Source organism: the organism of the source record quoted next, unplaced genomic scaffold, assembly GCF_019419815.1.
Source record: "Pyrus x bretschneideri cultivar Hongxiangsu unplaced genomic scaffold, Pyrus_bretschneideri_v1 Contig70, whole genome shotgun sequence".
In the NCBI taxonomy this organism is placed as follows: Eukaryota; Viridiplantae; Streptophyta; class Magnoliopsida; order Rosales; family Rosaceae; genus Pyrus; species Pyrus x bretschneideri.
In genome coordinates, this window is record NW_025999810.1 from 1,233,297 (window position 1) to 1,377,475 (window position 144,179).

Consider the following 144,179-nt stretch of genomic DNA (forward strand, 5'->3'; position numbering starts at 1 on the left):
CCAAGGTGACACTAAGCCATTCACCGAAGCCGAATCACACTTTGCAGACGCCAAGTTCTACATGGACGAAGACATGGTACCCAAAGCTCTTCCGGAAGAGATCAAATCCACGGGCAAAGCAGCACCTAAAAAGCAGGAGTGGCAAGCCATGCCTAAAAAGCAAAAAGAGCAGGCCGTGCCATCTTCAAGCAAAGATGATGACGAGTTTGCTAAACCTGCAACAACCAAAGGGAGTAGGATGCCGTCAGAAGGACCAAACGCACCCATATTCCGGTATATCCCGATGTCAAGAAGAAAGAATGGTCAATCTCCATTCGAAACTGGAACAAGAAAAGTCGACACACAGTGGCACACGGATAATGTGAAGTTGCTCAAGACGAATGCAGTTTTGCCTCTGACACAGTTAGGGGGTGCTAAGGCCGCAAGACTACCACAAGGCTTCATAAAAGCTCTACCAAAGAAGGTGGAATCAAGCTTTCTTCCAACCAAGAGGACCGAGGAAGGATTCGACCCAAACGCCTACAAACTCATGTCAAAGGCCGGGTACGACTTCGCTTCTTCTGAGGCGGCTGGAAAGAAGGTTTCAAACACTGTCAATGACAAAGAACGTAACCTCACCAAAACTCAAAAGAAGTTGAAGGAGCATGGTTACGGAGTTGACAACAACAAAGCCGGACTTGGCTTCACACCAAATGCACCCGTGAAGATTTCAAGCAAAGTGAAGAAAGCTAGCGCTCAACACATCAGCGTGAGCATTGAACAAGACCAAAAAGAGCCTAAACCCGCCCCTCGGACGTCGGTCTTCGATAGGATGAGCCATTCAAGCTCCAGAATTTCAGTGCTTAATCGCATTGGTAATCAAGGCCGAACCTCTGTCTTCAAGAGGCTTAGCGCGCCAACATCCCAAAGCTCTGTTTTTAAAAGGTTGTTAAAGCCTAAGAAACAAAGCAACACAACCATCTATCCTCTGCGACGATCAGCTTCGGAAAGATTTGAAAATAATGAGAAGCCTTTTGGGAAGAGGAAGACAACACCAAAGGAAGAAAGGTTCAATGGGTTAGCAGAAAAAGGCGACGTTCGAAGCTTGATTCCTTCAAGGATGAAGCGCCAAGCAATCCTAGAGGTCGACACAAAAGGACCACTGAAGGTAAGGAGGCGCATCATCATCCACACTGGCAAATCTTCATGCCAACAAACCCAAGAGAACGACACTGAAGATGAAATCCCTAAGAAAGATGTCACTTCTGGCTCTTTCGACTCAAAGTCTTCACCTCGACTGTTGGGGGCATGCTCCAAGTCAAGTGAAATTGAAGGATGGACTCATGTCACTCCGAAGAAACTGCACGAGAAACATATGTCTTCTCCACAAGTGCACCAATCGGAAAGGGGGCAAAGCAGCTACCGTCAACCTTCAAAGCTACATGAAAATGTTGAGGATGATGAAATTACAACACAAAAATCGCTCATGCGGGATCTTTTCTTCCTCGAAGACGTCTTCAATTACTCGATCAAGGCTCCTTGCTATGAAGATTGTGAGGAAAGCAGTTCGAAGGTCGCTTCGACGAAATTGGACAAGCAGCAACCATCTTGTCCACAAGTTTACCAGTCGAAAATAGGGCAAAACAGCTCTTGTCAACCTCCAGAACAATGTGAAAGTGCTGGAGATAATGAAATTTCGACACAAAGATCGTCCATCCCCATCACAATGTGCGACCTCTTCCCAGAAGACTTCTTCAATTACTCGGTCAAGGCTCCTTCCTATGAAGATTGCAAGGAACGCCTCTCCCAGAACACCAGACAATCTTTATGCCAACAAGCCCGAGAAGACAGCACTGAAGAGGAGATCCAAGATGTTTTCCACATCACGGTTCAAGAAGGTGAAGAAGACGAAATCCCCGAGGAAGATGTCACTGCTGCACCACCACAGCTCGAAGATGGGGGGCAAGCCACGGTCGATGATCTCAAGGAACTCAACTTAGGTACAGGCAAGGAACCAAAACCTATCTTCGTAAGTGCATTATTAAGTACAGATGAGATAGAGGAGTATTATCAGCTGTTGTTAGAGTACAAAGACGTCTTTGCCTGGACCTACAAAGAAATGCCCGGCCTGGACCCTATCATCGCTGTTCATCATCTTGCGGTCAGGCCTGGAACACGACCGATAAAGCAAACTCAAAGACGCTATCGATCTGAGCTTATCCCACAAATCGAGGTCGAGATCGACAAGCTAATCGAAGCAGGCTTTATTCGAGAAGTGCAATACCCCAAATGGATCTCCAACATCGTCATTGTCCTCAAGAAATCAGGACAAATACGTGTTTGCGTAGACTTCCGGGACCTCAACGATGCTTGCCCAAAGGACGACTTCCCCTTGCCAATCATTGAAATCATGGTGGATGCAACCACTGGCCATGAGGCATTATCATTCATGGATGGCTCTTCTGGGTACAATCAAATTCGCATGGCCCTCGAAGACGAGGAACTAACAGCCTTTCGTACTCCAAAAGGTATCTACTGCTACAAGGTGATGCCCTTTGGTCTAAAGAACGCTGGAGCTACGTATCAACGCGCAATGCAGAAAATCTTCAATGACATGCTACACAAAAACGTAGAATGTTACGTAGATGATGTGGTGGTTAAGACGAAGAAAAGATCAGACCACTTGAAGGATCTGCGAATAGTGTTCGAAAGGTTGCGAAAATACAACCTCAAGATGAACCCGTTAAAATGTGCGTTTGGTGTCACCTCTGGAAAATTCCTCGGCTTCATCGTCAAGCACCGTGGTATTGAAGTAGACCAATCAAAGATCAAGGCCATTCAAAGCATGCCCGAGCCAAGAAACCTGCACGAGCTGAAAAGTCTACAAGGACGGCTAGCCTTCATCAGACGCTTCATCTCCAACCTCGCAGGGCGTTGTCAACCGTTTAGTCACCTTATGAAGAAAGATGTTCCATTCGTATGGGACAAAGCATGCCATAATGCTTTTGAAAGCATAAAGAAATATTTGTCAAGTCCACCTGTCCTGGGGGCACCTGTGCCCGTGAAACCACTCATATTGTATATTGCTGCTCAGGAAAGTTCAATCGGAGCACTCTTGGCACAAAAGAATGAATCCCAAAAAGAAGGAGCACTTTACTACCTCAGTCGAACTCTCACCGGCGCTGAGTTGAACTATTCCCCAATAGAAAAGATGTGCCTCGCTTTGGTGTTTGCCATTCAGAAACTCAGACATTACATGCATGCTTACACCATCCACTTGGTTGCTAAAGCCGACCCTGTCAAATACGTTATGACTAAGCCAGTCTTGACAGGGCGACTCGCTAAATGGGCTTTGCTTCTTAATCAATATGAGATCATCTACGTCCCAGCTAAAGCCGTCAAGGGACAAGCGCTAGCAGACTTCCTTGCCGATCATCCAATCCCGGCTGATTGGAAAATCTCAGACGACTTGCCTGACGAGGAGGTGTTCTACATCGACATCTTCCCAACATGGACGATGTTCTTCGACGGATCCGCATGAGCAGACGGAGCGGGGGCAGGAGTAGTATTCATGTCGCCACAAAAGCAAATACTACCTTACTCCTTCCAACTGAATGAGCTATGCTCCAACAATGTTGCTGAGTACCAAGCATTGATCATCGGGCTCCAAATGGCGATCAACATGGAAATCACAGCTCTTGAGGTATATGGCGATTCCAAGCTCATAATCAATCAACTCTTAACTGAATATGAGGTGAGGAAAGATGATCTCGTCCCATACTTCCGGCTAGCGACCCAACTGCTACAAAAGTTCGAAGCTGTGACACTGGAACATGTGCCAAGAAAGGAAAATCAAATGGCAGACGCTCTCGCCAATCTAGCCTCGAGTATGACACTAAGAAAAGATGAAGTTGCAGACGTGCCAGTTTGCCAAAGATGGGTGATTCCGCTCGTTAATGAAATGTCACTAGATGATACAAATGTCATCTCAGTACTTCCAGTTGATGCTGAAGAGTGGAGACAGCCGCTGATCGACTACTTAGAGCACGGAAAGCTTCCTGATGATCTCAGACACCGTTCCGAAATACGTCGACGAGCACCTCGCTTCCTTTACTACAAAGGAACACTCTATCGACGCTCTTTTGAAGGAGTGCTCCTGAGATGCCTAGGTGAGGAAGAAGTTAATCTAGCCATGGAAGAAGCACATTCAGGTGTGTGTGGGGCACATCAGTCTGGACCAAAGCTACATTTCCGGCTTAAAAGAATGGGTTACTACTGGCCGAGCATGGTGAAGGACTGCCTGGAACACGCCAAAAGGTGCCAAGCCTGCCAATTCCACGCCAACTTCATACATCAACCGCCTGAACCATTACACCCTACAGTTGCTTCATGGCCGTTCGACGCATGGGGATTGGACGTTGTAGGACCAATTACGCCAAAGTCATCTGCAGGGGAAGCTTACATCCTAGCTGCAACAGATTACTTCTCCAAGTGGGCTGAAGCCATCCCTTTAAGGGAAGTAAAAAAGGAAACTGTTGTTCGTTTCATCAAGGAGCATATCATCCACCGATATGGGGTGCCTCGCTACATTATCACTGACAACGGAAAGCAGTTCTCCAACCGACTCGTGGACGAGCTTTGTGACAAATACAAGTTCAAGCAGCACAAGTCTTCCATGTATCATGCTCCGGCCAACGGCCTCGCGGAAGCATTCAACAAGACGCTGTGCAACCTCCTGAAAAAGGTAATCGGCCGAACAAAGAGAGATTGGCATGAAAGAATAAGTGAAGCACTTTGGGCATATAGGACTACACATAGGACTCCTACCCAAGCTACACCTTATTCTCTCGTATATGGCGTAGAAGCTGTTCTACCGCTCGAAAGTCAAATTCCCTCACTAAGGATGGCTATACAAGAAGGCTTGACTGATGAAGAAAATGCAAAGTTACGCCTTCAGGAGTTGGAAGCGCTGGATGAGAGAAGGCTCGAAGCTCAACAACACTTGGAATGCTACCAAGCACGGTTATCCAAGGCATTCAACAAGAAAGTCCGCCCAAGGTCTTTCCAAGCCGGAGATCTCGTGCTGGCATTGCGTAGGCCTATCATTACAACTCATAAGACAAAAAGCAAGTTTACATCAAAGTGGGATGGACCCTACGTAATACAAGAGATCTACACCAATGGCGCCTACTTAATCATGGCAGAAGACGGGTTGAAGATCGGCCCCATCAACGGCAGATTTTTGAAGCGCTACTACCCCTAAAGCAAACGACACCAAACGCTCCTGGCCCGCAAGAGCATAAACTGTGTACGGCAAAATCATCAAAAAAAAAAACCATCACTCATTTGAACTACGTCATGACTTGATCCCTCCTCAACCAAGGGTACGTAGGCAACTTGAAACTTCAAAACTTCAAGTACAGTCACATCATCAAAATAAAAAAATAAAAAAAAAAAAGGAAAAAAACACATCTTGGTGATGTATATGTTTTATCTGTATTTAGCACAATACACTGAATAAAATAAAGCATGTACATTGATCTCCGAGAATTTACAAGTGTGTACAAAAAAAAAAAAAAAAAAAAAAAAAAGATGAAGCTTTCACAAAGGATGTGTACGTGAAGCCCCACTACGTGGCAACACTCTCGGAGCAGGAGGCATCGGAGCAGAAGGCATCGGAGCAAGAGACATCGGAGATAGAGCATTCGAGGCCTCAATACTTGGCGGAATGCTCGATGACCCAGGAAAAATGTGCCTCTGGAAGAAAGACGCAAGCCTTTGACGGTCGCTTTGCATTCGACCTTGAGATTCTTGCATCTCATCAAGCTTCCTCTTCATGCCCGACGAATAGTTATTTGCAAGCACATGCAAACTTCTATTCTCGTACTTAAGCTGTTTAATCTCCTGCTTAAGACTTTCCACCTCCGCCATCAAGGATTCAACCTGTCGGGAGCGAGCAAGAAGGCGTTGGCCCATGTTGGACACAGAGCCAGTGCACTGAACACTCAGAGCTAGGGATTCTTGAACGGCCAACTCATCGGACCGTCCTGAAAGCAGCTGACTGTCTTTGGGAGTGAGGAGGTTCCGAGCCACTATCGTAGCCGTTGTGGGATCCGTCATCACAGAGTCCTCATCTGTAAGAGGGCCATGGGAAGATAAGAAAGACGGGCACCATACCTTACCCTGACGAGACGCGACCGGATCACTGCTTAGACTCAAATCTAAGCAAAGGTTCGATGGGTTGGATGAGCTAGCCATTGTTCACGAAGTTAAAAGAAAAGGGGTGGGCGGAGTAGATTTTCAAAAGGGCCGGAGACGAGTTTCAAGAATGGAAAATCTTCAGAGTGTGTAAGTTGGCGGTGATCGATAGCTCTATAAAAAGCCAAGGCAACGTGTCCACAAATTCAAAAAGCCTCGGCTTTTCAGAAATCGCGTTCAACACGTGGAGGCCATCATCGCAACTACACGTCTTTAGCCGACAAGCGCAAAGTTCGGTGGCGCTTTCTCTGCTTTTCAGAAAACGCGTGCAGCTTTGTCAAAAGAGGCGCTCGTTCAGAAATCGAAGAGGCGTCGTTCAGAAATCAAAGAGGCGTATTCAAAGATCGAAGAGTCGTCACTATTTCAAAAAGCCGGATTTGCGGGATCAAAAACGTTTGTCGACAAGGGTAAAAGAACAGTACCACCACTTGCTATTGGGAAATCCCTATATATGTCGACCTTCATCTTTTATGGCAAGGCAGACCTGCAAACAAAAAAAAAAAATGCCCAACTCTTCCTCACCTCCGAGAGTACACTCCCAGCAAAGCATCTCAAAATGCTCAGTTTTCTTCCTCTTCGGGAATGCCCTTGCAAACAAATGACACCAAGGCAAAAGTATCTCATATCATCAAGGGCGAAAGCAAAGGTATCTCATATCATGCTTTTCCCCTATCTTTTCCTTTGCCCTTGTTCTCACCTGCCAAGACAAGGACAGAGAAAGCAATATGTCGGAACCTCCACTCAAACTTGCGCTGCCACCAAGAAGTGATGGTCCATTCAAATGCAAGGTTTGCATTCAACTCCTGCATCAGGAACAAATACTACAAGAGAAGATGCTAAACCTGCATAAGGAAATACCACTTCTGCAAAGGGGAGCAAGTAAGGCAAGTGAAAATGATACATTGAAGCATGTGGAGACAAGCTGCAACTGCATATGCTGAGCTATCCTTTAACCCTCTTCAATACGAATTGGAGAGATTGAACAAAGAAACAGAAAAAAAGGAGTAAGCTCAGACCTTCGGAGGAGACCAAAAGAATCCTGCTGCCCAGTTCAAGAGTAGCACAAAGGAAAATCAACGAGTGGAGGAGACCAAAATAATCCTGCACCCAGTTCAAGAGTAAGCCTGCGAAAAATCAACGATTGGAGGAAACCAGAAAATCTTCCAGTCGAACTCAAGATCAAGCCTCAATGGCCCTTGAAGAAATTTCCAGCCCAATTCAAGATCAAGCCTCGACGGCCCTTGGGTTGACATCTACATTAAGGGACTTCAAAACGCATCTTCTACACGTGTCAAGCACATGTCTACGACGCGCCTTGAAGTGGGGGCATTTGTAGACATCGAAATTTCAGTAAAACAAATGTTCACCAATGCATTAAAGTTTTGACGTGTCAAGGCATACATGGCATACGCCACGTGTTGTACAAATTATACACGTGGCGTGTGACTCAACAAAATAGGGAGAAATACCCTTGAAGGATTAAACAAGTTTTTCTTCTCATTTTGGGCAATGACAAGGCAAGTACATTTCAATCCATTGAGGATCAAAACAAGTTTTTCTTCTCATGTTGGGCAATGACAAGGCAAGCATACTTCAATCCATTACGGATCAAAGCAAGTTTTTCTCATTTGGGCAATGACAAAGCATACACATTTCAAGTTTAAAATGGTGTTAAGTGGGAAATTAAGCCATAAGTTACACCACTTCAAGTTTAAAATGGTATTAAGTGGGAAATTAGGCCATAAGTTACACCACTTCAAGTTTAAAATGGTATTAAGTGGGAAATTAGGCCATAAATTACACCACTTCAAGTTTTAAATGGTATTAAGTGGGAAATTAGGCAATAAGTTACACCACTTCAATTTCAATATTGCATTAAGTGGGAAAATTAGGCAATGGTGCTTGGAAAAGAAAAAAATATTTTGTGGTGGTGATTCATTCTCAAAGCCTATAAATAGGCTTCTCCATCAAGGTATCAAGCATCAACCAATTCACAAATACATTTCTCCACACACCAAAACCTTGAAGCCTTAGAGTTCTAAAGCTCTCAAGAAAATCCCGAAGGATCAAGAAAGCACTCTTTGTTCTTCATCAAATCCTCCTTCAAGATCAAGGAATTCACAAATACATTTCTCTACTCCCAAATTGGAAGAGAATTCCCCAAATCCTTGAAGCTTTGAAACTCCAAAGCTCTCAAGCATCCAAATTCCCAAGAATTCCGAAGGACCAAGAAAGCTCTCTTCGTTCTTCGTCAAATTCTCCTTCAAGATCAAGCCCCAACGACCTTTGAAGAACTCCCACCATTATTCAAGATCAAGCCCCAACGACCCTTGAAGAAAGCGTTCATCATTCATCATCCGTTCATCCTAAGCTCAAGCCCCAACGGCCCTTTGGATCAACAACCTCAACAAATCCACACATCCAATCGTTCTTCAAGATTAAGCCCCAACGGCCCTTGAAGATCCGCTCATCCATCAACCTTCAAGATCAAGCCCAAAAGCCCTTGAAGAAATCCACACAACCATTATTCAAGATCAAGCCCCGACGGCCCTTGAAGAAAGTGTTCATCCGTTCATCAACTGTTCATCCTTAGATCAAGCCCCGACGGCCCTTTGGATCAACAACTCATCCACAAACCTACACCCTACGAAGATAGAATCAGAGGACCAAATTTGAGAGAGATCGTAACCCCAAAATCATCAAACAAAATATTATTTTGTACACGTTATTCTTGTTTCTTGTTTCAAGGAACTTTCGTGTTCACAGAGACATAGCCAATGATGATCTCTTTACAAGTTACTTTTTCACGAACATAGTGATAGTCGACTTCGACATGCCACATAGGTTGTTGATAAACTGGATTGGAGGCAACGGAAATTGCACTAATGTTGTTGCACCAGATACATGGCGGAGCAAGAGGGAGATGAAGCTCCCGAAACAAGGTGCGATACCAAGAAAGAACAGCGGCTGTGTAGGGTGACGATATTCAGCTTCTATACTTAAGTGCGAGAACCACGTTGCTTCTTGGAGCTCTACAAGATGAGGTTGTCACTAAGGAAAATACAATAACCAGCAGTTGAACGACGGTCTTTCAGATCACCAGCATAGCCCGCATTAGCATAGGCAGTGAGCTGAAGGGAACTCGGGCGGTAAACAATCCCATGGTTTGGAGTAGCTTTAGGATAATGGAGTATTTGCTTAACCGTAACCCAATGTATCGTTGTGGGCTTATGCATAAACTGACAAACTTGGTTAACGGCAAATGCAATATCAAGATGAGTGAAGAGAAGATACTGCAAGGCACCCACAATACTATGAAACTTGGTGATATCAGACAATGGTTCGCCATCAGACACACTGAGGCGTTGGCCACTAATGGCTAGGGTCGAAATGGGCTTGCATTCCAGCATTTTGGTGTGTTTAAGAAGATCAGTGATATACTTTGTTTGAGTAAGATGAAGGCCGGTGCTACTACGATGAACCTCCATACCTAAGAAATAATGTAAGGGTCCAAGATCCTTCATGGAAAATAATGTGCCCAACTGATGAATGAAACGAGTTATATGGTCCATGCTATTGCCAGTAATAAGAATGTCATCCACATAAATTAACAAGTAACTAACCACTGAACCATCAAAGAAAGTAAACAATGACGAATCTGCATGAGAAGATATGAAACCCAAATTTTCGAAGTGTTGAGACAAACATTGAAACCATGCATGAGGAGCTTGTTTAAGACCGTATAAGGAACGTTGCAATTTGCACACATGAAATGGACGTTGAGGATTAATGAACCCCAGTGGTTGCCGCATATAGACCTTTTCACTCAAAGAACCATGAAGGAACGCATTTTGGACATCAAGTTGACAAAGAGGCCAATTAAATTGAATAGCAATGGAGAGAATTAACCTAATAGTCACATGATTGACAATGGGACTAAATGTCTCACTGTTGTCTAAACTCTCTTGTTGATGAAACCTGTTAGCCACTAACCGTGCCTTGTAACGCTCAATTGAGCCACCAAAGCGTTGCTTGATTTTATATTCTAATTTATTCCGAAGAATGTTCATATTGTGTTGAAACGGAACCAAAGTCCAAGTGCCATTACGTTGTAAGGCATTGAATTCGTCAGCCATCGCCTTTCGCCACTCGGAATCCTTATTAGCCTGACTAAAACATGTAAGCTCAACCAAGTCACTAAAAAAAGTAGTAACACAAGCATATTTGGGATTAGGTTTACGAATACCAATTTTGCCTCGAGTGACCATGGAATGGGACAAGTCACTTACCTCAGGAGTAGATGAAACAAGTAAGGTAGGTGTGACTGGTGGGAGGTTTAAGGTAGGGACCGGTCAAGAGAAGAACTAGAGGGTACAGTAGAGATTGATGCAGGTAGGACAGGGGGTTGGGAAGGTTTAGGGTGTGGGGACCTGCAAGTGTATACTGGAAGTGGGTGCTAAGTAGGAGGCTGAGGATGGCCTAGCATAGAATGCCACAAAGCTTCAGTTACACGTTCACCTAATAAAGCAAAAACACCATTAGTTTGATGATAGGGGCGACTGGAACACGAGTAGAGTCTATTGTTACTCCGGCCTTGTAAAAGGGTCCTCCTCGTCCGCGAATCCTACACACTATAAAAATAGGGATGTAAAGTAAAGAAGCAGTTATTATCATCCGAAAAATGGTTCAAAGAAATCACATTAGTTGAGGCTTGGGGACAATAGAGGGTGTTAGGCAAACGAAAAAAAGCATATTTATTTCTAAGATACGAGTGACCAATTTTTGTGATGTTCAAACCTAGACCACCTTGCACATCACGAATTTGATCAGTTCCATGATACTCACAAGGATTTTGAAGTTGGCCTACATCATTGGTTATGTGAGAATTTGTGCCGGAGTAAAAAAACCATTGTTGGACAGAAGGTGCAGATGCAGAAGCACGAGAAGATGGTGCAGCTGCATAGGCTTGAAGACGAGAGGAGGGAACTCAACCTTCATATGACATATTGAGACGATTGAAGCAATCAATAGCCGAGTGCCCAAAACGTTGACAAATTTGACATTGAATGCGCCCAGAGGAGGAAAAAGTAGGCAAGGAACCATGAGATGTGCTAGAGTTAGGTGCTAGACCAAGAAGTCCATTATAAGAAGAGGATGACCCGCGAGAAGGGGTTGCAGAGGTGTAGGTTGTAAAGGCAGCAGAATCGGAGCCCTAGGCAACCAAATTTTGGCGTGAAAAGTTACCACTACGTCCACCACAAAATGAATTACCACGGCCATGGAAGCCACCACGACCACCACGGACAGCAAGAAAAGCAGAGGTGCCATTATCAGAGGGAAGAGAGAAGGCATTGTAATGTTGCTCGGCACTTAGTAATAAAGCTTCCTATGAATTATAGGTGATGGGAGTGTCACGAGATTGTGCGGAAGCAACAGTGGTCTCATACTGTGGACCTACTTTACTCATAATAATGGCGACTAAATCGAATTTAGAGATGTGGGCGCCAGAAAGAGCAAGGTTGTCGGCGATGGCGTTGATTTTGTCAAGATAGTCAACAATGGACAGATCACCACGAGAAGTATTCATCAATTATGTACACATTTGGATAATACGATTTTGAGACGTAGAAGCATACCGTTCTTGAATAGACGACCAGGCAGAAGCCGAATCAATTTTGTTAACAATCATAGTAAGAACCTTGGGAGTAAAGTGAACTCGTAATCTAAGAAATGATCATCTAATCAATCTTTATCCATTCAACATATACTAGATTGACCTTGTCGGTGAGTTTACCATTGTCATCAAGAAGAAAAGCAGATGGGCTGTGAGTTTGACCAGTAACATAAGATAGTAAGTTGCCGATGCGCAGCAAGGGAAGGAATTGAGCATGCCGAAGAGGGTAGTTGTTATGGTTGAGCTTGATGGTGAGAAAATTTGTGACAGAGGGAGCAGCAGCAGTAGAGGAAGAAGACGCCATAACTGTAGAAGACTGAAAAAAAAAAAAGAAAAAAAAATTATAATATGAACCTTTGTCGAGAGACGCTGGCTTCTGATACCATGAAATATAGTAATTATGAATCTCAACTCAATAATCGAGTGAGCGATGTTCATTGATATTTATAGGATTACACGTCATACATATGTAGAACTAGGATTACAATTTAGTAAATTTATAGGATTATATTGAAATTTGAAGGTGTATTTTCCATTATTATGACGAAACAAAGTACAAAGATAGCTCATATATATGAGCGTGGGAAGAAGAGAAAAACCAAGGAACAAAAAACAATCTTCCTTCCTTGATTTACGCCTAATCACCTAACAACTAAAGCAAGGGCAACACCTAGACTAACAACTAAAGCAAGGTCAGTAATCCCTTGAATTAGTGAGAATGACAGCCATACTCAAGTTGTTAGACAGCACCTCATGCTTACATCCATGCTACCTACCAGCTAGGGTAAATGATAGATAACTAGACTAGATCTTCCAATACTCCCCCTCAAGTTGGATTAAACGGGTCGATTGATCCAAGCTTGGACAAGAGATGATGGAAAGTAGTAAACGGTAATCCTTTTGTGAAGTTATCTGCAAGTTGATCATAACTACGAATGAAGTGTGTATCAATCACCTTGGACTGCACTTGATTTCGAACATAATGGCAGTCAACTTCAATGTGTTTAGTTCGCTCATGGCAGACAGGATTTGATGCTATGTGCATCGCAGCTTGATTATCACAGTAGAGAGACATAGGTTGCTGATGCAGAAACCCTAAGTCCAATAATAGATTTTTGAGCCAAATAAGTTCACAAGCAGTCGAAGCCATAACACGGTATTCTGCTTCTGCACTAGAGCGTGCAACCACGCTTTGTTTCTTGCTCTTCCAAGTGACTAGGTTACCTCCTACGAAGGTGCAGAAACTAGTGATAGACTTGCGATCGAGAGCATTCCCCACCCAATCTGCATCTGTATATCTTGAGATATGAGTGTGATTATTGTTGCGCATGAGAATCCTTTACCAATGGAGCCCTTCAGATATCGAAGCACACGATGAACAATCTTCATGTGATCCATGCTTGGAGCATGCATAAACTGGCTAACAAGACTCACGGCATATGCTATATCAGGGCGAGTGATAGTTAGATAAATGAGTTTGCCGATCAATCTCTGATAGTATTCTATATTGGGAATGAGATCATCATGAGATTGCAGCTTCAAGTTACTATTCAATGGTGTGTGAGCAGGTTTACAATCTGTCATGTTGGCCTCACGAAGAAGATCAATAATATACTTGCACTAATTTAGAAAACAACCCTTGTGAGAGTATGCCATCTCGATCCCTAGAAAATATTTAAGAATGTCGAGATCTTTTATAGCAAACTTGTGATTGAGATATCGTTTAAAAGCACTAATCTCTGACATATTATTATCTGTCATAATGCGATCATCAACGTAAATAAGCACCACAAGTTTACCCGATGTGCTTGAACGTACAAATAAGGAAGAATCAACATTGCTCCGATAGAAACCAACTCTTTCTAGAACATGACTGAGCTTGGCATACCATGCACGTGGACTTTGCTTGAGACCATAAATGGATTTATGAAGTTTGCACACTATTTCTGGATTGTTTGATTGAGGATGACCTAGAGGCAGTTTCATGAAAACTTCTTCTTCAAGCTCACCATGTAGAAAAGCATTTTTAACATCCATTTGAAAAAGAGGTCATGCATTGTTAATGGCAACAGATAACAGCACCCTCACAGTGTTCATCTTTGCCACATGAGCAAATGTCTCATTGTAATCGACTCCATAGGTTTGAGTAAATCCTCGAGCAAGCAAATGAGCCTTGTTCCTTTCAATCGTGCCATCTGAATGGAACTTGGTCTTGTATACCCAACAAATTCCCACAGCCTTCTTTCCTTTGGGAAGTTTCACTATAGTCCAGGTGTTGTTTTCATGAAGAGCTTGAAGCTCTTCTGCCATAACAGCTCTTCACTCACTGTGTAGATTAGCTTCTTGAAAGCTTTGTGGTTCATAGGTTTCAGTAATTGCACTGAGGAATGCAGCAAAGAAGGATGAAATTTTGTTGTAATTAATAGCAGAAGTCAAGGGATACCTGGCATTGTAAGTTACATAATCATGTAACTTAGACGAAGTTTCCTCTCACAGGGAGGATTTTGACGAACTGTGAGAGATTGAGTTGCTGGCAATTGAGCAATTTCTTGGTTGGAAGGACTACTTGAGGGTTTTGATGAGATAGGTTCTTCAGGAACCACAGGTGGAGTGTTCTGTAGGTTGCAAGAATCAACCTCATTCAATACCTGGTCCCTTGATGCATCCTCTTCACTTAGATATGGTATTGGGAACAAATCAAGCAAATTCTCCACCTTTCTAGAATAGTCCAGAGGTTGAGTGAAGTAAGGCATGGTTTTTTCAAATTTCATATCTCTTGAAACAACTATTTTCGTAGTTGTTAGATTGTAGCATTTGTAACCCTTTTGAGTGGATGAATAGCCTAGGAAAACACATTTGGCAGCCCTTGGATCTAGTTTGTCACGATTTGATGCTTGAATGTGAACGAAGCATGTACATCCAAAAACTCTCAAATGGGATAGATTGATCCGTTTATCTTTCAAGACCTCATAAGGTGATTTAAAGTTCAATATCTTACTAGGGAATCTATTGATGAGATATGCAGCAGTAAGAACACCTTGGGACCAAAATTTTTTTAGGCACATTCGAGTGAAACATAAGACCTCTAGTTTTTTCAAGTAGATCTCTATTCTTACTTTCTGCTACCCCGTTTTGTTGAGATGTTCCAACACAACTAGTTTGATGTAATATACCATGTGTGCTTAGATAGTGAGACATGTTATGGGACATATATTTGGAGCCATTATCTGATCGTAAGACATGAATGTTTGAAGCAAATTGTGTGTTTACAAGTCTATGAAAATCTTGAAAAACTTCCAGCACTTCATTTTTAAATTTCAAAAGATACAACCAAGTGATCCTTGTTAAATCATCCACAAAAGTTACAAAATATTTGTATCCGTCAAAGGACTCTAGGACTGGTCCCTAAACATTGGAATGCACGATTTCAAAAGGATTACTAGCACTAGATAAAGAAGAAGTGAAAGGTAATCTAGTGGACTTAGAGAAGTGACAAACATCACAGGAACTTGTAGCTTTGCATAGGTTTGGAAACAAAAAAGACAGAACTTTATCAGAAGGATGTACAAGTCGTCGGTGCCAAAGTTGTTGTTCTTGAACCAGGCTTGAAGTGACTTGGAAAACCTTGGGAATTTGGACATGCTTGGAAAGGTAGTAGAGGCCATTTAAGAAAAAACCTTCACCAATCGTCTTCTTGGTGGTGATATCCTAAAAAACCATAGTTTTTTGGGAGAAAATAGCAAGACAGCTCAATGAGTTTGTGATTTTTCCAACAGATAAGAGCTAAAAAGGGAATGAGGGAACATAAAGAGCCTCAGACTCGACACCACTAGAAATCAAATGTGTTTTCCCTCTCCCTACAATCATAGCACCCTTGCCATTAGCACCTGACACTTGAGATGGACATGAGAGTTTTTCAAAATTATGCAGATTTGTAGCCTTGTTAGTCATATGATTAGTAGCTCCTGAATCTATAATCCAATAATCATGCAAATTACCTACTTTGAGAGCAGTTGAGAAGGATTGTAAGATACCTGGAATATCTTGTGTCACACTTTCATTTTCAGCCAAAAAACCAGCAAACTACCCGAGTAGAGCAGCTTGTTTGTTGTCACCTTGACTAGTTGATCCTTCATTGTCTCCATGCCCTTGTTTCTTGTGGAGAAAGGTAGCAAATTCAATGATCAGGGTGGCTGGATTGGAGGTGAACTTCTGTGCTCCCTCGGAATGAGTGGTGGTGGTATGATTTGCCTTGTAGGATGAGTTGTGTGAACCCTTAGGGAAACCCTTGCTGTTGTCCCTAGAAAACTTGGGCCTTAGTTCAGGGTGAAGAATCCAGCAATGATCTGGTGTATGTTCACCAGTATCACAGTAGCTACATTTCACAATAGGTTTCTTTCCTTTGTAGCCCCTCTCTTCACTAGTTCTATGGTTAGAGAGATATACCCTAGCTTCTGGTATATTTGCCTTTAATTCCACAGTCATGATTTTTCTACGAGTTTCTTCCCTTTGACTCGTGGCACACACACTTGAGAAGGAGAGAAGATCAAGATTCATGAGGACATGACTCCTGAGATCTTCGTATTCAGGACTTAAACTCACAAGAAGTTGAAATATTGGTTTTCCTTAGCTCTCTTGGTCATCACGGCAGTGTCAATGATGTGTGGCCGATAGACATTCAACTCGTTCCACATGGTGGTTAACTTCCTAAGGTGTTGTGCAAATGAGTTTCCTTCCTGTTGTAGACTAGCAATATCTTTTTTTAACTGGAACACTCGAGCTGCATTATTCTGATTCCCATACATTTCTCTGAGATTTTTCCAAAAGATATAGGAGGATTTAGCATAGCTGAAAATTTCTGCAATATTTTGATCCATAGAATTGAGTAGCCATGACATGACCAATTGGTCCTTGCACAACCAATCATTGTCATCTGATAAGGACACATCAGGCGCTGGAATAACACCATTAACATAACCAAGTTTCGATCGTCCTCCCAAGGCAAGAGTGACTACTCTCTCCTGGGGAAGATAATTGAACTCATTTAGTAAGATAGAAATGAGACGTTGATTTGGGTTGACATCAACATCTAAATGAAGTGAAGATGGCATAGCATGCGAGCTAACTTCTTCGCCATGCACTGAACTCTCTTCAGCTATGATAGAGAATTAGGAAAAGCTCACAGATCTCTCAAGAAACTACTCAGAAGCAGGTCGATTAGGATCTCTGCTCTGATACCATATTGAAATTTGAAGGTGTATTTTCTATTATTATGACGAAACAAAGTACAAAGATAGCTCATATATATGAGCGTGGGAAGAAGAGAAAAAACAAGGAACAAAAAATAATCTTCCTTCCTTGATTTACGCCTAATCACCTAACAACTAAAGCAAGGGCAGCAACTAGACTAACAACTAAAGCAAGGTCAGCAACTAGACTAACAACTAAAGCAAGGTCAGCAATCCCTTGAATTAGTGAGAATGATAGCCATACTCAAGTTGTTAGACAGCACCCCATGCATACACCCATGCTACCTACCAGCTAGGGTAAATGACAGATAACTAGACTAGATCTTCTTCCAATAGATTACAAGTCTGCGTGGATTAAATAGTAGTTGAATCAGGACAAAACATGATCTACAGCAAGCGGTGCAGCATGGGCGTCTTCTGAGGATTCTTTGTTGGACTGGAATTCTATTTGTGCAACAGATGGAGACTGAATTGGAGTCGATTTATCACTGACATCTTAATTAACCTGCCCAGATTATGGTTAACTAACAAGATTACTGAAACTTGGATTTCTTTGAAAAACCTTTTTGTTAACTAATTGAAATGGAAAATCCATTCCATTGTTGGTCCGACTACAAAAACAAGGCTGACTTATGACCAAACAAAATCATATTGTTGGGTGTCAAAAGTACACCAATGGATGAGTTCCAATAGAAAATCCCACAAAAAAAACCAGATCGACCGGCATAAACAGAAACTAAAAACTGAAAAAAGAATGAAAAAAGGGGATTGGATTGGATTTGTCTTAGATTGATGTCCGGAAAGTTACTAGTAAACGCAGTGTAAATTCAATAACAAACAAGAAAAAATACACGAAAAATCTGCATAAAAAACGAAAACACACAGGAGCTTTCAAGCTTTCAAGTTTTCAAGTTTACTTGTTGGCTGCTTCGACTTCGTGTGTGTTTGTATACTCGTTACGCGAGCTGAAACCCTAAACTTTTGTTCCATTTCCTATTTCGTCCTTCAACTTTGTTGTTTTTCTTTATATGCGCCTCATGGACATGGTTATGAAGAATTTAGTAATGTGGTCTCTACTGTGGTTACATAATAGGACTCCTTTTGTTTTTTCACTTTCCTTCTTTACCACAGGTACACCACTATTGTATGTCCCATGCCAATTGGCATGGAACGCCCTGATGAAGGCTTTACTCATGTCGTCAAAGTCTTTCCCCTCTTTGACATGGTAGGTAAGTTTTGACTGTGACACGAATGCAATAGCGGATCAAGGCCAAACCCTAAGGGGTGTCAATTGACCCCCAAAATTTTATTTTTCTTTCAATAGATTTCAGTTGTTTTGGCCCTTTAATTCTTGGTATAATGTCTAAAAAAAGCAACTAAGTGAAGTCAATGATGATTTAGTTTATAAAGTCCATTGGTGAGGTTTTGATGCTTATATATATGATGATTAAAGCTAAAAAACAAGAATTACTGGTTGAGTAACTTAAAAAATAATTTTTTGAATTGAAAAGCAAACGATAAACACCTACAGGGTCGGTATTTAAGTAATAAAGATAGTGGGACAATGATCCAAATAACAAAACAAAATTAGAATACATAATCCGAATAATAAAACACAATTAGATTAAGCTTGAGAAAGCAAACACAATAACACAAACAATTAACTAAACAGAAGCGTACAAGATAGCCACAAAACCAACGAAAACAAATCAAAGAGGCTGCAGAAGAAAAATAAAGCAGATGGAAATATTATCATGCATGCATTTTTCAGCAACGGATGGGCTGGCCAAGGTTGCATTTAGCAGGAAGCTGCATGGCAAGGTTTGGGTCGATTCCATAGGCACTGAGAAAGTTTGAGTACTTCTTGAAAAGGCAAAGGCATCCGAAGTCGGCATATGAAAGAGCCGTGCAACACAGAGCTGACGGAGGCTGGGGGTTTGCTCCGTTCACTGAAGGGGCGCATGCATTCAAACCCTCTTTCGTCATTCGGCAAAAACTCTGGTCGCTGTTGGCCATCAAGGTGTCGGAGCCAATGGCTACTGCCAAGAACAATGCCACAATAACAAGCAGCTTTCTGTATGCTTCCATTCTCTCTCACTAATATTAAGTGTCTTTGGTTTCTTGTTGTATTGATGAACCATGTGAAAGATGACTTTGGGGTTTGGCTTTTATATAGCTAGCAACCAAAGGTACGGGAATGGTGGGTTGTCTTAACTCTTGCCCGCTTGTAATTATATATATAGGGAATTGTTATTAGTACTCCAAAAATCTCATTCTACACTCATCACAAGTATATTTTTATTTTATAATTATTGAAAGTTTGGAGTGCCAAATGAGATTTTTGGAGTGTTAATGACAATATATATTGGTAGTGCTAGTTGTGATTCATTGCTCATTTTTGGTTGGCACTCTCTGAGGGTTATTTTGAGACACATTATTGACATTCTAAAAAAGTTATTCGACACTCTAAATATATAGAAATATAAGAAGAAAAATACACTTGAGAAGAGTACAAAATGATTTTTTTGTAGTGTCCATAACAGCACCCTCTATTTTCTATATTGATATTATACTTTTTGCAAGGATGTCCTCTAAAGTAAAATTTTTTAGCTCAAGTGATTAAAAACATTTACTTCCTACACTCGATCTTTTGTATTCGTGACTCTTCCCATTATAATTCATTAGCAGCATGCATGCATTCATTAGCATTACAATGTTAGAACTCGTGACAAAGAATTGGCGTATTGAGAGTACTGCATGGTGTGGGCTGTACAGATCACGGAGGTGCATTGGTGGTTGGTCTTTTCTGGGAAATATTATCCAAATTAACGAATTGTTTACAACTAATTAAGGAATGTGATTGCTAATTTGGTGACATGCATGTGATCCTTCATATCCTTTTGTTGTTTTTATATTGGGTTAATTACAGTAACACCCCTTAAGGTTTATCGAGTTTTCACAAAACTCCCTCACATTTGAAACATTACACTAACACCTCCTCACGTTTTAATTAACTTTCACATAACCCCTTCAGTCAAAATTTTGCTAATAAATGGACAACTTTACCCTTGTAACTAATTAATTAAATAATAATGAAATATATTAGAAAAAAATATTAAAAATAAATAAATTAAAATTTTAAAATGAAATAAATCAAATGCAAACCTTTATCAAGTTACTGTTAGTAAAAACATCAGGCTGGCATTGCGGAAAAGTCTTCATCGGGTTAAGAATAGAAAATGCTTCATCAGTCAGATTGTTCAGACAAGGATGAAAATTTTCTCAGTTTTTCTTTAGATTAAGGGAAAAAACCTCAAGAGCATAAAGACACTACTTCTTCTCCATGACGTCGGACAGGGCCTCGATGACAGTGTTGACCTAGGCCTTGGCATTGTTCTTCCGATCCATCTTATTCTTCACATTTTTCAAAGAGGAACAAGCGGAGATGAAGCGGAAGGAGCGAAGGTTTTTCTGTAAGTCACCGGAGTTGATGTATCTGAGATGCCCAGGAACTCACCTCTCTCCCAATGGAATTTTTGTTGAGAGGAAGAAGATGCGGGATGAGAAGGTAAGAGAATGAGAGAGATTGAAGAAGCCATGGGTGGCTTTGGCCTGCAAAATTGTTAAAGCAGTGACGGGGTAGTGAGTAGTGAGGGAGGGGCAGGGAGAGGAAAAGGATGAAGGTGGCAATGGTGGGACAACGAGAAAGGAAAACTGGCGGGGAATGGAATTGGGGAAGGGGTTTAGGTTTACTCTTTTTTTTTATTTTCCTTTTCTATTTTTAAGTTTTTAATTTATTCTTTTAATGTTTAATTAAAATTTTCAATGTTTAATTCATTTTTAAAGTTTTTTTACTAATATATTTCTATTTAATTAATTAGTTATAAGGGTAAAGTTGTCATTTTATTAGTAGAATTTTGACTGAAGGGGTTATTTGAAAGTGAATTAAAACGTGAGGAGGTGCTAGTGTAATGTCTCAAATGTGAGGGGATTTTGTGAAAACTCGATAAACCTCAGGGTGTGTTAATGTAATTAACCCTTTCTATATTTAATGCTTCCCTTCTTGATGGGGATGGAGGTGGAATTCATTAATTAACAGGAGTTTATAGGAAAATAAGGGCTGGTTTGGTATTGCTGTGCTTTGAAAAAAAACTGCTTCTTCTGTGCTGTGAGAATAAGCAGCTGTGGAATAAAGCAGCAGAGTGTTTGGTAAACTTTTTTGTACAAGTGCTTTTGAAAAAAAAAAAGCAGTATTATAATGTTTGGTAAACTTTTATGTAAAACAGATGTAAAATAAAGCCGTTTTTCAAAGCTGGGTTTTGCAGCTTTTTGTTTTTGGCTTTTTTTCACCTAAAACTGTGAAAAAAGCTGAAGCTGAATGTTTACCAAACACAAAAACAGCTCCCAGCTTTTTTTTGATACCAGCTTTTTTCAAAATCACCTCAATACCAAACCAGGCCTAAGAGTATCGTTAATGAAAAATGCAAAATGTCTTCAATAAACGAGATATAAGCTGGGAATTATAAATAAAGATTCTATATTTACACATCCCCTTTTTAAAGTAAAATGCACTCCATCCCAAACCAGGCAATACCAATGCCAATGTGACTGAAAAATGTTAGGGAGATCGTTGGATATTGGTTATATGTGTCAATTACTAGACCACGACATGGTACATGAACTTACTATATCCAATTCAAAGTCATTAAATTTGAAGCGGGACCGTTTCAATAGCAATATTCAAATTGCTTAGTCTCATATATTTCAATTACCCTAAGTAAATCACCTTTCTCTTCTTCTCTATTGATTCATCATTTTCTTTCAAGTGTTATTACATTCTAGTGTGTCATTACAAGGATCATAGGTTATTGCATCCTAAAAGTTAGTGTGGTAGCAAATTTCCACCGCCTTCGATCTTCACGAAAATGTATTCACAAAACAATCAACACTGTTGATTAAAGATCTAAGCCTCACGCGCCCACGAGGTATTGAGATTTGTTTTAGGGGGGTGGGGGGGGGGGAGGGGAGGGAGTTAGGCCAATGGATCTCCGATGTCAAAAGTGAGTGTTTAGGGCTTTTAGGTGTAGCAAAAGCTTACTGAAATTTGGTAGAGATAGAGGTATTTATAGACGGAGAGTGTTGGCCATAGTGTTAGAGTTTTTCCCTACACTTGCAGCATCCTATTGGTCAAGGTGTGAGGAAAGAATATTCCCAAGATATTAATTAATAAACAATCTTTGGGATAATGGTAGAAGTATCATTAATTGATTGAAATAAGGATTACTTACTTGATGGAGTCAATCTTCAATTTATAATGTATTAAAGATAGGATTTGGTGATTAATCCCTATCTTTAATGTCTTTGATGTTTCCTTGCCACGGGCAATCGTGGGCAGCTGATAAGACTTCCAGGCATGCTGAGCAGTGCATGAGAGTATTTGAGAGCCCTACCTATTTAATGAGGGCAATCTTATCTTTCTTAAGAAAAGGTCCACGTGTCATTTCCAAAATTTATGGGATTATTTTTTGATACACAAATGCCCCCACACCTGTTGGACTGCACACAGAAAAAAGGACAATAGGTGTACCGAGCTGCTTAGGTGTGTAAAGAATTATTTACCAATTTGATGTAGATGTCCTTCTTTGACTTAGAGATAGATTCTTCAAGGAAAGGGAAACCAAATTGCCACCAATACCCATTTAAATGTGCCTTAAGTAAGGGATTAAATAAATTTGGCGAACAATTTTTATCCCTACAAGAAAGAGAGAAAAGTAAGATGAAATTTATTCCTCCTCTCTCAGCCTTTTTCGCTTGCCCCTGCAAAGAATCGCTTCTTGTTGTTCTTCATCTTCTCTACCCGCACCAAGGTAAGAAAAATATTTAATTTTTCTTCTTCTTAATTTTCTGGAGCCTCAGGGCTTGAAAAATTGGCTCGGTAGGGCCGAGGATGGTGACTAGGTAGCCACGGGTTTGCTATGTGAATTGGGCAGCTTGGGGAGTTGTTGTAATGGGGTGCTAGGGCGCTGAGCAGGGTGAGCCACTAGCTCAAGCCCTGGAGGGCTTACCTAAATGGGTGTCGGGGATTTAGTTTACCCTCTCGCACTGGAGAGCAATTAGTTTACCCTCTCACACTGGAGAGCAATTAGTTTATCCTCTCGCACTGGAAAGCAGACCCATATGGGTGTCAGAGAATTGGTTTACCCTCTCGCACTGGAAAGCAATTAGTTTATCCTCTTGCACTGGAGAGCAAACCCATATAGGTGTCGGGGAATTGGTTTACCCCCTCGCACGAGAGAGCAATTAGTTTATCCTCTTGCATTGGAGAGCAAACCCATATGGGTATTGGAGAATTGGTTTACCCTCTCGCACTAGAGAGCAATTAGTTTATCCTCTCGCACTAGAGAGCAAACCCATATGGGTGTCGGGGAATTGGTTTACCCTCTCGTACTGGAGAGCAATTAGTTTATCCTCTCGCACTGGAGAGCAAACCCAAAAAGGGTTTTGAGCAGTTGTTGTGGACAGTAGTTGAGCCAGGCTTATGAGTAACTTCTTGAATCTTCATTGAGAATAAAGAAATAAATCAATTATGTAGAAATTGCATAACAAACTAGATAGTCTTCGGCTTGCGAGGCCTTGTTAGTCGAGCTGCTTGAGACTTCAAACTTATTTAGAAAAGTCCAAACGAGGTTCAGGGGGTGATAGAGACTTCCCTTGCTTGTGTAGGTCGTTTCATTGACCTGTCAAGATACTCATCGCATCAGCCCTCATTTGTCAACTTCTCAAGGTACTGCTTCCACTTCAGGCAACCGTTAGTAATATGGCCTGGTCCTTGATGGAATGCGCAATAGTTTGTATGATCTAGCCTGGTAAGATCGCCTTTCATGGGTGGCGGCAATTCGAACCAAGGTTCGTTCTTGAGCTTGAGGAGAATTTGGCCGATTGGAACTGTGAACTTGGTGAATGTTTGAGGCGTTGAGTCTTCTTTGGTCAGGGAACGTTCCATGTGCTTCTTTTCCGACTCGTTTTTGTTAGATTGCTTGGCCTCGTCCCATAGTGCATGTTTTTCTGCCAAAGCATACGAAGCTGCTAGGGTCAGTTCTTCTCCCATGATTAGTTTTTTGAATAAAGGATGTTCGATGGGAAGCCCATTTCTAAATGCTGTCATTGCTATATCCTCGTTACAGCCAACAATCATGGCCTTCTCCGCTTTGAACCTCTTGACATAGTCACGAATTGTCTCCCAAGGGTCTTTTACGATGCTGAAGAGATGGTCGGATATCCTTTTGATTGAGTGGTTAGACGAGTACTCCTTAGTGAAAACAAAGGACCGTTCGTTGAAACTCTGGATTGACTGCGGGTTAAAGTGTGAAAGCAGTCTTGTGCCTCGCCTTGTAGATCTGTGGCAAAAATTTTGCACATAAGCGCATCGTTATTCCTGTAGAGGATCATGGTACTGCGATAGTGCTTGAGATGTCGATCCGGATCTTTGTTTCCCTTGTATGGATGCAAATTTCTGCTTTCTTGATCTTGGACAAAATTGCACCTACAAAACAATTAACACCTTAGGTTAAGGCTAAGAGCCTCACACGCCCACAATGAATGGAGGGGCTTTGGCTGAAGAACCTTCGATGCCAAAGTTAGAATTTAGAGAGAAAAAGTGTTTGGAGAGTTTTTGAAATTTTACAAGAGTGTGGACCTCCCTTTTTAGAGAAAATAGGGTCATATATACAGGGAATGGAGGTGGCCAGCCCTTAGAGGATTTTTATTTCAAAATGGGTGATTTAATTGGTGATTAATGGATTAATTAGGAATTAATCCATTAATTAGCCAATTAATCTCCATTGATATGGAATAATTTGTAGGTTATGAAGTAATTACCTAAGATGAGGATGGATGAGATAATTTGGAATTTTTTACCTTGGGCACTCTTGGCTTGATTAACGAATGACTGTCCACTGCTCGCACTAGGACAACCGGTGTGTCTCAAGGGTAACTTTGTCCTTTTTACCAAAAATCCACATGTTGCCTTGTGATTATTTTTGGCTCTACAGCAGCAAATCATCTTTTAAAGACTCCAAATATGGCACCTAAAAAGATGTAAAACAACATGGAGAATTTGGCACAGATTTTGAAAAACATTCAATTAAATTAGAGGATAGAGGAAAAGCTTCAAACATTATGTCCAACACAGTTTCACCAAGCACATCTATGGGTGACTCATCATGTTGTTGTTTGACAAATCTCCCTAGAAATGGAATTGGTGGAACGTATGGCTTGGGAGGAATGTAAGGTTCTTCTTCTTCGTAAAGCTTAGGAACTTCACTATGAAAATATACACTACAAGCTTCGTTTGGTTGTTCCTCCTCCTCTTCTTGATCATCACCACCGGATTTATGTTCATTTAATGCTTAGACAATCTGCCCCAATTGAATTTCCAACTTGGTAAGTGCAGTGGAGTGTTCTTGAATCATGCTACTCATTGATTGTTGAAATTGTAAAGTGCTTTGAGCAAGTAGCTTAAAAGTGTCCTCCAAAATAGTGTCAAAAGATTCCTGTTGTAATGGAGGTGCAAATGCTTGATTTGGAGCTTCTATGTTGTTCTAAAAGCCATGATCAGTGTTCCTCCAAGCAAGGCTATATGTATTTGACAGTGGTTGCAGTGGCTTTTGGTTAGAGAAACACATACGGTGTGAGTGCTCTTGAACAACATAGGAAACTCTTTTCTCCTTGGGCAGAATTGAAGAGGATGGCCAGTTTTAACACATAACGGACATTCGCTATACATCTTTCTATACCACCTGAAGTCAAACAACCTAAAATGTAAATTAAAAATCTAAAGTAAGTAAAGAAAAACAGATAGGGTTTATAAAACAAGCAATTATAGGAACTGAAATCAGTCCAACGGCGCCAAAATTTTGTTGTGTTCATTTCAAGTTCAAAAATAAGGATAGTATAGTGGCACAAGTAAGGGTGTTGAACCATAGGGACTGATTAGACCTCTACAAATTACTAGCTTTATGTGAACCCTACCTAAGCAATGAAAATGAAAACTGAATTTAGATTTTTGTTTTGAAAGCTAAAGTAACTTAAGATGTAAGACAAGATAAAGATGAATGACAAATTCATTCAGAAACGATGGGAACAAAACTAGGGATATCGATTTCACCATTACAAGTCAATTCCATAAAAATTAAGTCCAAAAGCATTCAACTCTCCAATCTACAACTAGGGTTCGTTTTACGTATTTATGATCATCCATTTGATGTATGGTTGTGATCAAGTACTCCTAATATGCAACCTAGTTGTGATGTTCAACTTAGATTACCAAATAAGAATTCATTAAGAACAAGAAAACTTCATAGAACCAATGAAATTACATGGCAGGATGTATGCATAGTAGTTTCTTCATTCATTCACATGTCTACCAAGATTAAGCATGATGTGTACTATAACCTTGATCAAATAATTCTTAAGTAACCCTAATGGTGATCAAACATTAAAATTAACAAACAAATTATACTAGAAAATCAATGAATGAAACAAGAACACAAATTGGTAATTTGAATACTTCAACTTAATAACATAGAACATGTTTGCAAGGCTACATCGAATTCCCAAGCTATGAACTTAATTACACAACATGATTAATATATATATATATACATATATATATATCAAGAACAACATGAGTGAAATTAAAGTTCATAGAAGGAACCCCCTTGAAGCAATTCTGATGTTGAACTTCTACAAGAACAGCGCGGCTGCGCGGTTTCTTCGGTGGCAGCGGATGGTGAAGGGAAATAGGGTTTTGTTTCTGGAAGAAAGGCCAAAGAAAGAGAAGAGAAAGAGCTCTGGGTGATCCCCAAGGGGACTTTATGAAAAAGTGATCTAAAACCCTAGTATTTATAGGCTAAATGAGGATGTGGCTGATTGCAAGGTGATCCCAACCATTAAGCCAAAGTTGTTAACGTTTTTCCTTATTTGGCTCCTCTAAATCAGGCTAGATGTTCCAATTCCTTTCCTATTTTGCTCCTGGTCTTCTAACAAGCCAGATTCATCTTGGATTCTTTATTTGGGCTTCAAAACAGGCCACTAGACTTCTTTCCACATTTGAATAAGGGTCAACCCCAAAAATGGCATGTTTTCACTTCTTTTGCCTTCAAATTGATCTTAAAGTACATGTAATTGCACATTAACACAAAATAAGGTAAAATGCAACCAGTTTAACTCGAAAACATCACAAAGAGGCTAGAAATGGATGGTATAAATGCATGACATATGAGTTATCAGGTGAATTTGAAGCCATGATCATATGTTTTATATAAATTGATTACATCCAGTTATTATTTCATAAAACATGAATGCGATTTGCTTATCTGCTTTATAGAGAACCTATTCTTGTATGTTTAGTAAGGGTGCATACTTAGTTTGCATGCAGGGATTTGATGCTAGAATATAAGGGAATTTCACTTAATCGTTATGAACTTATATTTACAAGTAGTAAAAGTCACTAGTCATGATTGAGTTAAGTAAATTCTTGGCAGGAGTTTCATGCTTTTCATAGTTACAAATGTTTTGTCAATGCTTATGATTTTCACAGAACTTTATGATCTTTGAGATTTATCTCTATCATGCTTTTCATACTTAGGGAACTTGAGAAGAATAATTTGGTTGCGTCGCTGAGTACAATTCAATGAACTTAGGAAAATCTGAGAGTTAATTAGTGTTGTTCACAGTCAATTTGGGGCATTGTCATTCATGGTTTATAGGGAAAATAACTGGAAATCGATTTGTATGCATATGTTTCATGTGTGGAGAAGAATCCTCTAGCTATCCTCTCACCCATATTTAATTCACAACTTAATTTACTTGCTGCCATTTACTTTTGTTCTCATTAAATTCGTCCAAAATCCCCTCCATTCATTGTTTTCTCTTTAGTTTAACTTAGTTTTCAGTTTTATAAGTTTACTTTGTGTTGATTAGCATCCCTTCTAATCCCTGGAATAGAACAATCCCTACTTACTCATACTATGATTGCATAATTTATAGGGTTTAATTTATGTGTTAGTTTCTACCACATCACTAACAAAATGTCCAAGAATATTTAACGTACCCATAATTAGATCAGGATTACTTTGAGCATCTTGCAGAGTGATGTGATGGCACACAGCCATGCGCCTATTGTTGACCTTTACGACCTCTGTTTCCTTGATTACCACGTCCCTGAATACCTCGTCCCTAACTAGGCTGATTAGGCTGTCTCGTCGAATCGGCACTGCTAGAAGCAACCTCAATGTTCTGGTACTGTTCTCCAAAATACCACTGTGGTCCACCGCCCTGGTACGGTGCATACGACGTGTAACCTCCCTGATATGGTGGATAACCACTATGATAAAATGCATCGGCTAAATACTGATAGGCTCCCCCATAATACGAAGCTACATCCCCTAATAGTGGTAAGCACCACCATAACATGTCGGAGTATAAGTATTAGGCCCCTAAATCTATTGAAGGGGAATTGCTGGTGGTAAGGTAAGAGGCTGGGGATTATGCTGATTCTGCAGGCACTGGTTAGCCTTATGCCCCGTTTGACCACAAGTGAAACATCTACCACCACCACTTTGTCTACACTTCCCAAAATGATGATTATTACACCCATGACAAAGTGGAGCACCAGAATTGTTAGGATTTCTCTGCCTTTGGAATCGAGAACCACCTGTGAACCTGCCGCCCTTCTACGGCGTAGCAGAATTCGAACCACCATTGGATGAACCGGAACTATTGCCACTTCGCTTAAAATTCTGTGTTTTACGAGGACCATAAGAGGACTGCCTTTTATCTTTATTAGTATTATTTTTCTGAGCATTACATTTTTCTTCCTCCTCATCACTATCATCCAGAGCATTCTCAGAGTCCTCAACCCGAAGTAAAACCTCGAAGAATTCTTGATATGTAGAGCAGGGAGTCGAAGTCGCCATAGAAAGCAACTTCTTGCGAGTACCTTTCTTAAAATGTCAGAGCATCTCAGCAGGGTTTGCAGCAATCTCTGGACAATATTGAGACAAATCAGTGAACTTCCGATGATACTCAATGGTTGACATTTTCCCTTACTTTAGTTCTAAGAATTCATCCCTCTTATGATCCAAATACTCCGGTGGTATAAATCTCTTCTGAAATAGATGCTTGAAAATCTCCCAATTTGTGGCATCTTCGGCTGACAGCGGATATGATTCCTATTTCCACCATGATGCAGCCTCTAAATGCAAGAACCAAGTGGCTATCTCAACCCATCTGTCCTCTGAAAGATTTCCCTGTCGCTGCATCACCCAAAAGGTTTTCTCAACATGGTCGAGCCAAAGCTCAACTCCTTCGAACCCCTCATTGCCAAAGAAATTATTTAGCTTCAAGTTATATACAGTCTCCAAAGGGGTCCTCTAGGGAGGTGAAGTGATGATTGAATAGCACTAGCAATAGCTTCACCAAGTTGTCCAATATCTGGAAAATCAGACTCAGAAGAAGTACGTGGCTCTCTACGAGGCGGCATGGTTCTGACACAAGAGATAAAAAATAATTAGGACTTATAACACCAACAAAGAACGCAGGACTACCAAACCTAGGCTTTGATACCAAACTGACACACCCCGACCAGAGTCGAGACGTGCTGGTCATCACATGAGGGTGACGTAGCCAAGTGCACAACAAAAGTGATAATAATAAGAAAATGCAAATAAATAAAAACCAAAATTAAACTTATTTAACTAGAGATAATATGTAAGAGTGTGAAAGTGATCAAGTGTAAGATACACGCATATCAGAGCATAGGTAAAACAAAAGTGCAGTCAAACTAACTAAGTACTAATTATATAAACAGGGAGAAGATCCCTACTTTATTTATGGAAACGTCAGAACCGCCATGTAGTCCTCGTGAGCCACCAAAGATAAATAGCTAAATAGAACCTAGAGGGGTGCAAAACAAAAGGGTGAGTGGGCAAAAACAAGCGTTTGAAAACGTATTTATCTTTATGAACATAATAACCCATCTCCATAAAACTTGTATAGTTTCCAGAAAATACTAGTACGTAGGTATGAAAAACCAATGCACAAGAGCAGTGAAAACTGAAGTATGCCATGCCATAATATCTCAGCAATAATAAATGTAAGTCAGGTGTGAAACCAATATAAAATAGTATGCCAGTCGGAGTCACCTAACATGACTTGTACGACTGGACCTGTAACTCATCAATCTAGGCTAGCACACGAGTCGGAGTCACCTAGTATGACCTGTACAATAGGCAGGGTATAAATATGCACTCTCAAGTGCTACGACCACGTGAAGGTTATGTGATATTTCGCGGGTCACCTATGAGTCAGAACCACCTATTGTGGTCTGTACGACAGGCTGGCACCAGACTTGGATCTAAAGTAAGCGTGCGGTGTGGGAGGTGAACAATCACATGAAGGCTGGCCCTAGCCCCAGGCGGGAGCTCTAATACCGGGGTACAGCCATGATGAGCTCTAAATAAATGTCTGCATACCAATGCAATACAACCCATTCAATCACATAATACTCACCTGCAGCTTACCTGGGTCTCTGCAACATCACGCAATACAATTCACAAGTGTAACAATGCAATATATAAAATGTAACTTATTTACGACATGGCAAGAAAAGCATAGTTCCATATAAAAACGTTTCTGAAAACTGTATATAAATATATATATATATATATATATATATATATAACAAATGCCCACTCACTAATAAGTAGCAGGTTCGTAGCCCCCTAGCTTCTCTTGTCCATGCTCGTCCTCAGGGTACGTCTCGCCTATATGCAATACAAGTATTTTTAAGTTAATAAATTAGCACATAAACAAAGCCTAGGATTAATTCCTCATACGTTGCTCAAATGGGGTGTTTGAATATACCAACGTGATCTACTCAACAACACGAACACCCCCATATAACGGTGTTACCTGACGCTGTTAGAATATTCCGTCAACTTTGAAGAAATATTCTTCTTCTTCTCCGGTGGACCACGCCAGTCTCCACTGTCCACCGCCTGCCGACAGCCATCTGATTCGCCGGTTTCTAAAAAATTTTCAAAGCTTAATATCTACTTCATTTCTCAACCAAAATCCATAAAATTTATATGGATTTGAAGGTCTTGAAGAGTAGAACACATTCGTACCTATTAGGAGTTCAAAATCCTATGAAAAATGGTCAGAAAATTCCTTGGAAAATCTGGCCAATTCTGCAACTTTCCAAACTCGCCTATATCGATGTTCGCTTCACTCCAAAACTACTCCAAAGTGTTAGGGAAGTTGAGTGGATACCTTTCCAGGCCTTAAAATCTCGAAACCACGCTGGGATCACGTCAGAGCAATTTGGCTCCTCGTCGGAGCTCATGAGTTGACGGTCAAAACTCACCAAAAAATGTTCGTGAGTTTGTGAGGAGTGTGATAGTAGTCTTTGTAGGTTCGATCCGTGCTGTTTTGGTGTGGTTTGTGCGTTTGGGGTGTCTCGGGTGCAGAAGGAAGAAGAAATGAGAAAAGTTGAGAAAGAGAGAGAAAGTGTACGTGTATGTGATTGGCCAGAATCAGAAAATAATATTTTCTGATTGGGCTACCGTGAGAAAGATATAGAGTTCCAATTGGCCCAAAGAAAGATAAAAGCCCAAAATCTGATTGGTTTAGAGGTAATATGAGCTAATATAATTGGTTCATGATTTACCAGTTTACGTATTCAATTAATCGTAACTTTTTCGTTACGAATCTAATTCGGCCCTAACTCGCGCCGACGCGCTTATGACGTCGAGTAGGATTTAATTACGATGGTGAGGAAATAATTTAAAACTACATAAGTACATCTACATCACTAAGCCAACGAGGACAATATCATCACTTTACACACTAGGGGAGAAAATATATATAATAATTTGGGATGGATCGTCACACTTGATGTGAAATAATTTTTTTTACATATTCAGCGATTTATATATACATACATATATATATATATATTATCACTGTGGTGGAGGGCCACTTAGCCCACTTGCACTTTACCTTCGTCATGATGAGTATTTTTTCCTTTCCAGCTATAAATGGATGCATGATGAGTATTTTGAATGTATAGTGGCTTTTTTAGATTATTGTACTATTATTAGGGGAAGGGAGGGAGAATTGAAAATTATTAAAATAATTTAGGAGAGGAGGCCAAAACACATAAGTAAGAATTCAACACCATATCTACTAGGATATTGGATCACATGCGTGAATGTATAGAGTGTTAATATCATCATTCTCTTCATTAACATTTCTTCTGTGGGTTAAAGTTATACTCATTGAAAGCAAATTTCCTAAAAAATATTATCAACTCTGATGATATAAAACTTTAGCTTTTGTCTTCCGACGGTTCATTTCTTCTTTATTCTATTCATTCATTTGTTCTACATCATATAAGTTCAAATCTTACTCTCCTTTACTAGATGGAAAAAAGGGAAATTTTGACAAGGCATTCTTGTGAAATACAATATGGAAATTTTGAGAAAGGATAACAATTTTGTTCCAAAAATATTATGGGTTTTTGCTTTTAGTTCTTCGTTCATTCATATCTAGTATTTGATGTTTATCCGAACCTTCAACCCATAAACTGAAATAACAAAAAGGAAAAGTAGATAAACATGACATTAATTTGAAATATGTAAACCAATTAATTTGAAATATGTAAACCAAAATGTTATTATAAATTTCTTTCAAGACAAAAGAAATGATTGAAAGTGAGATTTGAAATCCCAACTTATTCAATTGGGAAGTTGAGAAATTTTAGATTAGAAATCCCAACTTATTCAATTGGGAAGTTGAGAGAATTTAATGGATCTATAAATCTACGGATTTTTATAGAGTTTAATTGATTTGTAACGATTCATATAAAATTTTGATTTAATTCCTTCAAAATCTCATGAGAAAAAAAATGAGATTTGGGGATGCTCAAAATAAGTTAATAACTACGAAATCTCTTAAATTCCCTCTAATTCCTCAACTTTTTCAAATTTTTTAAAATCAATTTCTAATTAAATACACCTAAATTGTTGTAAGTTTCTTTAAAATTTTAAAACACTTGGTTTTAAGTGACTAAAAAGTTTATTTTCAGTTCGAAGGTATTTTAGTAATTCTGTAAACAGTACAAACCCAGCTCAAAATTTGAACTTTTTCATTGGTCCAAGAGGAAGAGACCGTCGTTCTTCTCCTCAGATTTGTAGCGCTTGACTTGTTCTGCACTGTTTTGGCTTGCCATAAGAAAAGTAGACCAAAAAGCCAAAGCCTTTGGTCTGAAGCTTCTTCTGTCACCCCCAACCTTTCAACAAATTCAGGGTCAGGCGGTAACCGTTGTTTTGCGCGTTAAAACTGTAAACTCAGCCACAAACACAAAACACCCTCACAGACATTGGTTTTTGGAGAGAGAAAGTTAAAGATAAATGCAGCCTAATAGTGTTTCTTAGAGAGAGAAGCGACATTGCTTCCCGCATTTTCCATGCCTATTTCACTCGTTTCTCCCTCATGCGTGCAAGTTATTCCCAAAATCTTAAATCTCAAAAAGCCAAGACCCATATTTTCTTTCCCATTAAAATCTCCGCTTTCTCTTGAAACTTCCTCATTCATCTCTCACACACCATTATTTTCCATTTCCTTTGATCATATTTTATCGATTTGCTTTATTTGTTCTCGGTTGCTCTTGTTTATTGAGGTCGGTTGGAAAAATCACTCAAGGTTTACTGCTTTAATGCTTTTACACACTGATTTGTGGAGGTGAAGTCTTTCAAGGTTGATTTTTATGTATAAAAGGTTTAAATTCATTGGATTTGGCCAAGTGGGTTCGGTTTAGATCTGCAATTCCTTAATGTTTTGGCAGAAATCTGGAGATTGATTTGGGGAAGATTTTCATGGTTTTTGGTTTCTGGGTTTTGCTTGTTTAGATCTAGATTGAAGCCGTGGAAACCATGTGAGCAAGAAGAGCGCTGAAACATCATCCTCTGCAACCAATCTTCGTACAAAGTTGCAGTATACAACTGATCAATTGAGTTCTTATGAGGCAGCTTGCAAGCTCGACGCAGACTCGCAGCCCTTCGACATGAATCTCCAAACCCGAACCAATCATGTCATCAGCATAATCGCGGCAGGAGTCGAAGTCCGAGCCCTCTCGTTCGATTCGCTGAAGGAGGTGACAGGATGCCTGTTGGAGATGAATCAGGAAGTTGTGAAAGTTATCTTGGAGTGCAAGCAAGACATGGAAAAATCAGGAGTTGTTCGAGCTCATTGATGAGTATTTGAGAACAGCTTGCAGACTTTGGATTTCTGTACTGCGTTGGAGAAGTGCTTGAAGCGAGCTCGCGATAGCCAGTTGCTTATTCTCGTTGCGCTTCAGCGATTCGAGGAAGAAACCGAAATGGGAGGCGGTCAATACACGAGGACTTTGGAGGAGTCGAAGAATTTGAAGGCGATTGGTGATCCCTTTACTGAAGAGTTCTTTCAGATATTTCAATCTATTTATAAGCAGCAAATACTAATGCTTGAGAAGTTGCAAATGCGAAAGAACAAGCTCGATAAGAAGCTCAAATGTATTAATGCTTGAAGGAAGGTCACGGGTATGATATTGCAACATTTGCTGCTGTGTTGATTTGTTCTGTTGTGGCGGCAGCCATGGCTGCTTGGCCGGTTGCAGCAGCTCTAGCTGCGGCTAGTTCTATCCCGGTAGGCTCAATGGGAAATTGGATTGACTCTTTGTGGAAAAACTATGAAAATGCTTTGAGGGGTCAAAAGGAAGTGATTAGTTCAATGCAAGTAGGAACCTATGTTGCCATTAAGGACTTGGACAACATTCGGGTTCTCATTGATCGATTGGAAATTGATATCGAGTCCCTCTTGCGCAATGCAAGCTTTGCCATTGACGAAGAAGCTGTGAAAGTTGCAATAGAGGAGATTAAGAAGAAGTTGGGAGTATTTATGACGAATGTAGAGGATTTGGGAACCCAAGCTGATATCTGCTGCCGCGACATTCGAAGAGCAAGGACTGTGGTTCTGCAGAGGATCATCAAACATTCCAACAACTGAAAATCGACGACCCTCATATAACCAGTTTCTGTTTTGATATTTCGAGAAATTTCGAATTTGTGTAACTTTCTATTTTTTTTTTCCGCTTTCATCGTATTTGTTCATTCTTTAGATTGTAACTTGAATCCAAACAACTGGATTGATATACATAAGAAATAATGCAAGATTATATAGCATTTTACCTCCTGTCTCAATTTTAGGCAAGAAATTGACTTCAAATAGTTCCGATTTAATGACAACATTTTGTCTTCAACCTCCTAATTGATTGCTAGATTTGATGAAATATTTCGGTCCATAACTTTGTGATCTCATGGATTTTCGGAATGTCGTGCCGAACATACTTGAAGATATTGGAGCAAGAAGTCTCTTTTCATTTGGATTGCCATATACGCATCTTTCTTCTGTTTAAAGCATGCTTAATTGTTACAAGTTGAGAGTTGAAACTTGCAAGTTCCAAGAGGAGCAAGGTTATAGTCTCTCTCTCTATGGTTGGTTTCCAAGTTCACAACCAAGTCAACTGTATGCGGTTCTCTTGTATCCATGTCTTTTTTCCATTAACGAGGAAAAACCCTTATGATTAATTTAATCTCGTACAAAAACTCAAAAAATCACATGTATCTGGTAAATTTAGGTTTTTTTTTTACATTTGTTATGGTTAAGTTTACAGCTTGTTTCGTGCTCACTTTTTCCCACCGAGCCAATTGTATGGCTTTGTATGCATGAGTTTCCGGTGAAGTTATTTCTTAATTGCAAATTGATCGTAATCATTTCTGTGGTTAGAGTTGTGACCATCTCATTATCGCTTGCCTCCGTACATTTTGGTAGAATCTTCAATCTTGTAGTTCCGAAGAAAATATAGAGATGATCAAGAACAGAATTAAACCCAAAAAATAGTCCTTGTCGGTAGGAATCTAGGACGAGATTCACATAAAAAATAAAATAAAAAAATTAAAAATAAAAAAAAAAACTTCTTCATGTTGAAAGATAGCATTAAACTCGTTCATACTGAAAACGAGAACATATCACAATCTAAAGGTCCTCAACTTGATAATTTAACTAGGGTGACAAGCCTCCAACAGCATTGTGAAACTTTGGTACTTGCGTGTGCCCAAACGTAGACATGATCTCCCCTTTTTGTCATCTGGTTATGTATTGAATCTGTCCATACTCTCTCAACAATTCAAGCGCCTTCCTCACTTTCGTAACTATGGGGGCATAAGCTGACATGTCCTCTAACCCATTCCTCATCGTAATCTTGTTTTACGACATCTTTGACAAGCTCCCTAAGTTGAAATCTGCAAAAGCAAACAGATCCACAGTTTCTGTGAACAAGATCAAGGCGGAACCAATCAGCTACTTGCTCTCAAACTATTTGGTTCAACTTTCAGGAATCTATTAGCAAGCAAGACTTGTAGTTTGGGTAAAATCACCGTAAAATAATACCTTGCATTCAACCTAAAGGAGAACCAAAGAAACAAAACATGAGATCTTTCATCTAGATAGTCTGTAAAATTAAACCATAAATTCATAAATTGATAAATAACAGGTGACTTGTAACACAAGAAAGCTATAACTCAAGTTACACTTCGTGTATTGTAACTACAAACTCGAGAGGTATTCTATATGTGAAATACGTAACTACTAATTTCATATGGTCAAATAATGTTCCATTTTTCATGTGAAATATGTAACTACTAATTTGGACGCGTACATGGGTAGATCTATAGTATGGCAAGCGAGGGTAGCTAACCACTAGGACCCTAAAAATCTCTCTACCAGATCGGATTTTACCCACCCAAAAGCTGGTCAAGGCAGGGCAAAGATTGACTTTTCCATAATTTTAAGTTCCCAAAACATAAATTGAAATTAAAAATAATAAAAATAAAAATAAAAAAAAGTGAAGAAGGCAACTTTGAAGTACGTTTCGTAAGGGGACTTTTGGTGATGAAGAAGACCTATCTAGTTTATTTTCCTTGAGTCGAACGGTGTTGTTACAATCTGTTCTTAAGTTTAATGTAAAATCGTTCCTATTATGGTAAATGACCAAAACATCCATACCAACCCATCTTATTATTGGGTCAGGCCCAATAATGACATTTTCATTCAAAAATCTTAGCGGAAATCTATTAAAAAAAATAGTACGTTCGGATAATGACATGTGGCGTGACGAGATTGTTTAAAAATCCTATCTGAAATTAAAACTATTTTTTTTATTATTTTATAAAAAAATTATTTAATATTTTAAATGGATTGGGTGCCAGCGCATTTTGTAGGGGTGGAGATCGTTTGTGCCAGCGCATTTTTAGACTAGGTGCTAGCATATTTTTTTGGGGGTGGAGATGCTTTGGCCTATTACTGTTCATTAGGGTCTATTACTATTCACTGAAGTGGATAAATGGGTTGGGTGCTGGCGCAAAGTCCTTAGGGTTGGAGTTGCTCTTATACTTCAGTTATTACGTGGCACCTTCGTGTCCGTTGGATTTCAACGGTTACTTTTTGTGGACCGTTGGATTTCCAACGGTAAAATAAAAATTCAAACCTTCTTTAATTTCAGCATTGAATTTGAGATCAACGGTCCATGTTATTCGCCTTTATAAATTAAAAAAAAAACACAGTAAAAAATTCTGAAATTTTACCGTTGTGCCACGTGGCACAATCTAGAGGGTTGGATTTCAAAATTTTTTTAATATCCAACGGCAGAAATTAATTATGCGAATAAAAAATTAATAAAAATTTTGAAAAATTAAAAACAAAAATTGATTATACCTTTTCGGATAATGACATATGACGCAACGAGAATGAATAAAAATTTTATCTGAAATTACAAATAAAATTATTTTTTATTATTTTTATAAAATAAAAAATATTAATATTTTATTACCTATTGTTATGACTATTTAGTATAGAGATGGAGATGCAAAAAATAATTAATGTTTATTAAGGAGGGTTTATTAGATGAATTGAATATTGAGGAGCCCTATGGGCCTTTCAACGCCGGAGTTGCTGTTAAGGCGAGAGCAACAATAAGCATTCTTGCCATTAAAATTAAATAACCAAAAATCCATACCTCTATTTTTCTCAGATCCCTCTTTCTTCCATTTCTCCATATCTCAATCCGCCGCTGCACCTCACTGAATCGCGAGCTCAGAGACGACGTGCCGTTCAGGCCGTAGAGATCTGGCACCCCCGCCAATGGAGGCTTCTCCGCAAGGCGGATTCGACAGGGACAAATCCAAGTCCTCCTCTCCCATCTCCGTCGTCTCCAATTTCTGGAAAGGTAATTTTCAAGTTAATGTTAAGCTTTCAGTTGAAGCTTTAGAGTTGCAGTTTTGCTTGAACAATTTGAGAATGGTAGCTCTGTAAGGAGCCGCAAGTTTTTCTTAATGTCAGCTCTGCAATTTGCTTATTAGATTCTGCCTTACTGGCAATATAAGGAGAAAATAAGCTTTGGTTTATGCTTCATTTCAATCAGATATGTGTATATATGTACACACAACGTTTGTATGTATGTATCAGTGTAAATTGGCGCTCACAATTTGTTAACATTTTTTAGAGAAATGGTGCAAATGACTAATTTCATTGGGCGTTATCGAGTTTTGTGTTGAATCACTAAATATTCAAGTAAAAAAGTAAATAAATTGCGTGATAGTTGTGAGAATGGAATGAGTTTATTGATAAGAAATTGCGGAAGGGCTTAAAATGTTGCATAGTGGAGCTAAAAGATATTCTGTGATGGAGGTTGGAAAACTGTTCAGTTTGGTTTAGCGTCCGTTAGGATCGGAATGATGCCTCACGGATTGACTGCTGTGGCGACCAAGGTATTTGGGTTGTGAACCAAAAGTAACAGGAATATCATTGCTGAAAAGTTGAAAACTTGATATCAATGGACGCTTTTGTGTTTTTCTTACAGATTTTGACTTGGAGAAGGAAAAAAGTGTATTGGATGAGCAAGGGGTTAGGATAGCTGAAAATCAGGAAAACAGCCAGAAGAATAGGCGGAAGCTTGCGGAAAGCACTAGAGGTAAGCCATTATATCTTTATCATGACCACAGTTTACTTTAGTTTACATTAGTTGGTCTAGTAAGGGAAGAGGACCACCTTTCTGTGGGCCAGCGTGAATTTCTTCTTGAAAGTGCAGATATTGGGTACCTTTGCAAGGAGGCCTTTTTCTGTGTTTTAATTGTTTCATCTCACTTTTGCCGCTTTGCATGATGGAAAACATGCTTTTCTGACAGATTTCAAGAAAGCGTCACCAGAGGAAAAGCTAAATCTCTTTAATTCATTACTTAGAGGTTACCAAGAAGAAGTTGATAATCTTACTAAGAGAGCAAAATTTGGAGAGAACGCTTTTCTTAACATCTATCAAAAACTTTACGAGGCTCCAGATCCTTATCTGGCGCTTGCTTCAAGTGCTGTAAGTACTAAGTACCACCATCATACTTAGTGTTTTCTAATATTTCTGAAATATCAAACCTGATTTAATACATGCTTTCATCTTTAATACCTTAAATTGAATGAACTTCAATGATGTTCAAGGACCAAGCAGATATATATGCATGAAATGATTGTACATAACTCTCAGGAGATTCCATTGAACGCTACAACTTGCTCTTTAAATTATGTTTTGGGTGATTTTGAAATCAAAATTTGCTTGGCCAGTTCTATGGCCGTTGCGGGCCATGGCGATTTTGCTGTCTATTTTTTGAAGTTCATAAAACAACAACAACAACAACAACAACAACAACAAAGCCTTATCTCACTAAGTGGGGTCGGCTATATGAATCCTAGAATGTCATTGCGCTCGGTTGTGTGCCATGTCTTCTGTTAGATCCATGTAGTCCAAATCTTTTCTTAGAGTCTCTTTCCATGTCTTCCTAGGTCTTCCTCTACCCCTTTGGCCCTCTGTCTCATACTCTCATTTTCTAACTGGAGCATTTGTAGGTCTTCGTTTTACATGTCCAAACCACCTTAACCGATTCTCTCTCATCTTAACTTCAATTTCGGCTACTCCTAATTCCTCATTCATAATCTTGTCCTTTCTCGTGTGCCCACACATCCAAGAAGCATTCTCATCTCCGCTACACTATTTTTGTGTACGTGTTGATGCTCAACATGAGTGTAGTAGAGATGAGAATGATTCTTTGGATGAGAATTAGAGCAAAAAAAAAAAAAATTGCTTCAAGTTAAAAACTTGATTTTATAAATAAGTATAGTTTAATCAACAAAAGATTTGAGAATTAGAACAAAATTGTGTTGTGACTCTTGTGAGCCCAATGGAAGTATCATTAGTGTTGGCTGAGCAATGGTTTTATATAGAATATAGATGACCTGGAAAGTTTTATTATTAAATTACTGCATTCCCTTGTTGACCACATATTGTATCTCTTGAGCGTGTGCTATGCTCTTTTTGTAAGCTGTGCCTTATGGGTATGTTTTTGAAAATCTTTATTTATCTCATGCAGGAGCAAGATGTGAAATTGTCTGAACTAGAATCTGAAAATAGGAAAATGAAAGTTGAGCTTGAAGAATTCAGGACAGAAGCAACTCATTTAAAAAATCAACAGGCAACAATAAGAAGACTTGAAGAGCGGAACCGCCAGTTAGAGCAACAGGTTTGTAATTACTAGTTTCTTTTGTTATTTAACAAGCACGACTATACCTTCTCAAGTGGTTTGAAGTTTTTCTCTTTCTCTCAATATAGCATTTATTTGAGTCGCGGTGTGATATTTTTAATAATCACATCTTGCCATCTCAAGTTGGATATATTGGTTTGGTTGATAGGGTTTCTATCAGACTCCCTCTGGTGAGCTATCTCTTAGTTAAAGTTAGATGTAATCATGTAAACAGTTTTGAAACTGAAGGTGGTCATTACCTTCCTTTAGATGAGAAAGTTCGTTGTGACTTTGTTATAATTTCAATTCATTGTTGTTTCTCTGATTTCATTGTGACTTTGTTATAATTATTGCTGGAGCATTTAGCCATAGCGAAATCAACAGATTTAAATTTTAACATATGTTTTTAACCAGTGGTGATACCTCCCTTTTAATGTGTGAACTTTCTCATGTTCTGTTAGATGGAGGATAAAGTTAAAGAAATTGTGGAGATCAAGCAACGCAGTTTTGCGGAAGAGAACCAGAAAATACTTGAGGTCCTAAAAGAAAGGTAAAAATTCCTGACAAAGATTTATGGGAATGATACCAAGGCAAAACCACACCAGATCTCTGATTGGTTTTGTTTTGCGCCTTTTGATGTCTTTATTAAAAGCTGTATTATCTTTTTGCGTATCTTGATTTATGATCTGTTCACTTTATACAGAGAGCAATTGTTGCAAGATCAATTACGTCAAGCTAAAGACAGTGTTTTCAATATGCAGAAATTACACGAACTTGCTCAAAGTCAATTGTTCGAGCTTCGTGCTCAATCAGGTGAATTTCAAATTTTCTCATTTCTTCCGGGTCATCTAATCTCTGCATTCAATATAATAAATTTTCTCAAAGCTGCTCATGTTTTCTCTAATCTTTTCAGATGAAGAGAGGGCAACCAAGCAATCCGAGGTCAATCTTCTGATGGATGAAGTTGAACGGGCTCAGACACGGCTTTTTAGTCTTGAGAGGGAGAAGGTGTGTGCTAAACCCAATATTTTTTTACGTTACTAGATTGGAGTTGTTCATAATCCACTTTCAACGTTAGTGTTTTATTCTTTATGTGTAGGTGCTGCGTTTTAGTTTTAACGCTTTTGTGCAAACAGGTCTTACATTGTAACTTTTGTTACTTTTTAAGGTCCAAGCTACTGCAATCATTGTTTATTCAGTTTCTCGCTTTTGCTTCTTGCAGTAAATGGTTCCTCATTGTTGATGCCCCCTTTTTCATTGAACATTTTGCAGGGATTTCTGCGTTCCAAATTACAGACAGCAAACGATGACACTGAAAATAAGAAAAGGTGAGGTAGTTCAGTGTTGTATTTTGTATGTCCCCGGAAACTATTGTCTCAATTTGCTTTCTTTTCTTTCAGATGGTAGTTATTTGATTCCATGAATTGTAGAATATAGAAGTTTAGAATCTTCAATCATTGCAATACATAATACTTATTAAGTAAATTTTATCATTTGGCATCTATTGTAAGGATTCTGTGTATTCTATGTGAAAAAATTGCTGCCTTAAGAAATTAAGCATGGTCATCATCTTGTTATTGTAAAACTTAGAAGGTGTGTACTGAACCCAATATTTTTTAGGGAGTTTTAACGAAAAGCCCGCTGTACTGTTCACTTTAACGAAAAACCATATTTTTACACTAAAAAGTCAATCCTGGTACTATTCACTTTACCCTTTATTTTGTCCTTATCATTAAAACTCAAAGTTTTCAAGCCCTTTTCATTGGTTTTCCTTATTTTTTATGTTACAAGGTTTGAATTGTTCACAATTCACTTTCAAGGCTTGTTGTGTATTCTTTATTTGTAGGTGCTGCATTGTAGTTTCATAGTCTTTTGTTTTATGGACCGTTGAAAATAGAAAAGTCCCTCCTTTTTTTAGAAATTTCGACTTTTCAATCCTTGAAATACATAATGCTTATTAAGTGATCATTTGTCCTGTACTGTTAGGATTCTGCTTAATCTGTTAATAATGTTGCTGTCCTAAGAAACTAAGCATAGTGACATAGTCCTCGTCTTGTTATTGGTGAAACCTAGAACTTACAGACAAAAATAAAAGGGCAATAGAAAAGATCATTTTCCATTCTTATTCACTGAACTATCTGATTTAATTTTTGTTTCTGGTATTAGATATTTTGATGTTCTTCAGTTTTTACCTTGCTCTGTATGTTGGATTGTTCTGGTATTAGATATTTGAAGTATCCATGTTTTGTTCCTCCATTGAGATTAAGTCTTTATATAGATTGGTTCTGTTGTTTTTGAGTTATCTTTTTTATTTTAAGTTTATTGCTGTGCCACAGTGATGTTGATTCAACTAGCGTCCTTGAGAATTCTTTAATTGCTAAAGAGAAGATCATTGCTGAACTCAACATGGAACTTCACAATATTGAAAGAACGTTATCAAATGAAAGAGAAGAGCACTTGAACGAGATCAAGAGGTTGAATGCACTGCTCATTGAAAAGGTATACTTATTAAGAACATAACAAAAGGTGTTGTTAGGGATTGAACATTGAGTGTTTTAAATAGTTCTTTATTTAAGCTTTATGATGCTCCGGAAACCCAAGTCATGAAGTTGCCACCCTCTTATTTGATTTCCTGTATTATGTATCACCCTCTCATTTAATTTCATGTATTATATAGTTGATCTTCCAGCTCCCATAATGTACCGCAGGTTATCTTTATTTATTTTTTGTCTCTATTGTGTAAGAACTTTATCAACCCCCTTTTAATTTAGGAAGCTGCTGTTGCGGAGATGAAGAAAGAGCTTCAGGCACGGCCAACAACAAAACTGGTTGATGATTTGCGTAAAAAGGTTAAAATTTTGCAGGTAATGCCATCTTTCTCCTACATTCTTTAGCTTGGAAGTTGCCTGTTATCATTTTAGCTTCAGTTTTGCAACTGTTATCAGAAGTTTTTACACTTTCGAGTTGTATTGTTTAGTTGTTTATACTTGTGGTCAATGTTGTTTGGAGAAATCAAATTACAAAATTTTTGGTGAGGAAACTAAGCTCTATGTCTAAGAAAAGTTGAATTCATTGTACACAATGCCAGAAATCAACTGCATCATACCTTCAGTGTTTAAAGTCTGGAGTATGTCATTTAGTAGTCTACGACTCTACAATGAGAATTCACTTATGGGGCTGCTATGAAAAAAACTTTGAAATTATTAGATCAAGTTTGTTAATTTAAAACGGTAATTTGGCATTATTGAGTAAACTAATATTCTAGTCCATCTATTACTGAAGTTCATTGTTAATCTATACTTCACATGATTGAAATTCAAGCTCTATTTCAATGATTATTACAAAGGCTTACAACAGTGGTTATATATTTTTTTTCTGCTTGATTCTTGTCCGTTGAACTTGTAGTTTCTTATATTTAACTCCTGGTTTGTATACTTTATTTGTTCTCATTTATCTTCTGTACGACCATAGAACTCCTAGTTATTTTTCAAACATTGTTCTCCTTTTCTCAAGTACCTCAACAATGTTCTGTTAATCACTGATTAACTTGACATTGTTATATTTGTAGGCAGTTGGTTATAATTCAATTGAGGCTGAAGATTGGGAAGTAGCTACAATTGGGGAAGAGATGAGCAAAATGGAGTCTCTTCTTCTCGATAAAAACCGGAAAATGGAGCATGAGCTCACACAATTGAAGGTATGAAGACATGCATGCAGCAGACACAATGATCGGATTCCTATCTATCTCTAGTCAAAGATAAAACTTGATTTAAATATTTCCCAGGGATCATACCATGTCTTTCGGTGGGAATCAATCTATGGAGTGTAGTTCAGTTGATGCCTATTCTATTACCGACCTCTCATGTGTCTGTTGTATTTTTTATTGTGCTGCTTTCAGGTCAAACTTTCAGAGAAAGCATCCTTGCTAGAAAAAGCTGATGGCAAGATATCAGAACTTACAGTAAAGGTTAATGAACAACAAAAATTAATCCAAAAGTTGGAGGATGACATACTGAAGGTGAGCATTGATTACTCATGGTGCCCGCATGAGTGTTACTTTTGGTTTCCATGATATGAATTGTGAAGTATGATTATAATCTTGATGTAGTCAACATCTTTTGCGGTTGCAATTTTGAGAAGTAGAATTGGTTCAGATTTCATAGAAACTAAAGTCAGCTAATATTGACGTAAACACATTCAAATCTCATGCGTATATGAGCAGAGAATGCATGTAGGAGTACGACTTCGTACTTGAGTTACCCCTCATATTTTCTAAACTTTTACCTTGCCTTTCTACTGCAGGGCTATGGTTCGAAGGATAAAAAGGGAATTCTATTTGACGACTGGGATCTTTCAGAGGCTAGGAGCACTGAGCCGTCTGAGGTACTCCTCTTCTCCCTACCTCCAATCCCCTCCGCCCCCCGGACGCGTACATATCAATATCTCTCTCATTTTCGCCACCATAAATTTCTTCACATGAAATTTCATGAGTCATGGGGTAAAAAAATTTGGAAAATGTAACATCTTTGCTGCAATAATGCAATTTGTTTCCTTCCTGGCTGTTTTGTCGAATTAGTCTTCAATCAAATATTTTCATTTGTTGGGAGTAAATTGACTTGCAACTCCTAAGGTTTGCGTAAGGGATTGAGGTTCAGTTAGTAAGGAATGGATCACAAAATTTTAGATAGGAGCATTATGAAGGCATGTGAGAGGGATTTGCAAATCTCTACTTGGAAGGAGTCGTCTACAAATCCCTTTTATATGCTTTTGTAATGCTCATATGGTGCATTTCTAATCCCTCCTGTCTATCATTTTTTTTATCCATCCTACTAGCTTGATCTCAATCCCTCCAGAATTGGGCCTAAAGGTGTACGAAAGTTTGAAATCACCAAGTTAATCTTGTTCTTATTGGTAGTCCATTTCTCTACCTCAAAAAACAAAGTATTTAGCAAAATACATGAAGTTTTGTTTTTTTGTTTTTTATGCAATCTAGTGCTTAGATATATCACCATAGAGCAACATGGGTGATGATTGTCAAATTAGCTCACAGTTATTTTATCACGGGCCTCTTTGGTTTTAGCCTTTTAACTACAACATAATTTGGTAATTACTAATTATACCTGTGAAGTTTCTGTGTTTGATTTACAGTTAAGTTAGTTCTTGTCATTGCACTATGCATTCCATTTTACTCTCTGGTTATCAATCATTTGGTTTCACATTAATTTGTTTTGTTAACAATACCCTTTCCGAATCAGAATGCAGATCAAAAACACGGTTCCTTGGACCAAGACCAAAGCTCAATGCTTAAGGTTATCTGTAATCAGAGAGATCGATTCAGGACACGCTTGAGAGAGACAGAAGAAGTACGTTGTTAATTTTCAAACAGCTATGGTTGCTTTGGTTTGTAATCTGCCATATCATGTGGCTAGATTACTGGTCGAATCGTGCAACTTTGCTGACTGATTTTATTGTCTTAGGAAATAAGACATTTGAAGGAAAAGATAGGGGCGTTAACAGTGGAACTGGAAAAGACGAAAGCTGATAATGTCAAACTCTATGGAAAGATTCGTTATGTTCAGGATTACAGTCTTGAAAAAGTAGTTTCTAGAGGATCAAAGAAGGTGTTATATGTGCTTCTAGTTCCCTCTTCTTCTTTCAGACAGAATGGCTGGGTATTTTTTTGGGTCAATTGTCGGAATCTTTGTAGTTCCTCAACTCTCTATTCTTTTTGTTGTATATTTCAGCCTGCAGAGGATCTTGAAAGTGGTTTTTCCTCAGATGTTGAATCGAAGTACAAGAAGATATATGAGGATGACATAAATCCTTTTGCAGCCTTCTCGAAAAAGGTACTTTCTGGTGAATTTGTAAAGTTTGTTAGCAAAGATGCATATACCCTGTGATCGGACTTACAGATGTATATTCCTTTTGCTGTCTTTTATTTTTTAGAGATCATATATTAACTTACTTCTCTTGTATTATAGGAAAGGGATCAAAGATACAAGGAGTTGGGTTTCAGGGATAGAATTACTCTAAGCAGCGGACGTTTTCTTCTTGGAAACAAGTAAGATCACATGATCTTATTCTCAACTACCCAGACATATATCAGATTTCGCTCATTCTTTTCAACGGTCGAGTATTTTGTCATATTGTTCTAATTAACAGTGCAATTCCTGTTCCATAAAAAATGTGCAATTCTTGTTTGTTGCATCTCTTTAATAGAAGTTTGACAATGACTCTAGTTGCCCAAGTTTGATAATGGCTCTAGTTGCCTGGCCCGATCCATGTGATTTGGTCATCTATTCCCCAGAATTTGAGGAAATTTTTTATTGTAAAGGAGTGCTAAAACAAATTTTCAGTGCTAATTGAATAACCCTTTAAAATTTTTTTCTCATGTCTGTATCCGGTTGAAATCGTATTCTTTTAGCAGAACATATATACAAGTGGAAACAGCCTCTTTGTACGATAGATGTCCCCCCAATCCTTGTAAAGTGGGGAGCCTTGTTGGCTTGGGGTCGCCCTTTTTAAAAAGAAAAAAACATATATGCAAGGTAATTTAGTTTAACAAGAGAAGAATAATCTTACAGGTATGCTCGGACTTTTGCATTTTTCTACACGATTGGGTTGCATATACTTGTGTTCACCTGCCTCTACCGAATGTCGGCTTTGAGCTATCTCAGGTATTTTCTGGTTCTGTTTCTTTTCAGGCAGTTTCGATTGTTAATTTTCTCACTAGTTGAAATTTTTCTGTTTTTGCAGCAATGGTCAGGAGGATGTAATTATTGGAGATAAACAACTGAACCTCCCACATGCGATCTAGGATCGAAGACCATTTCAGCCCTACACATGAAAAAGTATGTATAACAAAAATGACGTTCATCGACCAGGAAAATAAAAGTTGGTGTATTCTTAATGTTTTTACGGGTTTACTATATTTGATATTAAATTTCATAGTGGTTAGTTTTATCTTTACATTTTGTACTACGGAAGATAATTGATTTTTAATGCCGATGGGAAGGTGGACTTGTCTCCCCGCAATCATATTATCAGATGAGATTATTGTTATTCTTCGGAGCACTGGTAAAACATGCAGCATGAGTTTTTCACTTTTTAGGACGTCCGCGCTGTATCAAATGACGGATTAGCAATAGCTTGTGGATGACAAATGTTGGTTGCCAGATTTTTTACGTTAAATTGTAAACCCTCGACTGAAAAATTATAGTTTGGGCTATTTTTGTTTTTTGTTTTTTTTGTTTTTTTTGTTTTTTTTGTTTTTTTTTATCTCTTCCTGCAGAATAAAGTGAGTTGAGCCACTTAGATGTTATTGTTAGCCTATTATGAGGTTAAGTTCACTCATTCTTCCTTAAAGCAAGTTCATCCCTAAAAAATAAGTTGGTTCAAAGTTCATTTATTCCACTCAAATGAATAGTAATTGACTTGATTGAACAATAATTGGCCGAAGTGTTATCTCTACTTCTAAAAAAATGAGCTGATCTTAAGTCTAGTCAATTCATATTAAAATATTTTTATAAAATAATAAAAATAAAATAATTTTATTTTTAATTTCGGATAGAAATTTTAATCAATCTTGTCACACCACGTGTCATTTTTCGAAAGTACAATTTTTGTAGAAGATGGTTAGGTATTTATATATATATAAACAAATCGTTTAAATTTTTTTCTGTATTTTTAAACTTTTTTTATTAAGTTAATTAATTTAGACCGTTGGATATCAAAAAGGTTGAAATCCAACATCCCAAAAGTGGACACGTGGCCCACGGTGATTCTGACAAGTTTTTTTTTTTTTTTTTTGAAGTCTGGAACTCACGCCCACGCACCAGCCGAAAAAAAAAAAAAAAAAAAAAAAAAGAATTAGCCGTGGCTGACGTCATGCTAACATCAGAATGACGTTAAATAGGTGAGTTCCTCACTTAGCCTATTCTGGGCCGGTCTATTTTGTGGGGTAGAGTGGGGTTTTTGGGGTGCCAACATATTTTTTTAGACTTTGGGCCAACCTTCAAAAAAGGGATGGACTTGCTCTTAATTTAGATAATATTGTTCATCAGCAATGCTAGAGACTTATCTCTGTCTAGGCCAAATTAATTTTCAAAGAGTAGTAAGCAATGGAATTGCTTTTCTGCAAATGCCACTTTTTAGACAAATTCAGAGCTCTAATTTTGGAGCCTCAGACTTCATGAAATCTTGGAAAGATCTCAAGTTCAGTAGGCAACTTTTTTCAAACTTTGGAGCATAGACACTAACTGTAACAATCTGTCTCTAATTTTACGGTTTTTATAATTTTGATGGTGTGAATTGACGAAAATGCCCCTTGAGGCGAGATAGTTGACTTTCGTTGACCGTCATTTCGTGATGTATATGAGCTACTATTTTATTTTATTCACGTTGTACTCATTGCTATTAATGCGTGGGCGCAAGCATAATCAAATTTGGAGTTACGATGAAGATTTTACAAAACTACAAAGCAAAAGGGTATTTTAGTAACTTCACTATTTCAAATATTCTCCTTTCTATTATTTTATTATTTTTCTTTGGGATATCTGTGTCTGTGGGACCCACCCACATGGGTCTTCTCTCCCCTTTGTCCGCATGTTCCATCCTTCCCCATTCTCTTGGATTCCCTCATCTCTCATTTCGCTCTCCATCTTGCCTCTCTCTTTGTCTCTCTACAAATGCAGAGAAACAATCAACGTCGTCCATCACCACAGTAACTCCCCGGCAAACCACAACAAACCACCATAATAAATGTAGGAGTTTATTTCCAGTTGTGTAATAAGTATCTTATCTAGATTTGACTGCTCTACTTATGTCATATTGTCATCTATGCTTTGAATACTCGTGTATTATGGGTTCTTCCCACTACTAAGCACTCTCTTATTAGCTTAAATAAATTCCGACTTTAGTTTAAATTTATTCATATTTTTACACATCACCTACACTTTGGCTACATCTCATTCGAGTGTTGCGCAGCATGTCTCGACTCCAGTCGGGGTGTGTCAACTTTAAAATCCCCCAAAAGTGGAGAAAAATTAATGTGAGACTATTGTGTTCCTTCCTAGTGCAAAAATAGTGTTGGTATAATGGCACAAGTAAGGGTGTCGAACCACAGGGACTGATTGGACCTTTATAAATTACTAACTTTGAAAGAACCCTAACTAAAGAATGAAAATAACCAATTGAGAGTAGTTTTTGTGCTGTAAACTTAATTAAATTAAAATGCAAGAATGTAGCAGCGAATAATATATTGATGTAGAAGCAATGGAGATGAGGCCAGAGATTCGAATTCACCATTACAAAACCAATTCCATGTTTATAAAGTTATGACGTATTCAACTACCAACCTGTTTCCTGAGTTCGTTTTACATATATATGATTAGCCATATGATATGTGGTTTTGATCAAATTCTCCTAATCTACAACCTAATTGGGATGTTCAACTTCGGTTCCTAATTAATAGTCTTTAGCATGCAAGAAAACGTTAAAGAACCAAAGAAAATACATGGCAGGATGTTTGCATAGCATTCTCTTCATTCATTCACATGTCTACCAAGATTAAGCATGATGTTTACTCTAATCTTGATTAAATGATCTGTAGTTAACCCTAATGGTGATCAAACATTAAAATCAACAAACAAATTTAACAATCGATTAAGTGAATGAAACAGGAAGCAGATTGACAAACTGAATACTTTAACTTAAAAACATGGATCAATTTTGCAAGGCTACATCGAAATCCTTAGCTATGAACTTAGTTACACATCATGTTCACATAAATTAAAACAAAAATACAGAACATGAGTGAAAATAAATTCAGGAGAGGAAACCCTTGAAGCAATTCTGATGTAGAACTTCTCCAAGAATAGCCTTCTGCGATGAGTCTTCAGTAGTGGTGGAAGTGTATGGAATGACTAGGGTTTTTCTTAAGAGTGAATGAAAAGAGAGGAAAAATAGGTCCCCAGAATTGTGTAATTCGCCTAGAATAAATAGGGCATGTAAAAGTGGCTAAAAGGCAAGTTTTTATGGGGTAAAAAAGGCTGGAAGATATTCCAAAGTGATCCCAGCAATTTAGCCTTTATTTTGCACGTTTTTGCCTTATTTGGCACCTTCAAATCAGGCTAGATATCCCAATTCATTTCTCATTCTGTTCCTGATCTTCTAACAAGCCAGATTCATCTTGGATTCTTTATTTAGACTTCAAAACAAGTAACAACTTTATTTGGGCTCCAAAACAGGCCAGTAAACTTCTCTCCACGTTTGAATAAGGATCAGCTCCAAAATGGGCATGTTGTCACTTCTTTTGCCCTCAAATTGATCATAAAGTACATGTAACTGCACACTAGCACAAAATAGGGTAAAATGCAACCAGTTTAACTCAAAAACGTCACAAAGATACTAGTAATGGATGGTATAAATGCATGAAATATATGAGTTATCAAACTCGGCTTGACACTGAATTTTGCTGAGTAACATTACAATTTAGTCAAAATTTGCCACATGGTAAGTTTAAATATTCTTCTATTTTAAATTTTTCATAATTATATTTTCTACTAATTAATATTATCCACGAGATTGATCTAGCCGTTCATATTTTTTTCTCTTCCTTCTCATTTTTTTTCCCTTCTCCAACCATCACGAAATGAAAAGAAAAAAGAAATCCAATTTCAAAAATATAGTTAAAATCATCCCAATCCTCAACTTTATCTTGATTGAGAAAATCCACCCATGATCGAAATTTCAGGCTTTGCTTGTCAAGGTAGAAGAAAGAAAAGGAAACAAAATTTTTATTTAATATTTTTGTGGTATCCAATTTTGTTGTTAGTCAAAGTAGATACAACAATTCATATTTATTGATAAAATATTAGAATTGTAGATGCCTTTTGTTTAGGGAGCTTTCATAAAAAGGGCTTGGGCTAAGTTTTTTTTAACAAAAAACTATGCTATCACTTTATTTAATGAAAAAAACTTAAATTTTAATAAAAAAAAAAACCCTTAATTTTTAATAAAGAGGACAAAAGAACTTCAATTTTAATGAACATGAAAAATTTTAATATAAAAAAATTAAAAAAAAAACCTTACCCTTGTCCATCACAGACACTATTTATGAAATTGAACAGTATTACACTATTTATGAAACTTAACGGTACTACACAATTTATGAAATTGAACGGTACTATACTATTTAAGAAACTGACCGTTACTACACTATTTATGAAATTGAATGGTATTACACTATTTATTGGTCTAGATTCATAAATAGTGCCTAGTTCTTAGTTCACTTTCATAAATAGTGTTTAGTTATTGGGTCCAATTTCATAAATAATGTATAGGAGTTGGTACAGTGTCATAAATAGTATCTCATTCTTGGTCCACTTTCATATATAGTTCCTACTTCTAGGGGATGTTTCATAAATAGTGTCTAGTTCTTAGTCCACTTTCATAAATAGTGTATAGTAGTTGGAACAGTTTCATAAATAGTGTCTCCTTATTGGTCCAGTTTCATAAATAGTGTATCTTTCTTCGTTCAGTTTCATCGGTCTAGTTTCATAAATAGTGTATCTTTCTTCGTTCAATTTCATAAATGGTGTCTCTTTCTAGGTCTAGTTTCATAAATAGTCTCTTTCTTGGTCCACTTTTTGGTTCAGTTTTAGAAATAGTGCATTCTCCGATGCTGCATCCCCTAAGTAACAACCACTTTCATGATGGTGATGATGGTGGTGATGTCCATGCCGATGGCGTTCTTGATGAGATAGTTAGTCGTCCTTCCTTTCTTTTCCACTTTCTCTTCATGAGATACCCAAATCAAACCCAACTCTTGCTACAAAGCTGTGGAGCTTTGTAATTCACATTAAAATCTATCTCAACCCAACAACCATCACAACTTGTTGATCGGCATCGACTCTACACCCCCTGCTCATTGGAGAATTGAATTTTCTCTGAATCTGTTCACTTTCTTAGCTTTCTACACCATACTTAATTTTCTTCTATTATCAATTTACAAAACAAGAACTTGAAAAATGTATGATTTAAAAATAAATGAATTAAAAAAAAAAGAAAAGAAAGACAATAACAACAGTTTGAATTCTAACCAAAATGAAAAGGGTGATAACTGATGAGTAGGCGATGGATCATTTGGAGTAGTCAATCAGTAACAAAAAGGGATTCAAAACTTTAAGCAATATCCAATCATCGGTCATCACCATTTTTTCGAACTTTTCTTTTTATTTTTTTTATTTTATTTCTTTGTTTTTGAAATAAGACATTAAATAACGTTATGAGAGCTTTAATGAAAGGATACCAAAAAAATTACTAAAAACATAAAAGCAGAAGAAAAAAAATACAAAATTGAAGTGGGTGAAAACCCAGAAAATCCCAATGTTTGAAGAAATTGATGTAAGTACCTCTGAGTGCTCATTGAGCAGCTCCTTGCAGGGATCAAAGCCAGCGGCCTTCTACCCATTGAGTTGCACGTGCGCCAATAAGTTTTTTTTTTCCTTGTTCTTATCATTAAATAGAGTTATATGATAGTTTTTGGTTAAAATTCAAAGTTTTGGAGCCTTTTTAGACCTGCCAATTTCTTACACGACACGAAAATAACGAGTTCCGGGTCAATACAACAACTAATGGAGTCGTTATCGGCTCACATGATAAGAACCCGTTAATAACAGAACCTTAACAGGTTTACACGAAGGTGACACATGAGTAAATTGTTTCGACACATTAAAAAAAAGTTATTTTGATGATTTTAATTTTTTTAAACTACTAAAAAAACTTACTATAAAATACAATAGTCATAGTGTATATGTATACAATGTAGATTAAATATGTATTATTATTCTATATAAATTTAAAAAATTTAAGTTTATTTATTTATTTATTTATTTATTTTTATAGTATCCTATAGGCAAAGAGTGAGATTAAAAAATTATAAAACACATTAAAAATAGAAGTATCAAGTTAAAACCAAACACATTAAAAAATTATGATAATTAATTTACAAGTGCAAAAAATGTGAAAAAAAATATGCAAAAGCTCGTGACCGCATTCTTTATGCTATGAGTATGGGTACATCGTCGTTTGAATTTTCAAAACCATATAAACCCTCATGAATAGTATTTTTAAGGGAGTTCAAAATAAATAAAATTCATAATCATTAATGTAAATGTCTAAAAAAATGTAAAAGCATGACACACCCCGAACTAAGAATTGGGGCGTGCTGGCCGTCACGTGAGGGTGACGTAGCCAAGTGCACAATGCGGAAGCAAAAGAGTGAAAAATAAAGTCAACGATATAATTTACAATAAAAAGATGAATGAGTGCTAGTGACAAACACGGAAGGAAAATGCAAAGTAGAAATTCAAGCATCCTAGGTGCAGTCCAGAACAAACAAACACTACACAAGATAACTAGAAAATCCTACATGGAGGGTGCTCTGTCAGAACTGCCTCGATGCCTCTTTCGTGACCCACGTCCTCGCTACCTAAAACCTGGAGGGGCGCAAAACAGAAAACGTGAGTGAGCAAAAACAAAGTTGTTTTTCAAACCATTTCAATATCAAATAATAACCCCTTTTTGTAAAACCCGTATACTTTCCAGAAAATATTATACGTACTCGTACCTCAAATCATGCTAAAAAAAAAAACGATGGAGGAGGGCTATATAGCGACGGTACAACAAGGTTGGGCAACAGAGTTCCATGGTTCACCAATGCATCGAGTCACAAAGAAGATTAAGGCGACAAGATTACAATTGGCTAATTGGGCAAAAACAACAAAAATATCAATTCTGGGGGAAATCTCAAAAACAGAAGATAAGTTGAATGCTTTATTTGGGAAGCCCTTTACTGAAACCACTATTGCACAATGGCATGAATTGAACACTCGGTTGCAAGCTCTATTAGCACAGGAAGAAGCATTCTGGAGGCAAAGGTCCAAGGAAAATTGGTTAAAGCTTGGGGATCAAAATACATATTTTTTTTCACCAGAAGGCTAATCGAAGACAACGTAGGAATTCTTTGTTAAGGTTGTTTGATGAGGCAGGGGTGTGGCATGCGGACAAGAGGGGCATGGAGATGGTGATTGTTGATTACTTCACGAAATTGTTTAATTCTCAGGGTGCGATAGATGTGTCGGAAATCATGTGGGTGGTCACACCCAAAGTCACGGATGTGATGAACCAGGAGCTTTTTCAATAGATTTCCAATGAGGAAATTAAAGGGGCTTTCTTTCAAATGCATCCAACTAAAGCTCCGGGCCCTGGCGCTATATCACCGGGTTTTTGTTAGAAGCATTGGGAGATGGTCGGCTAGGATGTGTGTGATGGGGTAAGGCATATTCTTTCATCGGGTCATATGCTTAATAAAATCAATTATACCCATGTCACTTTGATTCCGAAGAAAGTGGATCCCTTAGCGATGATTAAACTTAGGCCGATTAGTCTTTGTAATGTGATTTATAAGATATGCTCAAAGGTTCTTACTAACCATCTGAAGGCCATTCTTCTGGAAATTATATCACCATCGCAAATTGCCTTTCTACTGGGAAGGCTAATTTCTGATAATTGTTTGGTAGCCTCCGAGATTGCTCATTATATGCATAGGAAGAATAATGGGTAGAATGGGGTGATGGCGTTGAAGTTAGATATCAGTAAAGCCTATGATCGTATTGAATGGAGTTTTGGAGCATATTATGAGAAGGTTGGGTTTCGCGAAGGAATGGATACAATGGATAATGATGTGTGTGTCTACGGTTTCTTATTCGTTCAAATTGAATGGGGAGCCTATGGGGTTAGTGTATCCAAAATGGGGAATTCGTCAAGGAGATCCCCTCTCACCCTTTCTATTTGTCTTATGTGCGGAGGGATTATCGACATTATTTGATTCTTGGGAAGCACAAGGCCGTATTCAGGGGGCCCAGGTATGTAAAGGGGCTCCAAGTGTTCATCATTTGTTATTTGCAGATAATAGCTTTATTTTTGCCAGAAGTTATTACGCACATATGAAAAGGCGTCTGGGCAAGCAGTTAATCTTTCTAAAAGTAGTGTTGCGTTTAGTAGGAAACTTACGGAGTTGGATGCACAATGTTGGCCGATTGTCTAGGGATAAAATGGGTGGAGTATCACGACCGATATCTTGGACTACAGGTGTTTATTGGTAGGTCCAAGAAAGAAGCATTTGTTTATATTAAAGATCAGTTGTGGAAAAAGTTGCACGGTTGGCGTGGTTCTTTGTTGAGTAGCGCGGGTAAAGAGATTTTGATTAAATCGGTTGCTTAGGCAATGCCATTGTATACGATGCACACATTCTTGCTACCTAAGTCTTTTTGTGATGAGCTAAACCAAATGGTGGCCCAGTTTTGATGGGCAAGAGAAGGTGGAAAACAGAGAATACATTGGGTTAAATGGCAAAGGTTGTGTAAGCCGAAAAGTGAAGGGGGTCTGGGGTTTAAAGATTTATATGCATTCAACCTTGCTTTGCTTGCGAAGCAAGGGTCGAGATTACTATAGTAACCGAACTCTCTTATGGCAAGAATTTTCAAAGCCCTGTGTTATCCTACTTCTGAGTTCTTACAAGCTCTAGTTAAACTTAATTCGACCTACTGTTGGCGTAATGTGGTGGCATCTAGGCATATTATTTGTGTGATGCACGATGGAGGGTGGAGGATGGTTTACGAATCCATATTTAGAGGGATAACTAGTTGCCACGAGAACACTTCTTCAAAGTTCTTAGCCCCAGACCGGTGGAGGTGTACCCAGAGTTCACGATCAGATCTTTGATGGTGGAGGATGATGGGGTTCGATGGAATTCAACTTTAGTTTGTAGTTGGTTCTTGGAGGAGGAAGCGGATTTGATTTTAAGTATACCCTTGAGTTTATTCTACCGTGCGGATTCGTTGATTTGGATAAAGGAACCTAAGGGCTTGTTCACTACGAAGAGTGCGTACTTTGTGGCTCGATCGGGTTCAGGAATGAGTGGTGATGAGCCTATGGGATCGGTGATTAATGGTGATACAAGATTCCTATGGAAAGCTTTGTGGCGAGCTAAGGTCCTGGGGAAAGTGAAAATTTGCGTATGGCATGGTTATATGAATGCTTTGCCTTCCAAAGTTAATCTGAAGACCAAACGGACAATTATAGACGAGACTTGTGGTTTTTGTGATAAAGAGGCAGAGACTGTTGAACATGCTCTTCTAATGTGTCCTAGAGGGGCAACGGTGTGGTTTGGAAGTCCATTGGGCATCCGTTCTTTACATCTAATTAAGGAGGGCTTTCGTCGTTGGTTGGAGTATATGGCGCAAAATGCGTCCAAGGAAAGCTTTGATTTGCTTCTTGTTCTTGTTTGGAGTATTTGGAAGGTTCGTAATGAGTTCATTTGGAATGGTGTTGAGGTTTCTCCTTTGGATATCCAAATCAAGGCACAAACATGGTTGGCTGAGTTTAGAAAATGGAATGCAAGGGAACTGCATAACTCTTCGGAAAGAACAACTAAATGGCAGTTGTCGGCACATGAAAAAGTATGTATAACAAAAATGACGTTCATCGACCAGGAAAATAAAAGTTGGTGTATTCTTAATGTTTTTACGGGTTTACTATATTTGATATTAAATTTCATAGTGGTTAGTTATCTTTACATTTTGTACTACGGAAGATAATTGATTTTTAATGCCGATGGGAAGGTGGACTTGTCTCCCCGCAATCATATTATCAGATGAGATTATTGTTTTTCTTCGGAGCGCTGGTAAAACATGCAGCATGAGTTTTTCACTTTTTAGGACGTCCGCGCTGTACCAAAGGATGGATTAGCAATAGCTTGTGGATGACAAATGTTTGTTGCCAGATTTTTTACGTTAAATTGTAAACCCTCGACTGAAAAATTATAGCTTGGGCTACCATTTTTTTTTTTTTTTTTCTCTTCCTGCAGAATAAAGTGAGTTGAGCCATTTAGACATTATTGTTAGTCTCATATGAGGTTAAGTTTACTCATTCTTCCTTAAAGCAAGTTCATCCCTAAAAAATAAGTTGGTTCAAAGTTCATTTAATCCATTCAAATGAATAGTAATTGACTTTATTGAACAATAATTGGTCAAGTGTTATCTCTACTTTTAAAAAATGAGCTGATCTTAAGTCTAGTCAATTCATATTAAAATATTTTTATAAAATAATAAAAAATAATAATTTTATATTTAATTTCGGATATAAATTTTAATCAATCTTGTCACACGTGTCATTTTTCGAAAGTACAATTTTTGTAGAAGATGGTTAGGTATTTATATATATAAAAACAAATCGTTTAAATTTTTTTTTTTGTATTTTTAAACTTTTTTTATTAAGTTAATTAATTTAGACCGTTGGATTTCAAAAAGGTTGAAATCCAACATCCCAAAAGTGGACACGTGGGCCACGGTGATTCTGACGAGTTTTTTTGTTTTTTTTTTTTTGAAGTCTGGAACTCACGCCCACGCACCAGCCGCAAAAAAAAAAAAACAAAAAAAAAATCAGCCATGGCTGACGTCATGCTAACATCAGAATGACGTTAAATAGGCCAGTTCCTCACTTAGCCTATTCTGGGCCGGCCTAGAGATTGTGGTGGACTTTGGGCCGGTCTATTTTGTGGGGTAGAGTGGGGTTTTTGGGGTGCCAGCATATTTTTTTAGACTTTGGGCCAACCTCCAAAAAAGGGGATGGACTTGCCCTTAATGTAGATAATATTGTTCACCAGCAATGCCAGAGACTTATCTCTGTCTAAGCCAAATTAATTTTCAAAGAGTAGTAAGCAATGGAATTGCTTTTCTGCAAATGCCACTTTTTAGACAAATTCAGAGCTCCAATTTTGGGGCCTCAGACTTCATGAAATCTTGGAAAGATCTCAAGTTTAGTAGCCAACTTTTTTCAAACTTTGGAGCATAGACACCAACTGTAACAATCTGTCTCTAATTTTATGGTTTTTATAATTTTGATGGTGTGAATTGACGAAAATGCCCCTTGAGGCCAGATAGTTGACTTTCGTTGACCGTCATTTCGTGATGTGTATTGATAGGAGCATATTTAGGCGACTTACTTAGCTTGTTTTCGTGCATTTATGTTGTTAATTCATAGTTGTTTTAGTAGTTTAAGCTATTTTCGTTTGTTTTTAGGTCCTAATGGCAAAGGGAGCAAGAAAGTGCATTTTGAGGCTATTTGGAGCATTTTTGGGCATGGATTGGATAGCTTAACCATGGAGCCAAGAGGATGGACAAAATTGAAGGCCATTTATGCACTTTAGGACATAAAACAAAGGGCCTAGCCCAATCAAACAAAGCCTTAGAACCAGAAATTCCCATACACACACCAACACACCCTAGTTGTCATTCCACATGCATTCCCCTTGCATTTCCAGCCATTCCATTTCATTATTGCAGCCACCATTCACTCTTTATTCCACATGCATTCATCATCACACACCCTAGCTGCCATTCACATGCATTCACATGCATCACAACCCCAAAACCATCAAGAAATCAATCTTGCCGTGGCTCCTCTCCCATTTCCAGCTTTTCCCTTTGCATTTCCCTTTCATTTCAGCCACATGTATCCTTCAATTCAGCCACACTTCCACATGCATTCATCATCATTCACCATAATCCTTCCCTCACATGCTTTCCCAACAAACAAATCAGCCAACACATGCATTTCCAGCACCAAAACAAGCATTGCCGTGGGTTCCCTTGCCTTTCCAGCATTCCCCTTGTGCAATTCCAGCTTTCCACCCACTTTCCTAGCTGTTTTTCACATGCATTGCAGCCACATTCTCACCCATTCTCTCCCTATAAAACCATGCAATCCCATCACACAATTCATTCATTCCCACACCTCCATTCACAACACAAACACACACCATCTTCCACACAACACATCCTGAAACACAAGCTTTGCCGTGCACCCCTTCCAATTCCAGCATTCTTCCCTTTCATTTCCACCACTCCCCAACCCTCCAAAACACTATCCAACCATTCCTCCATACAAACACCAACCCAAAACCTATCCATAGATCTTGTGCGACAACAAAGAGGAGGAGAAGAGTGCCTAAACGTTCATACAATTCAAGTTTGAGTTGTTGGAATTTTTAGGTGTTGCTTTTCCTCGATTTCAATGTTTAATTTCAATTCTCTTTGTCTTGTACGTATAAGGAACTAAACTCCCCCTTGGCTAGGGGGGGATTCGAAATACATGTTTATGCTTGCAATATGATTTGATTACTTCTAATTACGCTTCATAAGTTGTGAATTCAATTTACTTATCTATGTGATTGACAACTTATTTATGTATGTTTATTGAGAGTGCACGCTTAATTTTCATGCATGAATATGACGCTAGAATATAAGTAAGTTTCACCTAATAGTTATGAACTTATATTCACAAGTAGTGGAGGTTGCTTATAAACAATCGCGTTAAGTAAATTCTTGGCATAAGTTTCATGCAATTCATAGTAACGAATGCCTCGTCAACACTTATGGTTTTCAAAGAACTTAATGATTCTTGCTTGTATCTCTATTATGCAATTCATGTAGGGAACCTGTGGGGAATGCTTTGGGTTGTCGTATGCAATCATCCAATTCATTAACTTAAGGAAAACTTGACGGTTAATTTAAACGGACCTAATTAACCCGGGGTGTTGAGAATTCATGGTTTATTGAAAAGCAATTAGAAATCATTTTGTATGCAAGTATAACATGTGAGGAGATGAACCCCTTAGCTAGCTTCCCATCCATTCATTTCCGTCAAATTCGTATTTACAATTTGTTTTCTTTACAATCTATCCATTTTAGTTTAAATTCGGACATCCCCCCCCCCCCCATATTTTGTTTAGTCTTAGTCTTAATCTATCTTATTCTGAGTTTTGCATTCTTTGAGTCTAGTATAGTGTTTTAAACTTGTTTTTACGTTTTTGAGTCAAATCCAAGTGATTAACAATCCCTCCTAATCCCCGGTCCAGAACGATCCCTACTTACATCCTTACTACAATTGACAAAAAGAGGGTTTAATTTGTGTGCATATAATTCTCGCATCAAATTTTGGCGCCGTTGCCGGGGATTAGCAACTTTACTAATCTCTTGGATTGTTTTATTTTCGTTTGTGTGTATATATTTTTAGTTTTATTTTGTTGATTCTAGGTACTAGAGAAGCAAGACATGGCACTTGATAGTGCTTCTCTTTTGTCACAGCTTATGGAAAGGTCCCAAATGCAAAGAGTTGGTACATTTGATCATAATCAATCAAGGAATGACGTGTTTTCCAATACTTACAATTCAGATTGGAGTGATCATTCAAACTCTATGTGGTGGGAACCTCAACATATTCAACAAGAAGGATATTGGCAGCCCTATGAGGAGTTCTATTCAACGTCTATGCATCCACCACAACCTCATATACAATATGCCCAACCAAACTCAGGTTTGTCAATAGATTATAATCAAGCTCTTAATGAATTAATTTCTTTGGTGCAGGGCTCACAAAACCAAGTCGAGGAGGCTCAACAAGGAGAATATTGGCAACCATATGAGGAGTTCTATACAACACTTATGCCGCCACCACAACCTGCCCAAACAAATTCAAGTAAGTCTTTGTATAATGATACGGTTAGTGAGTTACTCACCAATTTGTCCCAGGGGCAAGAAGATCAAAACAAAGCAATGCAAAATCAAGACAAAAGGTTGGACAACTTGGAAAAGCAAATTGGGCAGATAGCGGAGTTCGTAGGACAATTTCAAGACCAAGGCAAACTCCCTATTTCAACCATTGCAAATCTGAAGGAAGGATTTGAAACTGCCAATGATATCACGTTAAGAAGTGGCAAGGAGGTTGGAACGGACCCTCAACCATCAAAATCAAATCACAAGGAAGATGAAAGATTGCAATTTGAGGAAGAGGAACACACCCAACACACGGAAAGGGTGGAAACACCTTTGCCGCAGGCACCTATTGCTCCTACGCCATCCAATTCAGGTAAGGTTGTTCCAAATTTAATTCTTTCTAACCCCATTCCAACCAATGTCCCTATTCCTTGCAGGTTCATGAATTCCAAGGAAGAAGAAAGTGAAAAAGACATCTTGGAAGCCCTTCCAAAGGTGCAAAGTATGGAATATCAAGAGTTCGTCAAAGAGGATGTTCTTGAGGCAAACAACCCCAAAGAAGTTGAATTTTATGACACAGGACAAGGACCAATCCTCACACCACATCTGGCCGAGTGCAAAGTCCTTGAAACGTTCAACGAAGATGTGTTTATCCTTGAGTTCTTATTGGAGCACACAGGTAAGCCACTTCCCCGAATTTCAATTTTGTTTTATACTAATATGTTGTTAATGATTCAGGCACCCACTCTAGAATTTAAACCATTACCGGATCATCTCAAGTATCACCCCCCATTCAAAGATCAATTCCATGCCGTGGGTTCCAATTGAGCCTAAGAAGGTCTCGTCCGGCTGCAAGACGTAAAAGAAAGCGCTACTTGGGAGGCAACCCAATGCACTGAATAAAACAAAGCATGTTCATTAATTTTCGAGAAATTACAAATGTATCTAACAAAGAAAGAGAAAGATGGAGCCTTCACAAAGGTTGTGTACGTGAAGCCCCACTACGTGGCAACACTCTAGGAGCGGGAGGCATCGGAGCAGGAGGCATCAGAACGAGAGGCATAAGAGCGGGAGGCACTGAAGATAGATCATTCAAGGCCCCAATCCTTGGTGGAACGCTAGATGACGCAGGAAAAATGTGCCTCTGGAAGAAAGACGCAAGCCTTTGACGGTCATTTTGAATTCGACCTTGAGATTCTTGCATCTCATCAAGCTTCCTCTTCATGCCTGTCGAATAATTATTTGCAAGCACGTGCAAACTTCTATTCTCGTGCTTAAGCTGTTTGATCTCCTGCTTGAGATTTTCCACCTCTGCTATCAATGATTCAACCTGACGGGAGCGAGCAAGTAGGCGTTGGCCCATGTTGGACACAGAGCCCGTGCACTGAACACTGAGAGCTAGGGACTCTTGAACGGCCAACTTATCGGACCGTCCTGAAAGCAGCTGACTATCTTTGGGAGTGAGGAGGTTCCGAGCTACTATCGTAGCTGTTGTTGCATCCGTCATCACAGAGTCTTCACCTGTAAGAGGGCCATTAGAAGATAAGAAAGACGGGCACCATACCTTACCCTGACGCGGCGCGACCGGATCACTGCTGAGACTCAAATCTAAGCAAATGTTCGATGGGTTAGATGAGTTAGCCATTTTTTCAAGAAGTTAAAAGAGAGGGGTTGGATGGAGTAAAATCTCAACGACCGGAGATGATTTTCACGGATGAGCAATATTCAAAGTGTGCATGTTAGAGGTGATCGATCACCTCTATAAAAGGAGAGGCGACACAATCACCAATTCAGAATTGAAGAGACACCACTCTTCAAAGCCGGATTTTCCTGCGTAAAGTTCGCCAGCTCTTCAGACGCAATCCCGGCTTTTCAGATAAAGCGTGTAACTTTGTCAAAAGCTCTCTGACAAAGTTGAAGACGCGTGGAGGCCGAGAAAGCAGCTACACACTTTTGCCGACAAGCGTAGGTGACAAAGCCGAAATCCCGGCTTTTCAGAAAACGCGTGCCACTTTGTCAAAAGCTCTCTGACAAAGCTGAAGACGCGTGGAGGTCATTTCCGCATCCGCACTGCCACTTGCCATTACAATTCCTATATACATCAACATTCATGGCAAGGCATACACCCAAAAACGCATAACTCTTCTTCTCGGCCGAAAATGTAGCTGCAACCAAACCTCTCAAACATGCTCAGTTTTCTTCTTCTCTTGAGAACACATATTCAACCATTGATGTATCCCCCAAAGAAGATACCAGATGCCTGGAGTACAGATGAGGCAAGAGGAAACGGTGGATCGAAGCATGTGGAGACAAGCGCAACAAATATATGTGTTGATTCATTCGCTGCTTCTGCAAAAGTAAAAGTATCTCATATCATCAAGGGCGAAAGCAAAGGTATCTCATATCATGATCTTTCCCTGTCCTTTCCTTTGTCCTTGTTATTACTCGCATGGCAAAGTAAAGTGAGCAATCAGTCGGCACTTAGAGTCAGTCTTCCGATCTGGAACCGACTACCTGGAATCTATTCCCTGGTTGCTTACCTAGTGTTGCTCTCGAGCAGTCATCTTCAAAGGTTGATACACTTCCAAAGAAGGGACCACATCGGCTTGGAGAACAGCTAAGACGAGTGATGAGGAAACATCAATCTTGTGGATAGTCAGCAAACGCAACAACTGCATATGCTGAGTTATCCTCTAACCCTCTTCAATACGAATTGGAAAGATTGAACAAAGAAACAGGTCATCACCTCCACCTCGTGCTTGCCTGCCATGTGTCAGAATCCTCTAGCTCAGTTCAAGATTAGCCTGTGGAAAAACTCAAGATCAAGCCTCACTGCAATCACCAAGGAGAAGATGGAATTTACACTCCATAACCAGATTTGCGTCCCTAAACTCTTCTCTTTGTTAGATACATTTTGCCATGTTTAATGAGTTTAGTTGCTGTTTATGTGTTTGCTTGTGTTTAGTGTGGTTTTAAGCTTAAAACATTGAGGACAATGTTTGATTGAAGTGTGGGGGGGGGGGGGTAACTAAGTATGTTGATGCAAATTCGTTGGATTTTATCACCCATAACTTCAAGTGTTGTTCCTTGCCGTTTTAAAATGTTTTTGAGCTGATTTGGAGTGTTTTAGTGTGTTTTGTTTTATAATTCCGAAAATCACAGAAAAATTTGAAAAACATGTTTTGAAAAGCCTAAAAAGAGTGTTTTGAGTCGTTTTTGTGTGTTTGTGTCGTAGGTCACCTTCCAACACAATGATGAGGATTTGGTTTTTAATTGCATGACTGTTAAAAAGAGTTATAAACATGGAGAAAAGTTTGATATACTCTTGGTATATGCTTGGTTATGGTTATAATGTATGACTTCACATGCAATCAAATATGAAAAAAATTTTGTTCTTGTAACATGCTTGAAGGAAGGAACTCAAACAAACGCTACAACCTTGTGAGACTTGAGCCTAAACGTTATTTGGAGAGTTAAAATCTGTGCATTATTGTTTCTAAAGTCGTTGCATGATCTCATTATTCTTTGCTTGGTTACTACTTAGAAGGCGTTTCATCATATAGTTCCAAATGCTAGAACTCATGCCCATTTCATTCAAAGCATGTTATTGATTTGCATAACACATATTCAAGATGAAGTTGTGTAGTGACCACCATCAAAGCCAAATAGCCATGTGCCCTTCATTCATTATTTGTTTAAGTTAACCTCGTTGAGCCTTGTTAAGCCTTTATTCCTTGTTAACCCACATTATCCTCACCTAGCCTAGTTTAGGACAGTCCACACCCTTGTTCAACTTTGTCAAAAGATCTCTGACAAAGTTGAAGACGCGTGGAGGTTGCCGACAAGTGTGGGTGATAAAGCCGCAATCTCGGCTTTTCAGATAACGCGTGCAACTTTGTCAAAAGATCTCTGACAAAGTTGAAGACGCGTGGAGGTCATTGCCGCATCCGCACTACTACTTGCCATTACAATTCCTACATACATCAACATTCATGGCAAGGCATACACCCAAAAACGCATGACTTTTCTTCTCAGCCGAGAATGTAGCTGCAACCAAACCTCTCAAACATGCTCAGTTTTCTTCTTCCCTTGAGAACACATATTCAACCATTGATGTATTCCCCAAAGAAGATACCAGATGCCTGGAGTACAGATGAGGCAGGAGGAAACGGTAGATCGAAGCATGTGGAGACAAGCACAACAAATATATGTGCTGATTCATTCGCTGCTTTTTCAAAAGCAAAAGTATCTCATATCATCAAGGGCGAAAGCAAAGGTATCTCATATCATGCTTTTTCCCTGTCTTTTCCTTTGCCCTTGTTTTCACCTGCCAAGACAAGGACAGAGAAAGCAATATGTCGGAACCTCCACTCAAACTTGCGCTGCCACCAAGAAGTGATGGTCCATTCAAATGCAAGGTTTGCATTCCACTCATGTATCAGAGGACAAATACTACAAGAGAAGATGCTAAACCTGCGTAAGGAAATACCACTTCTGCAAAATGAGCAAGTAAGGCAAGTGAAAATGATACATCGAAGCATGTGGAGACAAGCACAACAAATACATGTGCTGATTCATTCACTGCTTCTTCAAAAGCAAAGGTATTTCATATCATGCTTCCTCCATGTCCTTTCCTTTGTCCTTGTTCTTACTCGCATGGCAAAGTGAAAAGAGCAATCAGCCAGCACTTGGAGTCAGTCTGCCGATCTGGAACCGACTACCTGGAACCTATTCCCTGGTTGCTTACCTAGCATTGCTCTCGAGTAGTCATCTTCAACGGTTGATACACTTCTAGAGAAGGGACCACATCTGCTTGGAGAACAGCTAAGACGAGTGACAATAAAAAAATCAATCTTTCTAATTCGTACTCTTCAATACGAATTGGAAAGATTGAACAAAGAAACAGGTCATCACCTCCACCTCGTGCTTGCCTGCCATGTGTCTGAATCCTGAAACCACTCATGGTCTTATTTCCAATTCAAGATCAAGCCTCGATGGCCCTTGAAGAAATCACAAGTCCGATTCAAAATCAAGTGTTCACCACCCTTGAATCAAATTCAACTCCAGATAAAAGGAGTAAGTTCAGACCTTCGGAGGAGACCAAAAGAATCCTCCAGCCCAACTCAAGATCAAGCCTCGATGGCCCTTGAAGAAATTTCCAGCCCAATTCAAGATCAAGCCTCGACGGCCCTTGGGTTGACATCTACATTAAGGGACTTCAAAACGCATCTTCTACACGTGACAAGCACATGTCTACGACGCGCCTTGAAGTGGGGGCATTTGTAGACATCAAAATTTCGGTGAAATGAATGTTGACCAATAATTAAAATTTCAATGCTTACGTGTCACATAAATTTTACATGTAGCGTGTGACTCAACGAAAAATCGAAATAAATTGGAAAAGTCATCAAATAGGACACGTGTCAATACCTGGCAGAAATGATTTATTTCATCTGATTATTTAAATCCAAAAATCAAGTTTTGGAATTCTATAAATAGGAAGCCAAGGCATTCATTTTGAGAGAAGGGAAGAAAGGAAGAGAAATTGACATTACACCAAAACCTTGAAGCCTTGAAACTCTAAAGCTCTCAAGCAAATCCCGAAGGATCAAGAAAGCACTTTTCGTTCTTCGTCAAATCCTACTTCAAGATCAAGCCCCAACGGCCCTTAAAGAACTCCCACCAACTCAAGATCAAGCCCCGACGGCCCCTTGAAGAAAGTGTTCATCATTCATCATCCGTTCATCCTAAGATCAAGCCCCAACGACCCTTTGGATCAACAACCTCAACAAACTCATACACCCATTCTTCAAGATCAAGTCCAACGCCCCTTGAAGATCCATTCATCAACTGTTCATCCTTAGATCAAGCCCCGACGACCCTTTGGATCAACAACTCATCCACAAACCTACACCCTACGAAGATAGAATCAAAGGACCAAATTACAAAGAGATTGTAACCCCAAAATCATTAATACAAAAATATATTTTGTACACGTATTCTTGTTTCTTGTTTCAGGAATTTTTCGTGTTTACAGTATGTTTTGAGATTCAAAAGAAAAGAAAAGAAAGAAAGAAGAAAAGGGCTTGAAAAGATGTAAGAATAAGTGATTAAGTGTTGAATGTTGAAGAAGGGGTCCAAAACACCAAATCTGGCCCTAAATTGTCTAAATTTTCCCTTTTTGTTCAAAAATTGAGTTTTCATTCAAAAGTGAATTCTAAGTTGATTTGAATGCTTTGCTCACTATTTCTTTAAGAACCTTTGTTTTCCATATCCCTTCTTTGTTAGCCAAACACCCCAAGCCCCATTACAACCCTTGACTTCTATCTTGAGTGTTGTGCATTTCAATTTGTAGAGTTTGAATTTGGCATGAGCATATGGTGTCACTGGTTCTCGCGTCTAAGTAGTAGCATTCCATTCATGAGATCATATCTAAACAGGCTTATTAACTCCAGAAATTGCGTTCTTTGTGATACATATATGTGAGTGTTCGTTTTCATGTTTACATCAATCTTCTCACATATGACTAGATTAGGGTGTGTAGTTAGAAAATCTGAGTGAAAATCGAGTGCATATCTTGTAAGGAATTGAGCAAATTCTCTAAGGCATGTTACTACATTCAAACATGGTTTTAAATGCTTAATTGTGAACTAGTATGTGGTGACTATGATTAAGAATATACTTAAGTGTGAAGATGACTAAAATCTGTGGAGATAACGAATTTTAACATGTCATGTGCATTGGAAACCCCTGAGGCAACGTTGGAAGGTCTAGAATGTGTTTGATTCGTTTTGGATATTTTGTTTTGCTCGAGGACTACCAAAAGCTAAGTGTGGGGGAATTTGATAGGAGCATATTTAGGCGACTTACTTAGCTTGTTTTCGTGCATTTATGTTGTTAATTCATAGTTGTTTTAGTAGTTTAAGCTATTTTCGTTTGTTTTTAGGTCCTAATGGCAAAGGGAGCAAGAAAGTGCATTTTGAGGCTATTTGGAGCATTTTTGGGCATGGATTGGATAGCTTAACCATGGAGCCAAGAGGATGGACAAAATTGAAGGCCATTTATGCACTTTAGGACATAAAACAAAGGGCCTAGCCCAATCAAACAAAGCCTTAGAACCAGAAATTCCCATACACACACCAACACACCCTAGTTGTCATTCCACATGCATTCCCCTTGCATTTCCAGCCATTCCATTTCATTATTGCAGCCACCATTCACTCTTTATTCCACATGCATTCATCATCACACACCCTAGCTGCCATTTACATGCATTCACATGCATCACAACCCCAAAACCATCAAGAAATCAATCTTGTCGTGGCTCCTCTCCCATTTCCAGCTTTTCCCTTTGCATTTCCCTTTCATTTCAGCCACATGTATCCTTCAATTCAGCCACACTTCCACATGCATTCATCATCATTCACCATAATCCTTCCCTCACATGCTTTCCCAACAAACAAATCAGCCAACACATGCATTTCCAGCACCAAAACAAGCATTGTCGTGGGTTCCCTTGCCTTTCCAGCATTCCCCTTGTGCAATTCCAGCTTTCCACCCACTTTCCTAGCTGTTTTTCACATGCATTGCAGCCACATTCTCACCCATTCTCTCCCTATAAAACCATGCAATCCCATCACACAATTCATTCATTCCCACACCTCCATTCACAACACAAACACACACCATCTTCCACACAACACATCCTGAAACACAAGCTTTGCCGTGCACCCCTTCCAATTCCAGCATTCTTCCCTTTCATTTCCACCACTCCCCAACCCTCCAAAACACTATCCAACCATTCCTCCATACAAACACCAACCCAAAACCTATCCATAGATCTTGTGCGACAACAAAGAGGAGGAGAAGAGTGCCTAAACGTTCATACAATTCAAGTTTGAGTTGTTGGAATTTTTAGGTGTTGCTTTTCCTCGATTTCAATGTTTAATTTCAATTCTCTTTGTCTTGTACGTATGAGGAACTAAACTCCCCCTTGGCTAGGGGGGGATTCAAAATACATGTTTATGCTTGCAATATGATTTGATTACTTCTAATTACGTTTCATAAGTTGTGAATTCAATTTACTTATCTATGTGATTGACAACTTATTTATGTATGTTTATTGAGAGTGCACGCTTAATTTTCATGCATGAATATGACGCTAGAATATAAGTAAGTTTCACCTAATAGTTATGAACTTATATTCACAAGTAGTGGAGGTTGCTTATAAACAATCGTGTTAAGTAAATTCTTGGCATAAGTTTCATGCAATTCATAGTAACGAATGCCTCGTCAACACTTATGGTTTTCAAAGAACTTAATGATTCTTGCTTGTATCTCTATTATGCAATTCATGTAAGGAACTTGTGGGGAATGCTTTGGGTTGTCGTATGCAATCATCCAATTCATTAACTTAAGGAAAACTTGACGGTTAATTTAAACAGACCTAATTAACCCGGGGTGTTGAGAATTCATGGTTTATTGAAAAGCAATTAGAAATCATTTTGTATGCAAGTATAACATGTGAGGAGATGAACCCCTTAGCTAGCTTCCCATCCATTCATTTCCGTCAACTTCGTATTTACAATTTGTTTTCTTTACAATGTATCCATTTTAGTTTAAATTCGTCCAAACCTCAATCCCCCCCCCCCCATATTTTGTTTAGTCTTAGTCTTAATCTATCTTATTCTGAGTTTTGCATTCTTTGAGTCTAGTATAGTGTTTTAAACTTGTTTTTACGTTTTTGAGTCAAATCCAAGTGATTAACAATCCCTCCTAATCCCCGGTCCAGAACGATCCCTACTTACATCCTTACTACAATTGACAAAAAGAGGGTTTAATTTGTGTGCGTATAATTCTCGCATCATGTATGAGCTACTATTTTATTGTATTCACGTTGTACTCGTTGCTACGAATGCGTGGGCGCAAGCATAATCAAATTTGGAGTTACGATGAAGATTTTACAAAACTACAAAGCTTAAGGGTATTTTAGTAACTTCACTATTTCAAATATTCTCTTTTCTATTATTTTATTATTTTTCTTTGGGATATCTGTGTCTGTGGGACCCACCCACATGGGTCTTCTCTCCCCTTTGTCCGCGTGTTCCATCCTTCCCCACTCTCTTGGATTCCCTCATCTCTCATTTCACTCTCCATCTTGCCTCTCTCTTTGTCTCTTTACAAATGCAGAGAAACAATCAATGTCGTCCATCACCACAGCAACTCCCCGGCAAACCACAACAAACCACCATAATAAATGTAGGAGTTTATTTCCAGTTGTGTAATAAGTATCTTATCTAGATTTGACTGCTCTACTTATGTCATATTGTCATCTATGCTCTGAATACTCGTGTATTATGGGTTCTTCCCACTACTACGCACTCTCTTATTAGCTTAAATAAATTCTGACTTCAGTTTAAATTTATTCATATTTTTACACATCACCTACACTTTGGCTACATCTCATTCGAGTGTTGCGCAGCATGTCTCGACTCCGGTCAGGGTGTGTCAACTTTAAAATCCCCCAAAAATGGAGAAAAATTAGTGTGAGACTCTATTGTGTTCCTTCCTAGTGCAAAAATATGGTTGGTATAATGGCACAAGTAAGGGTGTCGAACCACAGGGACTGATTGGACCTTTATAAATTACTAACTTTGAAAGAACCCTAACTAAAGAATGAAAGTAACAAATTGAGAGTAGTTTTTGTGCTGTAAACTTAATTAAATTAAAATGCAGGAATGTAGCAGCGAATAATATATTGATGTAGAAGCAATGGAGATGAGGCCAGAGATTCGAATTCACCATTACAAAACCAATTCCATGTTTATAAAGTTATGACGTATTCAACGACCAACCTGTTTCCTGAGTTCGTTTTACATATATATGATCAGCCATATGATGTGTGGTTTTGATCAAATTCTCCTAATCTACAACCTAATTGGGATGTTCAACTTCGGTTCCTAATTAAGAGTCTTTAGCATGCAAGAAAACGTTAAAGAACCAAAGAAAATACATGGCAGGATGTTTGCATAGCATTCTCTTCATTCATTCACATGTCTACCAAGATTAAGCATGATGTTTACTCTAATCTTGATTAAATGATCTGTAGTTAACCCTAATGGTGATCAAACATTAAAATCAACAAACAAATTTAACAATTGATTAAGTGAATGAAACAGGAAGCAGATTGACAAACTGAATACTTTAACTTAAAAACATGGATCAATTTTGCAAGGCTACATCGAAATCCTTAGCTATGAACTTAGTTACACATCATGTTCACATAAATTAAAACAAAAATACAGAACATGAGTGAAAATAAATTCAGGAGAGGAAACCCTTAAAGCAATTATGATGTAGAACTTCTCCAAGAATAGCCTTCTGCGATGAGTCTTCAGTAGTGGTGGAAGTGTATGGAACGACTAGGGTTTTACTTAAGAGTGAATGAAAAGAGAGGAAAAATAGGTCCCCAGAATTGTGTAATTCGCCTAGAATAAATAGGGCATGTAAAAGTGGCTAAAAGGCAAGTTTTTATGGGGTAAAAAAGGCTGGAAGATATTCCAAAGTGATCCCAGCAATTTAGCCTTTATTTTGCACGTTTTTGCCTTATTTGGCACTTTCAAATCAGGCTAGATATCCCAATTCATTTCCCATTCTGTTCCTGATCTTCTAACAAGCCAGATTCATCTTGGATTCTTTATTTAGACTTCAAAACAAGTAACAACTTTATTTGGGCTCCAAAACAGGCTAGTAAACTTCTCTCCACGTTTGAATAAGGATCAACTCCAAAATGGGCATGTTGTCACTTCTTTTGCCCTCAAATTGATCATAAAGTACATGTAACTGCACACTAACACAAAATAGGGTAAAATGCAACCAGTTTAACTCAAAAACATCACAAAGATACTAGAAATGGATGGTATAAATGCATAAAATATATGAGTTATCAGACTCGGCTTGACACTGAATTTTGCTGGGTGACATTACAATTTAGCCAAAATTTGCCACATGGTAAGTTTAAATATTCTTCTATTTAAAATTTTTCATAATTATATTTTCTACTAATTAATATTATCCACGAGATTGATCTAGCCGTTCATATTTTTTTCTCTTCCTTCTCATTTTTTTTTTCTCTTCTCCAACTATCACGAAATGAAAAGAAAAAAGAAATCCAATTTCAAAAATATAGTTAAAATCATCCCAATCCTCAACTGTATCTTGATTGAGAAAATCCACCCATGCTCGAAATTTCAGGCTTTGCTTGTCAAGGTAGAAGAAAGAAAAGGAAACAAAAATTTTATTTAATATTTTTGTGGTATCCAATTTTGTTGTTAGTCAAAGTAGATACAACAATTCATATTTATTGATAAAATATTAGAATTGTAGATGCCTTTTGTTTAGGGAGCTTTCATAAAAAGGGATTGGGCTAAGTTTTTTTTAACAAAAGACTATGCTATCACTTTATTTAATGAAAAAAACTTAAATTTTAATATAAAAAAAAAAACCTTAATTTTTAATAAAGAGGACAAAAGAACTTCAATTTTAATGAAAATGACAAAATTTTAATATAAAATTTAAAAAAAAACCTTACTCGTGTCCATCACAGACACTGTTTATGAAATTGAACAGTACTACACTATTTATGAAACTTAACAGTACTACACAATTTATGAAATTGAACGGTACTATACTATTTATGAAACTGACCGTTACTACACTATTTATGAAACTGAACGGTATTACACTATTTATTGGTCTAGATTCATAAATAGTGCCTAGTTCTTAGTTCACTTTCATAAATAGTGTTTAGTTAGTGGGTCCAATTTCATAAATAATGTATAGGAGTTGGCACAGTGTCATAAATAGTATCTCATTCTTGGTCCAGTTTTATAAATAGTGCCTAGTTCTTGGTCCACTTTCATATATAGTTTCTAGTTCTTGGGAATGTTTCATAAATAGTGTTTAGTTCTTGGTCCACTTTCATAAATAGTGTATAGTAGTTGGACCAGTTTCATAAATAGTGTCTCCTTCTTGGTTCAGTTTCATAAATAGTGTATCTTTCTTCGTTCAGTTTCATCGGTCCAGTTTCATAAATAGTGTATCTTTCTTCGCTCAGTTTCATAAATGGTGTCTCTTTCTAGGTCCAGTTTCATAACTAATCTCTTTCTTGGTCCACTTTTTGGTTCAGTTTTAGAAATAGTGCATTCTTCGATGCTGCATCCCCTAAGTAACAACCACTTTCATGATGGTGATGATGGTGGTGATGTCCATGCCGGTGGCGTTCTTGATGAGATAGTCGTCCTTCCTTTCTTTTCCACTTTCTCTTCATGAGATACCCAAATCAAACCCAACTCTTGCTACAAAGTTGTAGAGCTTTGTAATTCACATTAAAATCTATCTCAACCCAACAACCATCGCAACTTGTTGGTCGACATCGACTCTACACCCCCTGCTCATTGGAGAATTGAATTTTCTCTGAATCTATTCAATTTCTTAGCTTTCTACACCATACTGAATTTTCTTCTATTATCAATTTAGAAAACAAGAACTTGAAAAATGTATGATTTAAAAATAAATGAATTTAAAAAATAAAAAAAATAAAAAAAAAAAAAGACAATAACAACAGTTTGAATTCTAACCAAAATGAAAAGGGTGATGACTGATGAGTAGACGATGGATCATTTGGAGTGGTCAATCAGTAACAAAAAGGGATTCAAAACTTTAAGCAATCATCCAATCATCGGTCATCACCATTTTTTCGAACTTTTCTTTTTATTTTTTTATTTTATTTCTTTTTATTTTTTGAAATAAAACATTAAATAACGTTATGAGAGCTTTAATGAAAAGATACCAAAAAAATTACTAAAAACATAAAAACAGAAGAAAAAAAATACAAAATTGAAGTGGGTGAAAACCCAGAAAACCCCAATGTTTGAAGAAATTGATGTAAGTACCTCTGAGTGCTCATTGAGCAGCTCCTTGCTGGGATCAAAGGCAGCGGCCTTCTACCCATTGAGTTGCACGTGCGCCAATAAGTTTTTTTTTCCTTGTTCTTATCATTAAATAGAGTTATATGATAGTTTTTGGTTAAAATTCAAAGTTTTGGAGCCTTTTTAGACCTGCCAATTTCTTACATGACACGAAACTAACGAGTTCCAGGTCAATACAACAACTAATGGAGTCGTTATCGGCTCACATGATAAGAACCCGTTAATAACAGGTCCTTAACAGGTTTACACGAAGGTGACACGTGAGTAAATTGTTTCGACACATTAAAAAAAATTTATTTTGATGATTTTAATTTTTTTAAGCTACTAAAAAAACTTACTATAAAATACAATAGTCATAGTGTATATGTATACAATGTAGATTAAATATGTACTATTATTCTATATAAATTTAAAAAATTTAAGTTTATTTATTTATTTATTTTTATAGTATACTATAGGCAAAGAATGAGATTAAAAAATTATAAAACACATTAAAAATAGAAGTATCAAGTAATTTAAAACCAAACACATTAAAAAATTATGATAATTAATTTACAAGTGCAAAAAATGTGAAAAAAAAAATATGCAAAAGCTCGTGATCGCATTCTTTATGCTATGAGTATGGGTACATCGTCGTTTGAATTTTTAAAACCATATAAACCCTCATGAATAGTATTTTTAAGGGAGTTCAAACTAAATAAAATTCATAATCATTAATGTACATGTCTAAAAAATGTAAAAGCATGACACACCCTGAACTAAGAATTGGGGCATGCTGGTTATCACGTAAGGGTGACGTAGCCAAGTGCACAATGTGAAAGCAAAAGAGTGAAAAATAAAGTCGACGATATAATTTACAATAAAAAGATCAGTGAGTGCTAGTGACAAACACGGAAGGAAAATGCAAAGTAGAAATTCAAGCATCCTAGGTGCAGTCCAGAACAAACAAACACTACACAAGATAACTAGAAAATCCTACATGGAGGGTGCTCTGTCAGAACTGCCTCGATGCCTCTTTCGTCACCCACGTCCTCGCTACCTAAAACCTGGAGGAGCGCAAAACAGAAAACGTGAGTGGGCAAAAACAAAGTTGTTTTCAAACCATTTCAGTATCAAATAATAACCCCTCTTTGTAAAACCCGTATACTTTCCAGAAAATATTATACGTACTCGTACCTCAAATCATGCTAAAAAAAACGATGGAGGAGGGCTATATAGCGACGGTACAACAAGTTAGGCAACAGAGTTCCATGGTTCACCAATGTATCGAGTCACGAAGAAGATTAAGGTGACAACATTACAGTTGGCTAATTGGGCAAAAACAACAAAAAGATCAATTCTGGGGGAAATCTCAAAAACGGAAGATAAGTTGAATGCTTTATTGGGAAGCCCTTTATTGAAACCACTATTGCACAATGGCATGAATTGAACACTCGGTTGCAAGCTCTATTAGCACAGGAAGAAGCATTCTGGAGGCAAAGGTCCAAGGAAAATTGGTTAAAGCTTGGGATCAAAATACATATTTTTTTTCACCAGAAGGCTAATCGAAGACAATGTAGGAATTCTTTGTTGAGGTTGTTTGATGAGGCAGGGGTGTGGCATGCGGACAAGAGGGGCATGGAGATGGTGATTGTTGATTACTTCACGAAATTGTTTAATTCTCAGGGTGCGACAGATGTGTCGGAAATCATGTGGGTGGTCACACCCAAAGTCACGGATGTGATGAACCAGGAGCTTTTTCGATAGATTTCCAATGAGGAAATTAAAGGGGCTTTGTTTCAAATGCATCCAACTAAAGCTCCGGGCCCTGGCGGTATATCACCGGGTTTTTGTTAGAAGCATTGGGAGATGGTCGGCCAAGATGTGTGTGATGGGGTAAGGCATATTCTTTCATTGGGTCATATGCTTAATAAAATCAATTATTCCCATGTCACTTTGATTCCGAAGAAAGTGGATCCCTTAGCGATGACTGAACTTAGGCCGATTAGTCTTTGTAATGTGATTTATAAGATATGCTCAAAGGTTCTTACTAACCGTCTGAAGGCCATTCTTCTGGAAATTATATCACCATCGCAAATTGCCTTTCTACTGGGAAGGCTAATTTCTGATAATTGTTTGGTAGCCTTCGAGATTGCTCATTATATGCATAGGAAGAATAATGGGTAGAATGGGGTGATGGCGTTGAAGTTAGATATCAATAAAGCCTATGATCGTATTGAATGGAGTTTTGGAGCATATTATGAGAAGGTTGGGTTTCGCGAAGGAATGGATACAATGTATAATGATGTGTGTGTCTACGGTTTCTTATTCGTTCAAATTGAATGGGGAGCCTGTGGGGTTAGTGTATCCAAAACGGGAAATTCGTCAAGGAGATCCCCTCTCACCCTTTCTATTTGTCTTATGTGTGGAGGGATTATCGACATTATTTGATTCTTGGGAAGCACAAGGCCGTATTCAGTGGGCCCAGGTATGTAAAGGGGCTCCAAGTGTTCATCATTTGTTATTTGCAGATAATAGCTTTATTTTTGCCAGGAGTTATTACGCACATATGAAAAGGCGTCTGGGCAAGCAGTTAATCTTTCTAAAAGTAGTGTTGCATTTAGTAGGAACCTTACGGAGTTGGATGCACAATGTTGGTCGATTGTCTAGGGATGAAATGGGTGGAGTATCACGACTGATATCTTGGACTATAGGTGTTTATTGGTAGGTCCAAGATAGAAACATTTGTTTATATTAAAGATCAGTTGTGGAAAAAGTTGCACGGTTGGCGTGGTTCTTTGTTGAATAGCGCAGGTAAAGAGATTTTGATTAAATCGGTTGCTTAGGCAATGCCATTGTATACGATGCACACATTCTTCCTACCTAAGTCTTTTTGTGATGAGCTAAACCAAATGGTGGCCCAGTTTTGGTGGGCAAGAGAAGGTGGAAAACAGAGAATACATTGGGTTAAATGGCAAAGGTTGTGTAAGCCGAAAAGTGAAGGGGGTTTGGGGTTTAAAGATTTATATGCATTCAACCTTGCTTTGCTTGCGAAGCAAGGGTGGAGATTACTACAGTAATCGAACTCTCTTATGGCAAGAATTTTCAAAGCCCTGTATTATCCTACTTCTGAGTTCTTACAGGCTCCAGTTAAACTTAATTCGTCCTATTGTTGGCGTAATGTGGCGGCATCTAGGCATATTATTTATGTGATGCATGATGGAGGGTGGGGGATGGTTTACGAATCCATATTTGGGGGATAACTAGTTGCCACGAGAACACTTCTTCAAAGTTCTTAGCCCTAGACCGGTGGAGGTGTACCCGGAGTTCACGGTGAGATCATTGATGGTGGAGGATGATGGGGTTCGATGGAATTCAACTTTAGTTTGTAGTTGGTTCTTGGAGGAGGAAGCGGATTTGATTTTGAGTATACCCTTGAGTTTATTCTACCGTGCGGATTAGTTGATTTGGACAAAGGAACCTAAGGGCTTGTTCACTACGAAGAATGCGTACTTTGTGGCTCGATCGGGTTCAGGAATGAGTGGTGATGAGCCTATGGGATCGGTGATTAATGGTGATACAAGATTCTTATGGAAAGCTTTGTGGCGAGCTAAGGTCCCGGGGAAAGTGAAAATTTGCGTATGGCATGGTTATATGAATGCTTTGCCTTCCAAAGTTAATCTGAAGAGCAGACGGGCAATTATGGACGAGACTTGTGGTTTTTGTGATAAAGAGGTAGAGACTGTTGAACATGCTCTTCTGTGTCCTAGAGGGGCAGCGGTGTGGTTTGGAAGTCCATTGGGCATCCGTTCTTTACATCTAATTAAGGAAGGCTTTGGTCGTAGGTTGGAGTATATGGCGCAAAATGTGTCCAAGGAAAGCTTTGATTTGCTTCTTGTTCTTGTTTGGAGTATTTGGAAGGGTTGAGTTCATGGAATGGTGTTGAGGTTTCTCCTTTGGATATCCAAATCAAGGCACAAACATGGTTGGCTGAGTTTAAAAAATGGAATGCAAGGGCACTGCATAACTCTTCGGCAAGAACAACTAAATGGTAGTTGTCGGCCCATGGTTGGATAAAATGTAATTTTGATGCATCATGGGATGAGCAAAGGTCAATTAGAGGCTGTGGGTTGGTAGTGAAAAGCTCGGAGGGCAAGTTTTGGTAACATAGGTAAGCAGAATGGTGGTCGTGCGATCGGTGCTTATGCAGAGGCAGCGGCTGCTAAGGCGGCAACTTTGTTCTTGCGCAGATGGGTCATGAAGCAGGTTCAGGTAGAAGGGGATGCATTGTTGGTGATTTTTGCCATTAAAAATGCAGGTGCAGCATTTAATGGTCATTATGGTTATATGTTCGACGATACGAGGCTGCTTCTGCAGGACTTCAAACAATGGAAAATCACCTTTGGTCAATGAATATCGTACTCTTCTTCTTCAAAAAAAAAAAGGTAGAATATTTAAACTTACCATGTGGCAAATTTTGACTGAATTGTAATGTCACTCAACAAACTTTAGTGGCAAGCCCTCTACTTTTTGGGATATTAAAGTTGACACACCCCGACCGGAGTCGAGACATGCTGGGCAACACCCGAAGGTGATGTAGCTAAAGTGTAGGTGATGTGTAAAAATATGAATAAACTTAAATCGAAGTCAGAATTTATTTAAGCTAATAAGAGAGTGTGCAATAGTGGGAAGAACCCATAATACACAAGTATTTAGAGCATAGATGACATTGATTATGGTGGTTTGTTGTGGTTTGCCTGGGAGTTGTTGTGGTGATAGAAGACGTTGATTGTTTCTCTGCATTTGTAGGGAGACAAAGAGAGAGGCGAGAGGGAGCTAAGAGGGAGAGTGAAATGAGAGATGAGGGAATCCCAAAGAGTGGGGAAGGATGTGACACGCGGACCGAGAATATCTAGAATAGTGAAGTTACTAAAATACCCTTCTGCTTTGTAGTTTCATAAAATCTTTATCGTAACTCCAAATTCAATTATGCTTGCATCCACGCATTCGTAGCGACGAGTACTATACAAATACAGTAAAATAGTAGCTCATACATATCACAAAATAACGATTAACGAAAGTCAAGTATCTCGCCTCAAGGGGCATTTTTATCAATTCTCACCATTAAAATTATAAAATTAGAGACGGGTTGTTACAATTGGTGTCTACACTCCAAAGTCTAAAAAAAAGTTGGCTACTGAACTTGAGATCTTTCCAAGATTTCGTAAAGTCTGAGGCCCTAAACTTAGAGCTATGAATTTGTCTAAAAACTGTCATTTGTAGAAAAGCAGTTCCATTTCTTACTACTCTTTGAAAATTAATTTGGCCTATACAAAGATAAGTCTCTGGCATTGCGGGTAAACAATGTTATCTACATTAAAAGCAAGTCCACCTCTTTTCTGGAGGCTAGCCCAAAGTCTAAAAAAATATGATGGCACCCCAAAAGCCTACTCCATCCCACAAAATAGACCTGCTCCAAGTCCACCCTAGTCTCTAGGCCGGCCCAGAATAGGTTGAGTGAGGAACCGGCCTATTTCACATCATGTTGACATCAGCCACAACTGATTCCTTTCTTTTTTTTTTTTTTTTTTCTTTTTGTGGGGGGGGGGGGGGGTTGGTACGTGGGTACGCGTTCAAGACTTTAAAAAAAATGTCAGAATCACGATGGGCTGCGTGTCCACTTTTGGGATGTTGGATTTCAACCTTTATGAAATCCACGATCTAGATTATTAACTTAATAAAAAAATTATAAAATATATTTAAAAATACAGAAAAAAAAATAAACGATTTATATATAATATACTAACCATCTTCTACAAAATTGTACTTCAGAAATAACACGTCCTGTGACAAGATTGATTAAAAATTTTATCTGAAATTAAAAATAAAATTATTTTATAAAAATATTTTAATACAACTGACCCAAACTTTGGATCAGGTCATTTTTTAGGAATAAAATGCACTTGATCAATTTCTGTTTCAATCAGTCATAACTATTCATTTGAGGTGATTACTAATGATCTGTGGACCAACTCATTTTTAAGGGTAAACTTGCTCTTAGAGAGAGAATGAACTTAACCTAATAATAGGTTAACAACATCCATGTGGCTCAACTCACTTTATTTTGCAAGAAAAAAAAACCCAAACTACAGTTTTTCAGTCGAGGGCTAGCAATTTAACGTCAAAAATCTGGCAACAAACATTTGTTATCCACAAGTTATTGCTAATCCGTCATTTGATACAGCGCGGACGTCCTTAAAAGTGAAAAACTCATGCTGCATGTTTTACCAGTGCTCTGAAGAATAACAATAATCTCATCTGGTAATATGATTGCAGGGAGACAAGTCCACCTTCTCATCGGCATTAAAAATCAATTATCTTCCGTGGTACAAAATGTAAAGATAAAACTTACCATTAAAATATCAAATATAGTAAACCCGTAAATACATTAAGTATACACCAACTTTTATTTTCCTGGTCAATGGACGTCATTTTTGTTATATACATACTTTTTCATGTGTAGGGCTGAAATGGTCTTCGATCCTAGATCGCATGTGGGAGGTTTAGTTGTTTATCTCCAATAATTACATCCTCCTGACCATTGCTGCAAAAACAGAAAAATTTCAACCAGTGAGAAAATTAACCATCGAAACTGCTTGAAAAGAAACAGAACCAGAAAATACCTGAGATAGCTCAAAGCCGACATTCGGTAGAGGCAGGTGAACACAAGTACATGCAACCCAATCGTGTAGAAAAATGCAAAAGTCCGAGCATACCTGTAAGATCATTCTTCTCTTGTTAAACTAAATTACCTTGCATATATGTTTTTTTTATTTTAAAAAGGACGACCCCAAGTCAACAAGGCTCCCCGATTTACGAGGATTAGGAGGGACACCTATCGTACGCAGCCGTACATTTGCTCTGCAAAGAGGATGTTTCCACTTGCATATATGTTTTGCTAAAAGAATATGATTTCAACTGGATGCAGACATGAGAAAACACTTTTAAAGGGTTATTCAATTAGAACTGAAAATTTGTTTTAGCACTCCTTAACAATAAAAAATTTCCTCAAATTCTGGGGAATACATGACCAAATCACAAGGATCGGGCCAGGAAACTCGAGCCATTATCAAACTTGGGCAACTAGAGTCATTGTCAAACTTCTATTAAAGAGATGCAAACAAACAAAAATTGCACATTTTTTATGGAACAGGAATTGCACTGTTAATTAGAACAATATGACAAAATACTCTGCCGTGAAAAGAATGAGCAAAATCTGATATATGTCTGGGTAGTTGAGAATAAGATCATGTGATCTTACTTGTTTCCAAGAAGAAAACGTCCGCTGCTTAGAGTAATTCTATCCCTGAAACCCAACTCCTTGTATCTTTGATCCCTTTCCTATAATAAAAGAGAAATAAGTTAATATATGATCTCTAAAAAATAAAAGACAGCAAAAGAAATATACATCTGTAAGTCCGATTACAGGGTATATTCATCTTTGCTAACAAACTTTACAAATTCACCAGAAAGTACCTTTTTCGAGAAGGCTGCAAAAGGATTTATGTCATCCTCATATATTTTCTTGTACTTCGATTCAACATCTGAGGAAAAACCACCTTCAAGATCCTCTGCAGGCTGAAATATACCAAGCATTGAGGAACTACACACATTCCGACAATTGACCCAAAAAAAACCAAGCTATTCCGTCTGAAAGAAGAAGAGAGAACTAGAAGCACATATAGGATAAAAATAGATAAGTATAACACCTTCTTTGATCCTCTAGAAACTACTTTTTCAAGACTGTAATCCTGAACGTAACGAATCTTTCCATAGAGTTTGACATTATCAGCTTTCGTCTTTTCCAGTTCCACTGTCAACACTCCTATCTTTTCCTTCAAATGTCTTATTTCCTAGAACAATAAAATCAGTCAGCAAAGTTGCACGATTAGACCAGTAATCTAGCCACATGATATGGCAGATTACAAACCAAAGCAACCATAGCTGTTTGAAAATTAACAACGTACTTCTTCTGTCTCTCTCAAGCGTGTCCTGAATCTATCTCTCTGATTACAGATAACCTTAAGCATTGAGCTTTGGTCTTGGTCCGAGGAACCGTGTTCTTGATCTGCATTCTGATTCGGAAAGGGTATTGTTAACAAAACAAATTAATGTGAAACTAAATGCTTGATAACCAGAGAGTAAAATGGAATGCATAGTGCAATGACAAGAACTAACTTAACCGTATCAAAAACAGACAGTTCACACGTATAATTAGTAATTACCAAAATATGTTGTAGTTAAAAGGCTAAAACCAAAGAGGCCCGTGATAAAATAACTGTGAGCTAATTTGACAATCATCACCAATGTTGTTCTATACATACCAAAGCACTAGAATGCATTAGGGAAGAAAAAAAAAAAAAACTTCATGTATTTTGCTATACTTTGTTTTTTGAGGTACAGAAAAGGATTACCAATAAGAACAAGATTAACTTGGTGATTTCAAACTTTCTTAAACCTTTAGGCCCAATTCCAGAGGAATTGAGATCAAGTTAGTAGGATGGATAAAAAAATGATAGATAGGAGGGATTAGAAATGCACCATATGAGCATTACAAAAGCATATAAAAGGGATTTGTAGACGACTCCTTCCAAGTAGAGATTGCAAATCCCCCTCACATGCCTTCATAATGCTCTTATCTGACATTTTGTGATCCATTCCTTACTAACTGAACCTCAATCCCTTACACAAACCTTAGGAGTTGCAAGTCAATTTACTCCCAACAAATGAAAATATTTGATTGAAGACTAATTCGACAAAACAGCCAGGAAGGACACAAATTGCATTATTGCAGCAAAGATGTTACATTTTCCAAATTTTTTTATCCCATGACTCATGAAATTTCATGTGAAGAAATTTATGGTGGTGAAAGTGAGAGACATTGATATGTACATGTCCGGGGGGCGGAGGGGATTGGAGGTAGGGAGAAGAGGAGGAGTACCTCAGGCAGCTCAGTGCTCCTAGCCCCTGAAAGATCCCAGTCGTCAAACAGAGTTCCCTTTTTATCCTTGGAACCATAGCCCTGCAGTAGAAGGTACAAGTTTAGAAAATATGAGGGGTAACTCAAGTACAAAGTCGTACTCCTACATGCATTCTCTGCTCATATATGCATGAGAGTTTGAATGTGTTTACGTCAATATTAGCTGACTTTAGTTTCTATGAAATCTGAACCAATTCTACTTCTCAAAATTGCAACTGCAAAAGATGTTGACAATATCAAGATTATAATGATACTTAATAGTTCATATCATGGAAACCAAAAGTAACACTCATACGGGCACCATGAGTAATCAATGCTCACCTTCAGTATGTCATCCTCCAACTTTTGGATTAATTTTTGTTGTTCATTAACCTTTACTGTAAGTTCTGATATCTTGCCATCAGCTTTTTCTAGCAAGGATGCTTTCTCTGAAAGTTTGACCTGAAAGCAGCACAATAAAAAATACAACAGACATGAGAGGTCGGTAATAGAATAGGCATCAACTGAACTACACTCCATAGATTGATTCCCACAGAAAGACATGCTATGATCCCTGGGAAATATTTAAATCAAGTTCTATCTCTGAGTAGAGCTAGATAGGAATCCGATCATTGTGTCTGCTGCATGCATGTCTTCATACCTTCAATTGTGTGAGCTCATGCTCCATTTTCCGGTTTTTATCGAGAAGAAGAGACTCCATTTTGCTCATCTCTTCCCCAATTGTAGCTACTTCCCAATCTTCAGCCTCAATTGAATTATAACCAACTGCCTACAAATATAACAATGTCAAGTTAATCAGTGATTAACAGAACATTGTTGAGGTACTTAAGAAAAGGAGAACAATGTTTGAAAAATAACTAGGAGTTCTATGTTCGTACAGAAGATAAATGAGAACAAGTAAAGTATACAAACCAGGAGTTAAATATAAGAAACTACAAGTTCAACGGACAAGAATCAAGAAGAAAAAAAAAATATAACCACTGTTGTAAGCCTTTGTAATAATCATTGAAATAGAGCTTGAATTTCAATCATGTGAAGTATATATTAACAACGAACTTTAGTAATAGATGGACTAGAATATTAGTCCGTTTGTTGTACCGGACTATCTCGGTCTGGACTAGCTTCTAGGACTAAGCTAGATAGTAATCGTGAAGTGTTTGCTGTACTGCCAAACTAAACTATGGACTAAAATATTTTAGGACCCAAATAATTTTTTTATCGTTTTTAATTTACTTTTTCCTTATAAACAAAAACACAAAAATAAATCCCAAAATAAATATTATATTATAAAATTATTTTGTATTTATTTAATTTTTAAAAACCTAATTAATGTTTCACTCAAAAGTGATCTGCCATTACATTTTACAAGAAGAGAACCAACGTTTTCTTCCAAATCTCTCTCTGCCTCTTCACTTAATCTCAGAAATTTCATTGCAAATCTCAAAATATCATACCAAAGAGCAACCTGTTTCTCTATCCTCTATTCCCTTTATTCCTTTGGCTGCTGTTTTGGCCTTTATCTTTGCTGTTCCCTTTGTTGTTTCCTTTGCCTGGTCTTCAGATTTTCTGGGTTTCTTTATCCTCCATTCCCTTCTGTGCTTTGGTTGAGTTTTCTGTGTTTCTGGCTTTTTTGAATTTTCTGGGTTCTGGGTTTCTGGCTTTTTTGGGTTTTCTGATTTTCTGGGTTGAAATTTTGGGAGTTAGATCTGGTTTTGAAAAGGGAAAGACTGCATAATTTTTTATTTTTTGTTTTGAATTTTTCAGCATCTGGGTTTGAAGGGGTTGTGGAAGCGAGAAATGAGAAGATGGGAGGGCGAAGCAGGGGTGAAGCGTTGCAGAGTCGGGATTAGCAGTCCGCCCATTTTTGGAGGGTCTTGCTAAGACCCTCTAGTGAAGCGTGTAGTCCGGTTTAGTCAGGGGGCTAGTCTCATTAAAACTAGTCCCTGCTTGTAACAAACACCAGATTTCACTAGCATTTAGTCTAGTGTAGTCCAGTGAAGGCTAACGAAGCCAAACAAATGCACCCTTGGTTTACTCAGTAATGCCAAATTACCATTTTAAATTAACAAACTTGATCTAATAATTTCAAAGTTTTTTTCATAGCAGCCCCATAAGTGAATTCTCATTGTAGAGTCGTAGACTACTAAATGACATACTCTAGACATTAAACACTGAAGGTATGATGCAGTAGTGAGTTGATTTCCGGCATTGTGTACAATGAATTCAACTTTTCTTAGAGATAGAGCTTAGTTTCCTCACCAAATATGTAATTTGATTTCTCCAAGCAACATTGACCACAGGTATAAACAACTAAACAATACAACTCGAAAGTGTAAAAACTTCTGATAACAGTTACAAAACTGAAGCTAAAATGATAACAGGCAACTTCCAAGCTAATTAATATAGGAGAAAGATGGCATTACCTGCAAAATTTTAACCTTTTTATGCAAATCATCAACCAGTTTTGTTGTTGGCCGTGCCTGAAGCTCTTTCTTCATCTCCTCAAGAGCAGCTTCCTAAATTAAATGGGGGTTGATAAAGTTCTTACACAATAGAGACAAAAAATAAAAAAAGATAACTGCAGCACATTACGGGAGCTGGAAGATCAACTATATAATACATGAAATTAAATGAGAGGGTGATACATAATACAGGAAATCAAATAAGAGGGTGGCAACTTCATGACTTGGGTTTCCGGAGCATCATAGAGCTTAAATAAAGAACTATCTAAAACACTCAATGTTCAATCCCTAACAGCACTTTTTCTTATGTTCTTAATAAGTATACCTTTTCAATGAGCAGTGCATTCAACCTCTTGATCTCGTTCAAGTGCTCTTCTCTTTCATTTGATAACGTTCTTTCAATATTGTGAAGTTCCATGTTGAGTTCAGCAATGATCTTCTCTTTAGCAATTAAAGAATTCTCAAGGACGCTAGTTGAATCAACATCACTGTGGCACAGCAATAAACTTAAAATAAAAAATATAACTCAAAAACAACAGAACCAATCCATATAAAGACTTAATCTCAATGGAGGAACAAAACATGGATACTTCAAATATCTAATACCATAACAATCCAACATACAGAGCAAGGTAAAAACTGAAGAACATCAAAATATCTAATACCAGAAACACGATTAAATCAGATAGTTCAGTGAATAAGAATGGAAAATGATCTTTTCTATTGCCTTTTTATTTTTGTCTGTAAGTTCTAGGTTTCACCAATAACAAGACGAGGACTATGTCACTATGCTTAGTTTCTTAGGACAGCAACATTATTAACAGATTAAGCAGAATCCTAACAGTACAGGACAAATGATCACTTAATAAGCATTATGTATTTCAAGGATTGAAAATTCTAAATTTCTAAAAGAAGGAGGGACTTTTCTATTTTCAACGGTCCATAAAACAAAAGACTATGAAACTACAATGCAGCACCTATAAATAAAGAATACATAACAAGCCTTGAAAGTGAATTGTGAACAATTCAAACCTTGTAACATAAAAAATATTGGGTTCAGTACACACCTTCTTCTAAGTTTTACAATAACGAGATGATGACTACACTTAATTTCTTAAGGAAGCAATTTTTTCACATAGAATACACAGAATCCTTACAATAGACGCCAAATGATAAAATTTACTTAATAAGCATTATGTATTGCAATGATTGAAGATTCTAAACTTCTATATTCTACAATTCATGGAATCAAATAACTACCATCTGAAAGAAAAGAAAAACAAATTGAGACAATAGTTTCCGGGGACATACAAAATACAACACTGAACTACCTCACCTTTTCTTATTTTCAGTGTCATCGTTTGCTGTCTGTAATTTGGAACGCAGAAATCCCTGCAAAATGTTCAATGAAAAAGGGGGCTTCAATAATGAGGAACCATTTACTGCAAGAAGCAAAAGCGAGAAACTGAATAAACAACGATTACAGTAGCTTGGACCTTAAAAAGTAATAAAAGTTACAATGTAAGACCTGTTTGCACAAAAGAGATAAAACTACAACGCAGCAGCTACAACTAAAGAATAAATAACTAACGTTGAAAGTGGATTATGAACAACTCCAATCTAGTGACGTAAAAATATATTGGGTTTAGCACACACCTTCTCCCTCTCAAGACTAAAAAGCCGTGTCTGAGCCCGTTCAACTTCATCCATCAGAAGATTGACCTCGGATTGCTTGGTTGCCCTCTCTTCATCTGAAAAGATTAGAGAAAACATGAGAAGCTTCAAGAAAATTTATTATATTGAATGCAGAGATTAGATAACCCGGAAGAAATGAGAAAATTTAAAATTCACCTGATTGAGCACGAAGCTCGAACAATTGACTTTGAGCAAGTTCGTGTAATTTCTGCATATTGAAAACACTGTCTTTAGCTTGTCGTAATTGATCTTGCAACAATTGCTCTCTGTATAAAGTGAACAGATCACAAATCAAGATACGCAAAAAGACAATACAGCTTTTAATAAAGACATTAAAAGGCGCAAAACAAAACCAATCAGAGATATAGTGTAGTTTTGCCTTGGTATCATTCCCATAAATCTTTGTCAGGAATTTTTACCTTTCTTTTAGGACCTCAAGTATTTTCTGGTTCTCTTCCGCAAAACTGCGTTGCTTAATCTCCACAATTTCTTTAACTTTATCCTCCATCTAACAGAACATGAGAAAGTTCACACATTAAAAGGGAGGTATCACCACTGGTTAAAAACGTATGTTAAAATTTAAATCTGTTGATTTCACTATGGCCAAATGCTCCAGCGATAATTATAACAAAGTCACAATGAAATCAGAGAAACAACAATGAATTTGAAATTATAACAAAGTCACAATGAACTTTCTCATCTAAAGGAAGGTAATGACCACCTTCAGTTTCAAAACTGTTTACATGATTACATCTAACTTTAACTAAGAGATAGCTCACCAGAGGAAGTCTGATAGAAACCCTATCAACCAAACCAATATATCCAACTTGAGATGGCAAGATGTGATTATTAAAAATATCACACCGCGACTCAAATAAATTCTATATTGAGAGAAAGAGAAAAACTTCAAACCACTTGAGAAGGTATAGTCATGCTTGTTAAATAACAAAAGAAACTAGTAATTACAAACCTGTTGCTCTAACTGGCGGTTTCGCTCTTCAAGTCTTCTTATTGTTGCCTGTTGATTTTTTAAATGAGTTGCTTCTGTCCGGAATTCTTCAAGCTCAACCTTCATTTTCCTATTTTCAGATTCTAGTTCAGACAATTTCACATCTTGCTCCTGCATGAGATGAATAAAGATTTTCAAAAACATACCCATAAGGCACAGCTTACAAAAAGAGCATAGCACACGCTCAAGAGATACAATATGTGGTAAATAAGGGATGCAGTAATTTAATAATAAAACTTTCCAGGTCATCTATATTCTATATGAAACCATTGCTCAGCCAACACTAATGATACTTCAATTGGGCTCACAAGAGTCACAACACAATTTTGTTCTAATTCTCATATCTTTTATTGATTAAACTACACTTGTTTACAAAATCAAGTTTTTAACTTGAAGCAATTTTTTTTTGCTCTAATTCTCATCCAAAGAATCATTCTCATCTCTGCTACACTCATTTTGAGCATCAACACATACACAAAAATAGTGTAGCGGAGATGAGAATGCTTCGTTGAATGTGTGGGCACACGAGAAAGGACAAGATTATGAATGAGGATATCCGAGGCAAATTAGGAATAGCTGAAATTGAAGAAAAGATGAGAGCGAATCGGTTAAGGTGGTTTGGACATGTAAAACGAAGACCTACAAATGCTCCAGTTAGAAAATGAGAGTACGAGACAGAGGGCCAAAGGGCAGAGGAAAACCTAGGAAGACATGGAAAGAGACTCTAAGAAAAGATTTGGACTACATGGATCTAACATAAGACATGGCACACAACCGGGTGCAATGACATTCTAGGATTCATATAGCCAACCCCACTTAGTGAGATAAGGCTTTGTTGTTGTTGTTGTTGCTGTTATTTTATGAACTTCAAAAAATAGACAGCAAAATCGCCATGGCCCGCAATGGCCATAGAGCTGGCCAAGCAAATTTTGATTTCAAAATCACCCAAAACATAATTTAAAGAGCAAGTTGTAGAGTTCAATGGAATCTCCTGAGAGTTATGTACAATCATTTCATGCATATATATCTGCTTGGTCACTGAACATCATTGAAGTTCATTCAATTTAAGGTATTAAAGATCAAAGCATGTATTAAATCAGGTTTGATATTTCAGAAATATTAGAAAACACTAAGTATGATGGTGGTACTTAGTACTTACAGCACTTGAAGCAAGCGCCAGATAAGGATCTGGAGCCTCGTAAAGTTTTTGATAGATGTTAAGAAAAGCATTCTCTCCAAATTTTGCTCTCTTAGTAAGATTATCAACTTCTTCTTGGTAACCTCTAAGTAATGAATTAAAGAGATTTAGCTTTTCCTCCGGTGACGCTTTCTTGAAATCTGTCAGAAAAGCAATTTGTAAATTAACAAACATGTTTTCCATCATGCAAAACTGCAAAAGTGAGATGAAACAATTAAAACACAGAAAAAGGCCTCCTTGCAAAGGTACCCAATATCTGCACTTTCAAGAAGAAATTCACACTGGCCCATGGAAACGTGGTCCTCTTCCCTTACTAGACCAACTAATGTAAACTGAAGTAAACTGTGGTCATGATAAAGATATAATGGCATACCTCTAGTGCTTTCCGCAAGCTTCCGCCTATTCTTCTGGCTGTTTTCCTGATTTTCAGCTATCCTAAGCCCTTGCTCATCCAATACACTTTTTTCCTTCTCCAAGTCAAAATCTGTAAGAAAAACACAAAAGCGTCCATTGATATCAAGTTTTCAACTTTTCAGCAATGACATTCCTGTTACTTTTGGTTCACAACCCAAATACCTTGGTCGCCACAGCGGTCAATCCGTGAGGCATCATTCCGATCCTAACAGATGCTAAACCAAACTCAACGGTTTTCCAACCTCCATCACAGAATATCTTTTAGTTCCACTATGCAACATTTTAAGCCCTTCCGCAATTTCTTCTCAATAAATTCATTCCACTCTCACAACTATCACGATATTTATTTACATTTTTACTTGAATATTTAGTGATTCAACACAAAACTTGATAACGCCCAATAAAATTAGTCATTTGCACCATTTCTCTAAAAAATGTTAACAAATTGTGAGCGCCAATTTACACTGATACATACATACAAACGTTGTGTGTGTGTGTGTATATACACATATCTGATTGAAATGAAGCATAAACCAAAGCTTATTTTCTCCTTGTATTGCCAGTAAGGCAGAATCCAATAAGCAAATTGCAGAGCTGACATTAAGAAAAACTTGCGGCTCCTTACAGAGCTACCATTCTCAAATTGTTCAAGCAAAACTGCAACTCTAAAGCTTCAACTGAAAGCTTAACATTAAATTGAAAATTACCTTTCCAGAAATTGGAGACGACGGAGATGGGAGAGGAGGACTTGGATTTGTCACTGTCGAATCCGCCTTGCGGAGAAGCCTCCATTGGCGGGGGTGCGGGATCTCTACGGCCTGAACGGCACGTCGTCTCTGAGCTCGCGATTCAGTGAGGTGCAGCGGCCGATTGAGAGATGGAGAAATGGAAGAAAGAGGGATCTGAGAAAATAGAGGTATGGATTTTTGGTTATTTAATTTTAATGGCAAAATCTATATATACCAAAGCAGGTGGGGAAATCACTGTAGCTTAGATACAGTGGATTTCCGATTTTACCCCTATTTCTTTTCGTTTACGATTGGTTTCATATACCATTGAGAAGTGTAAACATTGAAATACAAAAAACTAAATATATAGAAACTATACATAACATGATACACAGAAAAAGGGCCACTTTGTATTCATTTTCCAATATAATTGGGAGAATATTACCCAAGAATGGGTAAAAAAAAAAAAAAAAGGGAATATCAATGAATAGGACTGATACCAATATGGACTACCCATTTCAATTTTTGTGCTTTCTTAAAATTTGCATACCAAAGTGGTATTTTAGTATACACTAGCATATGAGCATATGGGCACACACAAAGTATGTGAGAAAATTTTTTATTTTTATTTTTGAAATAGAAGGAGAGAGGAAGAGAGTGATAGAGAATGTGGGAGTGGGAAGGGTTTTTCTTTCTTTTCTTTTTTTTTTTTTTTAAATTAGAGATATGTTAGGATTACATTTAGGGTATTAGTAGCTAGCTACCCTCGCTTGCCATACTATAGATCTACCCATATACGCGTCCAAATTAGTAGTTACATATTTCACATGAAAAATGGAACATTATTTGACCATATGAAATTAGTAGTTGCATATTTCACATATAGAATACTCTCGAGGTTGTAGTTACAAATACACAAAGTGTAACTTGAGTTATAGCTTTCTTGTATTACAAGTCACCTATTATTTATCAATTTATGGTTTAATTTTACAGACTATCTAGATGAAAGATCTCGTGTTTTGCTTCTCTAGTTCTCCTTTAGGTTGAATGCGAAGTATTATTTTACGGTGATTGTACCCACATTACAAGTCTTGCTTGCCGATAGATTCTTGCAAGTTGAACCAAATAGTTTGAGAGCAAGTAGTTGATGGTTCCGCCTTGATCTTGTTCACAGAAACTGTGGATCTGTTTGCTTTGGCAGATTTCAACTTAGGGAGCTTGTCAAAGATGTCGTAAAACAAGATTACGATGAGGAATGCGTTAGGGGACATGTCAGCTTATGCCCCCATAGTTACGAAAGTGAGGAAGGCGCTTGAATTGTTGAGAGAGTATGGAGAGATTCAATACATAACCAGATGACAGAAATGAGAGATCATGTCTGCGTTTGGGCACACGCAAGTACCAAAGTTTCACAATGCTGTTGGAGGCTTGTCACCCTAGTTAAATTATCAGGTTGGGGACCTTTAGATTGTGAGATGTTCTCGTTTTCAGTATGAACGAGTTCGATGTTGTGTTTCAACATGAAGAAGTTTCTTTTTTTTTTTTTTTCTTTGTGAATCTCGTCCTAGATTCCTACCGACAAGGATTATTTTTTGGGTTGAATTCTGTTCTTGATCACATCTATTTTTTCTTCAGGAACTACAGGATTGAAGATTCTACCAAAATGTAAGGAGGCAAGCGACAATGAGATGGTCACTACTCTAACCACAGAAATGATTACGATCAATCTGCAATTAAGAAATAACTTCATTGCAAATTCATGCATACAAAACCATACAATTGGCTCGGTGGGAAAAAGTGAGCACAAGACGAGCTGTAAATTTAAGCATAACAAATGTAAAAAAAAACCTAAATTTACCAGATACATGTGATTTTTTGAGTTTTTGTACGAGATTAAATGAATCATAAGAATTTTTCCTCATTACCGCAAAAAATACTTGGATACAAGAGAACTGCATACAGTTGGCTTGGTTGTGAACTTGGAAACCAACCATAGAGGGAGAGACTATAACCTTGCTCCTCTTGGAACTTGCAAGTTTCAACTCTCAACTTGTAACAATTAAGCATGCTTTAAACAGAAGAAAGATGCCTATATGGCAATCCAAATGAAAAGAGACTTCTTACTCCAGACGACATTCCGAAAATCCATGAGATCACAAAGTTATGGACCGAAAGATTTCATCAAATCTAGCAATCAATTAGGAGGTTGAAGACAAAATGTTGTCATTAATTCGGAACTAACTAAAGTCCATTTCTTGCCTAAATATTGAGACAGAAGGTAAAATGCTATATAATCTTGCATTATTTCTTATATACACGAATCCAGTTGTTTGGATTCAAGTTACAATCTAAAGAATGAACAAATAAGATGGAAGCAAAAAAAAAAAAAAAAAAAAGAAAGTTAAACAAATTCGAAATTTCTCGGAACATCAAAACAGAAACTGGTTATATGAGGGTCGTCTTCAGTTGTTGGAATGTTTGATGATCCTCTGCAGAACCACAGTCCTTGCTCTTCGAATGTCGCGGCTGCAGATATCAGCTTGAGTTCCCAAATCCTCTACATTCTTCATAAATACTCCCAACTTCTTCTTAATCTCCTCTATTGCAACCTTCACAGCTTCTTCGTCAATGGCAAAGATTGCATTGTGCAAGAGGGACTCGATATCAATTTCCAATCGATCAACGAGAACCCGAATGTTGTCCAAGTCCTTAATGGCAACATAAGTTCCTACTTGCATTGAACTAATCACTTCCTTTTGACCCCTCAAAACATTTTCATAGTTTTTCCACAAAGAGTCAATCCAATTCCCCATTGAGCCTACCGGGATAGAACTAGCCGCAGCTAGAGCTGCTGCAACCGGCGGAGCAGCCATGGCTGCCGCCACAACAGAACAAATCAACACAGCAGCAAATGTAGCAACAAATATCATACCCGTGACCTTCCTCCAAGCATTAATACATCTGAGTTTCTTATCGAGCTTGTTCTTTCGCATTTGCAACTTCTCGAGCATTAGTATTTGCTGCTTATAAATAGATTGAAATATCTGAAAGAACTCTTCAGTAAAGGGATCACCTATCGCCTTGAAATTCTTCAACTCCTCCAAAGTCCTCGTGTATTGACCGCCTCCCATTTCGGTTTCTTCCTCGAATCGCTGAAGCGCAACGAGAATAAGCAACTGGCTATCGCGAGCTCGCTTCAAGCACTTCTCCAACGCAGTACAGAAATCCAAAGTCTGCAAGCTGTTCTCAAAATACTCCTCAACGAGCTCAAACAACTCCTGATTTTTCCATATGTCTTTCTTGCACCCCAAGATAACTTTCACAACTTCCTGATTCATCTCCAACAGGCATCCTGTCACCTCCTTCAGCGAATCGAACGAGAGGGCTCGGACTTGGACTCCTGCCGCAATTGTGCTGATGACATGATTGGTTCGGGTTTGGAGATTCATGTCGAAGGATTGCAAGTCTGCATCGAGCTTGCAAGCTGCCTCGTAAGAACTCAATTGATCAGTTGTGTACTGCAAATTTGTATGAAGATTGGTTGCAGAGGATGATGTTTCAGCGCTCTTCTTGCTCATATGGCTTCCCATGGCTTCAATCTAGATCTAAACAAGCAAAACCCAGAAAACAAAAACCATGAAAATCTTCCCCAAATCAATCTCCAGCGCCAGATTTCTGCAAAAATAATAAGGAGTTGCAGATCCTAAACCGAACCCACTTGGCCAAATCCAATGAATTTAAACCTTTTATACAGAAAAATCAACCTTGAAAGACTTCACCTCCACAAATCAGTGTGTAAAAGCATTAAAAGCAGCAAACCTTTTGAGCTTTTTCCAACCGACCTCAATAAACAAGAGCCACCGAGAACAAATAAAGCAAATCGATAAAATAGATGATGGGTTTTGCTCAAATAAAAGGAAAATAATGGTGTGTGAGAGAGATGAATAAGGAAGTTTAAGGAGAAAGAGGAGATTTTAATGGGAAAGAAAATATGGGGTTTGGGTTTTTGAGATTTAAGATTTTGGGAATAACTTGCACGCATGAGGGAGAAACGAGTGAAATAGGCATGGAAAATGCGGGAAGCAATGTCCCTTCTCTCTCTAAGAAACATTACTAGGCTGCATTTATCTTTAACTTTCTCTCTCCAAAAACCAATATCTGTGAGGGTGTTTTGTGTTTGTGGCTGAGTTTACTGTTTTAACGCGCAAAGCAACGGTTACCTCCTGACCCTGAATTTGTTGAAGGGTTGGGGGTGGTAGAAGAAGCTTCAGACCAAGGGCTTTGGCTTTTTGGTCTACTTTTCTTATGGCAAGCCAAAACAGTGCAGAACAAGTCAAGCGCCACAAATTTGAAGAGAAGAACGACGGTCCCTCCTTATTGAACCAAGAAAATAGATAAAAGTTTTAACAAAACACTTTCGGTATTATTTATTTTTAATCAAAGTGATATATTTACTCTAAAAAGTCACTTCTAGTACTATTCACTTACAACACTTTTTTGTCATTTTGATTAAAATACAAAGTTTTCAAGTCATTTTCATTAATGTTTCTAAAAGGTAAAGATTTTGAGTTGGGTTTGTATTGTTTACAGAATTATTGAAATACCCTCATACTGAAAATAAACTTTTTAGTCACTTAAAACCAAGTGTTTTAAAATTTTAAAGAACTTTGTAACATTTCAGGTGTATTTAATTAGAAATTGATTTCAAAAAATTTGAAAAAGTTGAGGAATTAGAGAGAATTTAAGAGATTTCATAGTTATTTTGAGCATATACAAATCTCACTTCTTCTCATGAAATTTTGAGGGAATTGAATCAAAATTTTATATGAATCTTTACAAATCAATTAAACTCCATAAAAATCCATTAAAATCTCTCAACTTCCCAATTGAATAAGTTGGAATTTCAAATCTAAAATTTCTCTAACTTCCCAATTGAATAAGTTGGGATTTCGAATCTCACTTTCAATGGTTTATTTTGTCCTGAAAGAAATTTATAATAACATTTTGGTTTACATATTTCAAATTAATGTCATGTTTATCTACTTTTCCTTCTTGTTATTTCACTTTATGGGTTGAAGGTTCTGATAAACATCAGATACTAGATATGAATGACCCATAATATTTTTGAAACAAAATTGTTATCCTTTCTCAAAATTTCCAAATTGTATTTCACAAGAATGCCTTGTAAGAATTTCCCCTTTTTTTTTTTCCATCTAGTAAAGGAGAGTAAGTAAGATTTGAACTTATGTGATGTAGAACAAATGGCTAAATAGAACAGAGAAGAAATGAATTGTCAGAAGACAAAAGCTGAAGTTTTATATCATAAGAGTCGATAATATTTTTTAGGAAATTTGCTTTCAATGAGTATAACATCCACATAAGAAATGTTAATGAAGAGAATGCTGATTTTAACACTTTATACATTCATGCATGTGATTCAATATCTCATGTGTTCCGGTCCCTTTCTTAAATTATTGTAATAGTTTTTAACTCTCCCTCCTCTCCCCTAATAATAATACAATAATGTAAAAAAACCACTATACATTCAAAATACTCATCAGGCAACCATTTATAGCTGGAAAGAAAAAAATACTCATCATGACCAAATCTATAGATTTTTGCCATTGAAATTTGATCTAACGGCTACAAACATAAGTCCACTTTAAAAATTATAATAACTTCAGCTGTTGGATCAAATTTTAATGGTACGGATCTACTGATTTAGTAGATTAGAAGGAAGGGATCCGAAAAGATCCCTTTTCAAAAAGTTGACACACAATCTCAAGAGCAAAGCTGTTCGCGTTTGCACCGCGTGCACCTCCGAGTCTCCAACCCACCCGCTTTTAGGAGATGGCACGTCATGGTGTTGACACGTGTTCCCAACCTACTGGTTGCCGCCAATGAGAGATTTCAAAACCATTTCACACTACGCCACATCATATGCCACTTCTTCTTTTTTCGTTTTTATTATTTTTTGTTTTGGGATTTTGGTTTTTCATATTTTCTGTTGCTTTTCTTAGCAAAAAATATTCAACTCTTATTTTCTTCTCATCCCTAATTTACATTACATATCACACTACTTCCATTCAGGGCCGGCCTTGAGAATTTAGGAGCCCTAAGCGAGCCTTCGAAGTGACGTCTTAAAGTTTTTTTAGTCTCAGTTCTTTACACGTTGATATGTATTAAAAAAATTAGCTAAATACGTAAAAAAATTATTTCACATCAAGTATCATTAAAATTAATATAAAAAGAAGATAGATATACAAGCATTACTTAAAAATTACACGTGTCACGTTTTTAAACTCAAATGTACTAAATGTTTGCAGTTAAGAGTCTAAAATTAAGAGTGAAGAACAATAAAACTTGATAATTAAGAAGGTAAGGAACAATAAAACTTCATTGATGAGTATAATAAATTCAACAACGCCAATTATTCTTTTTTTTTTTTAATAAATCAACACCACACTAACAGATCAATTATTCAAAAATAATCCATTGCATAATAAATTATTGAAAAGCAAAATATAAACTCAAAGTTTTGATTACCTTAAAGTACAATCTTCAAGATCATGTGACAGTTGATTTAGACATTCGATAGATATTGAGAGGTTGGGAAATTGAAAGAAAAAAAGATCGGAAGGGGACTTGAGTTTTGTAACTTTATATGCATTTGGACACATAGATTAGGAGTAAATTTGAAAAAAAAAAAGAGATAAACCTAGTGACGAAAAAGGTAGCTCCAAGTTTTGAACTCAAAGCCCCAAAGAAAAAAAGAAGCTGAACATTTTCACAACACCAACAAATGGATTATGATATTTCTTACTTTTTCTATATTTATATGTTAATTACAAAATATATAAAAAATTTGGGGGGCCCTCGGGCACCTACATGAACTACCCTTAGGGCTAGCCCTGCTTCCATTACAAGATAAAATCCCTAACTTAATTTATGATGTTGTTTCTCCTTCTGGTTCCATTAGATCCTTTATTAAAGGATAAGTCTCTGTTTGTTCGCGAAAATTTTGTACTACTGAAAATATTTATAACTTGGTGTATTATTCCACATGTTAGAATATAGGCAGAAAAAATAGTTGATATGTCTTGGTGTGTTAATAAATAGTAACACCAAAAAATTAATTACCTGTGCATTTAGATTTTAATTTACTTATCTTTGTGTTATCGGTTACAAATGTTAATGATGCATTAGTATATTTTGTACTAGTTTAGATGGTTTATTGAATTTTCATTATAAGATTACATGTTAATCTTAAACTTCAACACTTTTTTAATAGAACTACAATATTTGATAAGAACCTTATTTGTCTCAAATTATACATATACTAAAACCTAGTTTTTTTGGCCCTGTTCATTGAAGGGCATAAATACCCTTTGTCTCTTCTTGTTGTCCCGTTTTGTTGCCTTCTTTGTACATAAAATTATGAAAGTGCCCTTTGTTCGATCTCAACTGTCTATTTTGTGCCCTCATATTATTTATTTATTAATAGTAAAATGATGAAATTGCACTCTCTTTCCTTTTTATCCTTCGTTGTTATTTGTTCTGGCTACAGTAAAAGGACATATTTGTCCAGTCCACCTGTCGATCATCATTGATTGCTCGCTCTGGACCACATTTTTTTTCAACTATTGCTTCCGTTTTTTATATCAGTCTGTCATTATCTGTTGTTGTCGATGTTAAATTTTTTTCGGTCTCAAATCTCTGCTTCGGTTGTTTATAAATTTGTGTTTTGTTGTTGACAAAGGTCGCCTTTTGTCGTTATCAAATCTCGATTTGCTCAGAAAATACCTAAGCATTGTAAGGGCGTGTTTGTTTGGTCAGCTTAAGTTTCACTGGACCGAACTACTGAGCTAGAATTAGTAGACCTATGTTTGGTGTAAATTGGGATTGTGTTTAATGGGATTAAGCCAGACTTGTACCGACTAATCCTTCACTAGGTGGACTTAACGAGAGCCACCAAAAACAAGGGGATTCGTAGTCCCGTTTCTGTTCTTCGCTTCACCTCGACTCCAAGCCATTACTGTCTCTCACTTCCCCGACTCCACAAACCTCGACTCGTCGTCGGTCAGCTCTCCAAGCATCGCTGCAGGCCGGTTTTGCCACTCCGATTGAATCCACGGACTTGGAAAGCTCTCTCCAATTGGAATTTTGCACCAAACAAAAATTTGAAAAACCAAGCTCAATTCTTTGTTTTGTAGAAAAAAATTTGGCAATTAATTAGAAAAAAAGAGGGAAGGGAAGGAGAGCGTGGGACGGAGAGAACGAGGAAGATAAAGAGAGAGAAAAAGATGGAGGCTTCCAAAGAAAGGGAGAGTTTTTTTTTTAAAATAAAAAAGGTAATATTATTAGATATGAATTAAAAAAAATATAATATTGTAGTTTGTTATTATTCTTTTTTTTAGTCCGACACTGCATCAAACGCTTCACTAAGTCAGTCCAGCTTAGTGTAGTCTAAGTCAGTCTAGCTTAGTCCCTGAAGCTAGTCCAGGAGATAGTTCCGGTGCAACAAACACACCCTAAGTTTCTTTCATTTTTAGTTTGGTTGGAGCAAAAGGCAGGGCCGATCATAAGATTTTTGAGGCTTAGGCTACTAACTCTTGGTGAACTTCACCACCACCACTCCAAAGCTCCACCAACACCTCCAAAATTCTCCGAAAAATTATCTATCATCCTTTGCAACTCCTTGGTGGTGCTACATTCGGACGAAAACACATTTCCTGTTTCGGCTTTCAACGAATTCCGGCAAATTGAAACTTCTTCGGCCACGGTAAACTTAAGATTTCCACCCTCAAGCTTTACCTTGAGTCTTCCAGTGTGTTTTACTAGCTTGGACGTACGTTTCTGTGTTTTTAAAGGACGAATATCCGACCCACCATGTTTTCCGGCAATTTATAGGATTTTCCGTGCCAAGCCTAGCCAAACCTTGTTGATTTGGTTAAGTTTGAAGGTGTAGAATGACTACCCCTAACCCCTAGGCCATGGGTTTGAGCTTGCATGCTCAAATCCACTTCCAAATCGACGAAAACGAAGAACTCCAACTCAGGCCGTAACTTTCAGGGCATTTCCGCAAGCTCCAGCCATCTTTTGGCTTAAAATGGGTATAATCTTATTCCTCTCGTCCTAAGCTTCGTTTGGATATATTATGGGTTAAATTTGGTTGTGTAAAGGCTCCAACGGGGCATTTGAATTTCTTCCCAAATTTTCGATGAAAATTCTATTCTTGAGCAAACTAAAGGAAATTAGGTTTATGAAATTAATTATTATTAGTTTGGTAATTAGTGTAGTAATTTCTCGTATAGGAGAGGACCACCCGGAGGAGTGTCGCGAGCATAATAGTTAGATGGTTACAACCTACATGTATCTACGAGTGGGTTTTTTCATTTTTACGTGTGTGTGTATATATATGTGATCTTTTTTCAACAACTGCTTTTATATACTATGATGTGACATTGCCACATTTAGCTTTACAAATAGTATTTTCGTGCACCGTATGTTTTTAACATTATTTGTGAGCATAAACTTGTGGCATGACATACTTGCATTTTATTTGCTCATTTATTACATGTTTGCACGATGTCTCTTAGTTATTTGTACTGTCTTGGGTGAAGGACCAGCTTCACGTGTAGTTTACATGCACCATTTACATTCACTTTGGATTCGGAGTTAGATGTCAACTTGTCCTTTTATGTGATGTTTTGGACTCGTTTGTAATGCGACTAGTGCAACTCACTTGATGTAGTTCTTAAATATAAAACCTACACCCAGCCTGTTCCATTGTTTGAATATCTCTGCAATGGACTTGTGTGCCTACATAAATTAATGAGCATTGATTTCTTATAGTAACGAATTGAGATTTATGTTGAGATACCTTGTTGTTGTGCCTACATCCTTTAGCTCACTTGTGCTGTAGGGTACCTATTACATACTATTATTATAATGTTTTTGGGAAACCGTATACTTGTTTTACAGCGAGGGGTTACATTTTTTGAAAATGCTTTACAAAGCTTTATTTTCAAACCCACTCACCCTTATTTTTCATCCCTCTAGGATTTTAGTGGCAGAGATTTCGTGGCGATGATGATTGTTGGTAAAACCTGTTATGCAGGATACTTCTCTTTTCGATATAAATGTCCTTACTCTTTTTTTACTGCAATTTATTTATGCTCTGACATCACTTGTGTGATAATGGGTTCAATCCCACTCACATGTGCACTCTAAATTAGTCACTTTTAGGTTTTTATTTATTCACGTTTTCCACATCATTATACTTTATGGTTTCGTCACTTTCTTAGATTGAAAGGAATGAACTGTTTTTTAGACCTGGGTGATACTAATATAACAATCATATTTTCATAGAAACTATTGTGGTTCCAATTTATGTTTTTTACTGTTTTCTGATATTTATTTTCGTCGTTATTTATACATGTTGCAGAAATTGTAGTTCCATCAAAACTTGTTTTCTTTTTCTTTTTTTTTCCTTTCATAGTGCATGATAGGGTTTTCATTAACTCCAAATTAATATTTTTATTAGTTTATTTGTATTTTTTTGTTTTATTTATATTGCTTTTAAATTCCAAGCTCGCCCAACCTGGGGAGCAGATTGGAACAAGAAGTTTTCCGCTTCTGTTATAGAATTGTGTCTCTTTCTTTATATTAACCATAGGTGTTTTCCTGAATAATGGAACCTTTGGTAATCTGTTGAAGGAAAAGAAGAACTCGTCTTCAAACGAGGTTGAGAATTCCAGGCTGGGTGCTATAGTTAAAATATTGAAGGACACGTCACATTATCATTCTAGTAAATTTGCCGAAGTTGACATTGCTTTGTTGCTGAGACTGCTAAAATCATGGCCAGTTACAATGTTATTTCCAGGTTGGTGTGCTAACATTTGAGGAATTTTATGTATAGATCTCTTCATTTTTTTGAGGTCTTGGAGAACATTTACTCCATCTGTTCAGGTTACAAGTTAACACTAAAAGAAATCACTGTTTAAGAATGAACGCAAGTTAATAACTTGATGGTTCATACTATCTAATGACTATTCAATGTCAAATTGATTCAACTCTTTTGAATTGGCTCGTGGCTGATTGTCTCTTTGGCATTATACTGAACCCTGCCAGGTTGCAGGTTACCTCATTTCTTTACACATGTAGCTTAAGTGGATCCTTAGCTTTATGATTGATGGCTACAGGTTAAAAAAAATGAAAAATGGTAGAGAAAAGAGAAAAGGACATGAATGATACGAGTATAAGAGTATATAGTAGATTTTTCATTTTTAAAAGGTCTTAAGTCCTGCATTGGGATTGCGGCAACTTCATACTCTATTCAACTGCTGATATCATCTCCTTCTTCATAAGTATGGTAATAAGAGTCAGCATATACAAGATTTTCTTAGTACAAGATCAATAAGCTTACTTTTAATGTGAATTGTTGAATGCTCGTCCTTTTTTATATTAAAAGTCTGTGGGTGTGTTGTTTTATCGTGTGGACACCTTGTGTTTCACAAATTATTTTGCCTACTCAAGTATATTTGTTTATTTTATATCTGCAGTTATTGACACTTTGAGGATGATTGTCCTTCACCCTGATGGGGCAGCATCTTGAAGCTGAAGATGGTATTCATGCTACAAATATCCCATGCTATACTTACTTGTCGAAAGACCCAAAAAAGTAAAAAAGACTGTTTGATGAGGGCAGATCTTCTAGGAACATGCCTAAGTTGATATCTTTAAATGCCTGCTACATATGGTATAAGCAAAACATTAACAATGTTGTAAATCTCAAGCTTCTCGTTGTTGCTGTCCTTTCCAACTTTTATCTCTATTTCTTACCTTTTGTTGTCTAACCAGATTTACTAACGAAGTTGACAAGAAAAGTTGCAACAAATTCACCACTTCCTGCTAATCTCTTAACAAGTTTTCGTGTTGTGACCAATCTTTTCAAGAATTCGTGCTACTACAATTGGTTACAAAAGCATCTTACTGAGGTTAGCCTTCCTTCAGAATTGTTTGTATGACCATTATGGTTTTGGAGAGGCTAAAGGGCTCTTTCCCAGTCACATTTAGTTCTTTGTTAATGTTATGGTCAAGTACCGACGGATATCTAACGTGTAAAGTTGCAAATGAAATGTTAATTGCATTCACTCTAGTTTATTTTATGATGAATAATTTCTGTTAGCGATATCTGTCTTGTAATTGTTGTACGAATCATTATATTGAGTTTGATTTGATTACTTGCTTGAATGAATCATAAATATACATGTATGTTACTAAAAGGACGTGTTTTTGTACTGGAGTAATGACTTTTATGGCAAGTGGTACACTGCTTTTCATGGTTAGTGCATCTTGGATTCTGTATATCAATGATCTGTTAACTTGATTTATTGAAGGACCTTGCAGATTCTAGATGTGTATTCAAGTTGTTATTCATCTCCAAATAAGAATTTGCAGTTATCATATGCAACCTTGATTCTCAAGTAAGTTTTCTATTGGCTGCACATGTAATCTGTTTCACGTAAAACTGTGATCATAACTGAATGGTTGACCTTCTTTTCCTTTTCCTTCTTTTTGGATTATTTCTGCAGGGAAATTGCTTCCGTAGCTTATTAGCATTCTAATTATGGACGCCGTTTGAATAAATTTGAGGCCTTGTATCTTTCATTATAATTTATAAATGTGCTCTAGGGCATTGTTTTATAAATGTTGACATGCTGAAATTTCCATTTTTGATGCTATCGACAATGAGGAGTAAAAAGAATTGGTGACAGAGTCATCATAGTGATATGTAATTGGGATTTTGGTGATTTTGATGCCTGTGTGAACAGTAAGATATCATCATTCTCGTGTGTGTGTGGATGTCTCAATGATATGTCACCAACATGTTGCTGTTAGGATTGCTTAAAAAAATGTTACTGTTAGGATATTTTCTGTTCTGCTTTGCGCATATTTTTCCACGTTAGTTTAATGGATTTTTAGGAAGAGACACACACCCCTTTAATAATTAAACTTGGTAGTAGGAATACCAGCCTACCAGTATGGGCACATAGTTACAAAGTAAAAAATAAGATTGCAACGAGTTTTGGTTTTCGGTTAAAGAAACACATTAGAATGCATATGTACATGAAAGTAAGAAGTGTTTAATTGATCCATGTATATCCTGATTCATGAATATTCTATATCAAACATGTTTAATTGATGTATTATTAGTTTCTCATAATAAGACATGATGCGTGGTTACTTGTTTAGCATTTTCTAAAGTTTCATTTTGACTTTCCACTTTAAAAAATAAATTTGCATTTTTTAAATCAATATTTGCCATCAACATTCTACCATATGTCCACCAGTAACGGCATTTTAATCTTTGTCTACCTCTGTGTTCAAGTTACTCTCAAACTATGAAAGCATGGTAAAGTCTTTTGATTACTCTTGACAGGATTTGGAACCGTTGATTTACCTGTGGAAGTGATTCTTTATATTTGACTGCGGCAGCCGTGCATTTTTTTGTGGAGAAATCCAAGTGCACATGATTCCAAATATATGCATCTCTTTGACATGTGAAACGGGATACAATGATTCTGATCAGGAAAAGGATCCAATGATTGAGGAAGTCCGGTGGAGAAATCCATAGTCATATACCATCTCCAATTGTAGAGGCCAAACATAGCCCCTTAATAATTTATTAATTTTAAGTTTATGCTTTAAATTTATAAGTCAATTTAATTAATTACCCTTGAATGTTTTCAAATTTAGCCGTTAAATTTGAATCAATCATTGCAACTAACTAAAAGGAGACGGACGCCATAAAAATGGCTAAGAGGGGGGCTACATTTGGCTAGCCTGATGCCCTCTTGGCCAAATATTGGCCTGATGGGCTCCATAAAATTATAACTCAATCATCGGTTGGAAATGAATTTTTGAATAAATTTGACCATTTTTGGCTTTTAGACCTTTGGCACTCTCCATTGGAGATGGCCTAAGGAAGACAATCAAACCAAGTTTAATAATATCACTTACATAACAACCATTAAATGATTTGATTATTTCCATTTTGTATAAAACTTTTGATCACTCCACAACAACATCCTAATCAGCGGAATCTCAACACTCCTCTGCTTCAAATGCAAATTGCCTAGGCACTATTCTTTTCTCCAAACTGAATCCAAAATACTACGGAAACTTCTCTGCTCCACGCTCCTTCCTATATGCTTCACCAAATATTCATACTTGGGCCGCAAGTTATCCTCCACACTGTACCCAAAAATCGCAGGCAGCCGCATACATATATTGACCGCGTTATCGTACGAAAACCCTAAACTCCTCAAGAACCTCATCTTCTTTTAACAAATGCGCATTTAGATTTGTCGAAGACTTGATCTTTTCAATCCCCAACTGTTCGAGATAATGAAGCGTGGGACGGAGGCAGAACTCGACATCGGTGAATAGGAGGTCAGGGCAGCGAAGGATGAGACCGCAGGAGGACACATGGTTGGCGGAGAGATCAGAGTGGAGGAAATCAAATATGGGGGCAATGTCGGTTGGGTTGAGGGAGGGGGAGAAGAATATTGGAAATGTGCCCTAAAGCCAATCATATGATGATACTTTACAAATATTTCACATGTTAAACTAATCTAGTTTAATATAAAGGTAAAGATTATTGTTTAAAGCCGTCTCATATAAATGTTATATGCTTGAACAATAAGTCCAAGGAATATCTAATTGAGAGAATGTGATATAAAGAAGTTAGATTCATGAGGCCATTCTTTTTTGTATACATATCCTAAACGTTCTTGATCATAGGATTGCCAATTGGGCATTGACAGTCCGTTAAGATCAATGCGTGCTATGTCTTCTCTCTGAGAGAGTGACTGATCTCGAGTCATTGGTGTGACTAACACCAAGACAAGCATGTAGGGTTCAATTGAGAACGAGTCCATTCAACACAATCAATAAGGAGTTCTCATACTCATGTCACATGAGAACTCAAGGTTGGGATAATGCAAAGTAGTCATTTGACCTGAGACATCATAGTTGTCTTATGGTTAGGTCCTTAATCTTTGACTATGTCAAATGTCTACAACATAGTTGGGGTTAAGCCACTTAACTATAGAGGCATGTGAATGCACAACAAGGGATCTCTAACCTTCAAACCGTTGAGGGATAATACTCTATGATATGATTAAGAATCTCTGGTCAGAGTATGAGTGAGATTTAGGAAGTCATTCCAAATCACATTCAAGGTAATCGTATAAGTAAGAGAATCACATTGGATGGTAGACACAAATAAACTATCAAACCAAACAATGTGATTAAGAGTATTGTATTAGAGAAATATTGTATTGCATTGTAATCCCAAATTGAATGGGTTCTCCAACCTCTTTTGATTAGCTTGGGTAGCCATGACATATTGGTAGGTGTTACTCATAGCTTGTGGAAGCCCTAAAGGTGTATAATCACTAAAGGGAGAATTGAAAGTAAGTTTCAATTCACAATTTATTAGTAAAAGTTCTAATTACCCACTATCTCGCTAAAAGGAACCTAATGGATCACAGACCGTGTGAGGTAATAATTGAAGGAAATAACGAAGATGAGTAAGAACAATTAAATAGTTTAATTGTATATGGAAAAGATTAATTAAAAGTTAATTAATCAAGAACGAAAGGTTCGTTTTAGGCCTTAAGTTAGTTTTTGGTTTCGTGACTTAAAAGGGTTTTGGTCCACAAGGCACATAAAGTTCAAGTTGTGTGACAACTAAAACAAAATGGGCAGTTAACCCACTAATAATAGGGAGGCCGGCCATGCTTAGAGAGGGAGTGGTTTTGGACTTATTACAAGTTTGTCACTCCAATGAAGGTAGGTATAAAGGTAACTTTCTATAGCCTTTTCTTCAATAAGGGTTTTTCTTTGATGAAAGAAGAGAGAACTTTTGCTCTCTCTTTCTCTCTAGGAGGCCAGCTACATTGGGAGAGTTTACTAGCATCAACGTCTTCCAATGTCACTCATCTTCTTCCTTCACCATCCATGGTGTCAAAAATTAGAGGTTTCCTACCTTGGGGACTTTTGGAGAACCAAGTCTTCCATCCATATCCATGGAGCCAAGAAGCAAGGAGACAAAGGAAAGAAAACTCTCACATGGGTGATTAACCTTTGCTAAGCAAACATGTGCTTCAAAGGTATAAAGAAATCTCAACTCTTTCTCTTAGATTTTGAGTTGAGTCTTGGTTCACCACAACTACTAGGCTTTGAATTTCATGGGGTAAGTTTTGTTTTAAAGTGCATAGAAACATGCTTCCGCCATTTAATCGTTAAATGCATGTATTATGTTGCTTAATGAACTTAGTTTTTTCACAAATTTTCCTTCAAAGAGCTTAGGGGAGAGGAAGGCGAGTCTTGGGAAGTTGGGGTTGGTACTATAATAAATTGGATGAAGTCATGCAAGAAGCTAACTATAATAAATTGGTATCAAATTCATTATTCACCAAAGTTAAACTTAGTGGATTGAAATTTAAGCACTATATCTTTTTCCTTTTAAGATAAATAGTTTTAATTTATGTATTTAAAGTAAATTTCTTTTTAATGTTAAAAATCATAACAAATGTTGTAATTTAAGCTAATTTTTAATAACAAATGTGAACTACGTTAGTTGGTTATTTAGGATATTATGTCGCCCTTTTACATTTGTGTGAAAAATGCAATATTGTACAAATAATTAAAACATTAGGCTTCTACAATTCAAGAAGATGAAAGTTAAATTTTATGCATCTGTTGAGAGAAAAACTTGTTGAGTGGCACTCCCATTCAAAATTTTCCATTTGTTAAGCATTAAAGATAGATTCATCAGTAAATTTTTCTTTTTGTTCCCTTTGCAATATGACCTTGGTCTCTCCCAATTCATTAGTGGTTTTTCTTTCATTATTTAGAAGGCTTTTATTGGTCTAATCATTTTAGGGTTTTGAGTCAAGACTTCGATCAAATATGCAGAGAGTGTGACATTCAAAACCCGACCTAATAATACCCAACCCTTTCTTTCTTAACAATTCTCACTTTGTAAAATCCTAAAATCTAACAGTAACCAAATCTACTATATCATTATTCAAACAAAAAAGAGCTTGAGATTTGAGGAAAAATGTCACAGCTCGTCCATTTTAGTAGTATTTTAATCTCTGACATTTGAAAATCTCAAAAATGCCTTGGCAGGCTAAGTGGAAACCTTACGTGACATCTGAGTCCGATTCACTATTTTCCCTTTTCTCATTTTTCTAAACAGTACCTGTTGTTACGAACAAGTGAGCGCGAACAAGATGCAAATCGAATGTGCAATGATTTATACACATTTCCCAATGAGGAGAAAAAGTAATTTTGCACCCTCGTGTTTCCATATCTTGTTTTTTGAGACAACAATGGGTTGCAGACTATAGTTTGCCTATTTGTTGGACTCGTTAGGAAAGTGGGTAAGTACTCTCGAAATACTCGACGATATGAACATGTGGGCTTAAGCAGAACTAAATTTGAAGCTACAACAACAATTCTCTAGAACTATAAAGACCAAGGGCTAATTGGTAATCCCACAAACTAGTGGAAATATCTTGTCTACCACATGGATTATTTTAATGTTATTACTTGTCACTTAGGAGGCCTAATATTGCTTATGGTATAAGTGCGGGAGTAGGATTCTTTCCCCTCCTAATCTCTCTCCCCTTCCCTTCCCTCCTATTTAAACGGTTACGATTAAGTCACGTCAACATCTTAAATTGAATTTTTTTTATAGTGAGGTAAAGAAAATGGAAAGTGTGAGAGGAATAGAAGGAGAGAGAATCCTACTCAATTAGTGTGGTGAGTCAATTTATGCATGCTCCAACTGAAGGCCACATGGAAGTAGTGATGCATATTTTGAGTTATCTGAAAGAAGCTCCTGAGAAATTTAATTTTCAACAAACACGGGCATAGGAGGTAAAGGGGTATATTGATACATATTAGGTTGGGAATAGTACTAATCTGCAGTCTACATCAAGGTACTTCACATTTGTAACCGGAAATCTTGTGACTTAGATAAGTAAAAAGCAAAATGTTATGGCTCGGTCCTTTACAAAGGCCCTCTACAAAAGCCGAGCATAAAGGGGTGGCACACGGCTATCTGTGAATTCTTGTGGTTTCAGAATTTACTCACGGAGATAGGTTTTCAAGCCTAATTAGTTTATGCTTTTATATTGTGATAATCAAGTAGCACGAGAGATAGCCAATAATCTGGTTCAACATGATTATACTAAACATGTTGAGGTGGATTGACATTTTATCAAGAAGAAACTAGATGTTTAGCTAGTAGACATTCCATTTGTGAAGACAAACTAACAGTTGACAGATGTTTTAACACATGCCGTGTTCACAAAAGTGTTTCATGATTCACTTGACCAGTTGGGATTAGGAGACATCTGCACACCAATTGGAGGGGGAGTGTTGGCATGCGTCAATGTACCAAAGGGATTCAATGTATGTTGACACGAGTCAATGTGAGAGAAGAATACAACACAACAATTCAAAACCATAAAACTCTCATGTAGTTTCACTTTTGCTTTGGGCATCATAGCAAGTTTTGGGTTGTCTCTTCCCAAAAAAAAAAAAAATCCCAAAATATTGCAATCGTACTTTAATTGGGATATATATGATTCACAACATAATTAAATATTTTTTGTTAATTGATGTGTTTAAATTGTAATTTAAAGGTTATTTGATGGTTAAATGGAGATCATTAGGGTTGGTGAAAAATTTTGTTCATCAAGTGATGTGGGAGATAATCATTCTTGTAGTTTCAAATGTAGCATTTGCCTTGAATTAGCTGATCAAAACCGGAGTCGTAACACCTTCTCGCCACCTCTGTAGCTGGTCTTGCCTATACAAATGACTTTGTGTTTGCTCATCACAATTCAATAAAGGAGAAAAAAATTAATCCCTATTTATGGAGTAAATAAATTGTTACTTGATTCTATTTACTTATTATTATGTGAGCACCCCGTGACTGCCTTTTACTCTTTCACCACTTACCTGTGACTGCCTTTTCCTTGTCAATTTACTCATTATTTTGTGAGCAACCCTCCATGTTTTTATGGAGAGCCTTCTTAAACCCATCTCTTCGTTCTCCTTTTGAGATTGATTCGTGAGTTTGGGTCAGTTTTGTTTGGGCCATAATAAAAATAAGGTATGCTTTGATAGTCTATCCATTCTTATTTATGCAAAAGTTGCATGACTTCGGCCTACCAACTTCGAAACCCAAAACCAGGGATCAGATGACCAGTTCATCTCTCTTCACCTTGTCTATGGGATCAGACAAGAGTCTCTACGAGGCACATCTACACTCAGATGACCAAAGCCTAGGAATATCTCGTCTTGTAAATGCATATGTACACGTCATCTGACAAGCTGAAGTCAGTACCGTAATCATGCAAACCGCCTCAAGATATAACCAAAGGCCACCAACCAGGAATAAAATCATTATCAATGCCAGATGATCGATTTACCCCTACTCTAGCTCATCGAAACAATTGGAATGGTAACCCAATTATTTGGTTATAACAATAAAACTACTGAAATAAATGGTGTCCACATAATGATTCACACAAATGCATGACCTCTGATGAACTCGATGGCAAGCTTGAGTATGAAAAAAGGCATGTTCTGAGGTTGTACGGGCTCAATTTCCAAGCACAATGATAAGTGGTCAGCAAATTTGAGTAAGAAAACTCTGCAGTCTGCCTTACCAGAAAACAACAACTCCAGGTTATAACGTAATAGATATTTAAGACATTTATAATTAAGTCTGAGATAAGTACGAATTGAATGTACCCGTTGTTCTATTTACTGCAATTCACCCTCGTCTGAATCTCAAACGGTTTATCCATCGCTTTCGAGGTTAGCTTCAAATCACTTTGCGTAGCCTGGAATTATGTCGCCTTTGGAAGTTGGCGTATTACAAAACACCTATGAGCAAGTTGTTTCTTAATTTTTGCCCAACATCCAATGGTCACCATTCATGTGACATAGGATGAATACTTGGTCAAAATCATTCCATGCACACGTGTGTGGCATCACACTTGCATCGGCTGATATGACCTTGATCAAGTGCTTCAAAGGTGTAAAAACCAGAGCTTCTTTTACCTTTGTCTTGGACTTGCCCTTACCATTTCCTACAACAAGGCACATATTCCTGTATCATTTTTTCTTGCATTGATGCGTTGCAACACAATTTCAGATTTTCCCATGAAACAAAAACCGAGGACATGTCTGCATATTCGTAAATGGGGTGCAAAACCGTAATACGAACATAAGTAGATGAAAGAGAAGGTAACAATAATAACATAACACTGATAGGAGCATATTTATGCGCCTTAGTTTGCTTGTTTTCTTGCATTTATGTTGCTAGTACTTAGTAATTTTAGCACTTTAAGCTATTTTCGTGTGCTTGTAGGTCCAAAGGGCTAAAGGAGCAAGAAAGTGCATTTTGGAGTAGTTTTGGGCATTAAATGGATTGCACATGCTTGAAGCCAAGTAGATGGACGAAATTGAAGACCAAAGGAGGCTAGGAATGAATAAAGAGATAAAGAAATGAAAATGAAGAACAAAGAGTTCAGAATTGGAAACCAAAGTTTCTAAATTTGAAAGTGTCTATTCTTGGCTTAGAAGTTTCCTAATCCTACCTCACCATTGTCGTGGCCTACCCTTCCTTTTCTAGCTTTTCACATGCATTTCCAGCCATCTTCCACCCCCTTTAATCACTCACCCACATGCACTCCCATTCTCTCCCAAAACTGTGCATCCCATCACCCATTCACCCTTTGCCGTGCATTTCATACCCTTTCCAGCATTCCATTTCATCATTGCACCACCAATTCAACACATGCACCCATCACCTAACACAAATCCTCTAATCCGTGCATTCCCCTTGCATTTCCAGGTTGTCCACTTCATCATTTCAGCCACATATTCACCCACATGCACTTTAATCATTCAACCATGCAGCCACACATTCATTCTCCAACATTGAGCCGTGCAAAACAACCCATTCCAGCAGCCAAATCCCTTTGTGCCGTGGCATCCCATCCCATTTCCAGCTTTCCACCAACAACCTAGCTGTTTTTCCACTCTCTCCCATTCTTTAAATCAGCCACATGCACATTCACCCCTTTTTCTCCCTATAAAACCATGCAATGCATTCATACAATTCATTCAATTCTACACCTCCATTCACAACACAAACACACACCATTCCACACCATTTTCCCCTTGTTGCCGTGCCTTCCTATCCATTTCTGCACCATCTTCTCCTCCATTGCATCCATTTCCATAACTCCCCACTCCATTCCACACTTCCATCCCTCCAAACCAACTATCCTTAGACCTTGTACTACAACAAAGAGGAGGAGAAGGGCCTAAACGTTCATACAATTCAAGTTTGAGTTGTTGGAATTTTTAGGTGTTTTCTTTTCCTTGATTTCAATGCTTAAATTTACTTATCTTTGTTTTGTACGTATGAGGAACTAAACCCCCCTTAGCTAGGGGGTGATTCGAAATACATGTTTATGCTTGCGATATGATTTGATTACTTCTAATTACGTTTCATAAGTTGTGGATTCAATTTGTTTAACTATTTGATTGATAACCTATTTATGTATGTTTATTGAGAGTGCACGCTTAATTTTCATGCATGAATATGACGCTAGAATATAAGTGAGTTTCACCTAATAGTTATGAACTTATATTCACAAGTAGTGGAGGTTGCTTATAAACAATCGCGTTAAGTAAATTCTTGGCATAAGTTTCATGCAATTCATAGTAACGAATGCCTCGTCAACACTTATGGTTTTCAAAGAACTTAATGATTCTTGCTTGTATCTCTATTATGCAATTCATGTAGGGAACTTGTGGGGAATGCTTTGGGTTGTCGTATGCAATCATCCAATTCATTAACTTAAGGAAAACTTGACGGTTAATTTAAGCGGACCTAATTAACCCGGGGTGTTGAGAATTCATGGTTTATTGAAAAGCAATTAGAAATCATTTTGTATGCAAGTATAACATGTGTGGAGATGAACCCCTTAGCTAGCTTCCCATCCATTCATTTCCGTCAAATTCGTATTTACAATTTGTTTTCTTTACAATCTATCCATTTTAGTTTAAATTCGTCCAAACCTCAACCCCCCCCCCCCATATTTTGTTTAGTCTTAGTCTTAATCTATCTTATTCTGAGTTTTGCATTCTTTGAGTCTAGTATAGTGTTTTAAACTTGTTTTTACGTTTTTGAGTCAAATCCAAGTGATTAACAATCCCTCCTAATCCCCGGTCCAGAACGATCCCTACTTACATACTTACTACAATTGATAAAAAGAGGGTTTAATTTGTGTGCGTATAATTCTCGCATCAAACACTTACCCAGAAATAAAAGTCAGTAGTTGTCCACTGCGCCTAGAAATCTCTAAGATGCTTCATTGATCGCTTCCTCAGAAGGTAAAGGCTGACGTTGGTGTGCTGAATCCAAGGTCAAATACATTGTAAAAGCCAAAATTAAACTGTTGTACTTGCTTATAATATGGTAAACAGAAACTACAAATGAAGAACAATTACTTACATTGTTGTTCAAAGTACCCTTGGACTGGAAAAGTGTGATAAAAAAATCCCGACCTATAGTAGCCAATCTGAATAAGTCTAGTCCATCGTTGGTACACAAAAAAAAAAAAAAAGGATAGGTTGTTAAGGATATATAGACATTGAGTTCATATTCAATTGTTTGAATGACGATCGAAAGTGAATTTACCTTGGCGAACCTACCTAACATGTCAACAAAAACCTCCACATCTAGCTTTAAGATGATCCGCATGGGCTCCAGGGCAACAACAAAATCCTAAGTGGAACGACCATCGCTAACCTTCCTTCTTTTGTAGGATTCGAGATGGGTGAAAGGGTGCACTAGCTACATTTCTTTACGCTTATGCCGTATTCCCTTAACAAGAAGGGGTTCCCAATCAAATAGACCGGCCACCTCGTTCACGTCGATGCCTTCCTTAGTGCGGGTACCATGCTCGTTGACCTTCGTGTTCTCATCTTTTTCTCGAAGATAGAAAACTTGCCCTTTTCCCAACTCACCCTCCACTTTAAACTCTAATATATGCAACAGTGATTGGGCTACATCGTTTGCGTTCATCAATTATCTTCAGCAATTCGACAACAAAAGTAGGCAAATTCACAGCTGGGGCTGTTGCTTAGATTATGTCTTTTTCCCGAGTTGCCTTCCCTTCGTCAGTAAAGGTTTCAGCTTGAAGGGAAGGTGTGGTGAGATATTCATAACCCGATGGACGTTCCGGGGAACTATTAACGTTCTTATCTATAAGGACATTATCTGCGTCCCGCCCTGACCTTACCGACTTTTTCGGGGGTTGGGGACTTGTCAAATAGTTTTCCAGCTGTATCGCTTCAAAGACATTCAAGCTCGGTAGCCAACCCTATGCGAGCATGCTGCTCCTCCTCCAATGCCTTTACAATTGTCCTCAATGAAACTTCCATTGTCATTGAAGATTCTTCAAACTGTCGCTTAGAAACACACTTAAACTCCTGCATATAAAAAATAGCGATTTCATATCATTAGTGCAGAAACAGTACATACGTGTTAATCGAACTACAATTTACACGGATTTATGTACTCACCACTGATCGGGATGATGATGGCAACGTTCCCACGCGTATGTGGTATCCTTTCTTCACTTTCCCTTTCGTTTCGGATAAAGGCGTGGCCTCGAAGTCCTGATCAGCATCCTTGACACCTTTACTTTCGTCATTCGATGTTGCATCCCTACCAACCTAAACATCATCAAATACGACACTCTAGTAAGGTACCATCTTTTCTTCCTCGGTTGGAGTAATCGGGTGGACAACAACTTGCATCGGACAAAATCGGTGTTGCATACGTAAGTACAACCAATTCATAATACAAAATTCACTAAGTTTATTAAAACTAGAACAAACACATACCATTTTTTGAGCAAAAAGACCACTCTTTAGCTTGTGATGGGACATATATAAGTAGGTATCCCAACAACAAATCCGGGGCAATAACTGAGGGTTCTCCGTGCACACCTTTGCATAGTTTTTTGACCTCAAGTATGGCAAAGTTTCAAACAACCAAATCTACAAAATTTAAACTGATAATTTCAATAAGTTGTAGCGAAAATGAATGCAAAAGTGCATTCAACTTATAACAACAAAATAAAAGGGAAATTACCTAAAAAGCATAAGGACACCCCTTCAAGTTATGGAGTCCCGAATCGTATCCCCCCCCCCCCAGGTTTCTCTACAACTGTTTCTTTTACAACCTTATGCGGGTTAAAGCGGTCGTGAATATGCTAAGCATCAACGCCTGGAAAACCAGGGATGTACTAGTTAATGGCTGACTCATTCTCCTTGCCTAAAACAAGAAAGTGGGCAAAGTACAGTAAACCGAGCTTGTACATAATCTTTTGGATGTTGGCACATGTTGAATTGCTCATCCAATTGTTTAAGGGTTATCTTCTTCTTCCCCCTGAAATAGATGTCTCTAAAATGACATTTATCATCCTTCCTTTTTTTTTTTGGGGGGGGGGGGGAAGGGGGGCGAATTCTCCGAAATTGAGTCCCGTCACCATACAAAATTCGTAGCTCCCGAAAGTTGTGACATGTTTCCCAAAAAGGACGGAGATGAAATCATCACTCACTCTATCCTTAATAGCCCTAAGGATATGCGTTTAATCACATTAAGGCGTGTTTTCTTATTGGGTGTTGGACCCTCTACTCCAATTTCATGCATATCAAATAAAACGAGAAATAAGTATTTCAAAGTAAAGAAGAGCTTATACTCTTTTACAACACTTGATCAAATCAAATAACTTTAAAGTAAAGAAGAGCCTATACTCTTTTACAGCATTTGATCATATCAAATTACAACCAAAATCTAATCTACACATTCCCGTGGTTCAAACAAATTTGAAAGACGGCTATTCACATGGCTCAATTATTGTAGGCTTAGGTTCATAATCACCTTTTCTTTAATTAATTAACGCTTTAACTAATTAAATTTGAATGTAACATTGTCATTTGGTTTTTGTATCCATAGAATTGATTTAGATGGAGCTAAATGAAATGAAAATCCAAGTCTCATTTAAAGATACAAAACTATTTTGTTCTCAACTAATTTGGGCCAAATGCAATAACCTCAACTTTTTGGGCTATAGTGCAAAACATAAACTTTTGAGGTCACTTTGTAAAAATACAAAAGTCCACTACTTCATGTAATTACAACTAGAACCCAAAAATTTCAAAAAATGCGAAAACTTCTTTAAAGGAGGAAAACAATTTGTCCTTTAGTGATTTTGGGCCTTTTCGTAAAAACGTAAATTTTCGGGTCAAAGTGCAAATACACAAAAGTATCAAAACTTTATGTAATTGCATAAAAGCCCCATAATTACCCCCAGTATAGGGGTGCCCGGTTATGGTAGTAGTAATGAGTGAGTGTGAGTTGGTTTTTGTTCAAAAACAAAGTCTTAAAGTCAAGTATGTTGAAAAAGATAGGTATGGTGTTGAATTAAAATAGGTATGGGTGTGAAAGAAAAATACCAAACATGTACTAACAAAAAAAATTCAAACACACTTTCATCTTTCCAATCACTTTTCAAAATTATCTTGTTGATTGAAAAGTCACACCATCCATCATAAAACAAGACTTTATGTAAATTACCAAAAACTCTGAATCAAAACACCAAACTTTTTGTTCTTGGTATGAACAAAGCAAGAACATTGAAGAACATCCATGAAAACCCATAAGAGCTCCATGAATGTTTTCACTCAATAAAACTCAAAATTTCACTACTCAAAAGAGGGTTAACCTCAGGGTACTTAGGGGTTCCAAAAGTAACTTTAAAACATTTTTAACAAGACAAACATGAACCCAAATATCCACCATTCAGATTTGGCCGAATTTCCCCATAAACATGGCACCAAATTTTAGCTCCAAAATTCATGCTCATATGAACTACATCTACAACATTTGAGACAGCAAATTTTCAAACAAAATTTACATTCAAAGAAGCAAGAATAAAGCTTGTAACAATTACAGCATTCAAATCAAAGACTATGAACTACAAAACCCAAAAGGATTCACCAACTACTAGACCTAGGCTCTTGATACCACTTGAACGAAATATTTGTGAAAACAAGTTCATTTGAGCAACATCTATGCCTACTATTAACAATTAAAAGGTGGAATCATGCTTGTATTCACTCAAAAACAAAATTTTACCCATGAAATTCGAAGCCTAGTAGTTGTGGTGAACCAAGACTCAACTTAAGAAAAAAGTGAGTTGAGAAACTTTTATACCTTTGAAGCACCTCTTTGCTTAGCAAAGGATAATCGCCCATGAGAGAGGGCCTTCATTCCTTACTTCTTAGCTTCATGGATTTCTTGGAGGAGGATCGTTGAATGGATTCTCCAAGTTCCCAAAATAGAGAACCTCTAAGTCTCCACACCAAGGAGGGACTTGAAGAAGAGATGAGTGACCTTGGGGAGGGAAGATTACCAGCTAATCTCCTCCAAAGGGCCGGCCTCCTAGAGAGAAAGGGAGATACATGTTCTCTCCAATTTCCTCAAAATGAACCCTAAATGAATTTTGGCTATAAAATTCTTTATATAGTCCCTTCACTTAAGTGAAAAAAGAACCAAAACCCTTCATTCTCTAATATGGCCGGCCTTAAGGGTTTATTGGGCTTTCAAGCCCTTTGTGTATTCAAATTGTCATACAACTTGAGCTAATGGGCTTGACATTCAAATCCCATTGGGCCTTGCGGCCCAAAACTAACCCGAGGTCTATTACAAACTTATTCGTTTAATTAATTAACATATTAATTAATCTTAGCCATAAATAATTAAACCATTTAATTATCCTTACTCATCTCCGTTGTTTCTTCAATCTCTTACTCGGTGTATGATCCATTAGGTTCCTTTTAGCGAGGCAGTGGGCGATTAGAACTATTTAAATTGATTGTGAATTGAAACTTACTTTCAATTCTCCCTTTAGTGATTATACACCTTTAGGGCTTCCATAAACCATGAGTGACACCTAACAGTATGTCATGGCTACCCAATCTAATCAGAAGAGGCGCATAACCTATTCAGTTTGGGATTACAATGCAATACGGTTTTTCTCTAATACAATACTCTTGACCACATAGTTTGGTTTGATATTTCATTCATATCTTCTATCCAATGTGATTTTCTTACTTATATGATTACCTTGAAAGTGATTTGGAACGACTTCCTAAATCTCATTCATACTTTGGCCAGAGATTCTTAATCATATCATAGAGTATTCTTCCTCAAACGGTTTGAAGGTTAGAGATACCTTGTCGCGCATTCACTTGCCTCTATGGCTAAGTGGCTTAATCCCAACTATGTCGCGGACACCCTTTGATGGAGTGACTTTGATATAGTCAAGGATCAAGGACCTAACCATAAGATAACTATGATGCCTCAGGTCAAATGACTACTTTGCATTATGCCAACCATGAGTTTTCATGTGACATGAGTATGAGAACTCCTTGTTGATCATGATCATTGGACTCATTCTCTATTGAGCATCTACATGCTGGTCTTGGTGTCAGTCACACCAATGACTCGAGACCGGTCACTCTCTCTAAGAAAAGACATAACACATATTGATCTTAACAGACTGTCAATGCCCAATTGGCAATCCTATGATCAGGAATGTTTAGGGTATATATACGAAAGAGAATGGTCTCATGAAACTAACTTCTTTAGATCACATTCTCTCAATTACATATTCCTTGGACTTACCGTTGAAGCATAGAACATTTATATGAGACAGCTTTAAACAAGAATCATTGCCCTTTATATTAAATTAGATTAGTTTAACATGTGAAATGTCTGTAATGTATCATCATATGATTGGCTTTAGGGCACATTTCCAACTAAGGTCAAGCTTAATTTGCCCTTGTTGTGCCAGCTTCATGATGAGTTCCTTGAGGATGAAGCACTCACAAACTAGATGACTCACGATACGATGGTATTTACAGTACCTAGGATCGTTAACATGACTCATCTCTTCGAGGTGCTTGCATTTAGACAGCTCGATTACTTTCTTCTCCAACAGGTCGTCTAGCATTGCGACCACATCAGAGTCCGGAAAAGGGTACGTTTTCTGCTTCAGTTCCCTTAAGGTATTGTTGTACCAGTCTTGGGTGCGAAAAGGCTCACCTCTCTTCATCTTTTTCGTTTTATTCTTAGAGGAGATCTTGATGGGTGCAGAAGAGGTCTTGATGGGGGTAGTGTTGACGATAAAAGCTTCATTGGCGGGCTTCTTCCCAGTTTTGTCCACCTTTGAAGCAAACACTTGGTCTTTCTTGAAGTCGATGATTGGCAATACTCAACTCCATGTCATGGGATCGAGTTGCCAACTCCTTAACCGTTCTCGATTTTATGCCTTGGTGGATGTAATGTAACCCCCCCCTCGGCGGGTGCATGCCTTAAACACACATCTCAATGGCGGAGGTTTGAGAAAACTGATCTTTGCAATCAAGACTAAATGAACACCATCTATTAATGTAGTTGACGACAGGTTCATCCTTCCACTGCTTCAAACTTGTCAACTTTAATATGCTTACAGTGCAACGAGTGGTGTAGAAGTGGTTGAGGAATTCCCTTTTAAGCTGGTCCCAGTTGTTGATGGACTCAGGCTCGAGGTCGGTGTACCAGTTAAAGGAATTACCTTTTAACGAGCGCACGAACTGCTTGATGAGATAGTCTCCCTCCGCCCCAGCATTGTTGCAGGTTTCCACAAAATGGGTAATATGTTGCTTAGGATTGCCCTTTCCATCGAATTGCATGAATTTGGGCAGCTGATATCCCCTTGTCATCCTTAAGGCGTCAATCTTCTTGGAGTATGTCTTTGAGTACAGCTCAGAGTCATGTGAGCTTCCTTCATATTGCTTCTTAATCATGCTTGCGATCATCTCTTGCAGCTGTTGGATAGAGAGAGATACCATGAGCGTCGCAGTTCGGTCCACCTCTAGCTTCTTGATAGGAGCATATTTATGCGACTTTGTTAGCCTATTTCCTTATATTTACTCAGTTAGTTTCTATTTATTAGAGTGTTTTAAGCCATTTTCGTGTGTTTGCAGGTCCAAATGGCAAAGTTGGCAAGAAAAGGCAATTTGGAGCATTTTAGAGCAGTTTTGGGCTTGGATTGGTTAGCATGCATGTGGAGCATAATGGATGGACATTTTGTTTTACATGTGCTAAATATGTGCTAAAATCTGGAGGAATCAAATTTGGAAGCTTGGAAGACAAGGAATCAGCTGAAAAGAATGAACCTTATCCGAACTTACCTTATCTTATCTAGTCCTGTTTTATCTCAACCTTATCTTATCTTATCTTATCTTATCTTATTCTATCCTAATCCTACCTTACCTTATCTCCAGCTGCAAGGGGGATTCCTTATTATATTAAATCACCTCTTATCTGATTGAAGGAGTAAACAACTAATCCTTTTCCTCCACAAACAATGCCGTGCCCTGCCTATATATATATATTCAATCCTTGCCGCAGGTTTGGAGTGCTTGAGCGTTTCTAGGGGTATTCTATCCTTAGTTTTAGTCCAATGTTTGTTTTAATTTGGTTTTCAATTATGATGGATGTGTGGAACTAATTTCTTTTTAGCTAGAGGTGAATTCGAAATCATGGACATATGTTTTATATGAATTGATTACATTCAGTTATTGTTTCACAAAACATGAATGCGATTTACTTATCTATTTGATTGATAACTTATTCTTGTATGTTGATTAAGGGTGCACACTTAGTTTGCATGCATGAATCTGATGCTAAAATATAAGGGAATTTCACCTAATCGTTATAAACTTATATTTATAAGCAGTGGAGGTTGCTAGTTACAATCGTGTTAAGTAAATCCATGGCAGGAGTATCATGCAGTTCATAGCTATGAATGCCTTATCAATGTTTATGATTTTCATAGAACTTAATGATCTTTGATATGTATCTCTATCATGCAGTTCATATAGGAAATCAATACACAATATTATATAAAGATAACAATAAACAACAACAAAATGTAACACGCAACCACAACTGTTTATTAATATGTTGCAAAACTAAATCCAATATTTGTAAAACAAAATAATAACTATTTCATAAACCATATACATATAAAATGAACAAAAAAATAACACTATTTCTAAAACAAAACTATCACAAACAAATTAAAAACTAAAAATTACTACAATAATCAATGTTTCAAAAACTATTATAATACTACATTTACCATTTATGAAAAATGTAACATAGCCAGTGTGATGAACAAATCAAAACTTACCTATGATTCTTCAAAATAGTAAGATCCGAACTGAAAATTTCAAAAAACAGGAATCAACTAACTGATATCTTGTAATTTGAACACAAATTAACAAAAAAAATATATCAATCAAGGCAAAGGCTAAACATATTACTTGCAAAACTAAACAACAAAATCACATTCAAACCTGTAATACAATGCCGATTACCTCCAAACAACGTGACACACCCTGACCCGAAAGGTCCACCTAGACTCCAAATCGAGCTACGTTGGCCGACATCGAAAAGGTGACGAGGCCATAAAGTGTAGTGATGTGGGAAATGTGAATAAATTAAAACCTAAAAGTGACTAAGTAAAAGAGTGCACATGTGAGCGAGATTGAACCCATTTCACACATGATGTCAGAGCATAAGTAAAGTACAATAAAATTAGAATAAGAAATATACCCTCGGAAGTGATCTCCGATACCAACTTTTGCTAGGAATACTCGTCGACACAAGAACTCTGCCACTAAAACCTAGAGGGGCAAAAAACAAGAGTAAGTGAGCTTGAAAATAAAGTTTTGTAAAACCTTTTCGAAAACGTATAACCCATGCCGTAAAACAAGTATACTTACTATAACAGCAATATTTCATAAATACGATAAATCACAATACTCTGCACATAACATCCAATAATCAACATGTCTCAAATAAACGAACATCTAATATCAAGTGCTCATCGCCATATGCTGACACACGAGTTCATGCAGAGGTATTTTGACATGAACAAGAATGGGTGTAATAATGATTTACGTTCTAGTACTACAATTACCTGAAGACGAGCGCTATGCGTGTCACATACAAGTCCTAATTGCCTATAGCAGTCTAGGACAGGACTGGCACCTATGATGGACCAAAATGAGTGTATCAGTGCAATGTAAACATACACGTGAAGACTGGCCCTGGCCTGAGTGAGTACTAACAGTAGTGTAGCATGCATAATGAACAGTAATATAAATATGATCATACTGCAGAAATTTCGTAAATCACTATTAATAAATTAATAATATTTGTGATCGTAAATATATTTATGGCATCACACCAAAATATGCATTCATGCATCCCATAGAATTTACGAGAATTTCATAAATTCCGTTAATACGTTAATTCTTAAAAACGTTAGTCAAATCTATGTATAATGTAGAAAATTCTTCATTAAACATATAAATGGAAACTAAATAAATATATAATATTTAAAAGCAAAGATCCACTCACAAATCATGTCATCACGTCAAACCCATCTCGCGGGCATCAAAGATCGTTGTGATGCATTTCACCTAGAAATAAAACCATTCACATAAATATATAACGTACTAATGTAAATATGAAATTTTGTACAAAGTACGGTTAATAAAGGAACTATTTAAAAACGATCGAACTTCGAAAAATGAAGCGTGGATTCAGATTCGACACATGGAGAAACCTAAAGAAGGACCTCGGGTTCCTCCACGAGTCGCCGCACGCACCGAGCACATTGGCCACCCATGTGCACACACGCCTTCTTCGCGATTTCCAGATTTTTGCAGGTTTTATCTCCAACTTCCAAAGCTCATTTCGAGCTCAATTCTTCACCAAACTATATGATTCAAAAACCAAATTGAAGTTAGAAATGTAGGGAACAGATCCATACCAAATTGGGGCTGAGTTATGGTGGGTGTTGGCCAGAAAAATGGCCTGAAAGTGGCCTAATGGCCATGGTTTTCCTTGCCAAAAAATTGGAGAATTTCTTCCCCCGTGTCGATTTTGCTCTAAACCTTCACCAAAACACATGAGATGGGTCATAAATCGTAGCGTCGATGAGGGGAAGTTAAATTCGGTGTCTTTGAACCTTACCTTAGTTGAAATTGACGAGAACTCGACAGAGAAGATGATAAACAGTGGCAACGACCACTGTGCAGTGTAAGATCCACGTCTGGGTTTGAGTTCGACGTCAGTGAACATAATTTTTTGGGTTTGAAGATCTGTAATTCTCATCAGGATGGCAAGGTTAACAGCGGTGGTGGTGTTGCTGTTACACCCATTCGGTGTATGTAGAGAGAAGGGAGAGAAAGAGAGTTCGTAAGGGAAGACATGGAGAGGATAGGAGGATGAGGTAAGGTGGTTTGATGTGGTTCAATAGCTTGCCGAAGTGGCAAAGCTAGGTGGTGTTGGTTCCTAAGTTCGGCATCTTGGTGATCACACAAAGGAAGGAGATGGTGAGGGTTGAGAAAGTAAGAGAGGGTTAAAGAGGAAGAGAAGAAGTGAGGACGAAAAAAAAAAAAAAAAAAAAGGAATAGGGCGTGGGCCTCACTTGGCACATAGCCCAACCCATAAAAGACGGAACAGAAAAAATATCTCCAGTAAACATGAAATTACTAAACGCCTTTCATGCTCCAAACTTCGTAAAATCTTCGTCGTAACTCCAAATTCAGTTCCGCTTGGACCCACACATTCATATCGTTGAGTGCAACGAGAATATATGTGTGTATGTCTTTGGGTTAAGCCCAAATAATAATTAATTAGGCACGAAGTCTAATTAATAAAATACTAATGTATACGGGCCTACTTGCCCACTTGCTTAACGAACCCAACAAATAAGTTATCGATATTATAGTCTGCAACCTGCAATACCGACAACTCACTGCAGCCCACAATCTCGAATGTCCACCCGTCAGGGTATTTTCGTAATTTTCTAAGGTTAGGGAATAAAATAATATTAAATTTGGGACGAGATGTCACACAACGAAACTATGAAGAACAGCGATCAAATTACAAAATTCCAATGAAACAATGAACAACAACGAAGATTAGGATTTGAAAATAGAATCTCAAAACCTTCAATCATTTTCGGAAAGAGGATTGAAGAACTAGGCTTACTTTGAAAAACCTAAACTAACATAAACGAATAACATGAAGATCAGGATTCAAAAATCGACTGTCAAAATCTTCAACCAGTTCCTGAAAATAGATTGAAGGACAATGCAAATTGAAGAACTCTGCAACTATTTTGCAAAAAAATGCCTTCCATTAAGTTATGCTAATTTCAAAATAACTAAACGAACGAATTAATTAACATAAGTTAACCTAAAACTTAGGGGTAAAATTGACAAATCAACATATTATTTTGGTTAGGCCATTTCAGTTGGGCTGATTTAAAAGTGGACTTTGTACTAACCATTAAATAAACTTATAACATAGTTTTTTTTATTAAAACTCAAAGTTTCCAAGCCCTTCGAATTAGTTTTCCTTCTTCTTTTTTTTTCTTTTTAATTTTAAAATTTTAAATTATAAATAAAAATTGATTTTTTATTAATTAAACGTGGAACTCACTGTTACATTATTTGTTAATTAAAATTATTAATTTTAATTTTAAATTATTAATTAAAATTGTTTTATTGCCACGTAATCATAAACGTGGAACTCATTATTACCACGTTATCACTTAATTGCTAACTTAACAGAGTTTTTAATGGTTGTACGTAATTGAAATAAAAAATAACTTAATGTAAATGATTGAAATGTTTTAAAGATTTTCTATGAGGTTGTCATTGACCACAAACTTGAGGATGCAAAATGTAATTTACCCTTTTTTTACATTACATATGAAAACTGAATTTCACTTTGTGATTCAAAATAATTAAATTTAGATCTCCTCCCAATTCCTTGTTCTTTTATATTTGAATTGATGAACTTCAAGATAAACATATTAATTCTAAAATATTACCAAAAAAATATAATTAAGTTCATCAATTTTCCCGCCTTCACGCCTCTCCATCTCTCTTCATCTTCCATAACCTTGCTATTTCCATCATCATCCCAATCATGAAAACAAATAGCTGCATACTCATTTCCTCTCTGCGATCTGCAGAACCGAAGCAAAACGCGACGGCCAGCCTCCTTCTCCAGCCGTGATCAGTCCGTTTCCTCTTCCTCTAGCCTTCTCTTCGAAGAACCCCATTGAGATCCAAAAAGAGCAAAAGCACAATCATGAAAACTTCATTGGTAAACTCAAATGAGCACAGCATCATGAAGAGCCATCTTCAATTCAACAGAAGTATCTATCAATTTTTAAGGCAAATCGACCAAGTTCATGAGTAGCTCTACTGGGCTCACGGCCCAAAAAAAACCCTAAACAAAGTGAAAAAGAAAAGAAAAAAAAATTCCCCCGATTCCCATATTAAGCCAGTAGAGAGAGAGAAAGGATACTTGTTCAGGATGAAGCTCACTTGATGACTGATAGTGTTGATGAAGAACAGCATCTCGCTCTCACCCGTTCACTCGAAAGAGGCAGTGTAGTGAGAGAAGGCAGCGTAGTCAAGTTCTTAGCAATACCTTGCTTTTGCATGGGACTATTTGACGACTTGAGGAGGCCCAGGGTTTGGTGGCCCGAAATTTACTAGGCTTCGCCAAAAGGCCTCATCTCTAGAAGCCCGGCTCGCAAGGCGTCCCTCTCGCAGTAGGGTTCAAAACCTTGCCTCGCTCTTGTGATATGCTATGTTTCCAGAGTCCACACGAGTTTGGACGAGTTCAGGCTAATCTCATTTAACTTAGTTCATAGCCATACCAAACATGGTGTATTCATCCTAGCTAGTCCAATCCTGGCTTAAGGAGGTAAACAAACAAGGCCTTGGAGTCCACAAGGTAGAGTTACGACTGGGGGATAGCAAGATTCGCTACCATTCATTTTCTAATGGTAAACTATTAGTCAAAATTGGTGGAGACGACTAATGCTAGTAAAGGAACATCTGCAGTTCGTAAGAAAAACCTCAGAGGTTTAAGCTCGCAGAAGGTAACCAATCACACAGACAATGGATGAACCCAGAACAAATTTCAGTGAGCAAAATCAAAGCTGGGTTACATCACTCCACCATTATCTAATTCAACGGTCAGACTCGAAACTTGGCACTGCAATCATCGGATCTTAAATGGGAGATTTTCCACTGTACATTTAAAAAAAAGTTTGGGCGGAACCAAGCATCCTCCAAAATCCTGAACTACTCCTATGCTTAAGAATCACTACTCATGAAAGATTAGGACCGCCTTGGATCATTAGAGATCAGATCTCCATTACAGCATACGCAACAAAACAAGATATACAAAAACATGGAGGGACGAAACATTTAACCGCACCCAAAGTTTACATCTGGTCTTGCAACAACAGAAGAGAAGGGAACTTCAACTCTCTCTTTCACAACACATCGAACCTTCCCATCTTCCACCACAAGGACTCTCCCAGGGGGGCACTCAATGGTTGATCTCTTTTCTTCAGTTGGTGGTTGCTGAGAAAGGCCTGATATTTTGAAAGTGACATTACTTCTCACAAATTTAGGCCCAAAACCAGACAGGCGTAATACAGATGCCACACCAACAAGAGTAAGCAGAGTCTTGGCTGCTGTGCTTAGGAAAAATCCCAACCTTTTTTTGGATCCGTTCTGCAACTTGTCTATCTCGCTCGAATTCTTCTTCGCTTCATTTGTTGGATCACCGGTGATTATCCCATTTCGTATCAACTTGTGTGTGGGTGGTAAATAGCCATTTTGTAGAGAAAGAGTGTGCGGAGAGCGGCTTGGATATGGTGGAAGCAAAAGATCATTGTTGTGTTCTACTGTTTCACCTGCAAAAGCAGAAGCCTCACGTAACACTTCTAAATCCTCCCCTTTGTACTCTTTAAGCTTGTCTACTAGCATCTTGCGGCTGCTTTCAATCTCAGAAAGGGCAACTTCCCTTTCATACGTTTGCTGCTGTTGTAAAGCCTGATGATAAAACAAAACAAATTTCAAAACCTATAGTATAAATCATTTTACACAAAACATTAAAATGTTCTTCATATATTTCAAACATTCAAATAGGTGAATCCAAGGTGCCATTTTGGCAAGAGATAAACAGGTTCATTCTGGCTATAATACAGCTCTTATTATAAATCAACACTACGATGAACGAACCAGCAAGTATGGTTTCCCTGGAAAGGTCAACCAATCACTAATCAACACTTGGACGTCTAGAAGAAATTTTTGGTCAGAAATGCTTACCAACAGATGGGTTGAATACACCAAGAATAATTTATGTCAAGCCAATCCTTGCGTAATGTGTCAGTATGGTTGAAAATTAAACTAGCTCATGGGTGAAACTCACTCACTAGTGTGGACAAAAGATTTCAATTGACAATTTGACATCTAGAATGAGTAAAAGAACCAAGGGACTTCATTCATCTGCATAAAACCGGTTTACAATATGTATAACAGTATAATCCTCAAGAAGTTCCAAAAATCCACATGTCAGATACTAATTCAGATGATTCTCCACCAGCACAAATCCAACGTCTTCCTCCATGGTTAAATGGGAACCCTCTGGACGTTGACGTGAGGTCGAAAATGACAAGAATCTAGTTCATTTGCAAGGAGGCTTACTGAATTACAAGTCTAGCCCTTCTAGCCAACTATAACGCCTTACCCTTTCAACAAGGTCTTGGGTTCTGTAAAAAAATTAATTTTGAAATCATTGGTTCCTTGAACCATTGGGCTTCTCTCTATTAGTGCTATGTAAAATTATCTAGAGCCATGATGATTGATCTTGTGAGGAATGAATACTACGATCTGCTTATTAGGCTTAGCTATCTTAATGTTTTACATGCCTATATAAGGCCCCCTAAGCATCTCTGTGTTTTAATGAGTATCAATAAACATATTGACCGTTTCACCTTCCATTATCCGATTGCTTCTACTCTTTCACTTTGCCACCAATAGGTTTAACACTTGAAGGAGAAAGAATTCAGGAAGGCAGAGGTCATATGTGAATTACCTGTGCATGCAACTTTCCTACAAAGGCATAACTGACTGGATATTCCTCAATCTTGTGCAGTATAACAAACTTAAATCATGTGCAACACTCGGGTTGCGTTTGTTACATAGGTTTGGTATGGATACAATAACTCACTATATTCAACGCAGAATGAAGAAATGGATGACAACTGCCAAATATTGTTCACGTAGAAGGTAGAAGATGAATGGTCATGAAGGAAAGTTATCTCTTCAAATCCTACCATTGTTTTGGGGATTAAAGGGGATAATTTTCCCTCATGACTACTCCCTCTTCTAGTTCAATTTGGACAACATTTCTTCAATATGCCTTGAATCTAGTGAATTGTCCTATCCAAGCCAATCCTGTGTAACAAATGCAGTCTCAATGATCTGAGACTTTCATCCTATCGGACCTGTTATAAAAGGTGGTGGTGCTTCCATGATTTCCAATTTCCAAACATTAACATGAAAGATGAAAGTAACTAACATATTAAAACTAATTCCTTTTTTTTATGTAATTTTTCTTAAACAAACAGAAAAAAGCTGAAATTTTGGCATTCAGAAACAGAAGGAAGACTATTAAAGATCCTAATAAATAGTGCCATAGTTTATGAAAGAACTTAAACCCAAGTGAAGCATAAACCACCACATTTGATGAAGAAGCTCGAATAAGCACATACATACACATATACATGAAAATGTAAAGTTTCCAAATTTAAGCACCTAATTGCATTTGACAAACTAATGCAGCAAAAGAAAACCCATATGTAAATTACAAGTAGATGTCTGCGCGGGAAACTTTCCAACAAAGGCATAACTGACTACATAGTGCTTGCTCATTCTTATGCAGTTTCACAAACTTAAAACCCATGCATGTACGAAACTCAGTGGTTTTAAAATTTTATATCCGGTCCAAACCTGATATAGGAGGTGATGGTATTTCCTAATTTTAAATTTCCAAACATCATTATGAAAATAAATGTAATTAGCATATAACTTAAGTTCTCATTGATGGGTACACAAACTCAACCACATAATTAATTCACTGATAATGGGTACACAAACTCAACCACATAATTAATTCACTGATAAGAATTTTCAAAAAAGAAAAAGATTTAAATTGAAGGCGCAAATAGGGTAAAGGGAAGGTAACAAATGATGTGGGCAAGTACAGACAAACGGCTAAGCCCCAGTAAGCCCTGCATCACCAAAGAATAGGCTGAGCACTGCCATAACCAACGACAAGCATGCCTTACGGTACCAGAATGCGGGAACCCTCCTCATCCTCAACTCCGTACCTCATTAGTGATTATGATTGTATGAGCAATAATAAATTTCCTATATAACTGTTGGAATATCGATATCCTACCAGTGAGCCACATCTTTCGAACATTCTGTGTATGAAACACCACCTCCCAACGAATCCCTCTTTTTAATGTAATTGTTTTCTTAACCAAACAGAAACAAAAGCAATTTTAGTATTCAGAAATAGTTTATGTATAAACCTATATGGAAAGAAAATAAACCCTAAACTCAAGCATTAAACACAGCACACTACAATAATCACACACATGAAAAATGTAAAGTTTCAAACTTTGAGCTACCCAATTGCAAATGACATTCTCGTGCAGCAAAATTAGGGTTTTTCGTACTCGTTTTTCCCTCCCTACAGCAAAGCTAAATCAAAGAAATTGGGTTTATCAAAACAAAACCTGTAAGGAAGAAAGCTGGTTCTCAAGGGATTCGAGGGCGTCGCAGATGTTGAAAAGCTTATGTGCCTCTTCCTCTTCTACTTTCTCTTCTTCTTTTTCTTCTTCTACTTCGTCTGCTGCGTTGCCGTCGGCGTGGACTCCATTTTCTCTTTTGGGTTGTGAGTGATTTCCTTTGTGGATGCAGTTACTGATCTTCAATCTCAGCTCTGTGGCTCTTCCCAGAACCAACCCAATGCCCTCTTCTTCCATCTCTTCTTTCTTTGTAGAGAGAGAGGAAGGGGTTTGAAATTGAAAGGGTTTGGTTGGTTTGTTTCAATTGGGGAAAGAAGAGGAAGGTTTATCAATACCGCCAAAATAGAACTGTTCTGCAAACTTTGCTTCTCTCTCATGCTATTAGGTAGAATCATTTTCCTTTTTTTTTTTTTTTTTCTTGTTTGATTATTAGTGATCCTTTGATGTAAATCGACGGTAAGTGTGTAGTGAAACGTAAAGTAAATAAAACATAATGTTTATGAGGTTTGGCAAGTGTTATTACGTTCTTAGGGCAGCAGTAGTATTTTCTTTTATTTTGTGAAATAATAGGAATACAAAGATAATTTTCACTATTTTATTTATTCTCTCTAACCCAACTCACTGGTATTTTATTTTGTATCTCTCTTCTTTCTCTTCTTCTTCTCCTCTCTTTTTTTTTCTTTCTCCTTTTTTTTTCTTCCTCTGTATGCTCTCATTTTATATGCAAAAAATTATTGTAGCAACACTATTTGCTTTACAAACTTTCTTCATATAAAATGATAACTCATCTGATTTTTCTTTGGATGAATAGTAACAAACTATTCATGTGGTCACATTACAACACTTCCCCTTGGATGGCCATATGTCAATTTCAATTGCCTCGTTAAAACTTTGATCTGTTTTGGATGCTCCCCTTGATGAGTATCTCCCCCTGATATCGAATTCTTTAATCTAACTAACTACTATGTTGATGTAATTTGATACCATTCATGGTAGTTGGAGTGTTTGCTTCTGAAGGTGGTTCGCATGCGCTCCAAATTTTAGTTGCCACATGTTTTAACCAAACTCTTGTATTTCTGAGAGATATGAAGATGTGGCAATGAATGTTGCTTCCTTCATCGTTGTACGATCAATTTATTTCCATATGTAAATACAAAATCATTTCTGAGAGCGATTTGTATGTAGGTTAGAGAGATATTCAAATTTTTGCTTGCCCAATAAGACCATGGCTATTAGTGAGTCTTTTGGAATAAAACAAGCACATGTCTATAATTTCCTGGAGATATCAATAAATCTTTTTTTCATTGCAATACCCATTTGTTGGCATTATGCACCACAGGAAGTATAACATTTGATTTTGTGTATTGTACTAAATACAATAAGGTACATATCTCATTAAGATATCGTACTTCTGGACCAAATATCAATTCTTCATTTCCCTTACAAGGATGAATGATCTTTCTTAGTGTCTAAATATTGGTTAACCATTTGAATATTCAACTTATAATCTTCAATCCATATGGTCTTTTAATATCATAAACATTTTGGATAAGATTTGTGTTGGCATATTGTTCAATCTGCAGCTCGAGACAATATTCTTTTCAACACTTTATAATCTTTATAGACTTTTCAGGAGTCCCAATTTAATATCAATTCTTGCAAGAGATTTAGTATGTTGCAACAATATTATAATGATAGTACTCATTAAGGCAATTTATACCATATATTGATATTGAGTACATAATTTATGCTTTATCTTTCCAGGGCTTTCTTCAAGCAATTTAAATCATTCAAGGATTTTCTACACTTCATGACACATTCTCTTTTGGAATTTATACAGAGCAACTTGTTTCCATGTATACTTGAGGGATTTATTTGTGGATATATGCTTTGGGCATGTATAATTCTCCACTAAATGAACAAGATTCACAATGAGAAATCATGTTTCCAAGAGTGAATTACAATTTCAGGATTCAATTGGAAACCTTGTGTCATATCGTGTGAGTGTATTTCACTGTATTACAAATGCCTATATGTAACCTTCTGGTTCAACATCATTTGGTGATTTGTACTATAGGTCCATTTTTCCACGTTATTAATAAATTGTAATGGAATTGCCTTCCTCCATTTTGGCCAATAATTTTTCTTTTTGTCAACGAACAAAAGAACGCGGATCAATATCAACACAACTCATTGATGATTTTAGTAGCTTCTGTAAAACCCAAAATTATCATTGGTAACCATCAATTCTTGATCCCATAATTCTCATGTGCATGCGCATGCATATTTATAAGTATTTCATTTCTTTCGATATCCTTGCCTCTTCAAGGGTTTTACATTGTCTCTTCTAGGATAGTCATCTCTTATTATATGAATTGTTTGAGAATTTGGATCATAACCTCCTCTAGAGCGATATAGAGCTTGGATTTTTTTTAATCTCCACTTCTGGGGAGTTGAGTCATTGGAACCTACACATCGATCATGGTTCAGGCATAAGATATATTAAGATTGTCATGTTCATGGATTATCCCTTTTGGAATTTGAATCTATGCGGCGACTGTCATGCTTCGGGCATGCAACAGTTCAGTAGTGCCATGTCTATGGATAGTCTGACTAAGACTTCAATCCGCACAGCATCTCTGTACCTTGTAATTAATTAGTAATTTTTAATACCTTTTTGTACATTATGTGAATTATATAAACTGGTAGTGTTTGTTGGGGCTATGAGTAGGATTCCCATCATTGAACTTTTCGTCTTCCATTCACTCAATCAGCCACCAATTTTCTCCCTTTAGACTTTTATGGGCTCGTCGTTGATCATTCTGCCTCAGTTTCTTGCCCAGTAAAGGTGCGCAATCTTTGCCCTTGGATGGTCCATCAAAACATTGTTTCTCAACAACTCATCCATGTTTGTCAGCTTCAGTGTAAAGAGCCAACATCATATCAAATGTTCTGAGGTATTTGCCAAGGAAATCTAAGACCTATCAACAGTTGAAGATGACTACTTGAGAGCAATACTAGGTAAGCAAGGGCAAAGGAAAAGGCATGATATGAGATGCTCTTGCTCTTGACCCTGATGATATGAGATACTTTTGCTCTTGAAGAAAGACAGTAGAAGGATTTGATGCTGATGTAAAGCTTCTCGATCAAAAATATTTCTTGCTGAGAAAATAACTTTGGCATTTTGAGGGACTTGGTTGAAGAAGTATTTTCAGAGAGAAGGAAGACTAAATATGTTGAAAGGTTTGGTTGCAAATGCATTCTCGGCAAGGAAGATGAGCTAGGCATTTTGGAGGTGTGCTTTGTCACCCACGATTGTCGGCAACAGTGGTGTAGTTGGAATAGTGAACTTTACGCGTTTTAACTTTGCCGAAGATATTTTGACAGAGTCGTCCTTGATATCTGGAAAGCTGAGATTGCGTCTAAGAAATGTTGACAAACTTTATTCAGGAAAATTCGGCTTTTGAAATTCAAAGAGCAATGTCTTGATTTTTTGAACAAGTGGTTGTGTTGCCTCTCCTTTTATAGAGATATCAATTGTATCCAAAATGCATGCTTTGAAGATTGCCTGCCTGTGAAAATTGTCTTTGTTGTATTTCTGAGATTTCACTCTATCCAACCTTTTTCTTTCATCATTTCTGAAAATGGCTTACCCATCTAACATTTGTTTATATTTGAGTCTCGACGGAGATGCACACGAGCCGCGTCAAGATAATATATGGTGCCCATCCTTTTTATCTTCTAATAGCCTTCTTACAGTTGGAGACTCTATGATGAGGGATGCAGTTGGAGACTGTTGGAAATGTGCCCTAAAACCAATCATATGATGATACTTTACGGACATTTCAAACTCATGTAGTTTAAATGTAAAGGGCAAAGATTATTGTTTGAGCCGTCTCGTATAAATGTTATATGCTTAAACGATAAGTCCAAGGAATATGTGATTGGAAGAATGCGATCTAAAGAAGTTAGATTCATGAGACCATTCTTTCGTTGACACATCCTAAACGTTCCTGATCATAGGATTGTCAATTGGGCATTGATAGTCCGTTAAGATCAGTACGTGCTATGTCTTCTCTCAGGGAGAGTGACTAGTCTCGAGTCATTGGTGTGTGTGACATCAAGACAAGTACGTAGGTGCTCAATAGAGAATGAGTTCACTGAACACGATCAACGAAGAGTTCTCATATTCATGTCACATGAGAACTCATGGTTGGGATAATGCAAATTAGTCTTTTGACCTGAGGCATCACAGTTGTCTTGTGGTTAGGTCCTTAATCTTTGATTATGTCAAAGTCACTCCATCAGGAGGGTGTCCATGGCATCGTTGGGGTTAAGCCACTTAGCCATGGAGGCAAGTGAATGCGCAACAAGGGATCTCTAACCTTCAAACTGTTTGAGGGAGAATACTCTATGATATGATTAAGAATCTTTGGCCAAAGTATGAATGAGATTTAGGAATGTGTTCCAAATCACATTCAAGGTAATCATATAAGCACAAGACTCACATTGGATAGTAGACATGAATAAACTATCAAACCAAACAATGTGGTCAAGAGTATTGTATTAGAGAAAGACCGTATTGCATTTGTAATCCTAAAACTGAATAGGTTCTCCACCTCTTCTGATTAGCTTGGGTAACCATGACATGCTGCTAGGCGTCAACCATGGTTTGTGGAAGCCCTAAAAGTGTATTATCACTAACGGGAGAATTGAAAGTAAGTTTCAATTCACAATCGATTAGAAAGAGTTTTAATCGCCCACTGCCTCGCTAAAAGGAACCTAATGGATCGTTCACCGAGTAAGGTAGAGTTTGAAGAAACAACGGAGATGAGTAAGAATAATTAAATGGTTTAATTGTTTATCTAAGGCTAGGATTAATTAATATGTTAATTAATCAAACGAATAAGTTCGTTAAAGACCTCGGGTTAGTTTTGGGCCGCAAGGCCCAATGGGATTTGAATGTCAAGCCCATTAACTCAAGTTGTATGACAACTTGAATAAACAAAGGGCTTGAAAGCCCAATAAACCCTATAGGCTTGCCATGTTAGAAGAATAGGGCTTTTGGTCCATTAGGTCACTTATTTGAAGGGACTATATAAAGGACTTTATAGCCTAAAATTTACATATGGTAATTTTTGGGGAAAGGATGAGAACACAAGCTCTCCTTTCTCTCTAAAATTTAGGCCACCTTGGAGGGATCATCTAGCAATCAAACTCCTCCAAGGTCACTCATTTCTTCTTCATTATGCCTTGGTGATGAATCATTAGAGGTTCTCAATTTTGGGAACTTGGAGAAGCCTTTTCATCCATCCAAATCCATGGATCTAAGGTGCAAGGAATGAAGGCCCTCTCTTTGGGTGATTAGCCTTTGCTTATGCAAAGAGGAATCTACAAAGGTATTGATTTCTCAACTCACTTTGTTTTGAGTTGAGTCTTGGTTCACCTATCTACTAGGCTTTGAATTTCATGGGTAAATGTTTTGTTTTAAGTGCATACAAGCATGATTCCGCCTTTAATTGTTAATTGCATGCTATTGATGTTGCTTAAATGAACATGTTTTTCACAAATCTTCCTTCAAGTGGTATCAAGAGCCTAAGTCTAGTAGTTGGTGAATCCTTTTGGGTTTTGTAGTTCATAGTTTATGATTTGAATGTTGTAATTGTTACAAGCTTTATTCTTGCTTCTTTGAATGTAAATTTTGTTAGAAAATTTGCCATCTCAAATGTTGTAGATGTAGTTCATATGAGCATGAATTTTGGAGCTAAAATTTGGTGCCATGTTTTTGGGGAAATTCGGCCAAATCCAAAGGGTGGATTTTTGGGTTCTTGTTTGACTTGTTAAAAGTGTTTTAAAGTGACCTTTGGAACCCTTATGTACCCTAGTATGGTTGTATGTTATTTCCCTTAAGTTTGAGTGGTTTTGGTATGTTTTTGGGTGAAGAATGTTCATGGAGCTCTTATGGGTTTTCATGGATGTTCTTCATTGTTCTTGATATGTTCTTGCCAAGAACAAAAGGTTTGGTGTTTTGATTCAAAGTTTTGATTTATTTCATAAAGTTTTTGTTTTGAAATATTTCTAATGTTTAAATATATTAGATATTTGTTTTGAAAAATTAAAGAAATTTTAGTGGGTAGGTATGTAATGATTTATTCCATTACACACACCCCACTTACAAAAAACTTTGAAATTTTTTTTATTACTTTGCTTCAAAATCAGCCACCCTACTCAATTAGGGTCCTTGTGGGGCTTTTGTGCAATTATATAAAGTTTTGATACTTTTATGTATTTGCATTTTGACCCAAAAGTTTACGTTTTTACGTAAAGGTCCAAAATCACTAAAAGGACAAATTGTTTTGCTCCTTTAATGAAGTTTTATTTTTTGTGGAAATTTTTGGGTTCTAGTTGTAATTACATGAAGTAGTGGACTTTTGTGTTTTTACAAAGTGACCCCAAAAGTTTAAGTTTTTGCAAAATAGCCCAAAAGTTGAGGTTAATTGCACTATGGCCCAAACAAGTTGAGGTCATAGCATTTTGGCCCAAATTAGGTAGAGAACAAAAATTGTTTTGTCTCTTTAAATGAGAATTGGATTTTCATTTCATTTAGCTCCATCTAAATCAATTCTATGGATACAAAAACCAAATGAAAATGTTGCATTCAAGTTTAATTAGTTAAAGCGTTAATTAATTAAAGAAAGGGTGATTATGAATCTTAGCCTACAATAATTGAGCTATGTGAAAGGCCGTTTCAAATTTGTTTGAACCATGGGAATGTGTAGATTAAATTTTGGTTGTAATTTGATATGATCAATTGTTGTAAAAGAGCATAAGCTCTTCTTTACTTTAAAGTAATTTGATTTGATCAATTGTTGTAAAAGAGCATAAGCTCTTATTTACTTTGAAGTACTCCTTTCTTGTTTTATTCGATATGCATGAAATTGGAGTAGTTGGGTCCAACGCCCAATAAGACAACACGCCTTAATGTGATTAAACGCGTAACTAAAATCAATCTCCATCCCTAGACCGAGATTCAACACTAGGCTCGTGTTTGAATCGAATCAAAGGTTCATAGTCATCCTAAGGCCCTAAGGCAACTATATAGTCCATCAATGAATGCAAACCTTATGTTAGTAGTATCATATACTCTTGCTTTAAAAACCGTTTTAAAAGCTTAGTGGGAGTATTATATACAACTAAATCAATCAAATGGACCAATAGTTGTAATAGGACCAAAATGTTTTAATTGGATTAAAATGTATGTTTATATGTGATGAGACCTAAAACCCTCAACAAACCATTATTAAGTTGATAAGCGAGAGATGCTTTGAATATCTCTTCGTGGCCTTCCACCGTGGTAGGCTCCAATCGTTTGTGACTTGTACACCGGCTTCACCCTATAATGGGGGAGTACAAAGTGCATGCTTACATTCAGGAGGAGTCTATACGCATATGATGAGGTGAGTGTAGACAACGAGTATGACCAACATGATATAATTCTGAGGTTGTGCTTGAACCTCTACATAAACTAAGCATGGTGGGAATAACTTAACTAAGTGCAATGGTGCCAACATGATATAATTTTGAGGCATTCATTCTCTAGAGGCCAAACTAGATGGGTAATTACAAGAGTTGTAAATGACTAAAGTGTTATTCTCTCATCATTATTTTTGCTAACCAAAATGATATAATTCTGAGGTGGGCTTGGTAATGGTGAGTCTCCTATACCCTGCTAAGAGTTCAACAAAACTCTCGAATTCCGATGAGGGATATGGAATTTGCCAAAAATAGTGGGTGGTGCTATTTGATTTAAAGACCCGAATCAAATGGCTTAAAATCAATCAATTTATATTCGTTATGTATTTGTTTACCAATATATTTGCAAACGCTATCCAAAACTTGACAAAGAAAAGCCGAATGCTTTAATTTCCGGACTTAGTTCTACAATCCCATAGATTGTCTTTAATGGCTTGTAGAAGTAACTAAGTAGTCTCATCCTCACAATCTTCCTATTGATAATGTATCATTGGAAGAATATGTTAGATAAGTCTAAACATGAGAAGGACAACACTTTTAATGTCATAATTCTTCAAATACAAATTGTTGTATGAAGAAATAAGAGTTGCTTTGAACAACCCTTAATCAACACAAACTTTAGTAGAAGGGCATGGAAACTTTTGAAGTAAGCACAAGGGCATGGAAACTTTATGTGCCATGATTCTTCACTTACAAATTGTTGTATGAAGAAATGAGAGTTGCCTTGAACAACTCTTGAGAGTTTGTTGTTATGTTTAGAACATAATGGTTGGTTGACAAAAATAGTCCATTTATATGGACTTATGATGATTTTGAATCATTGAGTGTTGAAGTGTTAAACCACTTAACGAAGACGGAAACTAGGCAAGGACTTCACCTTTGTGTCCCTATCCTAATGGTTCACTAAGTTTATTGTAAACTATATAGTGAACAATAACCGCACGCTCTCCAAATCGTTTGATGTGTATAACACACTTGAAATAAGTTTCAAGAGAGATAGTGGGAGTTTAGGGACCATGACTATTGTAATCAAAAGGGAAGTCAAATGAAGAAGGCAAAATAACTCCAAGGGAACAAACTTTCTTTATGAAAGGATGGACATTGGAAGGGGTATTTGCAAGAAATGTCTTGCAAGTGTCAAGAACACACCTTTCGAAGGTATTGTAAAATGTTCTTGAAAAGTTCATAACAGTTGGTTCTTCTACTTGAATGCATGATTCTGTATTAGTAACTATGTTTTACAATTGTTGTAAAAGTGTGCTAATAAGAAGTAGAAGATTAATGAGAGAAGAGAAAGTACTTCACAATCCAAACGTGAATCGAATATAGATCTCTGCGAAAGCGGATTGTACTTACTTCCTCATATGAACTACCAAAGAAATTGGAAAATACTAAAGATTGTCTTTACATTCCAATTTTAAGGAACTTAAATCCATCACTATAGTAGAGATGGATGAATGTTTTGTTTGACAAAACATTGTTCTTTATTAATCAATAATTAGATTATTGTAATTTAATTGGTTGTCTCTATAGTAGAGATGATGTGGTAGTTTAACTGTTTAGAATACGATGATGCTTAAAACCCAAAAGGTTGCAAGGGAGTGACTAATCCCAACTGAGTTGTGACACCTCTAAAACATAAGTTACGAGTTGGTCATAGATGGATGCTTTGGATCGTTAGATCCGGATCCAATACCTTCTTGTTAAAATTGTATAGAGGCGAAATGTTCGAGTCTTTATTCTTTTGGAAAGAAGAAAGAATCACAAAGTTGTTGAGGTTAATTCACTTAGATGTTAGTGGCTCTTGTCCACAACATAATACTACTCATGTTGTATGACATTCACCGAAGATCACTCTCGGTTGGACTATAGTTTATTTTGAATAAACACAAGACCGAATACTTTGCAAAAGGTTTCAAAGAATTCAAGAAATGTAAGTAGATGAGTAAGACGTCTAAAGTATTTACCTCCTTAGATTTGATCCAAGGAAAAAGTAACACTTTAGATTAATTTCCTTGAAAAATATCAAGGAAAGTAGCATCGTAAGATAATGAATTTCTCCATTAGGAGAAGAATGAACATAAATAAGATTTAGTTCGTTGGACATTATCAATTACCCATATATATATGATATATACTTCTAAGACAACCTAGTTCCTATACCACAAGCTCCAAGGTAGTCCTGAAGGATTTATAAACCGTCTCAGTTGAATGGTTTGGACATAATATGGGTTTCCAAAACCATTATTAAGATAGTCTTGATAATATATGTCTAAAACTATAAATCACAAGACATGTTAGTTGTAAAGATCCATCCATCATGGATCTTAGCAAGCTAGTGGGAGCTATAAGCGTCTTATGAGAAAAGATCAATTGTTTGATTTCTCATAAAGATGTAAATGAATCTTTTGTTTACTAGGTTTACAAAAGATTAGTGGGAGTTGATCATATTCCTAAATTTGAATATATATACATGATATATATTAATTTTGAAAATAAAAGGAATTCTTCATCGTTAAAGTTATGACTTTAAACATTCTATAATGATAGAATGTATATGGGAGACATAGTCTATATACATGGGATGGAAATCTATAATGATAGATTTCAAGATATAATTGGATTATATCAATCCCTAAAATAGACAAAGAGATGCTAGGAAGTTTCTCATATGATGATAAACTTCAATTAGAATGACAATTCTAATAAGACTAGGAAGTTGTTCTTCTCAAAGGGAATGTACCCTTTGACTCCCAAAGAAATAATGCGTAAATAGAATCCTTTATGCATACGTAGAAAGGTGATTTATGTATTACATATTGTATGAAAATATTGATATAAGTTGTACCTAGAACGGTACAAGATGATATCAGTGCAAGCCCAGGATCAGAACCATGGCAATTGTCAAGTGAATCCTTAGGTATTTAAGAAATACTAAGGATGGATTCCTCAAGAATGAGGAAGAATTAGAGTAACATAATGGAAGCGTAAATGTATTAGATTATGAATCTAATCCATCATAGAATATCTCTTCATTATGAATGAAGTGATAATGAGATATCTCTTTATTATGACTAAAGAGATATTTGGGTGGAAATGTTAAAAGTAAATGACTTTAATGTGTTCCATCATGCATGCAAAATATATTGCCATATAGAAGCTTACAACATTGTTGTTTGGATGGGAAAGTTCATTCATGAACTCTCCATTCGGTTCCAACCAGAAAGTGTATGACACTAATGGGGCGATAGCTCAAGCCAGGGAATCAAGGTCTCATCAAGGTCCGAACTCAAATGAGAGACTGAACCACGTGATTGAGAATCATGTATAACGGTGACGTCGTTATTCTCAAGGTTGCTTCTATGGATAACATATAGATATCCATTGTTTAGGCCTACTACTCAGCCATTTATGAAATGAATTACAGAAGAGGTATCATCACTGATGAACAAGCTGATTGGCTCTAGTGCAAGTGGGAGATTGTTGGAAATGTGCCCTAAAACCAATCATATGATGATACTTTACGGACATTTCAAACTCATGTAGTTTAAATGTAAAGGGCAAAGATTATTGTTTGAGCCGTCTCGTATAAATGTTATATGCTTAAACGATAAGTCCAAGGAATATGTGATTGGAAGAATGCGATCTAAAGAAGTTAGATTCATGAGACCATTCTTTCGTTGACACATCCTAAACGTTCCTGATCATAGGATTGTCAATTGGGCATTGATAGTCCGTTAAGATCAGTACGTGCTATGTCTTCTCTCAGGGAGAGTGACTAGTCTCGAGTCATTGGTGTGTGTGACATCAAGACAAGTACGTAGGTGCTCAATAGAGAATGAGTTCACTGAACACGATCAACGAAGAGTTCTCATATTCATGTCACATGAGAACTCATGGTTGGGATAATGCAAATTAGTCTTTTGACCTGAGGCATCACAGTTGTCTTGTGGTTAGGTCCTTAATCTTTGATTATGTCAAAGTCACTCCATCAGGAGGGTGTCCATGGCATCGTTGGGGTTAAGCCACTTAGCCATGGAGGCAAGTGAATGCGCAACAAGGGATCTCTAACCTTCAAACTGTTTGAGGGAGAATACTCTATGATATGATTAAGAATCTTTGGCCAAAGTATGAATGAGATTTAGGAATGTGTTCCAAATCACATTCAAGGTAATCATATAAGCACAAGACTCACATTGGATAGTAGACATGAATAAACTATCAAACCAAACAATGTGGTCAAGAGTATTGTATTAGAGAAAGACCGTATTGCATTTGTAATCCTAAAACTGAATAGGTTCTCCACCTCTTCTGATTAGCTTGGGTAACCATGACATGCTGCTAGGCGTCAACCATGGTTTGTGGAAGCCCTAAAAGTGTATTATCACTAACGGGAGAATTGAAAGTAAGTTTCAATTCACAATCGATTAGAAAGAGTTTTAATCGCCCACTGCCTCGCTAAAAGGAACCTAATGGATCGTTCACCGAGTAAGGTAGAGTTTGAAGAAACAACGGAGATGAGTAAGAATAATTAAATGGTTTAATTGTTTATCTAAGGCTAGGATTAATTAATATGTTAATTAATCAAACGAATAAGTTCGTTAAAGACCTCGGGTTAGTTTTGGGCCGCAAGGCCCAATGGGATTTGAATGTCAAGCCCATTAACTCAAGTTGTATGACAACTTGAATAAACAAAGGGCTTGAAAGCCCAATAAACCCTATAGGCTTGCCATGTTAGAAGAATAGGGCTTTTGGTCCATTAGGTCACTTATTTGAAGGGACTATATAAAGGACTTTATAGCCTAAAATTTACATATGGTAATTTTTGGGGAAAGGATGAGAACACAAGCTCTCCTTTCTCTCTAAAATTTAGGCCACCTTGGAGGGATCATCTAGCAATCAAACTCCTCCAAGGTCACTCATTTCTTCTTCATTATGCCTTGGTGATGAATCATTAGAGGTTCTCAATTTTGGGAACTTGGAGAAGCCTTTTCATCCATCCAAATCCATGGATCTAAGGTGCAAGGAATGAAGGCCCTCTCTTTGGGTGATTAGCCTTTGCTTATGCAAAGAGGAATCTACAAAGGTATTGATTTCTCAACTCACTTTGTTTTGAGTTGAGTCTTGGTTCACCTATCTACTAGGCTTTGAATTTCATGGGTAAATGTTTTGTTTTAAGTGCATACAAGCATGATTCCGCCTTTAATTGTTAATTGCATGCTATTGATGTTGCTTAAATGAACATGTTTTTCACAAATCTTCCTTCAGAGACTCCATGATGAGGGATGATATAACGGCTACAGAAGTAGCTAGGAACCTTTTCACTCCCAAAGATAATAGAATACTTTCAAAGAGGTTTGATGAATTGGTTGTTCAAGACTCTTTGGCTTTTAGTGTTCAATGTGCAGGTTCTATATCCAACATGGGCCAACATTTACTTACTCAAACTCGCCAAGTCGAAACATTAATGGTTGAGGTGGCAAGTCTTACACAAGAAATTAGAGGGCTTAAGCACGAAAATAAAGAGTTGCACAAACTTGCAAATATTTACTCGATGAGCATGAAAAGAAAGCTCGACCGGCTGCTGGAATTTGAAAGTAGGATTCAAAGGAATCACTAGAGATTCATGGCTAGATTTCGAATGCAACTGGTGCCTTCCCCTTCTAGTGTTTTGCCAAGTGTTAGGGCGTCACATGATCAATCTCCAGTGCCTACTCCTTTTGGGGTACTACCAATTACTGAGGCTTCACATGAGCAACCTTTGTGAAAGCCTTCCCCATTTGTTTGTTTTTGTAGTTGTAACTTAAGTGTGGGTATAAAAAATAAAAAAAAATTCTCCCATTTGATTTTATACATGTCAGAAAGCTTCTACTTTAGCTTGTCATATATGGGAACCTGTGGAAACTTCTGGTTCCATGAATATGATTCAATAAGCCTTTAAGTATAGATATTTTCTAATATCATATGCTTCCACATGAGTTCTCAAGCATTACGAATTCATGAAGGTATCTCTTGTGTAAGATGTCGATGGTCACATAATCGAGTTTTTCTAAGTTCACCATTTCTTATTCCCAAGAGGAAGAAATTCAAGTATGACAGAAATTGTGATAATCAACTCATACCACATATAACATATGTCTACACAAAATGTTAGAACTTCAAGTTTTTAACATTATTCATATTTTTAACTTCAGGTCAAAACATTATTCATATGTACTCGAAATTTATTCTCAAAATTGACATCATTAGAACCTTTAGGTTCATATTTTTGGAATTTATACCCATACTTAATTTGTACATAGATTAAGGAACTTGTGGTCCACATCTACATGAATCAAGGAACTTTTGGGCCTCATTTAATAGTTTGTGGATTGAGGCACTTATGACTGTCAGTTTAATTTAATTGAGGAACTACTGCTCTCTTAGTTGATTAAAACACTTCAGGGTTTGATTTGATCGAGGAACTTTAGGTCTAATCTTTTTTTTTTTTTTTTAATGGTGAAACTTCAGGTCCAATCATTTTATATGATGAGGATCACGAAACTTCATGTTCTAATCTGATCAAGAAACTTCGGGTCCTTTTATATACTCATCATAAAATGTAACACTAAATAAATTAAAACAATAGGCAGTAAGTCCAGCCATGGTAAATAAATTGTTTTTAAGTAAATAAAACTTGTGACAAGGGT

At 37.4% G+C, this 144,179-nt stretch overlaps 5 protein-coding genes and 1 pseudogene across 6 annotated transcripts; 3 read left to right on the forward strand and 3 right to left on the reverse strand.

The window, feature by feature from the left end:
• The first annotated feature begins 34,144 nt into the window (after positions 1–34,144).
• Positions 34,145–35,663, forward strand: LOC103934701 (annotated as a pseudogene).
• Positions 35,664–38,238: 2,575 nt separating this feature from the next.
• On the forward strand, positions 38,239–57,795 carry LOC103934700 (protein CASP). Of its 2 annotated transcripts, XM_048574324.1 has the most exons (20): positions 38,239–38,545; positions 39,179–39,289; positions 39,504–39,682; positions 40,731–40,880; positions 41,342–41,430; positions 41,584–41,693; positions 41,794–41,888; positions 42,153–42,208; positions 43,217–43,379; positions 43,652–43,744; positions 44,449–44,577; positions 44,779–44,898; positions 45,183–45,263; positions 46,136–46,243; positions 46,358–46,501; positions 46,625–46,726; positions 46,862–46,941; positions 47,465–47,557; positions 47,637–47,723; positions 57,396–57,795. In XM_048574324.1, the coding sequence occupies exons 1-19, from the start codon at positions 38,461–38,463 to the stop codon at positions 47,695–47,697; spliced, it is 2,049 nt and encodes a 682-aa protein (XP_048430281.1). In that variant the 5' UTR covers positions 38,239–38,460; the 3' UTR covers positions 47,698–47,723; positions 57,396–57,795. The 2 variants fall into 2 exon arrangements, with proteins under 2 accessions (XP_048430281.1, XP_048430280.1); XM_048574323.1 differs by lacking the exon at positions 57,396–57,795 and having other exon boundaries at positions 47,637–48,117.
• On the forward strand, positions 56,666–76,233 carry LOC125472653. The gene is made up of 2 exons (XM_048574309.1): positions 56,666–57,403; positions 76,153–76,233. Exons 1-2 carry the CDS (start codon positions 56,666–56,668, stop codon positions 76,231–76,233), a joined length of 819 nt encoding a protein of 272 aa, XP_048430266.1.
• Positions 76,234–80,796: 4,563 nt separating this feature from the next.
• LOC103936659 (protein CASP) lies at positions 80,797–91,219 on the reverse strand. The gene is made up of 19 exons (XM_009346506.3): positions 90,992–91,219; positions 90,244–90,354; positions 89,832–90,010; positions 88,634–88,783; positions 88,083–88,171; positions 87,820–87,929; positions 87,625–87,719; positions 87,305–87,360; positions 86,294–86,456; positions 85,930–86,022; positions 84,147–84,275; positions 83,828–83,947; positions 83,468–83,548; positions 82,494–82,601; positions 82,236–82,379; positions 82,003–82,104; positions 81,788–81,867; positions 81,150–81,242; positions 80,797–81,070 (listed from the first exon to the last, which is right to left on the reverse strand). Exons 1-19 carry the CDS (start codon positions 91,074–91,076, stop codon positions 81,010–81,012), a joined length of 2,049 nt encoding a protein of 682 aa, XP_009344781.2. The 5' UTR covers positions 91,077–91,219; the 3' UTR covers positions 80,797–81,009.
• Positions 91,220–93,133: 1,914 nt separating this feature from the next.
• On the reverse strand, positions 93,134–95,178 carry LOC103936658 (UPF0496 protein At4g34320-like). Its single transcript, XM_048574329.1, has one exon. The coding sequence runs from the start codon at positions 94,600–94,602 to the stop codon at positions 93,475–93,477; it is 1,128 nt and encodes a 375-aa protein (XP_048430286.1). The 5' UTR covers positions 94,603–95,178; the 3' UTR covers positions 93,134–93,474.
• Positions 95,179–126,335: 31,157 nt separating this feature from the next.
• Positions 126,336–130,308, reverse strand: LOC103936657 (plastid division protein PDV2). Its single transcript, XM_048574330.1, has 2 exons — positions 129,946–130,308; positions 126,336–127,189 (listed from the first exon to the last, which is right to left on the reverse strand). Exons 1-2 carry the CDS (start codon positions 130,192–130,194, stop codon positions 126,557–126,559), a joined length of 882 nt encoding a protein of 293 aa, XP_048430287.1. The 5' UTR covers positions 130,195–130,308; the 3' UTR covers positions 126,336–126,556.
• Positions 130,309–144,179: the final 13,871 nt, after the last annotated feature.

Excerpts from the sequence above, each read along its gene's own strand:
- LOC103934700 (XM_048574324.1), top strand. The coding sequence starts at position 38,461 with ATGGAGGCTTCTCCGCAAGGCGGATTCGACAGGGACAAATCCAAGTCC. Across the intron at positions 42,209-43,216 it reads GACACTGAAAATAAGAAAAG|TGATGTTGATTCAACTAGCG; the intron begins GTGAGGTAGTTC and ends GCTGTGCCACAG. Across the intron at positions 43,745-44,448 it reads AAAAGGTTAAAATTTTGCAG|GCAGTTGGTTATAATTCAAT; the intron begins GTAATGCCATCT and ends TTATATTTGTAG.
- LOC125472653 (XM_048574309.1), top strand. The coding sequence starts at position 56,666 with ATGGTGGAGGATGATGGGGTTCGATGGAATTCAACTTTAGTTTGTAGT. Across the intron at positions 57,404-76,152 it reads AGTTGTCGGCACATGAAAAA|GGTGCGACAGATGTGTCGGA; the intron begins GTATGTATAACA and ends TTTAATTCTCAG.
- LOC103936659 (XM_009346506.3), bottom strand. The coding sequence starts at position 91,076 with ATGGAGGCTTCTCCGCAAGGCGGATTCGACAGTGACAAATCCAAGTCC. Across the intron at positions 81,243-81,787 it reads CGTTTTCTTCTTGGAAACAA|GTATGCTCGGACTTTTGCAT; the intron begins GTAAGATCACAT and ends ATGATCTTACAG. Across the intron at positions 81,071-81,149 it reads TCGGCTTTGAGCTATCTCAG|CAATGGTCAGGAGGATGTAA; the intron begins GTATTTTCTGGT and ends CTGTTTTTGCAG.
- LOC103936658 (XM_048574329.1), bottom strand. The coding sequence starts at position 94,602 with ATGGGAAGCCATATGAGCAAGAAGAGCGCTGAAACATCATCCTCTGCA.
- LOC103936657 (XM_048574330.1), bottom strand. The coding sequence starts at position 130,194 with ATGGAAGAAGAGGGCATTGGGTTGGTTCTGGGAAGAGCCACAGAGCTG. Across the intron at positions 127,190-129,945 it reads ACCAGCTTTCTTCCTTACAG|GCTTTACAACAGCAGCAAAC; the intron begins GTTTTGTTTTGA and ends TTTTATCATCAG.